This window comes from Tachypleus tridentatus, chromosome 3, assembly GCF_004210375.1.
Source record: "Tachypleus tridentatus isolate NWPU-2018 chromosome 3, ASM421037v1, whole genome shotgun sequence".
NCBI classification, from domain to species: Eukaryota; Metazoa; Arthropoda; class Merostomata; order Xiphosura; family Limulidae; genus Tachypleus; species Tachypleus tridentatus.
In genome coordinates, this window is record NC_134827.1 from 34,463,073 (window position 1) to 34,607,251 (window position 144,179).

The window sequence follows — 144,179 nt, forward strand, 5'->3', positions numbered from 1 at the left end:
TAGGTTACTAATATTAGATAAACACAATAATGAATGGTTTTGTATAGGTTACTGATATTAGATAAAGACAATAATGAATGGTTTTGTATAGGTTACTAATATTAGATAAACACAATAATGAATGGTTTTGTATAGGTTACTAATATTAGATAAACACAATAATGAATGGTTTTGTATAGGTTATTAATATTAGATAAACACAATAATGAATGGTTTTGTATAGGCTACTAATATTAGATAAACACAATAATGAATGGTTTTGTATAGGTTACTAATATTAGATAAACACAATAATGAATGGTTTTGTATAGGTTACTAATATTAGATAAACACAATAATGAATGGTTTTGTATAGGTTACTAATATTAGGTTTTTATTTCGTGCTAAGATAGATACATAGTCACCCACTTGATAGATACATAGCCACCCACTTGCTCTCATTTAAAACACGCTTATAAACATTTCGTTTTTCAGTAGCTCAGTGGTAAGTCTGAAGGCTTATTTAGATCGCTAGAAATCTAGTTTCGATACCTCTTGTGGGTAGAGCATAGATAGGATATTGGATACGTTTAACAGCAAAAGCAAATAACATTTTATCTCACATTACCAAAAACAAACAACATTATATCTCACAGTACCAAAAACAAACAACATTCTATCTCACAGTACTAAAAACAAACAACATTCTATTTCACAGTACTAAAAACAAACAACATTTTATCTCACAGAACTAAAAACAAACATTCTATCTCACAGTACTAAAAACAAACAACATTTTATCTCACAGAACTAAAAACAAACATTCTATCTCACAGAACTAAAAACAAACATTCTACCTCACAGAACTAAAAACAAACAACATTCTATCTCACAGAACTAAAAACAAACAACATTTTATCTCACAGAACTAAAAACAAACAACATTCTATCTCACAGTACTAAAAACAAACAACATTCTATCTCACAGAACTAAAAACAAACATTCTATCTCACAGTACTAAAAACAAACAACATTCTATCTCACAGAACTAAAAACAAAGATTCTATCTCACAGAACTAAAAACAAACAACATTGTATCTCACAGTACTAAAAACAAACAACATTCTATCTCACAGGACTAAAAACAAACAACATTCTATCTCACAGAACTAAAAACAAACAATATTGTATCTCACAGTACTAAAAACAAACAACATTCTACCTCACAGAACTAAAAACAAACAACATTCTACCTCACAGAACTAAAAACAAACAACATTCTATCTCACAGAACTAAAAACAAACAACATTCTATCTCACAGAACTAAAAACAAACAACATTCTACCTCACAGAACTAAAAACAAACAACATTCTATCTCACAGAACTAAAAACAAAGATTCTATCTCACAGAACTAAAAACAAACAACATTCTATCTCACAGAACTAAAAACAAACAACATTCTCTCTCACAGTACTAAAAACAAACATTCTATCTCACAGTACTAAAAACAAACAACATTCTATCTCACAGAACTAAAAACAAACAACATTCTACCTCACAGAACTAAAAACAAACAACATTCTACCTCACAGAACTAAAAACAAACAACATTCTATCTCACAGAACTAAAAACAAACAATTTTCTATCTCACAGTACTAAAAACAAACAACATTCTATCTCACAGAACTAAAAACAAACAACATTCTATTTTACAGAACTAAACACAAACAACATTCTAACTCACAGAACTAAAAACAAACAACATTCTACTTCACAGAACTAAAAACAAACAACATTCTATCTCACAGTACTAAAAACAAACAACATTCTATTTCACAGAACTAAAAACAAACAACATTCTATCTCACAGTACTAAAAACAAACATTCTATCTCACAGAACTAAAAACAAACAACATTCTATCTCACAGTACTAAAAACAAACAACATTCTATTTCACAGAACTAAAAACAAACAACATTCTATCTCACAGTACTAAAAACAAACATTCTATCTCACAGAACTAAAAACAAACAACATTCTATCTCACAGTACTAAAAACAAACAACATTCTATCTCACAGAACTAAAAACAAACAACATTCTAACTCACAGAACTAAAAACAAACAACATTCTACTTCACAGAACTAAAAACAAACAACATTCTATCTCACAGTACTAAAAACAAACAACATTCTATTTCACAGAACTAAAAACAAACAACATTCTATCTCACAGAACTGAAAACAAACAACATTCTACCTCACAGAACTAAAAACAAACAACATTCTATCTCACAGTACTAAAAACAAACATTCTATCTCACAGTACTAAAAACAAACAACATTCTATCTCACAGTGCTAAAAACAAACAACATTCTATTTCACAGTACTAAAAACAAACAACATTCTATCTCACAGTACTAAAAACAAACAACATTATATCTTACAGAACTAAAAACAAACAACATTCTAACTCACAGAACTAAAAACAAACAACATTCTACTTCACAGAACTAAAAACAAACAACATTTTATCTCACAGTACTAAAAACAAACAACATTCTATTTCACAGAACTAAAAACAAACAACATTCTATCTCACAGAACTGAAAACAAACAACATTCTACCTCACAGAACTAAAAACAAACAACATTCTATCTCACAGTACTAAAAACAAACATTCTATCTCACAGTACTAAAAACAAACAACATTCTATCTCACAGTACTAAAAACAAACAACATTCTATCTCACAGTACTAAAAACAAACATTCTATCTCACAGTACTAAAAACAAACAACATTCTATCTCACAGTACTAAAAACAAACATTCTATCTCACAGTACTAAAAACAAACAACATTCTATCTCACAGAACTAAAAACAAACAACATTCTATCTCACAGTACTAAAAACAAACATTCTATCTCACAGTACTAAAAACAAACAACATTCTATTTCACAGCACCAAAAACAAACAACATTCTATTTCACAGTACTAAAAACAAACAACATTCTATCTCACAGAACTAAAAACAAACAACATTCTATCTCACAGAACTAAAAACAAACATTCTATCTCACAGTACTAAAAACAAACATTCTATTTCACAGTACTAAAAACAAACAACATTCTATCTCACAGTACTAAAAACAAACAACATTCTATTTCACAGTACTAAAAACAAACAACATTCTATCTCACAGTACTAAAAACAAACAACATTATATCTCACAGAACTAAAAACAAACAACATTCTATCTCACAGTACTAAAAACAAACAACATTCTACCTCACAGAACTAAAAACAAACAACATTCTATCTCACATTACCAAAAACAAACAACATTCTATCTCACAGTACTAAAAACAAACAACATTCTACCTCACAGAACTAAAAACAAACAACATTCTATCTCACAGTACCAAAAACAAAATTCTTCAACACGCTTATCCTACTGGATGTTCAAAACAGAAATATTCAAATCTAGTTTTTACATCTCGCTAATGTTTCAGTAAATATCAACTTATATCTGTAATTCTCGCCACTTTAGTACCTGCTGTCTTAAAATGTAAACATAGCCAGAACGTTTTACAGCTGCTGTATTAAGATGTAAACATAGCCAGAACGTTTCACAGCTGCTGTCTTGAGATGTAAACATTACTAGAACGTTTCATACCTCCTGTATTAAGATGTAAACATAGTCAAAACGTTTCACAGCTGCTGTCTTGAGATGTAAACATTACTAGAACGTTTCACAGCTGCTGTCTTGAGATGCAAACATAGCCAGAACGTTTCACAGCTGCTGTCTTGAGATGCAAACATAGCCAGAACGTTTCACAGCTGCTGTCTTGAGATGCAAACATAGACAGAACGTTTCTTATCTGTTGTAAACATAGCCAGAACACATTTCTTGGAAGTGTGTTTGCAGTCATCGTCTCTTTGAAATATTAAATTGTGTCCAAAGAGATTCTTCCAGAAGGTATAATATGCTTTGGTATTTACGCTGGCCCAGAATTTCAACAATTATGTATGAAGATGGCCAATACATTTCACAAATATTGCATTCTAACGCATCACAGAGCTTCCTACAACTCTGGCTGTAGGTACCATAGATTCCTTCTTCTGGTAAAAGAAACGGTTCAGATTTACGTGAATGTGTCCAGAACATCTTGTACCATTGTTTTAAGGACTTACAAACGTGTTCTTCTACAAAAAAAGAAGAAGACATAGTTTCTTTGCAATATAGTTTCATTGAGTTGGAAGTGTTTTCGTGCCATGTCTGTTGCCCAAGGACCACATTAATGTTGTGTTTTCAGGCCTGAACTTCTTTAGCTTTCGTATGTGGATGACTTGTTAACGTCACCAACAAGGTCTCTTCCAGTTTTACTTCAGTACTTTAGAGACCTGATTTTAGGTATCTAACATCTATTTCAGGGAGCTCTTTCATCTTCCTCCTCTGCTTTGTCTGGTGTTACAGGATTGGGTTTTGTTTCATCTGTACAATGTGGAGTTTACTGTAATTGGTGAACAACAGAAGTTTTTTTGCAGGTTTTATTAAACTCTAACCAGCATCATGTAAACAAAACCGGACCTGGAACTATCTAAATGTCTCAGTTCTCTCTGTCATGGTATTCTAATGACAACACCACTCTATACTATTAAATGTTTTTGAAACAGAAGTTATTAGTTGCACACCAACTGTACGGGAAACTCACGTTAGACTAAATAACTTTACAAAATACTGAGGTTAACCATTTTTGGTTATATGACAATTTTAACTGAACCAAATATGTGGTACGTAAACATCGTGGATAAAGAGATAAAACAAGTAATTTATCCATTTGAAAGTTCTCCCACATTTCAAATCAGAATGGTTTATTTCATAGGCACAACAAAACAAATTATAGGAATAATGGGGTGTCATAACAATGATCAGGTGTTCTAGTACCAAGAGTGTGTTTTAATAAAGGTTAGAGTGTTCTGGTACTAATGAGGTATTGCAACAATGGTAGAGTGTTTTAGTACCAAGAGTGTGTTTTAATAAAGGTTAGAGTGTTCTGGTACTAATGAGGTATTGCAACAATGGTAGAGTGTTCTAGTAATTATGAGGTATTGTAACAATGGAAGAGTTTTCTAGTAATAATGAGGTATTGTAACAATGGTAGAGTGTTCTAGTAATAATGAGGTATTGTAACAATGGTAGAGTGCTCTAGTAATAATGAGGTATTGTAACAATGGTAGAATGTTCTAGTAATAATGAGGTATTGTAACAATGGTAGAGTGTTCTAGTAATAATGAGGTATTGTAACAATGGTAGAGTATTCTAGTAATAATGAGGTATTGTAACAATGGTAGAGTGCTCTAGTAATAATGAGGTATTGTAACAATGGAAGAGTTTTCTAGTAATAATGAGGTATTGTAACAATGGTAGAGTGTTCTAGTAATAATGAGGTATTGTAACAATGGTAGAGTATTCTAGTAATAATGAGGTATTGTAACAATGGTAGAGTGTTCTAGTAATAATGAGGTATTGTAACAATGGTAGAGTATTCTAGTAATAATGAGGTATTGTAACAATGGTAGAGTGCTCTAGTAATAATGAGGTATTGTAACAATGGTAGAATGTTCTAGTAATAATGAGGTATTGTAACAATGGTAGAGTGCTCTAGTAATAATGAGGTATTGTAACAATGGTAGAGTGTTCTAGTAATAAGGGGTATTGTAACAATGGTAGAGTGTTCTAGTAATAATGAGGTATTGTAACAATGGTAGAGTGTTCTAGTAATAATGAGGTATTGTAACAATGGTAGAGTGTTCTAGTAATAATGAGGTATTGTAACAACGGTAGAGTGTTCTAGTAATAAGGGGTATTGTAACAATGGTAGAGTGTTCTAGTAATAATGAGGTATTGTAACAATGGTAGAGTGTTCTAGTAATAATGAGGTATTGTAACAATGGTAGAGAGTGTTCTAGTAATAAGGGGTATTGTAACAATGGTAGAGTGTTCTAGTAATAATGAGGTATTAACAACAATGGTAGAGTATTCTAGTAATAATGAGGTATTGTAACAATGGTAGAGTGTTCTAGTAATAATGAGGTATTGTAACAATGGTAGAGTGTTCTAGTAATAATGAGGTATTGTAACAATGGTAGAGTGTTCTAGTAATAATGAGGTATTGTAACAATGGTAGAGTGTTCTAGTAATAAGAGGTATTGTAACAATGGTAGAGTGTTCTAGTAATAAGGGTATTGTAACAATGGTAGAGTGTTCTAGTAATAATGAGGTATTGTAACAATGGTAGAGTGTTCTAGTAATAATGAGGTATTGTAACAATGGTAGAGTGTTCTAGTAATAAGGGGTATTGTAACAATGGTAGAGTATTCTAGTAATAATGAGGTATTGTAACAATGGTAGAGTGTTCTAGTAATAATGAGGTATTGTAACAATGGTAGAGTGTTCTAGTAATAAGGGGTATTGTAACAATGGTAGAGTGTTCTAGTAATAATGAGGTATTGTAACAATGGTAGAGTGTTCTAGTAATAAGGGGTATTGTAACAATGGTAGAGTATTCTAGTAATAATGAGGTATTGTAACAATGGTAGAGTGTTCTAGTAATAATGAGGTATTGTAACAATGGTAGAGTGTTCTAGTAATAATAAGAGGTATTGTAACAATGGTAGAGTGTTCTAGTAATAATGAGGTATTGTAACAATGGTAGAGTGTTCTAGTAATAAGGGGTATTGTAACAATGGTAGAGTGTTCTAGTAATAATGAGGTATTGTAACAATGGTAGAGTGTTCTAGTAATAATGAGGTATTGTAACAATGGTAGAGTGTTCTAGTAATAATGAGGTATTGTAACAACGGTAGAGTGTTCTAGTAATAAGGGGTATTGTAACAATGGTAGAGTGTTCTAGTAATAATGAGGTATTGTAACAATGGTAGAGTGTTCTAGTAATAATGAGGTATTGTAACAATGGTAAAGTGTTCTTGTAATAATGAGGTATTGTAACAATGGTAGAGTGTTCTAGTAATAATGAGGTATTGTAACAACGGTAGAGTGTTCTAGTAATTATGAGGTATTGTAACAATGGAAGAGTGTTCTAGTAATAATGAGGTATTACAACAATGGAAGAGTATTCTAGTAATAATGAGGTATTGTAACAACGGTAGAGTGTTCTAGTAATTATGAGGTATTGTAACAATGGAAGAGTTTTCTAGTAATAATGAGGTATTGTAACAATGGTAAAGTGTTCTTGTAATAAGGGGGTATTGTTACAATGGTAGAGTATTCTAGTAATAATGAGGTATTGTAACAATGGTAGAGTGTTCTAGTAATAATGAGGTATTGTAACAATGGTAGAGTATTCTAGTAATAATGAGGTATTGTAACAATGGTAGAGTGTTCTAGTAATAATAAGGTATTGTAACAATGGTAGAGTGTTCTAGTAATAATGAGGTATTGTAACAACGGTAGAGTGTTCTAGTAATAAAGAGGTATTGTAACAACGGTAGAGTGTTCTAGTAATAATGAGGTATTGTAACAATGGTAGAGTGTTCTAGTAATAATGAGGTATTGTAACAATGGTAGAGTGTTCTAGTAATAATGAGGTATTGTAACAATGGTAGAGTGTTCTAGTAATAAGGGGTATTGTTACAATGGAAGAGTATTCTAGTAATAATGAGGCATTGTAACAACGGTAGAGTGTTCTAGTAATAATGAGGTATTGTAACAATGGTAGAGTGTTCTAGTAATAATGAGGTATTGTAACAATGGTAGAGTATTCTAGTAATAATGAGGTATTGTAACAATGGTAGAGTGTTCTAGTAATAATGAGGTATTGTAACAATGGTAGAGTGTTCTAGTAATAAGGGGTATTGTTACAATGGAAGAGTATTCTAGTAATAATGAGGTATTGTAACAATGGTAGAGTGTTCTAGTAATAAGGGGTATTGTTACAATGGAAGAGTGTTCTAGTAATAATGAGGTATTGTAACAATGGTAGAGTGTTCTAGTAATAATGAGGTATTACAACAATGGAAGAGTATTCTAGTAATAATGAGGTATTGTAACAATGGTAGAGTGTTCTAGTAATAAGGGGTATTGTTACAATGGAAGAGTATTCTAGTAATAATGAGGTATTGTAACAATGGTAAAGTGTTCTTGTAATAAGGGGGTATTGCTACAATGGAAGAGTATTCTAGTAATAAGGGGGTATTGTAACAATGGTAGAGTATTCTAGTAATAAGGGGTATTGTTACAATGGAAGAGTATTCTAGTAATAATGAGGTATTGTAACAATGGTAGAGTGTTCTAGTAATAAGGGGTATTGTTACAATGGAAGAGTATTCTAGTAATAATGAGGTATTGTAACAATGGTAAAGTGTTCTTGTAATAAGGGGGTATTGCTACAATGGAAGAGTATTCTAGTAATAAGGGGGTATTGTAACAATGGAAGAGTATTCTAGTAATAAGGGGTATTGTTACAATGGAAGAGTATTCTAGTAATAATGAGGTATTGTAACAATGGTAGAGTGTTCTAGTAATAAGGGGTATTGTTACAATGGAAGAGTATTCTAGTAATTATGGGGTATTGTAAGAATGGTAGAGTGTTCTAGTAATAACGGGGTATTGTTACGATGAGAGGAGTTATAACAATGATATAATATTCCAGTAAAGGTATACGCTGCCTTAAATGTATCTACATATAAAGAAAATAGCTCAGGCGTCTGAAGAACAAACACTGTCAAAGTTTATTGAAACGAACAAAATACATGAATCGTATTGTTACTGGAATGTGTTCTACATACAAGGAATCAAACGTTTATTACTACACAACAAATTGCAGTTTTTTTCTCTGTTTATTAAAATTAGAGTGGATTAAAAATACATACATTATATTGAGATTAGGTCAGTAACAAGTAAAATGTAGCAATAGTGTTGTCACAGTGATAAATTTATTAATTAGAACTGTAATAGCAAGCTTTTGAATCAATCAGAATATAGGAAATTATATTACGAAACAGTAACAAGAAACGAAACTCGTAAAACTAGTATCGACATTTCCCAAAACAGCAAAAAGACATGAATAATGGTAAAATAAAAATGGATTTTGTTATTGAATAATGTTAATCTTCGTTACATTACTGAATAGAACACGTTGTACAGACCTAGATCTTGGTTACATTATTGAATAGAACACGTTGTACAGACCTAGATCTTGATTACATTATAGAATAGAACACGTTGTACAGACCTAGATCTTGGTTACATTACTGAATAGAACACGTTGTACAGACCTAGATCTTGGTTACATTATAGAATAGAACACGTTGTACAGACCTAGGTCTTGGTTACATTATAGAATAGAACACGTTGTACAGACCTAGATCTTGGTTACATTATAGAATAGAACACGTTGTACAGACCTAGATCTTGGTTACATTATAGAATAGAACACGTTGTACAGACCTAGATCTTGGTTACATTACTGAATAGAACACGTTGTACAGACCTAGATCTTGGTTACATTATAGAATAGAACACGTTGTACAGACCTAGGTCTTGGTTACATTATAGAATAGAACACGTTCTACAGACCTAGATCTTGGTACATTATAGAATAGAACACGTTGTACAGACCTAGATCTTGGTTACATTATACAATAGAACACGTTGTACAGACCTAGAACTTGGTTACATTATAGAATAGAACACGTTGTACAGACCTAGATCTTGGTTACATTATACAATAGAACGCGTTGTACAGACCTAGATCTTGGTTACATTATAGAATAGAACACGTTGTACAGACCGAGATCTTGGTTACATTATAGAATAGAACACGTTGTACAGACCGAGATCTTGGTTACATTATAGAATAGAACACGTTGTACAGACCTAGATCTTGGTTACATTATTGAATAGAACACGTTGTACAGACCTAGATCTTGGTTACATTATTGAATAGAACACGTTGTACAGACCTAGATATTGGTTACATTATAGAATAGAACACGTTGTACAGACCTAGATCTTGGTTACGTTATAGAATAGAACACGTTGTACAGACCTAGATCTTGGTTACGTTATTGAATAGAACACGTTGTACAGACCTAGATCTTGGTTACGTTATTGAATAGAACACGTTGTACAGACCTAGATCTTGGTTACATTATAGAATAGAACACGTTGTACAGACCTAGATCTTGGTTACATTATAGAATAGAACACGTTGTACAGACCTAGATCTTGGTTACATTATAGAATAGAACACGTTGTACAGACCTAGATCTTGGTTACATTATAGAATAGAACACGTTGTACAGACCTAGATCATGGTTACATTATTGAATAGAACACGTTGTACAGACCGAGATCTTGGTTACATTATAGAATAGAACACGTTGTACAGACCGAGATCTTGGTTACATTATAGAATAGAACACGTTGTACAGACCTAGATCTTGGTTACATTATTGAATAGAACACGTTGTACAGACCTAGATCTTGGTTACATTATTGAATAGAACACGTTGTACAGACCTAGATATTGGTTACATTATAGAATAGAACACGTTGTACAGACCTAGATCTTGGTTACGTTATAGAATAGAACACGTTGTACAGACCTAGATCTTGGTTACGTTATTGAATAGAACACGTTGTACAGACCTAGATCTTGGTTACGTTATTGAATAGAACACGTTGTACAGACCTAGATCTTGGTTACATTATAGAATAGAACACGTTGTACAGACCTAGATCTTGGTTACATTATAGAATAGAACACGTTGTACAGACCTAGATCTTGGTTACATTATAGAATAGAACACGTTGTACAGACCTAGATCTTGGTTACATTATAGAATAGAACACGTTGTACAGACCTAGATCATGGTTACATTATTGAATAGAACACGTTGTACAGACCTAGATCTTGGTTACATTATTGAATAGAACACGTTGTACAGACCTAGATCTTGGTTACATTACTGAATAGAACACGTTGTACAGACCTAGATCTTGGTTACATTACTGAATAGAACACGTTGTACAGACCTAGATCTTGGTTACATTATAGAATAGAACACGTTGTACAGACCTAGATCTTGGTTACATTATAGAATAGAACACGTTGTACAGACCTAGATCTTGGTTACATTATTGAATAGAAAACGTTGTACAGACCTAGATCTTGGTTACATTATTGAATAGAACACGTTGTACAGACTTAGATCTTGGTTACATTACTGAATAGAACACGTTGTACAGACCTAGATCTTGTTTGCATTATTGAATAAAACACGTTGTACAGACCTAGATCTTGGTTACATTATTGAATAGAACACGTTGTACAGACCTAGATCTTGGTTACATTATTGAATAGAACACGTTGTACAGACCTACTTACAAATTGTTTCACTTTCGATCCAAAATGGCGTCACGAAAAAGTTACAAAATGAAGAAGCATTAGATTTGTATTTTGAACTTGGTTCGGAGTTGTCGTAGCAGCTGAAATACTTGGTAGTCAACAGGTTAAGAACGACAGTTCGGTTGTTTCTTTCTTTTTGTATGTCAACAGGTTAAGAACAGGTTAACCTGTTTTTTGTGTATTGTACCGAAACTGGTACAAATTTTATTCGATAATTTTAGTCAAGTTATTTGAAATACTTCGTTAATATATATAGTTTTAAACCCAACTGTTGGCCTGATAGAGATTTAGTGTTAATATTAGGTTTGATAAATTAATTATGGATTTCTGATGGGATTCCTGGATAATTTCTTGAAATAAACAAACGATAGGTCTGAATTGCAATTTATACACTACTCTAATTTATACACTACTCTAATTTACGCATTACTTTAATTTATACACTACTCTAATTTATACACTACTCTAATTTACGCATTACTTTAATTTATACATTACTCTAATTTATACATTACTCTAATTTATACACTACTCTAATTTACGCATTACTTTAATTTATACATTACTCTAATTTATACATTACTCTAATTTATACACTACTCTAATTTACGCATTACTTTAATTTATACATTACTCTAATTTATACACTACTCTAATTTACGCATTACTTTAATTTATACATTACTCTAATTTATACACTACTCTAATTTACGCATTACTTTAATTTATACACTACTCTAATTTACGCATTACTTTGGTTTATACGTTACTCTAATTTATACTCTAATTTACGCATTACTTTGGTTTATACACTACTCTAATTTTATACTCGTTACGCTCTAATTTATACGCTACTCTAATTTATACATTACTTATTTACGCATTACTCTAATTTATACATTACTCTAATTGCGCACTACTCTAATTTACGCATTACTTTAATTTATACATTTTATGCGTTAATTTATGCGTTGCTCTAATTTATGCACTGCTCTGGTTACGCGTTGGCTTTAACTCTTTATATGCTCTACTCTGCTTGGTTTATGCGTTGCTCTGGTTGCGCGTTACTTTAATTTATGCACTGGTTTATGCACTACTCTAATTTGGTTATGCTACTGCGCTGCTCTGGTTGCGCGTTACTTTGGTTTATACGTTACTCTGGTTTATGCGCTACTCTAATTTGCGCGCGCTGCTTGGTTTATACTCTGGTTACGCGTTACTTTATACACTGCTCTGGTTTTGCGCGTTACTTTAATTTATACGCTGCTCTGGTTGCGCGTTGCTTTAATTTATACGTTACTCTGGTTACGCGTTACTTTTATTTTTACACTACTCTAATTTATGCATTACTCTGGTTGCGCATTACTTTAATTTATACATTACTCTAATTTATACACTACTCTAATTTACGCATTACTTTAATTTATACATTACTCTAATTTATACATTACTCTAATTTATACACTACTCTAATTTACGCATTACTTTAATTTATACACTACTCTAATTTATACATTACTCTAATTTACGCATTACTTTAATTTATACACTACTCTAATTTATACACTACTCTAATTTTAAATCAATAAGGAGAAATGTGAAAAAGAAATAACATTCAGTTTATCACTATTTTGTCCACGAACATTAAACGTAGTAATATCTCGAACACTAACATAGTCGCATCCAATAATAATACCTTTGTCCAGATATTGTTCATTTTAGATTACAATTTGTATAGTAATTACAAGAGTGTGTAATTTATACTACCAAGAATTATAACCTAGAAACCTAAACATTGTTCTCATTGTTGGTTATAACATTGAAACTTATTGGTCGCTAGAATCTAGAACTATTCTACAAACTAAGGTAACTATATCATTAATATTTTTTTCCTGTTTTGTTACATATTCCTAAAACTGAAGCGGTGTAATAAATATGATATTAACATAAAATCACATAGAGAAATACGTGAATACACATTTAAATCGTACAGAAAGGATAACATGATACTTTTCTGACAAGGTAAAAAATTTTGTAATTTTTAATTAATTAAAACAATAACTGTTTTTCGTCAAAGATCTCCAACAGAAAATTTTCCATACTAATTAAAACCTAAGCTTTTCCTGTGTACACCTACGTGAAAGTTCTTGTACATTTATATTAATTAGAGTTGGAAATAATTTATTAATGAGATAATAACATTTGTCATATGAAAAAGTGACTTTTCAGGTGTTTGGCCTAAGCAGTGTTACATTTCTTTATTGAGTGGTTTAACTTGATATAATGGTCATAAAGTTGTTCGTACAGTAGAGAGGATAATAAGTGGAACAAGGATATAATAATTTTGTGGATAAAGATAGATCTTCCTAAGTATATATACTTCAATTAAAAACTGTGTTAAAATAAATAAATAGAATATGTGTTGTCGGTTTTTATTAGCGCTAAGTCACACAACAGGATACTGGTGTTTTACCACACCGGAGAATAGACTCCCGAATTTTAGTATTGTGACTAGGGAAACTTTCCCATAAGTGGACCACATTCAGTCTCTATGGTCTACGCAAATTAATTAGAACGAGTATAAACTTTTACAAGCAAATGATTTTACTAATACTCATGAAATTCAATTCAATTTACGCTCCTTCATTACAGGATGGGTCGTATCCACCCGCTCGTAACCACGCAAGTATCCAAGAGAGTAATTATGCTATGTTTTTTGATAATGTAAGCACGTGTTTACAACATTTTACAGATTGTTCGTTGTTCGTAAACATTTCAAGGCTTTAATTCGCAAATTATCACGTTTTTAATTTATGTATTAAGATCTTTTAAATTAAAGATTTTCTCGTAATGTTTTTCTTTCAGAATGCTGAATATCCAACCTTCAGAGTAATTTTCACTTTAAGATTAAAATATTTTTATGCATCAGAATGTTTTCGTTCTTCACACGTGAAATATTTATTACTTCCAGTTAATTATCAATTTTTTAAAGAAAAACTTTTCACTATCGAATCAAAATATCTGTGCGTGTTTGGTAGATTTGACCGATCTTGTAACCACCATAAAGAAGTAGGAAATAAATATAAATTAGGCTTTTTCTTTTTAGGATGACTATATATTGTATCTCGAGAACACAAGTGCTTAGTCTAAATAGCTTAAATATCATATTATTATATAATTATACGTATATATATTTATTATTTTTATTATATTGACCTTTCAGCCATTCCGGCTAACATCACAGAAGTTACAATAGAGCGGTGAACGTGCACTTATATTACCGCATTTAAGAATATAAAACTGACCTTTATAAAGTGACCTGTCTTTGCTGTGTTTTAGTAGACTGGTATTTTGGCATCACAAACATTTAATTTGAATCAGTGCTGCATTCAACATACCACTTGACGCACAAAAATCGATGTTTAGTTGTATTTTTTAATATTTGCTTTTAAATAAAGAAATTGAATAATCTATAATATGAAAATTGGAACTACAATCTGCAGTTTCATAACAAAGTTAATTACATAAATTTACACGATAGTAGTTCAATAAAATTTTGACTGCGAATCATCAAAACAATGACGTAGCCTTTGACCCATGACCCGTATGACAAGGATTTTAAACGAAGCCCTAGTTAAAACATGAAAAGTAGGCTTGAAGAACTTCATTCTAGGCTTATTTCCTAAACCTCATTCTAAGCCTTTTTACTAGAACGTCATCGTCAGTCTTTTTTAAAAGTACATTTTTCTACCACCAGTTTACAATTTTAATTTTGAAGACAGGCCACTTTTGAATCACTTCTCGCTCGAGCAATTAAATTTATAAACCATACTTTATATTATTTACCCCTATAATACAAAATATTGATCCGATCGAAAATGTTATATGTTTACCATTGAAAATAAATAAACAAAGTAAATATTTTTTTCACAGTTGCACTTTTATTAGAGTCTCTGAAAGTTACTTTACACTATACTTTCTGCTCTCTGCACTTCGTAAAACACAGTACCCTTTCCTGAGGTTATGTTATAAATAAGGTCTTCATGAACATTCAACATTAGCTAATACAGCTGTTAGTTATGACCGTAACTGTTAAATTTGTTTAAATATTTAACAAGAAAAATATATATATAAAAGCTAAATATGGATCTGCGTTTTGTAATAATTATTTAACAACACCAACGGGAGAAAACAACAACAACACCCAATACAGCAATTTCTTGTTTTAAATAGACTGAAGCAGTAAGTATAATACGTAATATGTAATACATGGGTTGTTCACACTTCAGACTTGAATGTCTTTAGCCAACCAAGTTATGTAGTGCCATCTTAAAGAAAGTGACCTGTCCAGTTATAGAGTAACCATACACAGTGATCTGAAGGTAAAGAAATGAATGAAAAGACGATAGAAAGAGTTATTGGTAAAGTTGTCCAAATATTACTTGGTTTTAAAACTAGATCAGCTTTATCTGTTTATTTACCATTCTTAACAAACAAGTACTTTGTTACGTTGCTTCTTCAGATATTAATTTTGTGAAAACCCGATTAAACGTGAGTCCAGTTAGAAGTCCAAGAGAACGTTAACACACAAACAGAACTAAAGACGTGAGAAGATAACCACTTTTAATATGTCTCTTTTAACGGAGATACTGTGCCACAACAAGCTAGATGTCGCTAGCGATGGTCAGCCAAAGGAACATTGTGTGGAATTTCGTTTCTCGTACATCATCTCAATAATAAGTGACGTCACGATCGACGACATATTTCGGATATGTGATGCTTACTTTCTCCTGAACGGATATCCGCCATGAATAGGGTCTTCTTGCCAGAAACGCAGGTCTATAGAAGGGATTTCTATACAAGGTAATCGCGGATTACTGTGGATAAAAACGAAATATATCAGGTTATTAAACCTCCCTATAGACTGAAAGTAAATATCTTTTTTTACAATTATTTTGTTGTTTACAAAGGGAGCGTAAAAGGTATATTATGTTTGTTGCTCATAGCTACACAATGCGCTATATATGCTCTGCCCACCACGAGTATCGAAACCCGGTGTCTAGCGTTGTGAGTCTGCAAACATGCTGCCATACCACTAGGGGGGCGTATCATTATGAACAAGTTTCGATTAAGGAAAATTACGTGCATAAAATTTAACAAATAAATAATGAAGCTAATCTACAAATCAAAATAGTAGTATAAAACAAAAAAACTATCTAATAATTACAATGCATTTTTCGGTTTGAATTTAGGGCAAAGCTACTCGAGGGCTATCTGCGCTAGCCGTCCCTAATTTAGCAGTGTAAGACTAGAAGGCAGGCAGCTAGTTATTACCACCTACCGCCAACTCTTGGGCTACTCTTTTACCAACGAATATTGGGATTGACCGCACATTATAACGCCTCCAAGGCTGAAAGGGCGAGCATGTTTCGTGCGATGGGTATGCGAACCCGCGGATTACGAGTCAAGTGCCTTAACCACCTGGCCATGTGGGGCCGTTCTATAGGTCAAACATTAAACTTTATCTGATAATAAATGTTATAGTTAGTGTGACTGTGAATTATATTTTGTTTCATGTAGATAAAAAATAACAAGTTAATATGAGAACTGACTCTGTTGCTGGTTGTAATGTAAACGTCGTATAATAATTTACAACATTTGCAGGATAAATATATTTTCATAGTTAAGTGCCACTAGTTTCTTAAAATATGTTTTACCATATTAATTAATGTAAAAAAGAAAAATACCTTTATGGACCTATGTGAAGTTGTGTGTGTAAGTTTTGGTATAATTTTCTTTATTTGACAGACATTCTTTACAAAGTTAATCTTATTTTAGTCTTTAATGTTTGTATAAAATACTTTTATTCGAGTTAAAATTATGTTTTAAACCTCATATTTGTTGATTGTTTCCTGGAGATCTAGTTTATTAAGATAAAAAAATACATAACTTAGTTATAATAATACTCACTAGATGGGGTGAGCGAGCCGCATTGCATAAAGTTGAATAGTAGGTATGTCATCGGCATTATCGCAGATAAGTTTGGACTGGTAGGATTTCTTAATCTCATGAAGTTGGTCTGCGTTTAAACAGAAATGAGGAAAATAACCAAATATATATTGTTATATTTATCGCTAAAATAGAATTAGAAAAAACAAAATTAAACAACAGCAGTTACTTTCAGTTATGAAGTGTCCGACTAAAAGTCAATATATTTAAAGAAAACAAAACAGGGTAGAAGCTAACTGACTTTAATGATGCTTTTAAAAATATTTTGAGCTGAAAACGTTTCGAAGTGCATTTGTCAAAATGGGATTATCTGGTTATTCATTCAGACTGGTTATTGTTTAATGATTAAACGTTACAACCGCTAATGTTCTTTATGCAGTTTGTAATCCTAGGGTTACTGTATTATACAGTGTAGTATGTTATCTGTCAGTCAGTCGTAGGTAATAAAATGACGTCACATAAGGGATGATTGACGTACCAGTTTGTACTGTCGTGATGCCAATAAAAAACGTGTGCATGCCGTGAATCACGAAAAGAATTATGCACTCCGTGAGCTACAACAAAGCTTGACCTTTGAACTTCAAACGTAATAATTAAAAATATTTGTTGATTTCGTTTTGTTTACTCTTGAAACAGAATACTTTCTGGGACCATGCGAATATATACCCAGTATTTTAACAACTGCTTTAACGTTTTCAGGACTTCACTACATTGTTTTTTTTTTTACCTTAATGTACACAGTACTTATATTACTAATATTTAACATTTTAACAGTAGCTTACTGTTCTTAGATCTTACATCTTTATATAACTTCCTTAATTTTCTCAGATTTACAATATTTCGTTTCAGGACTAATTTATTGTCTTTAGGGTTTAATGTACTTCGTTGTATAAATTAATAACATAGTACTTTCAGATCTCACATTATTTCTCTGTACCAATACTTTTAAGAGGGTCATTAGGACTTGTACTCGTCATATTATAACCTCAGAGAGGTATAAACCTTAGAAAGGATAATTACCAGGTGTAAACGCTGATGGAAAGCCAGAATTTTCGTACCAGTATCGATCACCTCGTCTTACGTTGTCAAATTGGCGAGCTATAATACAAGCAAAAGTAGGGCCAATCATAGCTCCCGGTAGACGGCGCTCCGAGATTCCTCCACTCCATAGATCAATGTCATCGGGATGTCTGAATTTAATGACAAATTATAAATTAATTTCATTTAGAAAGAGAATCATACACAAATAAAAATAATAATTAGGTGTCAGATAACACTTTAGCATAACGTTGTGTATATACGTATAATGCTTGGACAATACTGAAAAACGACAATAAAAGTTCTTTAAAAAATATTAATTGGGTTTAACGGATTTCGGTTACATGTATCTATTTTTAATATTCAGTAGCGCTGATGGGCCAGGTGTTTAAGGCACTCGACTCGTAATTCGAGGGTCGCGGATTCGAATCTCCGTGACACCAAACATGCTCACCCTTTCAGCCGTGGAGGCGTTATAATGTGACGCTCAATCACACCATTCGTTGGTAAAAGAGTAACCCAAGAGTTGGCTGTGGGTGATGATGACTAGCTGCCTTCCCTCTAGTCTTACACTGCTAAATTAGGGACGGCTAGCGCAGATAGCCCTCGTGTAGCTTTGCGCGAAATTAAAAAAAGAAAACTGTTTTAAGGCTGGTTTGTTATATAGTTTAAATTATGATTTATGTTACGACAAAATACACGTGTAGTAATCATTCAGGGCATATTCAGGTTTTGTGATTTTTTTAAAAATTATTTTCTAAATCGAACAAAAAACGTATTAAAGATTTAACCTCAAATAAAAACACCAAAACAAAAAACTAAATGTTAAAAATATAATTTTATATTTGTTTAATGTTATCCTATTAAAGGCCAAAAGTGTTAACCAAACCAAATCTGAAGCTTGCGAAATTCTAAAATAATAATAATAATTTTGTCAAAGACCTGGAGTTGGACTTTGTCAAGTGGTTAGCATGTCGGGCTGCGGACCCCAGGGACCATAGCGCGCGTCTCTTTGCCACAAAAACAAAAACGCGAGAGAATGGTTAAAAGAGTGTCGGCCAATTCCTATTTATTCGATTAAAATAGCCACAAATTGGCAGCGGATTTTACTGACAAACTGGCTTTTCTCTAGTTTATTAGCTCAAAACTAGATGTGGCTTGTACAGGTGAACCCTGCGTGAATATCTGGAACACACATAGTGAAAAACGTGGACTCAGTTGAACAATAGTGGTGTTGGAAATTGTCTAACCAGTTGGCAATTATAGAGTGTGGAGCTTGGAAATAACCAAAAGGTATACAATCATGATTTACTTTGTTGCAAATTGGTAAGAATAAAGCAGCGTTTCTTATAAAAACAGCTTTTGCCGTAATTATAGTTTTTGTACATTAGTTTGAATAGTTTTCATGGTGCATGGCTGTTTCTACAAGGTAACAGAGAGCTAAACTTACTTGTAAATCTGAGCGTACTTAAAAGCAGTCCCGTTGTTAAGATAGGGTTCGAGTTCTTCAAATGTTTTCGCTCTTCCCAACCCACACCAGTGTCTGAAGTCATTATAGCCTGGAATCCCTGTTTCTCGACCACGCATGATGTTGAATGCTATTAAGTCCATTCCAAACGGGTGGGGAGGTTCTTCGAAAAGATGGTTGGTCACCTGTCATAGAAATAAAAGCCACAGGATATAAAATGTCACTGTATCTCTTCTGTATACCTCAGATGTCTGGATATTAATTGGTTCTTCAAGCATGAAAAATATGATAGGCCTATCAAACCAGCGAGGTTTAAGTCACCTTGTACAATTAAAGAGTTTAAGTCACATTATGTCGATAGGCCTATCAAATTAAAGAGATTTAAGTCACATTAAACTTTTTTAAGACTATGGTATTCAACAGCATTTCCCTCCTACACAGAGAATGTTGTACTATAATCTTACATCATAGAAAGATAAACCATTTGACAAGGGACACAAACCCACACTTTGAACGAAGTGAGAAAGCTACAAATTGGATTTGAATTCCTTCGTCCAAAATTGTTAATTGTGTGTGTGTGTGTGTGTTTTCTTAAAACAAAGCCACGTCGGGCTATCTGCTTATTCCTCCGAGGGGAATCGAACCTCTGATTTTAGTGTTGTAATTCCATAGACTTATCGCTGTACCAGCGGGGGACAAAATTATTAATCCGCCCAGATACTTTTAAACCAACTTTTAAAAGCTAGATTACTATCATATTTTTGTAAAAACTAAAGCAGTAGCCACTTATCACTCGGACAGTTTGTTAGGAAGATATTATAGAGTCCATCTTTAAAGTTCTACTATTAAAATTCCGAGAACTCCGACGTTCGAACATTGACTCTTCAAATTCAATTTCAATCTGTAAAGAAGAACCTACGACTTAGAAAATGGGACATCTTACATCAAAACACCAGTTTAACAGCTATATAAATATATCGATTCTTCGCCAACAACTGAATTTTGCATTTTTTTAAATATTAGAAACATTAATACCTGTACGATTGTAAAATGGATCGCAAATTTTCCACATAAAAATATTAGTTTACAGCAAATGAATCTATCCACTGCTCCTTCAGTTTCGGACCTACAAAGAAGGCCCTTTGCATAATAAATCAAAATTTGTTTTGAAACAGCACTGATTCAACGCCCATTTATGCTCTTCGTTTTGGGGCCATTGAGGAATTACAAAAATAAGAATAAGAGGAGAGCAGCTTGGGACCTGGAGGTGTGAGGAGAGCAGCTTGAGATCTGGCAGTGTGAGGAGAGCAGCTTGGGACCTGGCAGTGTGAGGAGAGCAGCTTGGGACCTGGAGGTGTGAGGAGAGCAGCTTGGGACCTGACAGTGTGAGGAGAGCAGCTTGAGATCTGGTGGTGTGAGGAGAGCAGCTTGAGATCTGGCAGTGTGAGGAGAGCAGCTTGGGACCTGGAGGTGTGAGGAGAGCAGCTTGTGACCTGGTAGTGTGAGGAGAGCAGCTTGGGCCCTGGCAGTGTGAGGAGAGCAGCTAGAGATCTGGTGGTGTGAGGAGAGCAGCTAGAGATCTGGTAGTGTGAGGAGAGCAGCAGCAGGCCCTGGCAGTGTGAGGAGAGCAGCAGAGATCTGGTGGTGTGAGGAGAGCAGCAGAGATCTGGTGGTGTGAGGAGAGCAGCAGAGATCTGGCAGTGTGAGGAGCAGCAGCAGGACCTGGAGGTGTGAGAAGAGCAGCTTGGAACCCTGGTAGTGTGAGGAGAGCAGCAGGACCTGGAGGTGTGAGGGAGCAGCAGGACCTGGAGGTGTGAGGAGAGCAGCTGGGACCCTGGTGGTGTGAGGAGAGCAGCAGGACCCTGGAGGTGTGAGGAGCAGCCTGAGACCTGGAGGTGTGAGAGAGAGCAGCAGAGATCTGGTGGTGTGAGGAGAGCAGGTTGGGACCTGGAGGTGTGAGGAGAGCAGCTTAGGATCGGGCTGTATGAGGAGAGCAGTTTGGGACCTGGAGGTGTGAGAAGAGCAGCTTGGAACCTGGTAGTGTGAGGAGAGCAGCTTAGGACCTGCAGGTGTGAGGGGAGCAGCTTGGGACCAGGAGGTGTGAGGAGAGCAGCTTAGGACCTGGTGGTGTGAGGAGAGCAGCTTGGGACCTGGAGGTGTGAGGAGAGCAGCTAGGGACCTGGCTGTATGAGGAGAGCAGCTTGGGCCCTGGCGGTGTGAAGAGAGCAGCTTAGGATCTGGCTGTGTGAGGAGAGCAGCTTGAGATCTGGCAGCGTGAGGAGAGCAGCTTGGGCCCTGGCGGTGTGAAGAGAGCAGCTTAGGACCTGGCGGTGTGAAGAGAGCAGCTTGGGACCTGGCTGTATGAGGAGAGCAGCTTGAGACATGGCAGCGTAAGGAGAGCAGCTTGGGCCCTGGCGGTGTGAAGAGAGCAGCTTGGGACCTGGCTGTGTGAAGAGAGCAGCTTGGGACCTGGCTGTATGAGGAGAGCAGCTTGGGACCTGGAGGTGTGTGTTGTTGACTAGCTGCCTTTTCTCTCTTTCAAGGCTATCATTTCAAAATTTAGAACAGCATGGCAGAACAGAGAAGATTTTACGTATACTTTTGCGTGAAAATTCCTAAAAAATAATAGAACGCCATGATCGAAACAATTCATTTTGAATCAAGACATAATCATGATTAAAAAAACAAAAAAAAACCGTTACTACTATGAGTAGAATTTTCATCTAAAGCAAAATGAGACAAAAACTCAGGTGACAGCATATGTACCAGGAGAAACAAATAGTGGGAAAATGAGAGAACAACTCAAGTGACAGCATATACACCAGGACAAAAAAATAGTGGGAAAATGAGAGAACAACTCAAGTGACAGCATATATACCAGGACAAAAAATAGTGGGAAAATGAAAGAACAACTCAAGCGACAGCATATATACCAGGATAAAAAATAGTGGGAAAATGAGAGAACAACTCAAGTGACAGCATATATCCCAGGAAAAAAAAATAGTGGGAAAATGAGAGAACAACTCAAGTGACAGCATATATACCAGGACAAAAAAAAAAATAGTGGGAAAATGAAAGAACAACTCAAGTGACAGCATATATACCAGGACAAAAAATAGTGGGAAAATGAGAGAACAACTCAAGTGACAGCATATATACCAGGACTAAAAAATAGTGGGAAAATGAAAGAACAACTCAAGTGACAGCATATATACCAGGACAAAAAATAGTGGGAAAATGAGAGAACAACTCAAGTGACAGCATATATACCAGGACAAAAAAATAGTGGGAAAATGAAAGAACAACTCAAGTGACAGCATATATACCAGGACAAAAAAAAAAAAATAGTGGGAAAATGAAAGAACAACTCAAGTGACAGCATATATACCAGGACAAAAAATAGTGGGAAAATGAGAGAACAACTCAAGTGACAGCATATATACCAGGATAAAAAATAGTGGGAAAATGAGAGAACAACTCAAGTGACAGCATATGTCCCAGGAAAAAAAAATAGTGGGAAAATGAGAGAACAACTCAAGTGACAGCATATATACCAGGAAAAACAAATAGTGGGAAAATGAAAGAACAACTCAAGTGACAGCATATATACCAGGACAAAAAATAGTGGGAAAATGAAAGAACAACTCAAGTGACAGCATATATACCAGGACAAAAAATAGTGGGAAAATGAGAGAACAACTCAAGTGACAGCATATATACCAGGACAAAAAATAGTGGGAAAATGAGAGAACAACTCAAGTGACAGCATATGTCCCAGGAGTGGGAAAATGAGAGAACAACTCAAGGAAAAAAACAAATAGTGGGAAAATGAGAGAACAACTCAAGTGACAGCATATGTCCCAGGAAAAAAAAATAGTGGGAAAATGAAAGAACAACTCAAGTGACAGCATATATACCAGGACAAAAAATAGTGGGAAAATGAAAGAACAACTCAAGTGACAGCATATATACCAGGACAAAAAATAGTGGGAAAATGAGAGAACAACTCAAGTGACAGCATATATACCAGGATAAAAAAAATAGTGGGAAAATGAAAGAACAACTCAAGTGACAGCATATATACCAGGACAAAAAATAGTGGGAAAATGAAAGAACAACTCAAGTGACAGCATATATACCAGGACAAAAAATAGTGGGAAAATGAGAGAACAACTCAAGTGACAGCATATATACCAGGAAAAAAAAATAGTGGGAAAATGAGAGAACAACTCAAGTGACAGCATATGTCCCAGGAAAAACAAATAGTGGGAAAATGAGAGAACAACTCAAGTGACAGCATATATACCAGGAAAAAAACAAATAGTGGGAAAATGAGAGAACAACTCAAGTGACAGCATATATTCCAGGATAAAAAAATAGTGGGAAAATGAGAGAACAACTCAAGTGACAGCATATATACCAGGACAAAAAATAGTGGGAAAATGAGAGAACAACTCAAGTGACAGCATATGTCCCAGGAAAAACAAATAGTGGGAAAATGAGAGAACAACTCAAGTGACAGCATATATACCAGGATAAAAAAATAGTGGGAAAATGAGAGAACAACTCAAGTGACAGCATATATACCAGGACAAAAAATAGTGGGAAAATGAAAGAACAACTCAAGTGACAGCATATATACCAGGAAAAAAAAATAGTGGGAAAATGAGAGAACAACTCAAGTGACAGCATATATACCAGGACAAAAAATAGTGGGAAAATGAAAGAACAACTCAAGTGACAGCATATATACCAAAAATAGTGGGAAAAAAAAAAAAATAGTGGGAAAATGAGAGAACAACTCAAGTGACAGCATATATACCAGGAAAAAAAATAGTGGGAAAATGAAAGAACAACTCAAGTGACAGCATATATACCAGGACAAAAAATAGTGGGAAAATGAGAGAACAACTCAAGTGACAGCATATATCCCAGGAAAAACAAATAGTGGGAAAATGAGAGAACAACTCAAGTGACAGCATATATTCCAGGATAAAAAAATAGTGGGAAAATGAGAGAACAACTCAAGTGACAGCATATATACCAGGACAAAAAATAGTGGGAAAATGAGAGAACAACTCAAGTGACAGCATATATACCAGGATAAAAAAATAGTGGGAAAATGAAAGAACAACTCAAGTGACAGCATATATACCAGGACAAAAAATAGTGGGAAAATGAGAGAACAACTCAAGTGACAGCATATATACCAGGAAAAACAAATAGTGGGAAAATGAGAGAACAACTCAAGTGACAGCATATATACCAGGACAAAAAAAATAGTGGGAAAATGAGAGAACAACTCAAGTGACAGCATATATACCAGGAAAAAAAAAATAGTGGGAAAATGAGAGAACAACTCAAGTGACAGCATATATACCAGGATAAAAAATAGTGGGAAAATGAAAGAACAACTCAAGTGACAGCATATATACCAGAACAACTCAAGTGACATTATATATCCCAAAAACAAATAGTGGGAAAATGAGAGAACAACTCAAGTGACAGCATATATACCAGGAAAAACAAATAGTGGGAAAATGAGAGAACAACTCAAGTGACAGCATATATACCAGGAAAAACAAATAGTGGGAAAATGAGAGAACAACTCAAGTGACAGCATATATACCAGGAACAACAAATAGTGGGAAAATGAGAGAACAACTCAAGTGACAGCATATATACCAGGAAAAACAAATAGTGGGAAAATGAGAGAACAACTCAAGTGACAGCATATATACCAGGAAAAAAAATAGTGGGAAAATGAGAGAACAACTCAAGTGACAGCATATATACCAGGAAAAAAATAGTGGGAAAATGAGAGAACAACTCAAGTGACAGCATATATACCAGGAGAAAAAAATAGTGGGAAAATGAGAGAACAACTCAAGTGACAGCATATATACCAGGAAAAAAAAAATAGTGGGAAAATGAGAGAACAACTCAAGTGACAGCATATATACCAGGACAAAAAAATAGTGGGAAAATGAGAGAACAACTCAAGTGACAGCATATATACCAGGAAAAAAAAATAGTGGGAAAATGAGAGAACAACTCAAGTGACAGCATATATACCAGGAAAAAAAAATAGTGGGAAAATGAGAGAACAACTCAAGTGACAGCATATATACCAGGAAAAAAAATAGTGGGAAAATGAGAGAACAACTCAAGTGACAGCATATATACCAGGAAAAAAAATAGTGGGAAAATGAGAGAACAACTCAAGTGACAGCATATATACCAGGAAAAAAAAATAGTGGGAAAATGAGAGAACAACTCAAGTGACAGCATATATACCAGGACAAAAAATAGTGGGAAAATGAGAGAACAACTCAAGTGACAGCATATATACCAGGAAAAACAAATAGTGGGAAAATGAGAGAACAACTCAAGTGACAGCATATATACCAGGAAAAACAAATAGTGGGAAAATGAGAGAACAACTCAAGTGACAGCATATATACCAGGAAAAAAAAATAGTGGGAAAATGAGAGAACAACTCAAGTGACAGCATATATACCAGGATAAAAAATAGTGGGAAAATGAGAGAACAACTCAAGTGACAGCATATATACCAGGAAAAAAAAATAGTGGGAAAATGAGAGAACAACTCAAGTGACAGCATATATACCAGGAAAAAAAATAGTGGGAAAATGAGAGAACAACTCAAGTGACAGCATATATACCAGGAAAAAAAAATAGTGGGAAAATGAGAGAACAACTCAAGTGACAGCATATATACCAGGAAAAAAAAAAAAAAATAGTGGGAAAATGAGAGAACAACTCAAGTGACAGCATATATACCAGGAAAAAAAAATAGTGGGAAAATGAGAGAACAACTCAAGTGACAGCATATATACCAGGAAAAAAAATAGTGGGAAAATGAGAGAACAACTCAAGTGACAGCATATATACCAGGAAAAAAAAATAGTGGGAAAATGAGAGAACAACTCAAGTGACAGCATATATACCAGGAAAAAAAAATAGTGGGAAAATGAGAGAACAACTCAAGTGACAGCATATATACCAGGAAAAACAAATAGTGGGAAAATGAGAGAACAACTCAAGTGACAGCATATATACCAGGACAAAAAATAGTGGGAAAATGAGAGAACAACTCAAGTGACAGCATATATCCCAGGAAAAAAAAAAATAGTGGGAAAATGAGAGAACAACTCAAGTGACAGCATATATACCAGGAAAAAAAATAGTGGGAAAATGAGAGAACAACTCAAGTGACAGCATATATACCAGGAAAAAAAATAGTGGGAAAATGAGAGAACAACTCAAGTGACAGCATATACACCAGAAAAAAAAAATAGTGGGAAAATGAGAGAACAACTCAAGTGACAGCATATATACCAGGAAAAAAAAAAATAGTGGGAAAAAAAAAAATAGTGGGAAAATGAGAGAACAACTCAAGTGACAGCATATATACCAGGATAAAAAATAGTGGGAAAATGAGAGAACAACTCAAGTGACAGCATATATACCAGGACAAAAAATAGTGGGAAAATGAGAGAACAACTCAAGTGACAGCATATATACCAGGAAAAAAAAATAGTGGGAAAATGAGAGAACAACTCAAGTGACAGCATATATACCAAAAAAAAAAAAAATAGTGGGAAAATGAGAGAACAACTCAAGTGACAGCATATATACCAGGAAAAAAAATAGTGGGAAAATGAGAGAACAACTCAAGTGACAGCATATATATAGGAGGAAAACAAATAGTGGGAAAATGAGAGAACAACTCAAGTGACAGCATATATACCAGGAAAAAAAAATAGTGGGAAAATGAGAGAACAACTCAAGTGACAGCATATCAAGTACCATATATGAGAGAACAACCAGTGACAGCATATATACCAGGAAAAAAAAATAGTGGGAAAATGAGAGAACAACTCAAGTGACAGCATATATACCAGGAAAAAAAAAATAGTGGGAAAATGAGAGAGCAACTCAAGTGACAGCATATATACCAGGAAAAACAAATAGTGGGAAAATGAGAGAACAACTCAAGTGACAGCATATATACCAGGAAAAAAAATAGTGGGAAAATGAGAGAACAACTCAAGTGACAGCATATATACCAGGAAAAAAAAATAGTGGGAAAATGAGAGAACAACTCAAGTGACAGCATATATACCAGGATAAAAAATAGTGGGAAAATGAGAGAACAACTCAAGTGACAGCATATATACCAGGACAAAAAATAGTGGGAAAATGAGAGAACAACTCAAGTGACAGCATATATACCAGGAAAAAAAAATAGTGGGAAAATGAGAGAACAACTCAAGTGACAGCATATATACCAGGAAAAAAAATAGTGGGAAAATGAGAGAACAACTCAAGTGACAGCATATGTCCCAGGAAAAAAAATAGTGGGAAAATGAGAGAACAACTCAAGTGACAGCATATATACCAGGAAAAAAAATAGTGGGAAAATGAGAGAACAACTCAAGTGACAGCATATATACCAGGACAAAAAATAGTGGGAAAATGAGAGAACAACTCAAGTGACAGCATATATACCAGGAAAAAAAAAAAAATAGTGGGAAAATGAGAGAACAACTCAAGTGACAGCATATATACCAGGAAAAAAAAAAAAATAGTGGGAAAATGAGAGAACAACTCAAGTGACAGCATATATACCAGGACAAAAAATAGTGGGAAAATGAGAGAACAACTCAAGTGACAGCATATATACCAGGACAAAAAATAGTGGGAAAATGAGAGAACAACTCAAGTGACAGCATATATACCAGGAAAAAAAAAATAGTGGGAAAATGAGAGAACAACTCAAGTGACAGCATATATACCAGGAAAAAAAAATAGTGGGAAAATGAGAGAACAACTCAAGTGACAGCATATATACCAGGAAAAAAAAATAGTGGGAAAATGAGAGAACAACTCAAGTGACAGCATATATACCAGGATAAAAAATAGTGGGAAAATGAGAGAACAACTCAAGTGACAGCATATATACCAGGAAAAAAAATAGTGGGAAAATGAGAGAACAACTCAAGTGACAGCATATATACCAGGAAAAACAAATAGTGGGAAAATGAGAGAACAACTCAAGTGACAGCATATATTCCAGGATAAAAAAATAGTGGGAAAATGAGAGAACAACTCAAGTGACAGCATATATACCAGGACAAAAAAATAGTGGGAAAATGAGAGAACAACTCAAGTGACAGCATATATACCAGGAAAAAAAATAGTGGGAAAATGAGAGAACAACTCAAGTGACAGCATATATACCAGGAAAAAAAAAATAGTGGGAAAATGAGAGAACAACTCAAGTGACAGCATATATACCAGGATAAAAAATAGTGGGAAAATGAGAGAACAACTCAAGTGACAGCATATATACCAGGACAAAAAATAGTGGGAAAATGAGAGAACAACTCAAGTGACAGCATATATACCAGGACAAGAAATAGTGGGAAAATGAGAGAACAACTCAAGTGACAGCATATATACCAGGAAAAAAAATAGTGGGAAAATGAGAGAACAACTCAAGTGACAGCATATATACCAGGAAAAAAAATAGTGGGAAAATGAGTGAGAACAACTCAAGTGACAGCATATATACCAGGACAAAAAATAGTGGGAAAATGAAAGAACAACTCAAGTGACAGCATATATACCAGGACAAAAAATAGTGGGAAAATGAGAGAACAACTCAAGTGACAGCATATATACCAGGAAAAAAAAAATAGTGGGAAAATGAGAGAGCAACTCAAGTGACAGCATATATACCAGGACAAAAAATAGTGGGAAAATGAGAGAACAACTCAAGTGACAGCATATATACCAGGACAAAAAAATAGTGGGAAAATGAGAGAACAACTCAAGTGACAGCATATATACCAGGACAAAAAAATAGTGGGAAAATGAGAGAACAACTCAAGTGACAGCATATATACCAGGAAAAAAAAAAATAGTGGGAAAATGAGAGAACAACTCAAGTGACAGCATATATACCAGGAAAAAAAATAGTGGGAAAATGAGAGAACAACTCAAGTGACAGCATATATACCAGGAAAAAAAAATAGTGGGAAAATGAGAGAACAACTCAAGTGACAGCATATATACCAGGACAAAAAATAGTGGGAAAATGAGAGAACAACTCAAGTGACAGCATATATACCAGGAAAAAAAAATAGTGGGAAAATGAGAGAACAACTCAAGTGACAGCATATATACCAGGAAAAAAAATAGTGGGAAAATGAGTGACAGCATATAAGAACAACTCAAGTGACAGCATATATACCAGGACAAAAAATAGTGGGAAAATGAGAGAACAACTCAAGTGACAGCATATATACCAGGACAAAAAATAGTGGGAAAATGAGAGAACAACTCAAGTGACAGCATATATACCAGGACAAAAAATAGTGGGAAAATGAGAGAACAACTCAAGTGACAGCATATATACCAGGAAAAAAAAAATAGTGGGAAAATGAGAGAACAACTCAAGTGACAGCATATATACCAGGAAAAAAAAAAAATAGTGGGAAAATGAGAGAACAACTCAAGTGACAGCATATATACCAGGAAAAAAAATAGTGGGAAAATGAGAGAACAACTCAAGTGACAGCATATATACCAGGAAAAAAAAAATAGTGGGAAAATGAGAGAACAACTCAAGTGACAGCATATATACCAGGATAAAAAATAGTGGGAAAATGAGAGAACAACTCAAGTGACAGCATATATACCAGGACAAAAAATAGTGGGAAAATGAGAGAACAACTCAAGTGACAGCATATATACCAGGAAAAAAAAATAGTGGGAAAATGAGAGAACAACTCAAGTGACAGCATATATACCAGGAAAAAAAAATAGTGGGAAAATGAGAGAACAACTCAAGTGACAGCATATATACCAGGACAAAAAATAGTGGGAAAATGAGAGAACAACTCAAGTGACAGCATATATACCAGGAAAAAAAAAAATAGTGGGAAAATGAGAGAACAACTCAAGTGACAGCATATATACCAGGAAAAAAAAATAGTGGGAAAATGAGAGAACAACTCAAGTGACAGCATATATACCAGGAAAAAAAAATAGTGGGAAAATGAGAGAACAACTCAAGTGACAGCAAGTGACAGCATATATACCAGGAAAAAAAAATAGTGGGAAAATGAGAGAACAACTCAAGTGACAGCATATATACCAGGAAAACAAATAGTGGGAAAATGAGAGAACAACTCAAGTGACAGCATATATACCAGGAAAAAAAAATAGTGGGAAAATGAGAGAACAACTCAAGTGACAGCATATATACCAGGAAAAAAATAGTGGGAAAATGAGAGAACAACTCAAGTGACAGCATATATACCAGGGAAAAAAATAGTGGGAAAATGAGAGAACAACTCAAGTGACAGCATATATACCAAGGAAAAAAAAATAGTGGGAAAATGAGAGAACAACTCAAGTGACAGCATATATACCAGGAGTGGGAAAAAAAAAATAGTGGGAAAATGAGAGAACAACTCAAGTGACAGCATATATACCAGGAAAAAAAAATAGTGGGAAAATGAGAGAACAACTCAAGTGACAGCATATATACCAGGAAAAAAAATAGTGGGAAAATGAGAGAACAACTCAAGTGACAGCATATATACCAGGACAAAAAATAGTGGGAAAATGAGAGAACAACTCAAGTGACAGCATATATACCAGGAAAAAAAATAGTGGGAAAATGAGAGAACAACTCAAGTGACAGCATATATACCAGGAAAAAAATAGTGGGAAAATGAGAGAACAACTCAAGTGACAGCATATATACCAGGACAAAAAATAGTGGGAAAATGAGAGAACAACTCAAGTGACAGCATATATACCAGGACAAAAAATAGTGGGAAAATGAGAGAACAACTCAAGTGACAGCATATATACCAGGAAAAAAAAAAATAGTGGGAAAATGAGAGAACAACTCAAGTGACAGCATATATACCAGGAAAACAAATAGTGGGAAAATGAGAGAACAACTCAAGTGACAGCATATATACCAGGAAAAAAAAAATAGTGGGAAAATGAGAGAACAACTCAAGTGACAGCATATATACCAGGAAAAAAAATATACCAGTGGGAAAATGAGAGAACAACTCAAGTGACAGCATATATACCAGGAAAAAAAAAAATAGTGGGAAAATGAGAGAACAACTCAAGTGACAGCATATATACCAGGAAAAAAAATAGTGGGAAAATGAGAGAACAACTCAAGTGACAGCATATATAGGACAAAAAAAATAGTGGGAAAATGAGAGAACAACTCAAGTGACAGCATATATACCAGGACAAAAAATAGTGGGAAAATGAGAGAACAACTCAAGTGACAGCATATATACCAGGAAAAACAAATAGTGGGAAAATGAGAGAACAACTCAAGTGACAGCATATATACCAGGAAAAAAAAAAATAGTGGGAAAATGAGAGAACAACTCAAGTGACAGCATATATACCAGGAAAACCAAATAGTGGGAAAATGAGAGAACAACTCAAGTGACAGCATATATACCAGGAAAAAAACAAATAGTGGGAAAATGAGAGAACAACTCAAGTGACAGCATATATACCAGGAAAAAAAAAATAGTGGGAAAATGAGAGAACAACTCAAGTGACAGCATATATACCAGACAGCATATATACCAGGACAAAACAAATAGTGGGAAAATGAGAGAACAACTCAAGTGACAGCATATATACCAGGAAAAAAAAAAAAAAATAGTGGGAAAAAAAGAACAAAATAGTGGGAAAATGAGAGAACAACTCAAGTGACAGCATATATACCAGGAAAAACAAATAGTGGGAAAATGAGAGAACAACTCAAGTGACAGCATATATACCAGGAAAAAAAATAGTGGGAAAATGAGAGAACAACTCAAGTGACAGCATATATACCAGGAAAAAAAATAGTGGGAAAATGAGAGAACAACTCAAGTGACAGCATATATACCAGGATAAAAAAAAAAAATAGTGGGAAAATGAGAGAACAACTCAAGTGACAGCATATATACCAGGAAAAAAAAATAGTGGGAAAATGAGAGAACAACTCAAGTGACAGCATATATACCAGGACAGCATATAAAAACAAATAGTGGGAAAATGAGAGAACAACTCAAGTGACAGCATATACACCAGAACAAAAAAATAGTGGGAAAATGAGAGAACAACTCAAGTGACAGCATATATACCAGGAAAAAGAAATAGTGGGAAAATGAGAGAACAACTCAAGTGACAGCATATATACCAGGAAAAACAAATAGTGGGAAAATGAGAGAACAACTCAAGTGACAGCATATGGGAAAATGAGAGAACAACCAGGAAAAACAAATAGTGGGAAAATGAGAGAACAACTCAAGTGACAGCATATGTCCCAGGAAAAACAAATAGTGGGAAAATGAGAGAACAACTCAAGTGACAGCATATATACCAGGAAAAACAAATAGTGGGAAAATGAGAGAACAACTCAAGTGACAGCATATATACCAGGAAAAAGAAATAGTGGGAAAATGAGAGAACAACTCAAGTGACAGCATATATACCAGGAAAAAAAACAAATAGTGGGAAAATGAGAGAACAACTCAAGTGACAGCATATATACCAGGAAAAACAAATAGTGGGAAAATGAGAGAACAACTCAAGTGACAGCATATGTCCCAGGAAAAACAAATAGTGGGAAAATGAGAGAACAACTCAAGTGACAGCATATATACCAGGAAAAACAAATAGTGGGAAAATGAGAGAACAACTCAAGTGACAGCATATATACCAGGAAAACAAATAGTGGGAAAATGAGAGAACAACTCAAGTGACAGCATATATACCAGGACAAAAAATAGTGGGAAAATGAGAGAACAACTCAAGTGACAGCATATATACCAGGACAAAAAAATAGTGGGAAAATGAGAGAACAACTCAAGTGACAGCATATATACCAGGAAAAAAAAATAGTGGGAAAATGAGAGAACAACTCAAGTGACAGCATATATACCAGGAAAGCATAACAAATAGTGGGAAAATGAGAGAACAACTCAAGTGACAGCATATGTCCCAGGAAAAAAAAATAGTGGGAAAATGAGAGAACAACTCAAGTGACAGCATATATACCAGGAAAAAAAAATAGTGGGAAAATGAGAGAACAACTCAAGTGACAGCATATATACCAGGATAAAAAATAGTGGGAAAATGAGAGAACAACTCAAGTGACAGCATATATACCAGGACAAAAAAATAGTGGGAAAATGAGAGAACAACTCAAGTGACAGCATATATACCAGGAAAAACAAATAGTGGGAAAATGAGAGAACAACTCAAGTGACAGCATATGTCCCAGGAACAACTCAAAAAAATAGACAAAAAAATAGTGGGAAAATGAGAGAACAACTCAAGTGACAGCATATATACCAGGAAAAAAAAATAGTGGGAAAATGAGAGAACAACTCAAGTGACAGCATATATACCAGGACAGTGGGAAAATGAGAGAAAAATAGTGGGAAAATGAGAGAACAACTCAAGTGACAGCATATGTACCAGGAAAAAAAATAGTGGGAAAATGAGAGAACAACTCAAGTGACAGCATATATACCAGGACAAAAAAATAGTGGGAAAATGAGAGAACAACTCAAGTGACAGCATATATACCAGGACAAAAAAATAGTGGGAAAATGAGAGAACAACTCAAGTGACAGCATATATACCAGGACAAAAAAATAGTGGGAAAATGAGAGAACAACTCAAGTGACAGCATATATACCAGGACAGCATATATACCAGGAAAAAAATAGTGGGAAAATGAGAGAACAACTCAAGTGACAGCATATATACCAGGACAAAAAAATAGTGGGAAAATGAGAGAACAACTCAAGTGACAGCATATATACCAGGAAAAACAAATAGTGGGAAAATGAGAGAACAACTCAAGTGACAGCATATATACCAGGAAAAAAAATAGTGGGAAAATGAGAGAACAACTCAAGTGACAGCATATGTCCCAGAAAAAAAAAAATAGTGGGAAAATGACAGAACAACTCAAGTGACAGCATATATACCAGGAAAAAAAAATAGTGGGAAAATGAGAGAACAACTCAAGTGACAGCATATATACCAGGAAAACAAATAGTGGGAAAATGAGAGAACAACTCAAGTGACAGCATATATACCAGGACAAAAAAATAGTGGGAAAATGAGAGAACAACTCAAGTGACAGCATATATACCAGGAAAAAAAAAAACAAATAGTGGGAAAATGAGAGAACAACTCAAGTGACAGCATATATACCAGGAAAAAAAAATAGTGGGAAAATGAGAGAACAACTCAAGTGACAGCATATATACCAGGAAAAACAAATAGTGGGAAAATGAGAGAACAACTCAAGTGACAGCATATATACCAGGAAAAAAAAAATAGTGGGAAAATGAGAGAACAACTCAAGTGACAGCATATACACCAGAACAAAAAAATAGTGGGAAAATGAGAGAACAACTCAAGTGACAGCATATATACCAGGAAACACAAATAGTGGGAAAATGAGAGAACAACTCAAGTGACAGCATATATCCCAGGAAAAACAAATAGTGGGAAAATGAGAGAACAACTCAAGTGACAGCATATATACCAGGAAAAAAATAGTGGGAAAATGAGAGAACAACTCAAGTGACAGCATATATACCAGGAAAAAGAAATAGTGGGAAAATGAGAGAACAACTCAAGTGACAGCATATATACCAGGAAAAAAAAATAGTGGGAAAATGAGAGAACAACTCAAGTGACAGCATATATACCAGGAAAAAGAAATAGTGGGAAAATGAGAGAACAACTCAAGTGACAGCATATATACCAGGTCGTGGTAATTTTTGAACAAGTCGACAGGAGAGTGTAAGAATTTCGTAATGTTTACAAGTTACTAAAGTAAACTAAATGATAAAATTACCAGTATAACCATTACCATGGTGTTCTATGGTTAAGAAACAACAAAGTTAGTGATGGTAACAAGAAGGAAATGGTTGTCATTAAATAGATTCTTTCAACTAGAGAAGAGACACAATGGTCATGAAAAAATTCAGTTGTAGCTACTGATGGTCGTATCACTTCAGTTGTAGCTACTGATGGTCGTATCACTTCAGTTGTAGCTACTAATGGTCGTTTCATTTCAGTTGTAGCTACTAATGGTCGTATCACTTCAGTTGTAGCTACTAATGATCGTATCACTTCAGTTGTAGCTACTAATAGTCACATCACTTCAGTTGTAGTTACTAATGGTCGTATCACTTCAGTTGTAGCTACTAATGGTCGTATCACTTCAGTTGTAGCTACTAATAGTCACATCACTTCAGTTGTAGTTACTAATGGTCATATCACTTCAGTTGTAGCTACTAATGATCATATGACTTCAGTTGTAGCTACTAATGGTCGTATCACTTCAGTTGTAGCTACTAATGGTCGTATCACTTCAGTTGTAGCTACTAATGGTCGTATCACTTCAGTTGTAGCTAGTAATGATCATATCACTTCAGTTGTAGCTACTAATAGTCACATCACTTCAGTTGTAGTTACTAATGGTCGTATCACTTCAGTTGTAGCTACTAATGGTCGTATCACTTCAGTTGTAGCTACTAATGGTCATATAACTTCAGTTCTAGCTACTAATGGTCGTATCACTTCAGTTGTAGCTACTAATGGTCATATGACTTCAGTTGTAGCTACTGATGGTCGTATCACTTCAGTTGTAGCTACTAATGGTCATATGACTTCAGTTGTAGCTACTGATGGTCGTATCACTTCAGTTGTAGCTACTGATGGTCGTATCACTTCAGTTGTAGCTACTAATGGTCATATGACTTCAGTTGTAGCTACTGATGGTCGTATCACTTCAGTTGTAGTTACTAATGGTCGTATCACTTCAGTTGTAGCTACTAATGGTCGTATCACTTCAGTTGTAGCTACTAATGGTCGTATCACTTCAGTTGTAGCTACTAATGGTCATATCACTTCAGTTGTAGCTACTAATGGTCGTATCACTTCAGTTGTAGCTACTAATGGTCATCATGTAGCTACTCAGTTCAGTAGCTACTGATGGTCGTATCACTTCAGTTGTAGCTACTAATGGTCATATGACTTCAGTTGTAGCTACTGATGGTCGTATCACTTCAGTTGTAGCTACTAATGGTCATATGACTTCAGTTGTAGCTACTGATGGTCGTATCACTTCAGTTGTAGCTACTAATGGTCATATGACTTCAGTTGTAGCTACTGATGGTCGTATCACTTCAGTTGTAGCTAGTAATGGTTTAAACGCAACGTGTCTTTCTTTCAAATGCGCAACAAACGTACCGTACTTTAGATTGAAGTTTTTGTTACATGTTATGATGAAATTATTTTTCTAATCCAGCTTTCAAACCATAGTAAAAAGCTATCAACGTAGAAATACCAATACAAAGAGTGATTGAGAATGGGTCTTCTTGTTTTTACTTTCACAAAAATCTTCACCATTATAGTAGAGCTATATTATTTTTTCATTTTCAGTATTTATCACGTCCTTTTGACGGGTTGGTGGCGCTGTAATATATAATTTTATGGAGGTCACTTCAAAAGTTACAACTGCATGTGTTCAGTGTATCTGAAAATCCAGCTAGCTGGTAAGAAGTACTGAATCATGTTGACCACCACAAAAGTTACAACTGTATGTGTTCAGTGTATCTGAAAACCCAGCTAGCTGGTAGGAAGTACTGAATCATGTTGACCACCACAAAAGTTACAACTGCATGTGTTCAGTGTATCTGAAAACCTAGCTAGCTGGTAGGAAGTACTAAATAATGTTGACCACCACAAAAGTATCTTTTGAATGATATTGCCCTGACCAATGGTATTAGTATCATTAGTCAATAAAACACTGTATTCCTGCTGTACACTAAAGAGGTATTTTCAGTTCGACCTTTAACCTGTATCGTTCTCGGAGACGCAAAGAAAGTTGCCAGACGTGTTGCCAGACGTGTTATCATAACCTACCTCCATGGTGATGAATGTTATCATAACCTGCCTCCATGGTGATGAATGTTATCATAACATGGTGATGAATGCTATCATACCTCCATGGAGATGAATGTTATCATAACCTGCCTCCATGGTGATGAATGTTATCATAACCTGCCTCCATGGTGATGAATGTTATCATAACTTATCTCCATGGTGATGAATCTTATCATAACTTACCTCCATGGTGATGAATGTCATCATAGCTTACCTCCATGGAGATGAATGTTATCATGACTTATCTCCATGGCGATGAATGTCATCATAACTTATCTCCATGGAGATGAATGTCATCATAACTTACCTCCATGGTGATGAAGGGATCATAAGTTTGAGTCGGAGTGTTGATGAATGTTATCATAACTTACTTCCATGTTGATGAAGGGATCATAAGTTTGAGCCGGAGTGTTGATGAATGTTATCATAACTTACCTCCATGGTGATGAATGTTATCGTAACCTACCTCCATGGTGATGAATGTTATCATAACCTACCTCCATGGTGATGAATGTCATCACAACTTACCTCCATGGTGATGAATGTCATCATAACCTATCTCCATGGTGATGAAGGGATCATAACCTACCTTCATGGTGATGAAGGGATCATAAGTTTGAGCCGGAGTGTTGATGAATGTTATCATAACCTACCTCCATGGTGATGAAGGGATCATAAGTTTGAGCCGGAGTGTTGATGAATGTTATCATAACCTACCTCCATGGTGATGAAGGGATCATAAGTTTGAGCCGGAGTGTTGATGAATGTTATCATAACCTACCTCCATGGTGATGAAGGGATCATAAGTTTGAGCCGGAGTGTTGATGAATGTTATCATAACTTACCTCCATGGTGATGAAGGGATCATAAGTTTGAGCCGGAGTGTTGATGAGTCCCCCGATCAACTCGTCAATCTTGCCAGGTTCGTAAATGATGTATGGTTGCCGGAGAAGGATACGAAGTGGGTCTTCGCCTACAGGGAAACAACAGGTAATTAAAATGAATAAAATAAGGTAGTTTACAGAAGACCGTGACAGCGGTTGAAATCTGAAAGATCACTGTGGAAGTGTTATTTTCTTAGAAGACACATTCAAGAGGCGTGTAGAATGAACGTCTTCCCCAACAGGAAGACAGAAAATGTTGACGAAAAAAAAAAAAAAAAATGCATTAAATGAAAACGAAAATTTAAAAAAAAAACAGAACGAATGAAATAAGAAAGTCATTCAAAGACCACACCTCCAGGGAAGAAAGACTGTAGTAAAGAAGTCAGTTTGATGTTTCTATAGTAACTGAAATAATAAAACATTCAAAGTTAGGGAAACTCGATAAATGAGACGTTACGTTCACTAAGTTATTGAGATTTGGGGGGAATTTCATTCATAATCAACAATCTTGGGCAAGGGTTAGTGAAATGAACTAGATTAGGGTTCGTATGTTGGTCATTTATGTTCCGTCTATAGTGTTTTCATTCACCATAATTTACCTACATCTATAGTGCTTCGATACATGTAGTTATAACGTTTTGAACGTCTACAGAAATATAAATTTATTTTGATGAAAATAAGGGCACATAAAAAATAATTTGATGACAGTTGTTCTTCTGTGTGTGTTATACGACAGGGCAAGTCGATGTGTTTTTCTAGAGTGAATGAAACCAAAAACATTGGAAAGGTTTTCCCTCACTAAAAACAAACAAGATGAAACATCGAACATCAAAGAGAAATAAGACAATAAGTGAAATAACTAAAGGCATTGTGATTGGAATGGACAAGCCAATAACGTAAATTAATAATACAACAATTAGAAAGCGTTGAAGTCCTTTCGATTTTTAAAATACAAAAACCCGTATTTGAAATGTTATTATGTACCGTTCTGGTTGAAAACCAATATTATGGTCATTGTTATCAAACTTATCACTAAGTTTAATATATTGTTATTTTTACCTACAAATTCGTGGTACTTGTTATATCTTCTGACCATTCCCTGGATGTGGGTGTGTCCGAACCTGAAGGCCGCTGCTTGAAACGAGTTGGCCATTCCCATGTGGACATCACGATCGTATCCGTTCCAGTAGCCCTACAAGGGTGTTAGAGTGCAATATTAGATTTTGTAGAAACCATAAAAAGCCTCGATTTTTATTACCGTTTTCTCATTAGCCTCACGCGCTAAACAGTCTGTTAGGGTTACACACATCTTACCTTCAGATATGAGAGTTAAAGTAAGAAATATATTTAAATCTCTGACTCCAGTATTGTAACATCCTAAAAACGTTTCTTCATCTTTTCGTCTTCATCTTGTGTAGTTGAGTCGTGTGTTTTAGTAAGCTGATAGTGTAGTTGAGTCATGTGTTTTAGTAAGCTGATAGTGTAGTTGAGTCATGTGTTTTAGTAATCTGGTAATGCGGTTCAGTTGCCCTGAGGAAAGAGTAACCTTCAAGGAATGAAAACAGTTAAGTAAGACTTACTTTAAGAAGAAAAGGAGGCATGGTTTACGTATAACGGATACTTGACAGTTGGTCTTATCTGTGAAGTGTAGTTAGGGTTAACGTTTCCGTGAACATAAAGTACAGTTGAACATTAGGGTTAGCGTTTCCGTGAACATAAAGTATAGTTGAACATTAGGGTTAATTCTGTGAACATAAAGTATAGTTGAATCTAAAGGTTAACGTTTCTGTGAACATAAAGTATAGTTGAATCTAAAGGTTAACGTTTCCGTGAACATAAAGTATAGTTGAACCTGTGGGTTATATTTACTAGGGTTACTTTTACGTACCTGAAGAAGAAACACAAACAGATATGTTTGTGTATAGTTGGTGAACTGGGGGTGGATAACGTTATCCACCATATTTCAGGGATAACAATAAGTACAGCATACTTATGTTTATTCTGATATGTGTAATATTATACTTCCTGAACTATCAGAGTCAGCTATAGAGTACAAAACTGTTCAGATATTAGAACTTCCTGTTTAGAACTTGATGACTTTCTACATCAATTAAATATAACATGTAAAAATCATTCGTAGTTAACCACTGACTAAAGCAAAAGTTATTATCTTACTTAGAGTGAACTGTGACCTACGGTAGCGAACGTACGTTACCTAGGGTGACCTAAGTCAGTGAACTTACCTCATCTTATCTGATTTATTTAGTGAACTTAACCCCACTTTGCGCGACTTATTTAATGAACTTAGATCATTAGCTTACGTGACCTATGTTAGTGGACATGTCTTAACTTGTTTTACTAATGTCAATGAACGTGTCTTATTTGTGTTAGTTAATATACTGTACTAACCTTACCTTGCTTGAGTTATATTAAATAACGTATTAATTAACACCCTTTAATATCTGATTATTTATGGAAAACGTATGTGATATATCAGCAAATTTTGTATTTAGTTTGTTTGTTTTTTAAATTAAGATTGTTTAACGAAAACGTGATCTAATAACAGTAAGTCTTAAATCCAGACGAGAACACACACATAACGCTCAAGGACACAATAAAGGTCTGACTGAATTACAAACAGTTTCATTGTTAACCATTTAACAATGGTTATGAATAACACGTTCATAAATTTAATAAAATGTGAAAGTTTGTTTGTTTTAAAGTTAAACACAAAACTAAACAATGGGCTATTTGTGCTCTGCCCACCAGGGGTATTGAAATCGGTTTCTAGTAGTGTTAGGCATGCCGCTGTCTCCCTAGGCGCGAAATGTGAAAATAAAGGGAAATCAAACGATATATTCACGTACATAATAGTTATCTATGCGGACACCAGGTGGCGTCATGCGGTTATATTAAATACTATTGTTACTCCACATGTTTTTACATGATTCGTATATTCGTAACTGATGTTATAACTACTTCATAGATAAATAGTTTTAAAAATTACATTTAGATAGTTTTCATTGCTCTGTGTTATCGTCTAAATTACGAAATAATTAAACTTGTGTAGTTCGTGGTTTATATATATATATATACATATTATATTTATGACCAAGACAAATGCTTTCCACTACAAAGAGATAGGGTTCTCTACTTGCAATTTATGGATCGCAGGTTCGAATACCCCGTCGCCTAAAATGCTCACCTTTTCAGCCGTGAGGGGGTGTTTTGTTTGGTTTGGTTTGAACTTCGCGCAAAATTATCTGCGTTAGTCGTCCTTAATTTTGCAGCCAGTCATCACTGCCCACCGCCAACTCTTGAGCTACTCTTTTACTGATGAAGAGTGGGATGACCGTCACATTATAACGCCCCCACGCCCGACGGGTATTCGAACATGCGATCCTCAGATTACGGGCCTGGGAGTGGGTATAATGTTACAGTAAATCCCACTATTTGTTCGGGGGTTGTGATAACTAGCTGTCTTCCCTCTAATCTATCACTGCTAAATTAGGGACGGCTAGCGCAAATAGCTCTGTGCGATTTTTAAAAGAAAACAAAAGTTGAGACCCTTGCAAGGTGTTGGACAAGTGAAACAGACTTTATAAAGTAGAACCCGATAGTAGAAAGAAATGAAAAGATTTTCATTTTTCTCGTCTATTCACGGGGCTTATTTAGACTTTGGATAAATTTGTCATAGTTATTTTGGACTTTTTAGCATGTATAGTTATGTTCTAGTACCCAACACGTTCCATTCCTCTAGAGTAATGGCCCGGTGGGTTAAGGCGTACGACTCGTAATGCGAGGGTCGCAGGTTCGCATCCCGGTCGCGCCAAACATGCTTGCCCCTTTTAGCCGTGGGGGCGTTATAATGTGATGGTCAATCCCACTATTCGTTGGTAAAAGATTAGCCCAAGAGTTGGCGGTGGGTGGTGATGACTAGCTGCCTTTCCTCTTGTCTTACATTGCTAAATTAGGGACGGCTAGCGCAGATAGCCCTCGAGTAGCTTTGCGCGAAATTCAAAACAAAAAAACAATACACTTGACATTCTAAAGGTACAGGTTTCGATCCAGCGTGAGGTAGAAACTGGATTGTCACATGAGAATAGCTTTAAAGACGTACATCCAACCTAACTCACCATTGAGCCCAAGGTCGTACTTTGTAAGAATCAAAATGGCCGAACACGAAGACTTTTACCTGTGAGTGCAAGGTAAGGTTGTACCTGTGGACCATTTCTTCGCCAATTGCCATGGGAAGGAATTCATTGAATGTTATGTGCTGTACAGATGCTGCCATAATGTGTCGGACCTCGTGGTAAATTCGTTCATCATCCCAGTGTGGGTTCAATCGACCCAGTTGTATAGCAAGTCTGTTATGGTCACGAACGTAAAGTGTGTGGAGGACCGTAAGATGAATTTGTTCGTTAACTCGTTCATCTCCTAACAAGATATAAAGGCAGCATGAACATTCATTTCAGACACGTACGTAAAAGAAAAACAGCAAATTTATTAAATCTGAAGTCTACAGTAATTTGTCGAGCTCAGTAAATATTCGAAAAACAAAAATTGAAATTATAGTAAAATAAACAGATAACACTTGAATGTTGTTGCAAGGAAGAGAAAATATGAAAGAATCAAAACGAATTTTTTGTGTGTTGGTATAATAATGCTATATATGTATATATACAGGGTGTCTCAAAAATGTATACACACTTTAAATGATTATAACTCACCCAAACTTTCCTTTTTTACAGGTGCAACTGATTTGAACTAATGGTAGAAGCAAGAGTTTTATTTTGGCATTAGTTCATGACCTCAGTGAAGATGACCCTGACCAGAGAGTTGAATTTTCTGAGTGGTACCTGGCAAAATCTGCAGAGGATGCACAGTTTCCAAACAAGATTGTCTGGAGCTATGAGGCCATATTTAATTTAAATGATTCAGTTAATCGCCACAATTGCACCTAGGGGGCACCTCAGAACCCACATGTTATTGTTGAACACCGCGTAAATTTACCAGGGGTTACAGTGTGGCATGGATTACCAGAGTTGGGTGTAATTGGACCGTTCTTTTTTCCAAAACACAGTCACTGGTCTTGTTTATCTGAACTTGCTGTAAGAATCTGTCGTGCCACACATTCGAGAGCAATTTGGAAATGAGGAGTTTTATTTCCAGTAAGATGGATCACCTTCCCACTACCATCATAATGTGAGGGCCTATCTTGACGAAAAATTTGCTGAATAAATGGATTGGACGAAGAGGTAGCACTGAGTTTCCCCCACGTTCACCAGACCTCACACCTCTAGATTTTTTTTTATGGGGATACGTCAAAGATAAGGTTTATAGCACAAAACTTGCAATAATCAATGAGCTGAGAGCAGCAATTGAAAGATAATGTATCCAAATACCAAAGAAATGATTCGTGAAGTTTGCAATTCCATCTGTCCGCATTATCAGCAGTGCCTGGATCAGAACAGTCATCAGTTCAAATACCTGTGATAACTCAAAAGATTCTACACTTGTTTTCTTAAACTTGGGTTACAGAACCTAGATATATTTTAATAAACATTGTACTTATAACTATTCAAAGTGTGTATACGTTTTTTGGGACACCCTGTATATATATATATATATGTGTGTGTATATATATAGAGTTAAGTAAACAAAATCAAAAGGAAGAGTTGCGTTAAAAATAGTAATTCCAAACCTCTAACTAATTATATTAATTTGTCATAAACAAAAACAAGTCAACACAAAAATAAATTAAAAATAATAAAAGCTGCACTGATAGAAAGGATCCCAGTGTATAAGCTATAATGTGGGATATAAAATGTACCCTAGGTTTTGGAGGTGACTAAAGATGTAGGACCCACATTGCAGTGGGGATAGACTGTCTATCAGTCTTAACATCCATTCGCCAGTTTCACATAAAAAAAAAAAAGAGTCAAGGAATAGCAATTGATATAGAAATACAAATTAGAATAAAAAGATGTGGATGCTCAAGCCCACAACGTCCCACATATATGCCACCCTTCACTGCCTGCAGGCTGTTGTGAGAAGGTGACTGCTCTCCAAAATAAAGAAGAAAAAATAATTGAAAAATAAAAATAATAAGAAAAATTAAGATAATTCATAAGGATATCAACGTAAATAATTTTGATGAAAGAAAATATTTTCCCTTTCCAATTTATAGTTTACCCTCTTTTAATAATAACGTACTATACTCTTATGCTATAAACACTATAACTTTACAATTATTCAAATATTGTAAAATTTGTAATAAATTACAATATTTTATTATTAATGTTGAAATACTGATACAAAAATTCATAATTAATGGATTTAATAAAGAAACTTTAAGTAAAATTATTAAATTATTCTGTAACAAATATAAGAATGTCTTCAATAAATATAAAGAAATAAAAATTAGAGAAATTTACTAAGAAATTTCTAATAACTATTTTTAGTTATGAATAAGGTCATTTAACAACTTGGCACTACTTTATGCGGATGTACACCTTACTGCATATAAAGTCTTGTTTAGCGCATGGTAGTTAAAGTAGACTTAATAGGTGGTGGTTGAAAGTTATAATAGCTAATTTAGATAACTGGATGGGGCTTTTCATACTGGTTTAATTTGTTTACTGGGCTGCTAATTAGTGCATTTCTACCATAATGAGGGCTGGAATGCTAACTTCAATAGGTAAGTTTATTTAACTTACTTGCACCTAAATGGTTGTACTATATTTTTATTATTTTTATTTTTCAATTATTTTTTTATTTTTATTTTACTTTGGAGAGCAGTCACTTTCCCACAATAGCTAGCAGGCAGTGAAGAATGATAAATATGTGGGACGTTGTGGACATGAGCACCCACATCTCGCTCTCCTAACTTCTCTATATATTATTTCTATTGCTATTCCTTTACTCTATTTTATTTATTTATGTGAAACTGGCGAATGGATGTTAATACTGACAGACAGCGTATCCCCACCGCAATATAGGTCCTACATTTTTAACCAACCACCTCTAAAACCAAGGATACATTTTATATCCCACATTATAACTTGTACCCTGGGATCCTTTCTATTAGTGCAGCGTTTTCTATTGTTAATTTATTTTGTTTCGACTTGTTTTGGGTTATAACAAATTAATATTCATACATATAGGAATCATTTTATTATTAAAGACTTGGTAGTAATTTTGGTTTTAAAGACCTTTGGGGAGACCCCTAAGGCAAACAGGGGCGCTCAGAAACTTTTGTTTCTCTTCAGCCCCGCGCATGAGAGAAGGTTAAAGTAATCAGGAATTGTAGGATAAACACTTGGTAGCTTAGTGACTTGGTAGATTTCTGCTGGGAGACTTGGGGTCATTCGGGCGTAGTTGCAATGAAGGCCAGAGAGTCGGAGGAGAAAAGGAGGAGCGAGCTAACTTGAAGTGAGGAACAAATAACAAAACTAACGTAACGAGCAGGGGTAGGCAAATAGGGTAGAGTAGGCAAACTTATTAACTAAGATTCTGCATGATATGAAGAGAAGGCGCAGGGTAACGGATCACCTTTTTAGGGCCTGGGTAAAGAAATACCCAAAATTTTGCTGTGGGGGGAAACAGGAGTACCCCTAGAAAACCCACTTTCACGATCAGGGCGCCGAATAATCTACCCTGACCGTGTCCTGGATAGCTGGGGGATTGGCGTCAAGTAATTATGGAGGGGTTAGATGCGGCCACTCCTCACTGGAGAAGGATTGCGCATGTCGGAGCCTGGAAGATAACTTTCTGAGTTTCGGTTTTGATTCTCTAGTCCTTCAGCAAGTCTCGAACGAAATAATTTTGCCAAAGGGGACTGTCGTAGTGCTTCACATATTGAATCGTAGTCTTGGTCAGTTGCACAGGTTTGTGATGACCTTGGTGTGGTAAGTTACTTGTATAGAAACTTGTATAGGTAAGTTATCCGGGTATTCCTCAAATGTCTGGGAAAATTTATGTCCTCTTGACAATCTAGTTTGAATAGCTTGAGAGATGGTGAGCAGCTTGTCTGTTACGGTTGATTTGTCCGAATAGGTAGCTTGTGTAGTTTGCATCTGGGAAAACGTTTTCGAGCGAAGTGAAATGGATAACGTCTGAGGTATGTTTTCAAATGAATTTCTCATTAAGGCCTGGCATGGCTAGGTGATTGAGGCACTCGACTCGTAATCCCGAGGTCGTGGGTTCGAATCCCCGTCACACCAAACACACTCGTCCTTTCAACCGTGGGGCGTTATAATGTTTCAGTCAATCCTCCCATTCGTTAGTAAAAGAGTAGCCCAACAGTTGGCGGTGGTTGGTGATGACTAGCTGCCTTCCCTCTAGTCTTACAGTGCTAAATTAGGGACGACTAGCGCAAAAAATAAAAAAAACCAAACAAACAATTTTGTATTAACTAATTATGAGGAGAATAATTTGTTTGTCTGTAGTTTTGCAGACAAACAGCATCTTATTTCATCAGATGTTATTAATTAACAAATAAAATGTTCTATTAAACAGTAAATGAATTCTCTATTAACTACTATGTATAAGTTTCCATTGATAAACAAGTAAAATATTCCATTGATTTGCAAGCAAGGTTGCTTAGCAACTAGCAAGTAATTAGCATATAGGCTCGTCTACCATCTAGCGAGAAATATCATCTACTGATAAGAAATAAAACCCTAAACTGACTAGTGAGTAAATGATACAGTGAACACATTTCCTTAAGTTTACAGGTGTTTAGTTGTCAAGGGTTTTGTATGGCTGTCTTAATATTTCTAATTCAACTTAAGTTGTGAAGAAAAAAAACTTATTTGTTTTGTTCAAGCGGAAAGCTAAACAATGGGTTATCTGTTCCGTGCTCGCGACAGAAATCGAACATCAAATTTTGGTGTTATAAACCCTTAGGCTTACCTCGAATCTATCGGTATGGAAACGATTATGAATATAACTTGATTTTGATTTACTATGATTACTGCTTTCTAGCTTAAGGAAACAAATTCAAGAAACACGTTTGCATCAACTAACGTAATTACTTATCTTTGGATCTCTCGTGGCCTGGTTTGACCACTTGATTTAGTGTTAAAACTATTTCACAAAATGAACAGAGTTGAGATCCTCAAAATTTCACTTCAGTGCTTAATACCTTTATAAACTTTAATATCTTCATCGAATTTGGCGAGAAAATTATTTATTTTTTTGTACAGGAACAAAATATCTTAATTTCTCATGTTGTATAAACAGTGATGATGCTCCGCCATCTTGTTAAGGCATAGTAGTTTTATATATGTAAAAACGGCTGGGTTTCTCAACCCAAACCAGCCATTTTTACATATATATTTTGCTCTACAAGTGGGTTTCTCGTCATCACTGATTATATTTTTTTCTATAGATGAACTGTGAATAATGATGACCCTCCGCCATTTTTTTCAGGCTTAGCTATTTCTATAGCAGAACTGCCAATAGATATGATACTCCACTATCTCGTTCAGACATTACTGTTTCTGTAGTTTTCGGTTGTTCGCGGTGCCCCCCGCTAGTACAGCGGTATGTCTCCGGATTTACAACGCTAAAATCAGGGGTTCGATTCCCCTCGGTGGGCTGAGCAGATAGCCTTTGTGGCTTTGCTAAAAGAAAAAACACACACTTCTCGCGGCTAAATGTATTGAACAAATGTTTTGAAATGTGCAGTGTTTTTTGAAAAAAATTTAAATTGGAGTAAAATCGATAAACACTTAACAAAATAAAATCTGGATATCAGTAACCGGGTAAATTATCATACCATTTATTTATCTGATTAAATAATTGTTCTCCTACTGCGCTCCCTGGTGACTCAGAGATTCTAAAGCTAAAAATCAGGGTTTGATACTAGCGATGAGCACAACACAGATAGTCCACTGTAGAGATTTGCGCTTAACAGCAAGCAAACATACAAAATACCCTACCGGCAAGGAAGCAAAACAAGTGGCGAGGTCTCGATATACAGTCTCGTTCCGGGTTTTGTGACATAGGGGGCAGTAGTGGTTTCAAGCCATACTCACTGAAGCGGTCCCACACACGCATCAAACCTGAAACAGGAATAGATAAATATCCAGTTTCGAATTAGAGAAATTATTTCCTTCAGAAGACAGGTCTGGTGGGCAGTACAAGGAAATAAATGCCAGAGTGAGAGGTAAAAAGAAAAGATAAATATGTGACTTAAAAACACCAGCCTCAAGCAAAAGGCATTTTTTATAAAAACACATAATTATTCAAAAATATATCTGTAAAAACGGCTGGTTTGGGATGGGAAAAATTTGTATGCAGAGGAGCGAACAACGATTCGACCTTCTTCGGTCAGGTTTACAAAGAAAGAAAGAGGTAACTGACCGATATCTGACCATATGTTTGAAGGCGGTTGTGTAATTGAGTGTAGGAATGTAGAGGGCGTGCTTAGATGTTTGATTATATTAATAATATAGGTATAAAGGTGTTCCTTTGTATTGGTTTATTTTGGGCTTGAGTTGTTGTATAAGTAAGGCTTCTTTAATTTTGCGTTTGTTTATGTTTTTTTTTTTTTTTATTTAGTATTTGAGTGTTTTCTATGGTTATGTTGTGTTTATTTGACTTGCAGTGTTCGAAAACGTGTGAAGGTGACTTTTTGTGTTTTTTGAATCTGGTTTCCATTTTTCTACTTGTTTCTTCAATATAGAAGTTGTGACAGTTATCACATTGCATTTTATAAATAATGTTTGTGTGGTGTTTGTCAGTGTAGTTTTTACATAGTATAGACCTCAGGTTTGTGCCTGGTTTTTGAATAAATTTGGTATTAACTGGAATGTCATATTTTGTTACTAGTTTTTGCCAAATGTTGGTTATTTTTCTGCTGATGTCAGGAATATATGATATGCAGCAGTTTATGGTTTTGTGATTTTTTAAATCGTGGATTATATTTACTTTTGTTGGTTGATTTTGCTTTCTGTCTAGGTGTGTGCGTATAATGTTTTCTACGGTTTGTGGAGGAAACTTATTGATGAAGTATTGTTTTATTTTGTCTAATTCATCATTAATATTATCTGGTGAGCATAGTTTTATGGCTGTATTTATTTGGTTTCTTAGTATGTTGAGTTTTTGTTTTGTTTCATGTGCTGAGTCCCAAGGAATGTATAATCCAGTATGGGTGATTTTTCGGTGGATTTCTGTTTTAAATTGTGTGTCGGTTCTTGTAATTTTGAGGTTAAGAAATGATATTTGATTGCTTTCTTCCTGTTCACTTGTGAAGTTAATGTTGGGATGTATAGAGTTAATGTGATTGAAAAAATTAAGTATGTGTTCTGTAGATTTGAATCCCGCAACCGTGTCATCTACATATCTGTACCAGTATAGTGGTGGATGTAATGCTGTGTTAATTGCTTGTGTTTCAACTTGTATCATAAAAATATTGGCTAGAACTGGTGATACTGGGTTGCCCATGCTTAGGCCATTTGTTTGTATATAGTTGTGGTTGTTGAACATGAAGTTTGTCTTTATCGTGGTGAATTCTATGAGGGTTGCTAACTGGTTACTGGGAATGTCTGTAGTTGGGTTAGGGTCTCGGATATAGAGTTCTAAGGCTATCTTGCAGGCTTCAGTGGTTGGGACTTCTTTATACCTATATTAATAAATATAATCAAACACCCTCTACATTCCTACACTCGGTTACACAAACCCCTTCAAACATGTGGTCAGCTATCGGTCAGTTACCTTTTTCTTTCTTTGTGAACCTGATGATGACCGAAGAAGGTCGAAAAGTTGTTCGCTTTTCTGCATAAAAATTTTCTCCACCCAAACGAGCCATTTTTACATGTATATTTTCCTCTACAAGTGGGTTTTCTCGTCATCACATAATTATTCACTCATAACATAAACAAAAAATCTCCTATGAACGAGAGATATAATTGGTAAAGTTTGTAAATAAAAAAAAAAATTCATATTCGTCTAGCTATTACATATAATTACAAAAATATCTCGTAAGTTTAATACATTAATAATTAAATTACTATTTTTTCTTAACAGTAGATAACGCTTTGAAGATGTTCTCGTTTGAGGAATTTAAATTTAATACAGCGATCACACTGAGTCTTTCAACTTAACATTTATTATAGAAAGTTTAAAAAATAAAACAATTTAAACATTTAATGTTGAAAAAGTAGTAACTTAAGTGGCAAGACAATACCAGTTTAAAGTCTGGTGAAAAAGCAAGAATTTTTTACAGTTTTCAAGGGAAGATGTAGTAAACCTTACAATGTATAAAAATAGTGAGAGCTTTGTTTATGGTTTAGAACGTTGTGCTGTGTTTGTAGATTAACATTACCTCCTCTTCCAAGGCGTAGTTTGTGACCCAGTTCTTCTGTGGAGCCATACATGAAGTTAGCGTCAAGAGGTGATGTGTCCAAGTTGATGTGGACTCTTGGACCTTCCATTAGAAAGAACAATCTTTTATTCCGAATGATATATTCACATCACGAAAATAGCTCAATTACAGTGTTAGTTATATCAAAATATTCTTGTGCAAAATGTTCGAGAACGATCCATACTTTATACATACTGCAGAATGTCGCTGATAAACGATTCAAGTTTCAACTTCTCCACCACAAGAGTTCTAACACAACTGAATCTGAAACGATTTCTTACTTGTTCAAAATCAATAATACCAACTATTGTTGTAAGAACTCTTTATATATCTGGTATTGTGAAAGACCTAGTTAAATCTTATAATGGTTTGTTTGTTTTTGGAATTTCGCGCAAAGCTACACGAGGACTATCTGCGCTAGCGGTCCCTAATTTAGCAATGTAAGACTAGAGGGAAGGCAGCTAGTCATCACCACCCACCGCCAACTCTTGGGCTACTCTTTTACCAACGAATAGTGTCGGAAAGGTTCGACCCATTCCGAGAAGTGTCGAAAAGGTTCGACCCATTCCGAGAAGTGTCGAAAAGGTTCGACCTATTCCGAGAAGTGTCGGAAAGATTCGATAGCTTTCAAGACTTGATAAATTATCACAATAGAAATACATTTTTTTTTACCGTTTTTGTTCGAGGTTTATATTCTGGTACTCAAAACCAGACATATAATAATTTCTATTTTCTTGGTTTGTTTATACGTACTATCAAAACACTGTCATGTTAAAGTTGCCATAACATACCAGTTTAAAACAAATAATGCACTCTAGTTGTTTTGCTACCACAAACATTGACAGGATAGTAAAGGCCAAAGAACTTTACTTAGACTTACCACAGAACACAATATTTAACGAAAACTGTAAAAAATATGATGCCTACACTTTAGAGAAATACGAAAATGTATGATGACCGAACAGGCTTCAAGCACAACCAATCACGCTGAAGGTACACATTCGTATTCGTTCAGAGCATAATCACAGGTTAAATAGGTTTCATAAAACGAAAGAAATGTAAATAAAAGAGCATTGGAAAACACCATCCACCTATCTATTTATTTATATATCGGTGTTCATCTATTAAGAAAAGTTATAAACGGATTGGATACAATCTTATATTCTCCCCTCTATTATAAAGATCTTTAGTTCAAAATCCCTAAAAACAGAAGCGGTGAATGTGTTTATTAATCAGATATCTTTAATGTATATTCACAAAACTATGTCTACATCGCACGTTTTTACTGAAGAGCATTTATTCTGTACAAATGTTTGAATAAAACCATCTGTTACACTTTGTCGTCACTGGAAAATCCAGTTATCTGACACAACTCGTATATCTGTAATAAAACTAATAATACTGAAGTACTTCCATTATAAATAACATAATGTTCAATACGTTGTTTTAGAAACACAGTGGTTCAGTGTGTTGTTTTAGTAACACAGTGGTTCAGTGTATTGTTTTAGTAACACAGTGGTTTAGTGTGTTGTTTTAGTAACACAGTGGTTCAGTGTGTTGTTTTAGTAGCACAGTTGTTCAGTATGTTGTTTTAGTAACACAGTGGTTCAGTATATTGTTTTAGTAACACAGTGGTTCAGTATATTGTTTTAGTAACAGAGTGGTTCAGTATATTGTTTTAGTAGCACAGTGGTTCAATATATTGTTTTAGTAACACAGTGGTTCAGTATATTGTTTTAGTAGCACAGTGGTTCAATATGTTGTTTTAGTAGCACAGTGGTTTAGTGTGTTGTTTTAGTAACACAGTGGTTCAGTATATTGTTTTAGTAACACAGTGGTTCAGTATATTGTTTTAGTAGCACAGTGGTTCAGTGTGTTGTTTTAGTAGCACAGTGGTTCAGTATGTTGTTTTAGTAGCACAGTGGTTCAGTATGTTGTTTTAGTAGCACAGTGGTTCAGTATATTGTTTTAGTAGCACAGTGGTTCAGTATATTGTTTTAGTAGCACAGTGGTTCAGTATGTTGTTTTAGTAGCACAGTGGTTCAGTATGTTGTTTTAGTAACACAGTGGTTCAGTATATTGTTTTAGTAGCACAGTGGTTCAGTGTGTTGTTTTAGTAACACAGTGGTTCAGTATATTGTTTTAGTAGCACAGTGGTTCAGTGTGTTGTTTTATAGCACAGTGGTTCAGTGTGTTGTTTTATAGCACAGTGGTTTAGTGTGTTGTTTTAGTAACACAGTGGTTCAGTATATTGTTTTAGTAGCACAGTGGTTCAGTATGTTGTTTTAGTAACACAGTGGTTCAGTATATTGTTTTAGTAGCACAGTGGTTCAGTGTGTTGTTTTAGTAGCACAGTGGTTCAGTGTGTTGTTTTAGTAACACAGTGGTTCAGTATATTGTTTTAGTAGCACAGTGGTTCAGTATATTGTTTTAGTAGCACAGTGGTTCAGTGTGTTGTTTTAGTAGCACAGTGGTTCAGTGTGTTGTTTTAGTAGCACAGTGGTTCAGTGTGTTGTTTTAGTAGCACAGTGGTTCAGTATGTTGTTTTAGTAGCACAGTGGTTCAGTGTGTTGTTTTAGTAACACAGTGGTTCAGTATATTGTTTTAGTAGCACAGTGGTTCAGTGTGTTGTTTTAGTAGCACAGTGGTTTAGTGTGTTGTTTTAGTAACACAGTGGTTCAGTGTATTGTTTTAGTAGCACAGTGGTTCAGTATATTGTTTAGTAGCACAGTGGTTCCAGTGTGTTGTTTTAGCAACACAGTGGTCCACAGTGGTTCAGTGTGTTGTTTTAGTAGCACAGTGGTTCAGTGTGTTGTTTTAGTAGCACAGTGGTTCAGTGTGTTGTTTTAGTAGCACAGTGGTTCAGTGTGTTGTTTTAGTAGCACAGTGGTTCAGTGTGTTGTTTTAGTAGCACAGTGGTTCAGTGTGTTGTTTTAGTAGCACAGTGGTTCCAGTGTTGTTTTGTTTTAGTAACACAGTGGTTCAGTATGTTGTTTTAGTAACACAGTGGTTCAGTGTATTGTTTTAGTAACACAGTGGTTCAGTGTGTTGTTTTAGCAACACAGTCCAGCATATTGTTTTAGTTTTAGCACAGTGGTTCAGTATATTGTTTTAGCAGCACAGTGGTTCAGTATGTTGTTTTAGTAGCACAGTGGTTCAGTGTGTTGTTTTAGCAGCACAGTGTTAACACAGTGGTTCAGTGTGTTTCAGTTTTAGTAACACAGTTTAGTGTTGTTTTAGTAGCACAGTGGTTCAGTATGTTGTTTTTAGCACAGTGGTTCAGTGTTTGTTTTAGTAGCACAGTGGTTCAGTATATTGTTTTAGTAACACAGTGTTTTAGTAACACAGTGGTTCAGTATGTTGTTTTAGTAGCACAGTGGTTTTGTTTTAGCAGCACAGTGGTTCAGTATATTGTTTTAGTAACACAGCACAGTATATTGTTTTAGTAGCACAGTGGTTCAGTATATTGTTTTAGTAGCACAGTGGTTCAGTATGTTGTTTTAGTAGCACAGTGGTTCAGTGTGTTGTTTTAGTAACACAGTGGTTCAGTATGTTGTTTTAGTAGCACAGTGGTTCAGTATGTTGTTTTAGTAGCACAGTGGTTCAGTGTGTTGTTTTAGTAGCACAGTGGTTCAGTATATTGTTTTAGTAACACAGTGGTTCAGTGTGTTGTTTTAGTAGCACAGTGGTTCAGTATGTTGTTTTAGTAGCACAGTGGTTCAGTGTGTTGTTTTAGTAACACAGTTGTTCAGTCTATTGTTTTAGTAGCACAGTTGTTCAGTATGTTGTTTTAGTAACACAGTGGTTCAGTATATTGTTTTAGTAACACAGTGGTTCAGTATATTGTTTTAGTAGCACAGTGGTTCAGTATGTTGTTTTAGTAGCACAGTGGTTCAGTATGTTGTTTTAGTAACACAGTGGTTCAGTGTGTTTTTTTAATAACACAGTGGTTCAGTGTGTTTTTTTAATAACACAGTGGTTCAGTGTGTTTTTTTAATAACACAGTGGTTCAGTGTGTTTTTTAGTAACACAGTGGTTCAGTGTGTCGTTTTAGTAAAACAGTGGTTCAGTGTGTCGTTTTAGTAACACAGTGGTTCAGTGTGTTGTTTTAGTAACACAGTGGTTTATGAAGCTTGTGCAGTGTGTTTGACCAGCTGTTTCTGTTATTGGAACAGTTATTTCACGTGTTTACGTCAACCCTAATTATCACATGTAATTATTTAAATATAACTAATTGGAACACTGTCAAGATTTATAGCTTTGATAATTCTTCGCTTTATTTTGACAAGCTTTTGTATTGTTATTTATATTTTGACAAACCTTTGTATTGTTATTTAGTGTTATATAGTTCTATTTTTTGTAAGTTCTAGTGTTGGTTTTATATTCAAAACACCTTAAACAAAAGGAAAACCAAACATTTCCTTGTGTTTTAACCCTTTATTTCCCACCTACTCTTTGTTATTTACTTTGTCATTCTTTCCAGCCTTGTTTTGGTGAAAGTTTACCCACAACCGGAACCTGTTTACGAAAATCAAAACCCAGTGGTGGGTATAGCTAGGATAGTTCACGTGTAGCTAAGTACTTGACAGAAAAACAAGTAGAAACTAGCATTACTAAGGAAGTGTCTCATCTGTGAAACAACTGTTGAAAACACAGTCTTTTTATTGTTGTGTTAGTTTTACTTAGATAAAAAGTGACCAATAACTGGATGTACTTCCTTACAGTTCAGATAAAATTTATAGCTACAAACATTCACCTACCTAGTGTACATCCTGGTCTTTGACCTGCCTCAAGACGTTTAAACTCCATACAGTGCTGTCCATAATGGGAATAGAAGGGGTCATCTGGAGGAATTTCAATGGGCATACAGTTGGGATGTTGGAGCTCCTTAGGAATTCCACAACACTTGAAGTCCAAATCTCGGTCATCTGGACAAAAACAACAAATATCCAATCTTTATCTACAAGAGCAGAAGGCAATAGCTAGGGTGTTTATTTGTACTGTAATTTACAAATACGACCTGACACAAAAATTACGTTCTTGCTGTAATGTTACGTGTGGTGTTAACCCAGAAATGTTTACCTTTGTCGTGAACTTCCTCAAAATCCTTGTATATATAAATAATGATTCATTGTTACCTCGATCGTTGATATCTTGATGCTTGTATATATCCAGACCTATGATCATAAACCAGGAATATATATAAATATGTCACCAACAGCTTGTAATCCTAAGGAAAACATTTACAGAATATGGGTTCTTTTCTGTTATTATTAAGCCACATAAAGTAACGACCTTTGTCATCGTTCGAATAAAGTGGAAGTTATCAGAACTAGAAAAGTACAATGTCGTTAGGCACTACTTGAAGACTGTTGGTGTTTAGAAACAACAACAAAAGTATCTTCCAGAACTGAAAAAAAAATATCCTTAGGATATATTTCATCGGAAATACGTATATCAAAAAATTACATAATGGAGGCTATCTGTAGTTAATAAGATTAATAGAGAGGAAGTTGTGGCCGAGAATATAAACACATCGGTTTCAAGAATACACAAACAGTTAAGTATATTTGTGTCAGATATTACACAAGCACGACTGACATGTGCTCTTAATACGTTATGTTGCGTATTCCACTTCTAGAAGATATAAATCTGCAATTTGTGGTTTAAAGTTGTTGTTGTTTTTCAGTTGGAAAATACGTGATGCAAAAAGGTGTAGTCCAATGAAAAACAAAAACCACTTAATGAAGGATGGATCTCAAAATAAAATAGGTTAGTGTGTGTATATATCAATGCTTGCTGTTGTGTGTGTTGATACCATTAAAACAACAGTTATGTGGAAACACGAGTTTATAAGCTTACCCTGTCTTGTTCATGCTATATTTACTCAGAAATTCACTCAAGTGAAACAAGCGAGTTGAAAATAAACGTTCTATTGACTTCCTTGTCTGAATGGGTCTAGTTTGCTTTTTTCGTGTTTAATTTGTGAAGAACTAATGACTTGGTAATTATACTTGCATTGGTTGGCAATATATAGCGGGAATTTTGAGGAGTACTCTATAAACCATTATTTTGACAACCTGTAATAAATAAACTAAACCAGGACATTTGGTAGTGCAATCACTAAAGAGTCCCATGCTACATTAATCAAAGACAACAGTTAGTTAGTTTAAGGAAACTAACACAGAGATTGTGTAACTGCTTCAGTACTTATTTTTATAACATCAAATCCACACATCAGAACAACAATAAAAACCTATCCAAACATTTACTAACTGGAGAGGAAAGTTAAGTTAAGAATTCCGTTAGTAAGACCGGTTCGGATCGAATAAGATTTAGTTCTAAGTATAGTTTGTGAGCTACAATATATATTTAGAAACGGTATAAATAAGGTTTATTTATGTTCCTTAACAGGAACACGTTGTAACCCAAAGTAATACCTCAAGATTGGCATTTTGTGGCAAGGGCGCAGTTTTGCCCTACGAATTTCGAATCTTTGCCATACAGCAAAACATTCCTTGTACTTTAAGTTGCAGATGCGTTATAAGTAGTATAGTCAATACCTTAGCGTAGATGGTGGGTTGTAAAATTCTATTGAATGGCTGAACAGCAAATGTACTCCACTTACACACAGTAAGCGTATCCACTTATAAACGACAAAAACGGGCGGATAATTATTTTAAGTAAAGAAAGTGAAAGAAAACATTCAGAGTTATTATTTATTACTTATGTTAAATTCACATTTTATCAGAGGAAGTAAAAGGCTGCTTGTATCATAGTTAACTTTGTCTTGAGATTAGAGACAGTTTAGGCAATAACCCAGATACAAAGTTTTTACCTTAATGTATTTTCAAGACGGCTAATACCCATACCAGCTCACTTCAGAATACGTTTTTTACCTCAAATGGGTTTCTCGTCATCACGGATTTTTATCGTAATATAATTGTTTGTTTGTTTAGAATTTCGCACAAAGCTACTCGAGGGATATCTGTGCTAGCCGTCCATAATTTAGCAGGGTAAGACTAGAGGGAAAGCAGCTAGTCATCACCATCCACCGCTAACTCTTGGGCTACTCTTGTACCAACGAATAGTGGGATTGACCGTCCCATTATAACGCCCCCACAGCTGAAAGGGCGAGTATGTTTGGCGCGACGAAGATGCGAACCCGCGACCCTCAGATTACGAATCGCACGCCATAACACGCTTGTCCATGCCTCTGTAATATGAATCCTACATGTATACGTAAATCAGATATTGTTTTAACACGTTGCTAAGTTGAAATGCCTTCTGTAAAATGTATTATTTTAACAACAGTCACATTTTTAAAATACGATTCATTGCACTTGTGAAACTTTTCTTGAATTTCGCCACAAGCCACACGAGAGTTCTCTATCGTGAAAGAGTAAAGATAGCTATTCATTACCATCACCCACCACCAACTCTTGGGCTACTCAGAAACGTGAGATTGACTGTCACATGATAATGACCCAAAAGATGAATGGGCGAGCATGTTTGGAAGGACAGGGCTTTGTTTTGAAGTTTGTAGCAGCTGTCGAAACCCCGGAAGGACAGGGCTTTGTTTTGAAGTTTGTAGCAGCTGTCGAACCCCCGGAAGGACAGGGCTTTGTTTTGAAGTTTGTAGCAGCTGTCGAACCCCCGGAAGGACAGGGCTTTGTTTTGAAGTTTGTAGCAGCTGTCGAATCCCCAGGAAGAAGTAAGGTGATCTGAATGAGTAATTTTGTACAGTGTTGTGCGCCACCTAGTGGCCGGAACGAATAGTTTAGTTAATCGTGAAATTTTAGGAGTAAAAAGTGAACTTAATAACAAAAGGTATTTTACTCAGTGAAACACGGACTTTAAAAACGGCGAATATTGTTTACTTATCAGTTAAACAACTGAAAAAATTATGCGCTTACATGTTAAGCTCTCTTCTCAACATAAACTATTTTTTGCAAACTGGCAATAATTTCTGTTCTCATTCGACGATTAAAGTAAAGAAATAATTGTGTGAAACATGTTGTTTTGTCGTTGCTAGAATCAGTGGTTCGATTCCTGTTGGACTATACAACAGGTACTCCGATGTGACTTTGCTTTAAAAACACACAAACACACATACATTTGTTTCTTCGTTTGCACCCCCCAGTGGAACAGCGGTATGTTTCAGGACTCCTACCGCTAGAAATCGGGTTTCGATACCCGTGGAAGGCAGAGAACAGATAGCCCATTGTGTAGCTTTGTGCTTAATTCCGAAAACAGACGCTTTTGCCCCCCAGTGGCTCAGCGGTATGTCTGCGGACTTAAAATGCTAAAATACGGGTTTCGATAGCCGTGGTGGGCAGAGCACAGATAGCCCATTGTGTAGTTTTGTGCTTCATTCAAAACAACAATCTTCGTTTACAGTTATACAGAATGTGCTGCCATCTACTAAATGAGTAGTGAATTTAGTTCAACATTAAACTTAGTTAACAAATGCTGATAAATTTTTAAATAAGATATAAACCTGGACAATTTTAAAGATCCGAAGTCATGTGAAATTAAGGCAAGTTGTTTCACACATCTATAAAGTAATATATTTATGAAACACAAGTAATCCTTTAGTTAAGGTAATAATATAAAACCCGATGTATAAAGTGTTACACTTTTTATTAACCATACAAACCTTGACACATTAGATTAACATAGCTGAAGACTTCTAGTATAAATAGAACGACTTGAATGTCTTACTCCAAATCTTATAAAATAAAGACGACTTGAATGTCTTACTACAGATCCTATAAAATAAAGACGACTTGAATGTCTTATTCCAAATCTTATAAAATAAAGACGACTTGAATGTCTTATTCCAAATCTTATAAAATAAAGACGACTTGAATGTCTTACTCCAGATCTTATAAAATAAAGACGACTTGAATGTCTTACTCCAGATCCTATAAAATAAAGACGACTTGAATGTCTTATTCCAAATCTTATAAAATAAAGACGACTTGAATGTCTTATTCCAAATCTTATAAAATAAAGACGACTTGAATGTCTTATTCCAAATCTTATAAAATAAAGACGACTTGAATATCTTATTCCAAATCTTATAAAATAAAGACGACTTGAATGTCTTACCACAAATCTTATAAAATAAAGACGACTTGAATGTCTTATTCCAAATCTTATAAAATAAAGACGACTTGAATGTCTTATTCCAAATCTTATAAAATAAAGACGACTTGAATGTCTTACTCCAGATCTTATAAAATAAAGACGACTTGAATGTCTTATTCCAAATCTTATAAAATAAAGACGACTTGAATGTCTTATTCCAAATCTTATAAAATAAAGACGACTTGAATGTCTTACTCCAGATCCTATAAAATAAAGACGACTTGAATGTCTTACTCCAGATCTTATAAAATAAAGACGACTTGAATGTCTTATTCCAAATCTTATAAAATAAAGACGACTTGAATGTCTTATTCCAAATCTTATAAAATAAAGACGACTTCAATGTCTTATTCCAAATCCTATAAAATAAAGACGACTTGAATGTCTTACTCCAGATCCTATAAAATAAAGACGACTTGAATGTCTTACTCCAGATCTTATAAAATAAAGACGACTTGAATGTCTTATTCCAGATCTTATAAAATAAAGACGACTTGAATGTCTTATTCCAAATCTTATAAAATAAAGACGACTTGAATGTCTTACTCCAGATCCTATAAAATAAAGACGACTTGAATGTCTTACTCCAGATCCTATAAAATAAAGACGACTTGAATGTCTTATTCCAGATCTTATAAAATAAAGACGACTTGAATGTCTTATTCCAAATCTTATAAAATAAAGACGACTTCAATGTCTTATTCCAAATCTTATAAAATAAAGACGACTTGAATGTCTTATTCCAAATAAAGACCTTGAATGTCTTAAAATAAAATAAAGACGACTTGAATGTCTTACTCCAGATCCTATAAAATAAAGACGACTTGAATGTCTTATTCCAGATCTTATAAAATAAAGACGACTTGAATGTCTTATTCCAGATCTTATAAAATAAAGACGACTTGAATGTCTTATTCCAGATCTTATAAAATAAAGACGACTTGAATGTCTTACTCCAGATTATATAAAACAAAGACGACTTGAATGTCTTACTCCAGATTATATAAAACAAAGACGACTTGAATGTCTTACTCCAGATCATATAAAACAAAGACGACTTGAATGTCTTACTCCAGATCTAATCAACTGAAAAAGACAACGTGATTGTCTTACTCCAAATCTTATAAATTAAAAATGATGACATGTCAATGGGATAATTTGCATACCAGCTAAAATGTTCCTATTTCAGACAATTATCTCTCATATTGAACAACACTTATTCTCTATATGTAAACGTTAATGGGTAACTTTTGTACTTAAAGTAAGACCTAATTTAAGTTTGCGCGATCTCACAACGTGACTTTAGTTTTCTTTGAACTATATGTTTATTCAACTTGTCTTTTCTAACTTCTGACACTTATAGTTCCCCGAACTAAGATAACAAAGGCTGGAATACACGGCTTAAGAGAGAAGAATGTTGGCCATCTTCTTTTGTTACTCACGTATTAAAATTTTTAATTTTAATTCATCATTATATGATACGATGAAGTGTTTCCACAGTTAATTCAAACGGCATAAAGAAAGTTAGGACTGATTAGAGGAAGTGAGATCACTTTGAATAGACACACAGACCGTAATAATTCGTGGAATATTCTGAACTGTACCATAATACCACTTTCTCAACTACAAATTAATTTACACGTGCATAAAACCATATTTCTGAGAATCTGTTATATTGTATATAGTTGTTTAGAAGGTGGGTTTAGTTAGTACATACACTCATGCAGAAGGACATGTTTCGATGAAAAACAGCGTGAGCCTTCAAGACACCAGTCTAGAAAGGTTTGATAAGATGTTCTACCATTATTGGTCTTCAAGACACCAGTCTAGAAAGGTTTGATAAGATGTTCTACCATTATTGGTCTTCAAGACACCAGTCTAGAAAGGTTTGATAAGATGTTCTACCATTATTGGTCTTCAAGACACCAGTCTAGAAAGGTTTGATAAGGTGTTCTACCATTATTGGTCTTCAAGACACCAGTCTAGAAAGGTTTGATAAGGTGTTCTACCATTATTGGTCTTCAAGACACCAGTCTAGAAAGGTTTGATAAGATGTTTTACCATTATTGGTCTTCAAGATACCAGTCTAGAAGGGTTTGATAAGGTGTTCTACCATTATTGGTCTTCAAGACACCAGTCTAGAAAGGTTTGATAAGATGTTCTACCATTATTGGTCTTCAAGATACCAGTCTAGAAAGGTTTGATAAGATGTTCTACCATTATTGGTCTTCAAGATACCAGTCTAGAAAGGTTTGATAAGGTGTTCTACCATTATTGGTCTTCAAGATACCAGTCTAGAAAGGTTTGATAAGGTGTTCTACCATTATTGGTCTTCAAGATACCAGTCTAGAAAGGTTTGATAAGATGTTCTACCATTATTGGTCTTCAAGATACCAGTCTAGAAAGGTTTGATAAGGTGTTTTACCATTATTGGTCTTCAAGATACCAGTCTACAAAGGTTTGATAAGGTGTTTTACCATTATTGGTCTTCAAGACACCAGTCTACAAAGGTTTGATAAGGTGTTTTACCATTATTGGTCTTCAAGACACCAGTCTAGAAAGGTTTGATAAGATGTTCTACCATTATTGGTCTTCAAGACACCAGTCTAGAAAGGTTTGATAAGATGTTCTACCATTATTGGTCTTCAAGACACCAGTCTAGAAAGGTTTGATAAGGTGTTCTACCATTATTGGTCTTCAAGACACCAGTCTAGAAAGGTTTGATAAGATGTTCTACCATTATTGGTCTTCAAGACACCAGTCTAGAAAGGTTTGATAAGATGTTCTACCATTATTGGTCTTCAATACACCAGTCTAGAAAGGTTTGATAAGGTGTTCTACCATTATTGGTCTTCAAGAAACCAGTCCAGGAAGATTTGATAAGGTGTTCTACCATTATTGGTCTTCAAGACACCAGTCTAGAAGGGTTTGATAAGGTGTTCTACCATTATTGGTCTTCAAGATACCAGTCTAGAAAGGTTTGATAAGGTGTTCTACCATTACTGGTCTTCAAGAAACCAGTCCAGGAAGATTTGATAAGGTGTTCTACCATTATTGGTCTTCAAGACACCAGTCTAGAAAGGTTTGATAAGGTGTTCTACCATGATTGGTCTTCAAGAAACCAGTCCAGGAAGATTTGATAAGGTGTTCTACCATTATTGGTCTTCAAGATACCAGTCTAGAAAGGTTTGATAAGGTGTTCTACCATTATTGGTCTTCAAGACACCAGTCTGGAAAGGTTTGATAAGGTGTTCTACCATTATTGGTCTTCAAGATACCAGTCTAGAAAGGTTTGATAAGGTGTTCTACCATTATTGGTCTTCAAGATACCAGTCTAGAAAGGTTTGATAAGGTGTTCTACCATGATTGGTCTTCAAGAAACCAGTCCAGGAAGATTTGATAAGGTGTTCTACCATTATTGGTCTTCAAGATACCAGTCTAGAAAGGTTTGATAAGGTGTTCTACCATTACTGGTCTTCAAGAAACCTGTCCAGGAAGATTTGATAAGGTGTTCTACCATTATTGGTCTTCAAGACACCAGTCTAGAAAGGTTTGATAAGATGTTCTACCATTATTGGTCTTCAAGATACCAGTCTACAAAGGTTTGATAAGGTGTTTTACCATTATTGGTCTTCAAGATACCAGTCTAGAAAGGTTTGATAAGGTGTTCTACCATTATTGGTCTTCAAGATACCAGTCTAGAAAGGTTTGATAAGGTGTTTTACCATTATTGGTCTTCAAGATACCAGTCTAGAAAGGTTTGATAAGGTGTTTTACCATTATTGGTCTTCAAGATACCAGTCTAGAAAAGTTTGATAAGGTGTTCTACCATTATTGGTCTTCAAGACACCAGTCTAGAAAGGTTTGATAAGGTGTTCTACCATTATTGGTCTTCAAGACACCAGTCTAGAAAGGTTTGATAAGGTGTTCTACCATTATTGGTCTTCAAGATACCAGTCTAGAAAGGTTTGATAAGATGTTCTACCATTATTGGTCTTCAAGATACCAGTCTAGAAGGGTTTGATAAGGTGTTCTACCATTATTGGTCTTCAAGATACCAGTCTAGAAAGGTTTGATAAGGTGTTCTACCATGATTGGTCTTCAAGAAACCAGTCCAGGAAGATTTGATAAGGTGTTCTACCATTATTGGTCTTCAAGATACCAGTCTAGAAAGGTTTGATAAGGTGTTCTACCATTACTGGTCTTCAAGAAACCAGTCCAGGAAGATTTGATAAGGTGTTCTACCATTATTGGTCTTCAAGACACCAGTCTAGAAAGGTTTGATAAGATGTTCTACCATTATTGGTCTTCAAGATACCAGTCTACAAAGGTTTGATAAGGTGTTTTACCATTATTGGTCTTCAAGATACCAGTCTAGAAGGGTTTGATAAGGTGTTCTACCATTGGTCTTCAAGATACCAGTCTAGAAAGGTTTGATAAGGTGTTCTACCATTATTGGTCTTCAAGATACCAGTCTACAAAGGTTTGATAAGGTGTTTTACCATTATTGGTCTTCAAGACACCAGTCTACAAAGGTTTGATAAGATGTTCTACCATTATTGGTCTTCAAGACACCAGTCTAGAAAGGTTTGATAAGATGTTCTACCATTATTGGTCTTCAAGATACCAGTCTAGAAAGGTTTGATAAGATGTTCTACCATTATTGGTCTTCAAGATACCAGTCTACAAAGGTTTGATAAGGTGTTCTACCATTATTGGTCTTCAAGACACCAGTCTAGAAAGGTTTGATAAGGTGTTCTACCATTATTGGTCTTCAAGACACCAGTCTAGAAAGGTTTGATAAGATGTTCTACCATTATTGGTCTTCAAGACACCAGTCTAGAAAGGTTTGATAAGATGTTCTACCATTATTGGTCTTCAAGACACCAGTCTAGAAAGGTTTGATAAGGTGTTCTACCATTATTGGTCTTCAAGACACCAGTCTAGAAAGGTTTGATAAGATGTTCTACCATTATTGGTCTTCAAGACACCAGTCTAGAAAGGTTTGATAAGATGTTCTACCATTATTGGTCTTCAAGATACCAGTCTAGAAAGGTTTGATAAGGTGTTCTACCATTATTGGTCTTCAAGATACCAGTCTAGAAAGGTTTGATAAGGTGTTCTACCATTATTGGTCTTCAAGACACCAGTCCAGGAAGATTTGATAAGGTGTTCTACCATTATTGGTCTTCAAGAAACCAGTCTAGAAAGGTTTGATAAGGTGTTTTACCATTATTGGTCTTCAAGACACCAGTCCAGGAAGATTTGATAAGGTGTTCTACCATTATTGGTCTTCAAGAAACCAGTCTAGAAAGGTTTGATAAGGTGTTCTACCATTATTGGTCTTCAAGAAACCAGTCTAGAAAGGTTTGATAAGGTGTTTTACCATTATTGGTCTTCAAGACACCAGTCCAGGAAGATTTGATAAGGTGTTCTACCATTATTGGTCTTCAAGATACCAGTCTAGAAAGGTTTGATAAGGTGTTTTACCATTATTGGTCTTCAAGATACCAGTCTAGAAAGGTTTGATAAGGTGTTCTACCATTATTGGTCTTCAAGAAACCAGTCTAGAAAGGTTTGATAAGGTGTTTTACCATTATTGGTCTTCAAGACACCAGTCCAGGAAGATTTGATAAGGTGTTCTACCATTATTGGTCTTCAAGATACCAGTCTACAAAGGTTTGATAAGGTGTTTTACCATTATTGGTCTTCAAGATACCAGTCTAGAAAGGTTTGATAAGGTGTTCTACCATTATTGGTCTTCAAGACACCAGTCTAGAAAGGTTTGATAAGGTGATTGGTCTTCAAGATACCAGTCTAGAAGGGTTTGATAAGATGTTCTACCATTATTGGTCTTCAAGATACCAGTCTAGAAGGGTTTGATAAGGTGTTCTACCATTATTGGTCTTCAAGACACCAGTCTAGAAAGGTTTGATAAGGTGTTTTACCATTATTGGTCTTCAAGATACCAGTCTAGAAAGGTTTGATAAAGTGTTTTACCATTATTGGTCTTCAAGATACCAGTCTAGAAAGGTTTGATAAGATGTTCTACCATTATTGGTCTTCAAGATACCAGTCTAGAAAGGTTTGATAAGGTGTTCTACCATTATTGGTCTTCAAGACACCAGTCTAGAAAGGTTTGATAAGATGTTCTACCATTATTGGTCTTCAAGATACCAGTCTAGAAAGGTTTGATAAGGTGTTCTACCATTATTGGTCTTCAAGACACCAGTCTAGAAAGGTTTGATAAGGTGTTCTACCATTATTGGTCTTCAAGATACCAGTCTAGAAAGGTTTGATAAGGTGTTCTACCATTATTGGTCTTCAAGATACCAGTCTAGAAAGGTTTGATAAGGTGTTCTACCATTATTGGTCTTCAAGACACCAGTCTAGAAAGGTTTGATAAGATGTTCTACCATTATTGGTCTTCAAGATACCAGTCTAGAAAGGTTTGATAAGGTGTTCTACCATTATTGGTCTTCAAGATACCAGTCTAGAAAGGTTTGATAAGATGTTCTACCATTATTGGTCTTCAAGATACCAGTCTAGAAAGGTTTGATAAGGTGTTCTACCATTATTGGTCTTCAAGATACCAGTCTAGAAAGGTTTGATAAGGTGTTTTACCATTATTGGTCTTCAAGACACCAGTCCAGGAAGATTTGATAAGGTGTTCTACCATTATTGGTCTTCAAGATACCAGTCTACAAAGGTTTGATAAGGTGTTCTACCATTATTGGTCTTCAAGATACCAGTCTAGAAAGGTTTGATAAGGTGTTCTACCATTATTGGTCTTCAAGATACCAGTCTACAAAGGTTTGATAAGGTGTTCTACCACTATTGGTCTTCAAGATACCAGTCTAGAAGGGTTTGATAAGATGTTCTACCATTATTGGTCTTCAAGATACCAGTCTAGAAGGGTTTGATAAGGTGTTCCACCATTATTGGTCTTCAAGACACCAGTCTAGAAAGGTTTGATAAGGTGTTTTACCATTATTGGTCTTCAAGATACCAGTCTAGAAAGGTTTGATAAGGTGTTTTACCATTATTGGTCTTCAAGATACCAGTCTACAAAGGTTTGATAAGGTGTTTTACCATTATTGGTCTTCAAGATACCAGTCTAGAAAGGTTTGATAAGATGTTCTACCATTATTGGTCTTCAAGATACCAGTCTAGAAAGGTTTGATAAGGTGTTTTACCATTATTGGTCTTCAAGACACCAGTCTAGAAAGGTTTGATAAGATGTTCTACCATTATTGGTCTTCAAGACACCAGTCTAGAAAGGTTTGATAAGATGTTCTACCATTATTGGTCTTCAAGACACCAGTCTAGAAAGGTTTGATAAGATGTTCTACCATTATTGGTCTTCAAGACACCAGTCTAGAAAGGTTTGATAAGGTGTTCTACCATTATTGGTCTTCAAGAAACCAGTCCAGGAAGATTTGATAAGGTGTTCTACCATTATTGGTCTTCAAGACACCAGTCTGGAAGGGTTTGATAAGGTGTTCTACCATTATTGGTCTTCAAGATACCAGTCTAGAAAGGTTTGATAAGGTGTTCTACCATGATTGGTCTTCAAGATACCAGTCTAGAAGGGTTTGATAAGGTGTTCTACCATTATTGGTCTTCAAGATACCAGTCTAGAAAGGTTTGATAAGGTGTTCTACCATGATTGGTCTTCAAGAAACCAGTCCAGGAAGATTTGATAAGGTGTTCTACCATTATTGGTCTTCAAGATACCAGTCTAGAAAGTTTTGATAAGGTGTTCTACCATTATTGGTCTTCAAGACACCAGTCTGGAAGGGTTTGATAAGGTGTTCTACCATTATTGGTCTTCAAGATACCAGTCTAGAACGGTTTGGTAAGGTGTTCTACCATTATTGGTCTTCAAGATACCAGTCTAGAAAGGTTTGATAAGGTGTTCTACCATGATTGGTCTTCAAGAAACCAGTCCAGGAAGATTTGATAAGGTGTTCTACCATTATTGGTCTTCAAGATACCAGTCTAGAAAGGTTTGATAAGGTGTTCTACCATTATTGGTCTTCAAGATACCAGTCTAGAAAGGTTTGATAAGGTGTTCTACCATTATTGGTCTTCAAGATACCAGTCTAGAAGGGTTTGATAAGGTGTTCTACCATTATTGGTCTTCAAGACACCAGTCTAGAAAGGTTTGATAAGGTGTTCTACCATTATTGGTCTTCAAGATACCAGTCTACAAAGGTTTGATAAGGTGTTTTACCATTATTGGTCTTCAAGACACCAGTCTAGAATGGTTTGATAAGATGTTCTACCATTATTAGTCTTCAAGATACCAGTCTAGAAAGGTTTGATAAGGTGTTTTACCATTATTGGTCTTCAAGATACCAGTCTAGAAAGGTTTGATAAGATGTTCTACCATTATTGGTCTTCAAGAAACCAGTCCAGGAAGATTTGATAAGGTGTTCTACCATTATTGGTCTTCAAGACACCAGTCTAGAATGGTTTGATAAGGTGTTTTACCATTATTGGTCTTCAAGACACCAGTCCAGGAAGATTTGATAAGGTGTTCTACCATTATTGGTCTTCAAGATACCAGTCTACAAAGGTTTGATAAGGTGTTTTACCATTATTGGTCTTCAAGATACCAGTCTAGAAGGGTTTGATAAGGTGTTCTACCATTATTGGTCTTCAAGACACCAGTCTAGAAAGGTTTGATAAGGTGTTTTACCATTATTGGTCTTCAAGATACCAGTCTAGAAGGGTTTGATAAGGTGTTCTACCATTATTGGTCTTCAAGATACCAGTCTAGAAAGGTTTGATAAGGTGTTCTACCATTATTGGTCTTCAAGACACCAGTCTAGAAAGGTTTGATAAGGTGTTCTACCATTATTGGTCTTCAAGATACCAGTCTAGAAAGGTTTGATAAGGTGTTTTACCATTATTGGTCTTCAAGACACCAGTCTAGAAAGGTTTGATAAGATGTTCTACCATTATTGGTCTTCAAGATACCAGTCTAGAAAGGTTTGATAAGATGTTCTACCATTATTGGTCTTCAAGATACCAGTCCAGGAAGATTTGATAAGGTGTTCTACCATTATTGGTCTTCAAGACACCAGTCTAGAAAGGTTTGATAAGATGTTCTACCATTATTGGTCTTCAAGACACCAGTCTAGAAAGGTTTGATAAGATGTTCTACCATTATTGGTCTTCAAGACACCAGTCTAGAAAGGTTTGATAAGGTGTTCTACCATTATTGGTCTTCAAGACACCAGTCTAGAAAGGTTTGATAAGATGTTCTACCATTATTAGTCTTCAAGATACCAGTCTAGAAAGGTTTGATAAGATGTTCTACCATTATTGGTCTCAAGACACCAGAAAGGTTTGATAAGGTGTTCTACCATTATTGGTCTTCAAGACACCAGTCTAGAATGGTTTGATAAGATGGTCTTCAAGATACCAGTCTAGAAAGGTTTGATAAGATGTTCTACCATTATTGGTCTTCAAGAAACCAGTCCAGGAAGATTTGATAAGGTGTTCTACCATTATTGGTCTTCAAGACACCAGTCTAGAATGGTTTGATAAGATGTTTTACCATTATTGGTATTATGTTATGTTATCATGAGTCTGTAAGACACCAGCTCTAAGGGTGTGACAAGGTGTTGAATAGAGATAACTAATAAGAATTGATCATTTGAGAAAAAAATTGATGTCCAGAACTGAAACAAACCGAGGATTTCTAGTCCTTTTATACCACAAATACCAGAATCTTAGGAAAGAGGTTCAGACACTGTATGAAATTATAATCTTATGTTGTGCCACAGGTGGTATGTTTTATCTCCAATTTGAAAATTTGGAGTAATGTTCTTTCTTGAAGAATGAAACACAAAACTATCAAATAATGTAAAGTTAATCTATTTTAATAATTATTTTATGTTCAAGTGTTAGTGTATTCGCCTACACATAAAATAGGTTTCCGTTACCAAAGTATACGTATTAAGGTTTACTTGTCGCTAAACATTCACGCCACTTCATATGTCTAATACGAAGTTCCACACAGAAAAGGAAAGTCAAGCATGTTGCAGATTAGAGAAGAACTCGAAACATGAAATTACGAGGTCGTGTTTATAATATTGAAGCAACTTTATATATTATATTAAGACCACGTGCCTTAATCTGTCCAATCACAACATATATAATATTGTTCCATCCATATATGTATCAAACGTTCTAAACAAATATCTGTATTTGTATTTATGTCAACTTTTCCAAGGTTATTTGGAACCGTCCCTAATTTCGAGTTACTTCTCCAGAAAGAAGTCATCCAGATCCAGTTAACAGCAGCTTACCACATATAATTCAATAAGGGATTAACTGTCACTCCTGTAACGGTCCACGAAATTAATAATTTGTTACGAGTTCAGTGTAAACTTGAAGTACAAAATTTTACTTTATACTTGGATACGCATTTTCTATCGTATCTTGTTTGTTGTCGTTTTGTAACATTTGCATGTCGTAAATTATGTTTTGTTTTTTTATTCTGTTGTGTTAATGGCGTGGTCAACTTCTGTTGCGGTGGTCAGAGAGAGACCTACCTCTTGGTACTGCTGCTAGGGTCATGTCGTGATCAATGAATTGGCCCCAAGACATGAAGAGGACGGACATTTCCCCACTTGGGTAGTTTATGTCCGGATGAATGTGGGTACTAATCACACGAGCCGGTGGTAGTGGTCCTCCGGTTACGGATATGCGTGGAGCCGAGATTCCTGGAAAAAGAAATTAGAGATAAAATTGACTGGTTTTGTAGTAGCCACAAGTATATCTAGGGGAAATTAGGTATAGGTTTTGTTATGTTACTCGACGTTGTCAATTTTCTTGTTTTTTTCTTAAAGGGAATATGGAGGTAATGACGTCACTTTGCCACTTGCAGCACGAGCAAAATGAAGAAAATGGCGTCTAAACTGTTATAAAAATCATACAACTACGCACGTGCTATCTTTGGAAAGCTGTCCCTAACTTTCAACTAGCAGGAAATGTACTTAGTCAAAATCACTCACCGACATCTCTTGGAATACTTGAATTTACCAATTACTTTCATAACGCAACGGTAACTCCAAAAGTTGGGAGCAAAATTTTGGCGACAGCGGGACGTGAGGCGTGAACCCTCGGAATTCACAAGCCGGACGCGCTAACCACTTTTCCACGCCCGTCCAGTGTGTAATGACGTCACGAGTGACATCATAACATATAACGATGTTCTAGCTTTTCACAGATAGCAGAAGGATCATCTTTCCCAGATCTGTTCACGTACACACTTAATTAGTGTTTGATAATATAAAGAAACGTGCTATAAAATAACAAATCAAATATTTTCTCGTCCTATTTTTTAACAGCATTATTTTAACTAAATATCTGTCTCTTTCTTTCTTTTAACTGCTTATAGCGGTCCGGCATGGTCCGATGGTTAAGGCGCTCGACTCGTAATCTTAGGATCGCGGGTTCGAATTCCCGTCACACCAAACATAATTGCTTTTCCAGCCGTGGGAGATTATAATGTGACGGTCAATCCCCACTATTCGTTGGTAAAAGAGTAGTCCAAGAGTTGGCGGTGGGTAGTGATGACTAGCTGCCTTCCCTCTAGTCTTGCGCTGCTACATTAATGACGGCTAGCGCAGATAGCTCTCGTGTACCTGTGCGCGAAATTCAAAAACGAACAAATAACCGTTTATAATTCACAGTTACTTAAGGGGTTTATAACAGCCTGTTAGACGACTTTACCCCATCCCTCCAGGATCACTCACTCTTTACCCACGGGGATTTGAATTTTTTTATGCTACAAACACTACATAAAACACATATGTTTTATTTTATGTGTGTTTTTTTTCTGGAAATATTTCTCCACAGATCAGAACCACACGTACACGAGGGAAGTGTTAATAATTTACAATTCACAAAACAACAAAAACAAGCAGATATGGCTCAGCTGTGACAGATACGTTGTTCTGTTTATTACTGATCTGATGGTGTATGCTTTTGTATTCTAATTAAATATTATTTACAACATACCATCAGCATATGCAGGGGGAAGGAATCGAACAAACGGAGTATGCGTTGTCCCCCAACTGGAATGTTGTACGTTGTTACAATGTCCCGTGTACGATCGATGTCGTTCAACAGTACATGGCAAGGGTTTCACGTGGGCGGGGCAAATTTTCCAGATGTCAGTGCGAGAGGTGTCAATCATTGGAAGGCCGTTCATGATCTCGTCCCGTGTCAACTTAAACCTGCAATAAGAGTAAACGTTCACCTTATTTCATTGGTTGATCTTCTGCCACTCATTTAATCTTTAGTCTGATTTAACTGAGCACTTAGGAGTCAGATATTAACTGAAAACCATTCGATATCATTGAGGCAGAAACTACTACTGGTATAAGGAGTGACATCAATTGTTTCAAAATACTATAGCACGTAGTTTGAGACTAAAAGACGTAGATTCCCTGACAAAAATTAGGAAGAATGGAGATGCATATCCATTTCATATCAATACTCTTCCATTTTCTTCAGTTTGTTTGTATTTTTGTCAACAAACATAATAACGAAAAAAAACGTTCGTTGTGGTAAAGGGAATGATAACTTGTCAGAGTTGTTCTCGATTTGTAAAAACATACTTAAACGATAGTGAAAACAAAAACGAATAATGTTTCAAAAAATCTACATAGCTGAATTATGGAAAAGTCATTATTGAACTAAAAACAACTTTAATAAAGGATTGTGTTATTTACGTTCAGTTTGAACTAACAACACTCGTTTCTTTACCAAATACTTGTTGTCAGAAGACTATAATAAATGTGTGTACCCAGTATTATAATAACTTTTCCATATTACAAAGAGACACCAATAGTAATTTTATGTGCCACAAGAGGGTTGATATTAAACTACATAACAAACTGTTCATGTGTTAGTAAATGGATAGTACTCGAGTGTTAGATTATAACTACATAACAAACTGTTCATGTGTTAGTAAATGGATAGTACTCGAGTGTTAGATTATAACTACATAACAAACTGTTTATGTGTTGGTTAATGGATAGTACACGAGTGTTAGATTATAACTACATAACAAACTGTTCATGTGTTAATAAATGGATAGTACTCGAGTGTTAGATTATAACTACATAACAAACTGTTCATGTGTTGGTAAATGGATAGTACTCGAGTGTTAGATTATAACTACATAACAAACTGTTCATGTGTTGGTAAATGGATAGTACTCGAGTGTTAGATTATAACTACATAACAAACTGTTCATGTGTTAGTAAATGGATAGTACTCGAGTGTTAGATTATAACTACATAACAAACTGTTCATGTGTTAGTAAATGGATAGTACTCGAGTGTTAGATTATAACTACATAACAAACTGTTCATGTGTTAGTAAATGATGTAACTTCCATGATTAGATGTGAGAAGGTAAGAAAATTATGATACTTTTTTTTTTCGAAATTCACAGTTAATGACGTACAGTGAGTGAAATATATAACATAATGATCTAGAATATGAGGTATATCTAACTTACTAATGCGATAAAACACAGGTTGTCTAAATATGTCAGATACACTTAATAATCTGATGAAGTACAAGATGTCTCAATATGTAATATACAATTACTAACGTCATGAAATACAGGTTGTCTCAATATGTAATATACACCTACTAATGTGATAAAATAAAAGTTGTCTCAACATATCAAACACACTTACTAATGTGATGAAATAATGGTTGTCCCAATATGTCAAATACACTTACTAATGTGATGAAGAACAAGTTGTCTCAATATATAAAACGAACCTACTAATGTGTTGTAATATGAGTGATTTGAATATGTTAGATAGACTTACTAATGTAGCAAGATACGAGTTATATCAGTATACCATACAAACTTACTGATGTGCTAAAATACGAGTGGTCTCAAGTATTATTTCTCCTGTGATTCCAATATCTGTTGGGTGAGGTTCCAGAGACTGAATGTTACGAGGTGGTCGGTACCCTAAAAAATAATAAAAATCATATATTTTATTTCTTCATCCTTAGAAATCACACATTTCTTTTCCACTAATACTTACTAAAGCTTCCCAAACACACATTTCTTTTCCACTAATACTTACTAAAGCTTCCCAATCACACATTTCTTTTCCACTAATACTTACTAAAGCTTCCCAAACACACATTTCTTTTCCACTAATACTTACTAAAGCTTCCCAAACACACATTTCTTTTCCACTAATGCTTACTAAAGCTTCCCAATCACACATTTCTTTTCCACTAATGCTTACTAAAGCTTCCCAATCACACATTTCTTTTCCACTAATGCTTACTAAAGCTTCCCAATCACACATTTCTTTTCCACTAATACTTACTAAAGCTTCCCAAACACACATTTTTTTCCACTAATACTTACTAAAGCTTTCCTAAACACACATTTCTTTTCCACTAATGCTTACTAAAGCTTCCCAAACACATTTCATTTTTTTTCCACTAATACTTACTAAAGCTTCCTAAACACACATTTTTTTTCCACTAATACTTACTAAAGCTTCCTAATCACACATTTTTTTTTTCCACTAATACTTACTAAAGCTTCCCAAACACACATTTCTTTTTTCCACTAATACTTACTAAAGCTTCCTAATCACACGTTTTTTTCCACTATCACTTTACTAAAGCTTCCCCAACACATTTTTTTTTCCACTAATACTTACTAAAGCTTCCCAAACACATTTTTTTTTACTGATGCTTTACTAAAGCTTCCTAATCACACATTTTTTTTCCACTAATGCTTTACTAAAGCTTCCCTAATCACACATTTTTTTTCCACTATCGCTTACTAAAGCTTCCTAATCACGCGTTTTTTTCCACTCATGCTTACTAAAGCTTCCCTAATCACACATTTTTTTTTTCCACTATCACTTTACTTAAAGCTTCCCCAACACACGTTTTTTTTCCACTAATACTTACTAAAGCTTCCCAAACACATTTTTTTTCCACTAATGCTTACTAAAGCTTCCTAATCACATTTTTTTTTCCACTAATGCTTACTAAAGCTCCCCTAATCACATTTTTTTTTCCACTAATGCTTACTAAAGCTTCCCTAATCACACATTTCTTTTTCCACTAATACTTTACTAAAGCTTCCTAATCATTTTTTTTCCACTAATGCTTACTAAAGCTTCCTAATCACACATTTTTTTCCACTAATACTTTACTAAAGCCTAATCACACATTTTTTTCCACTAATACTTACTAAAGCTTCCCTAATCACACATTTTTTTCCACTAATACTTACTAAAGTTTCCTAATCACATTATTTTTTTTCCACTAACACTTACTAAAGCTTCCTAATCACACATTTCGGCTTTCCACTAATGCTTACTAAAGCTTCCCTAATCACACATTTTTTCCACTAATGCTTACTAAAGCTTCCTAATCACACATTTTTTTTTTCCACTAGTACTTACTAAAGCTTCAAACACACATTTTTTTTCCACTAATACTTACTAAAGCTTACCAATCATACATTTTTTTCCACTAATACTTACTAAAGCTTCCTAATCACACATTTTTTTTTCCACTAATGCTTACTAAAGCTTTCCTAATCACACATTTTTTTTTCCACTAATACTTACTAAAGCCCTAAACACACATTTTTTTTTTCCACTAATACTTACTAAAGTTTCCTAAACACACATTTTTTTTTCCACTAATACTTACTAAAGTTTCCTAAACACACATTTTTTCCACTAATACTTACTTAAAGTTTCCCTAAACACACATTTTTTTTTCCACTAATACTTACTAAAGCTTCCTAATCACATTTTTTTTCCACTAATACTTACTAAAGCTTACCAATCACACATTTTTTTTCCACTAATACTTACTAAAGCTTACTAATCACACATTTTTTTTCCACTAATGCTTACTAAAGCTTCCCTAATCACACATTTTTTTTCCACTAATACTTACTAAAGCTTCCCTAATCACACATTTCTTTTTCCACTAATACTTACTAAAGCTTCCCTAAACACACATTTTTTTTCCACTATTATTTACTAAAGCTTCCCTAATCACACATTTTTTTTTCCACTAATACTTACTAAAGCTTTCCTAATCACATTTTTTTTCCACTAATACTTACTAAAGCTTACTAATCACACATTTTTTTTCCACTAATACTTACTAAAGCTTCCTAATCATTATTTTTTTTTCCACTAATACTTACTAAAGCTTTAATCACACATTTTTTTTTCCACTAATGCTTACTAAAGCTTCCTAATCACATTTTTTTTTTCCACTAATACTTACTAAAGCTTCCCTAATCACACATTTTTTTTTTCCACTAATACTTACTAAAGCTTCCTAAGGCACACATTTTTTTTTCCACTATTACTTACTAAAGCTTCCTAATCACACATTCTTTTTTTTCCACTAATACTTACTAAAGCTTCCCTAATCACACATATTTTTTTTCCACTAATACTTACTAAAGCTTCCCTAAACACACATTTCTTTTTCCACTAATTTTACTAAAGCTTCCCTAAACACACATTTTTTTTCCACTAATATTTACTAAAGCTTCCTAAACACACATTTTTTTTTCCACTAATACTTACTAAAGCTTCCTAATCACACATTTTTTTTCCACTAATACTTACTAAAGCTTCCTAATCACATTTCTTTTTCCACTAATACTTACTAAAGCTTACTAAACACACATTTTCTTTTTTCCACTAATTACTTACTTAAAGCTTCCTAATCACACATTTTTTTTCCACTAATACTTACTAAAGCTTCCTAATCACACATTTTTTCCACTACCACATTACTTACTAAAGCTTCCCTAAACACACATTTTTTTTTCCACTAATTCTTACTAAAGCTTCCCTAAACACACATTTTCTTTTCCACTAATACTTACTAAAGCTTCCTAAACACACATTTCTTTTCCACTAATACTTACTAAAGCTTCCCTAATCACACATTTCTTTTTTCCACTAATACTTACTAAAGCTTCCTAATCACATTTTTTTTTTCCACTAATGCTTACTAAAGCTTCCCAATCACACATTTCTTTTCCACTAATACTTACTAAAGCTTACCAATCACACATTTCTTTTCCACTAATGTTTACTAAAGCTTCCCAATCACACATTTCTTTTCCACTAATACTTACTAAAGCTTCCCAATCACACATTTCTTTTCCACTACTACTTATTAAAGCTTCCCGATTACCTTGGATATTTTATTTGTGAATACTTCTGGTGTTATTTAATGAAGAATTACAATATCATTTTACTGGTATCTATTTACAACTTGTACACAAATGGAACTTATATCTGCTTGCAACTTGTACACAAATGGAATGTCATTAGAGGAAACTGCTGAGGAATTGACTTTCACTCTTATAACACAGATTAAAGTACTAGGAATATTTTGTGGATTTAACATTGGGTAACCAGCTTACAGGGTTCTACCACAGGGTGAGCTTGCGCTCTTTAGATTTTAAATATATAAACTATTTCAAGACGTGTTTATCCATGTTACAAATATTGTCTAAACATTCACTGAAACTTCAGTTTGTTGATGACATGTTACCCTAGCAAAATCTCAGCATTTATTTAAAATTTAAACTATTAATGATGTATTGTAACACACTCTACGCTTTAAAGTTATTAGTGACGTATTGTTGTAGTACCCCTAGTTTTTGAAGTTATTAGTGACGTATTGTTGTAGTACTCTTAGTTTTGAAGTTATTAGTGACATATTGTTGTAGTACTCCCTAGTTTTTGAAGTTATTATTGGCATATTATTGTAATACCCCCAAGAATTTGAAGTTATTAGTGATGTATTGTTGTAGTACCCCTAGTTTTTGAAGTTATTAGTGACGTATTGTTGTAGTACTCTTAGTTTTGAAGTTATTAGTGATGTATTGTTGTAGTACCCCTAGTTTATGAAGCTGTTAGTGATGTATTGTTGTAGTACTCCCTAGTTTGTGAAGTTATTGATTACATATTGTTGTAATGTCCCCTAGTTTGTGAAGTTATTGATTACATATTGTTGTAATGTCCCCTAGTTTATGAAGTTATTGATTACATATTGTTGTAATGTCCCCTAGTTTATGAAGTTATTGATTAAATATTGTTGTAATGTCCCCTAGTTTATAAAGTTATTGATTACATATTGTTGTAGTATCCCATAGTTTATGAAGTTATTGATTACATATTGTTGTAGTATCCCATAGTTTATGAAGTTATTGATTACATATTGTTGTAGTATCCCATAGTTTATGAAGTTATTGATTACATATTGTTGTAGTATCCCATAGTTTATGAAGTTATTGATTACATATTGTTGTAGTATCCCATAGTTTATGAAGTTATTGATTACATATTGTTGTAATGTCCCCTAGTTTATAAAGTTATTGATTACATATTGTTGTAGTATCCCATAGTTTATGAAGTTATTGATTACATATTGTTGTAGTATCCCATAGTTTATGAAGTTATTGATTACATATTGTTGTAGTATCCCATAGTTTATGAAGTTATTGATTACATATTGTTGTAGTATCCCATAGTTTATGAAGTTATTGATTACATATTGTTGTAGTATCCCATAGTTTATGAAGTTATTGATTACATATTGTTGTAATGTCCCCTAGTTTATAAAGTTATTGATTACATATTGTTGTAGTATCCCATAGTTTATGAAGTTATTGATTACATATTGTTGTAATGTCCCCTAGTTTTTGCATTTGTTAGTAACGTATTTGTATTAGTATCTTTAGTCTTGCAGCTTCAGTAACTTAGTGTAAAAAACTGTAGAATCTATGGAGATAAACGTCCTGAATCGCTTACTGGATGAATGTCCTCTTACTTGGAAGCCGTTGATGTATTATAAGGGTGAAGATCAAATCCCACTATTCGGTCTAACCACTGTAGAACAAGATATGTCAGTGGATGGTGGTGTCCATGTATTACTTTCCGTGTAGTCTACAGTTTCAAGACTGGAGACTGATAGTGTGAAATTCATCAAAGATACAACCTTTATGTCTTATGACTCTTACCTATATTTCAAGTTATTATCATGATGTTTAATACAACACCCACTAACTCTCACTTCTTTATTACTATAACTGAAGTAACTTACTAACCTTTCCGCCGTTTCGCCTCCGCTAAAGCGAGGTTAACGTCCGTGTATCTTATACAGATTTCGTCCACAGGTCCATCGAAGTGTATAGGTCTGTAAAGAAAATCCAGAACAAAGCGGTCACTTCAAGACCATCACACTAGTTAACCCAGACTAACCAGCAGTCAGTTCAAGACCATCACACTAGTTAACCAAGACTAACCAGCAGTCACTTCAAAACCATCACACTAGTTAACCAAGACTAACCAGCAGTCACTTTAAGACCATCACACTACCTAACCAAGACTAACCAGCACTCACTTCAAGACCATCACACTAGTTAACCAAGACTAACCAGCAGTCACTTCAAGACCATCACACTAGTTAACCAAGACTAACCAGCAGTCACTTCAAGACCATCACACTAGTTAACCAAGACTAACCAGCAGTCATTTCAAGACCATCACACTAGTTAACCAAGACTAACCAGCAGTCACTTCAAGACCATCACACTAGTTAACCAAGACTAACCAGCAGTCATTTCAAGACCATCACACTAGTTAACCAAGACTAACCAGCAGTCACTTCAAGACCATCACACTAGTTAACCAAAACTAACCAGCAGCCACTTCAAGACCATCACACTAGTTAATCAAGACTAACCAGCAGTCACTTCAAGACCATCACACTAGTTAACCAAGACTAACCAGCAGTCACTTCAAGACCATCACACTAGTTAACCAAGACTAACCAGCAGTCACTTCAAGACCATCACACTATAAACGATTTATAACTATTAATCGAATTAAATACAATTATACGAATATAAATTTAATATAATTTTCTTCTTTTGAATTAGAGGTCGCTACGTTACAGTTTTTAGTTTAACGTTCTTCTGTCCAATCAGTTATTTGTATGAAGTACAACTTTTAAAATGTACAGGTTGTTGTTGTTTTTTTTCAATTAGGCTTAACAATTTCATATTTCATATGGGATTTCTACCTCCTTTTTATTACATTTCTCTCTGGCTTTTTTATAGACGGAAACAAAGTAATAATTTTTAAAATGTTGTATTCTAGTAACTATTTAATTATATTATACAAGATAACTCGGCCTGGGTTTGGCCAGGTGCTTAAGGCACTCGATTCGTAATCTGAGGGTCGCGTGTTCGAGCTCCCGTCGTACCAAACATGCTCGCCCTTTTAAGCGTGGGAGTGTTATAATGTGACAGTCAGTCCCACTATTCTTTGATAAAAAAAGTAGCCCAAGAGTTGGTGGTGGGTGGTGATGACTATCTGCCTTCCCTCTAGTCTTAAACTGCTAAATTAGGGACGGTTAGTGCAGAAAGCCTCGTGTAGCTTTGCGCGAAATTCAGAAACAAACAATCTAACTCATACATTCTACTTGCTAGTCTGTTGTTAATGGAATACATATTTCTTTCACTTTCAGAATTACTTATATGCTCCAGGGTATCTTTCTTGGTTATCATAGGCGTAGAAAAATGGAAGACTCTACTGTTGATTTATAACACAGATGGACCAACACTCCATATTATATACTATTCATTGTTAACATAAAGTTCTGATGGACGTCTACTGTTAAACCCAGCTGGTTTGATGAGAGCTAAAGCAGCTTCGAACTGCAGCGCTCTCTTCACAATATGTTACATGTCTTGGGTGTTCACTTATTCTTATATTGAGAGTTACGATAACAAGTTACTGAAACACACACAAACTTTGTTAATATAATATTGGGACAACATGTTACTTAGTAAACTAAAGGATTCAATAAATCTATTATAACAGATAAATAAATACAAAATATTTATCTGTAAAACGGGTATGAAACAATTAGTGTTTCCATCTTCATTTCATTATTTCAATCAACTTTAACCAGTATATAAAGCTAATAAAAAGTACCCAGGTTTCAGAAGATTAAAAAATCCTCCAAATGGGGGCGCTATAGACTTCCTAAGGCCGTCGGTGTACGTTCTACGAAGGATTAAGCCACAATCCGGAGATCCGCCAAAATTTGGGATGTTAACAGGTACAACGGGAACACTGTTGAGTACAGGAACTGCACTTTGTGTATTCAACGTAAGAAGGGTGACTGTTTGAAACCTGGAACAAAAAAAAAACGAAACTGATGAAGAAAAACAAATATTTAAAGTATGCTAAATAACAAGTGATTTTTTGTTTGTTTTTGAAATTCGCGCAATACTACCGGAGGGCTATCTGCGCTAGCCGTCCCTAATTTTGCAGTGTAAGACTAGAGAGAAGGCAGCTAGTAATCACCCCCCACCGCCAAATCTTGGACTACTCTTTTACCAACGAATAGTGGGATTTACCGTCCAGTTATAACGTTCCCACGGTTGAAAGGGCGAGCATGTTTGGTGTAACGAGGATTCGAACCCGCGACCCTCGGATTACGAGTTGAACACCTTAACCCACCTAGCCATGCTGGGCCAAATAACAAGTGAAACACGAACTGAGGACAATAGTAGCATAGTATATAACAGTAGTAAAAAATTTACATTAATATAATGTATAACAGTGACATAAAATATAACAGTAACATAAAATACAACAGTAATATAGAATACAACAGTACATAATATATAATGGTAACATAATATGTAACAGTAATTAAAATATAATAGTAACATAATAGCATAATTTATAACAGTAATATAAAATATAAGAGAAACATAAAATATAACAGTAACATAATATACAACAGTAACATAAAATAAAACATTAAATAATATATAAGACCATGCATGGCTAGATGGTTAGGGTACTTGACTCGCAATTCGCGGGTTCGAATCCCCGTCGCACCAAACATGCTCGCCCTTTCAGCCTTTTCAGTGACGGTTAATCCTACTATTCGTTGACAATTCGTTGGCGGTGGGTGGTGATGACTAGTCTTACACTGCTAAATTAGGGACGGCTAGCGCAGATAGCCCTCGAGTAGCTTTTTGTGCGAAATTCAAAACAAACTATATAACATTAACATGAAACATAACAGTACAAAAAATATATTATACATATATAACATAATATATAACAGTACATCACACTAAAATATAATACTAACATAAAACATAAGAGTAATAAAAATATAACAGTAACATAATAATAATACTAATATAAAACACAATAGTAACATAGCATATAAAACATATAATAGAAACATAATATATAACAGTAACCAGATACAACACTAAAGTCCATACTACGTAAAACTACACTGAGAATCACAACATTAACATAATTTATAAAATACAGTACATGAACTGTCATGACTTCTGTATGAGAGAAACAAGCTGAAACATACAAAGACCATCTTCACTCCTTTTGGAACACTGCAGATCTAATAAACACAACATAACCATAGATACTAAGTAGGGAAACAAATATAAACAAACGCAAAATCAAAGAAGCCTTACTTATACAGCAACTAAAACCAAAATTAAACAGATATAAAGGAACACCTTTACACTTATACTAATTAATAACCTAACATCCAACTTACAGGCCCGTACCCGTTTATACTCTCGTTCCTAAGACGTGTCGTCAACAGGCACATTGAAACTCTCTCTTTATTAACCTGAAGATGACCTAGGAAGGTCTAAACGTTGTTCTCTCCTTATCAGTAAAAGTGTTAACACTCATACCAAGCGTTTTGAGATACATTTTGATTTCATGTGGGTTTTTCGTCATCAAGAATTAGTAACAGACAGTCATGAAGCTATAAACAGCTGAAGAGATGTAGAAATGTGTAATACAGAGACTTGAAATTTAGTAGCAGACAGTCATGAATCTATAAACAGCTGAAGAGATGTAGAAATGTGTAATACAGAGACTTGAAATTTAGTAGCAGACAGTCATGAATCTATAAACAGCTGAAGAGATGTAGAAATATGTAAAACGGAAACTAGAAATTTAGTAACAGAGTCATGAATCTATAAACAGCTGAAGAGATGTAGAAATGTGTAAAACGAAAACTAGAAATTTAGTAACAGAGTCATGAATCTATAAACAGTTGAGGAGATGTAGAAATGTGTAATACAGAGACTTGAAATTTAGTAGCAGACAGTCATGAATCTATAAACAGCTTAAGAGATGTAGAAATGTGTAAAACGAAAACTAGAAATTTAGTAACAGAGTCATGAATCTATAAACAGTTGAGGAGATGTAGAAATGTGTAATACAGAGACTTGAAATTTAGTAGCAGACAGTCATGAATCTATAAACAGCTTAAGAGATGTAGAAATGTGTAATACAGAGACTTGAAATTTAGTAACAGACAGTCATGAATCTATAAACAGCTGAAGAGATGTAGAAATGTGTAAAACAGAGACTTGAAATTTAGTAACAGACAGTCATGAATCTGTAAACAGTTGAAGAAGTGTAGAAATGTGTAATTGAGAGTGATAATCAAAGAGCGTTAATCGGTCAGTCAACAATTGGAGTGGGTGTTGTTGACTGACCACCTTCCCTGTTGTCCGTCTTTTGAAAATAGGAACTGCTCTGAGGGGATAGTCATTATGGACCTTTGTATGCAGATTTTAAAGAAATAACAAAATCTGGAAGAAATATAATTCGTTTTATTAAAATTCAAAAAAGGAAATTTCATCACCGAGAGAAATAATCCGAACTTTCTTTTATTTTCAAGAGATTTCTGCTCCAATAAGAGCTGACAACAGGAAACTGAAAATGTGATGAGAAACATCAACAAGTGAAACGTTCCAAATTAACATAGATGTTGATTTGGCCAAAATGAATGGAATGTCCAACCATAACCTCGATACTACACAGATGTATAAACTAGTATTACAACTACAAATGATTGAAGATTCATCATAATTTCAGTGTCCCATTGTTATATAAGTGAAGATTAATCCTACTTTGGGTATCATTTTATGATGTAAGTGAAGGTTAAGCCTAACCTCGATGCCATAACGTTACGTAACTGTAGGTTCATCCTAATTTGAGTGTCCCATTGTTATACAACTAGAAGTTTAGCCTAACTTGGGTGTCCCATTGTTATACAACTAGAGGTTTAGCCTAACTTGGGTGTCCCATTGTTATACAACTGGAAGTTTAGCCTAACTTGGGTGTCCCATTGTTATACAACTGGAAGTTTAGCCTAACTTGGGTGTCCCATTGTTATACAACTGGAAGTTTAGCCTAACTTGGGTGTCCCATTGTTATAAAACTAGAGGTTTAGCCTAACTTGGGTGTCCCATTGTTATACAACTAAAGGTTTAGCCTAACTTGGGTGTCCCATTGTTATACAACTAAAGGTTTAGCCTAACTTGAGTGTCCCATTGTTATACAACTGGAAGTTTAGCCTAACTTGGGTGTCCCATTGTTATACAATTAAAGGTTTAGCCTAACTTGGGTGTCCCATTGTTAAATAATTGAAGGTTCAGACGAATATGGCTTTCTTATTGTTAAATCATTGAAAGTTTTGCCCCATATTGGAGCAATTCTTATTAGGATAGCTAATGTTTGATAATTAAATTGTTCAAATGAACCTGGAAATTGACAAGTATATCCTAATTCTTTTTCATTTTTATTCAGAGCTCTAAATTAGAAGTCGCACTAACTTGGAGAACGTTCACGTTGTTGCTTTCTTTGCATTCTTTTTGTCAAAAATCATCTCACGTACTCTTTATGACAAACTATTTGGAAACGGATGATTGTTTGGAAACTAATAAAACACTTTGCCAAACATTGCTCCAAAAATCTGGAGAAGAATTATATGCTTTCTGTCTAATTTTAACTGAAAATTGGAAGAACATTCTTATTATATACGCTAATATAGAAAGCATCATATCCGTTTCTTGAAACACCTCGAAGTTCGAAAAATACACAGTGAAGTCAGTGGACTGTTGAGAGTCAGTGTCAGGCCTTTTAAACACAAATTCTGCTTTGTCAAATGTCACATATACTCAACAATTGTATATCACGAACGAAAAACTATTTATTCAAAGAAATAATGTTTGTTTTCTAAATGATTGCTGTTACCCAATATCACTATAAGCAGCCTTAACAATCCAAGCAAAAACCACGTGCTTATCATGGCACAAAACGCCACCACAATCCAAGCAAAAAACCACGTGCTTTTCATGGTACAAAACACCACCACAATCCAAGCAAAAGACCACGTGCTTTTCATGGTACAAAACGCCACCACACTTTCTAAACCTCTTAACATTTAAATTATTCGTGCACTTATGCAAAAAAAAAAAAAAAATTAGTGACGCATATCAAACGTGCTTAATGGCATGAAGGGGGAAAAAAATGCATAAATTGTAGGCTTAACTTCACGATTGTACTTTCGTTCAAACTTCTTCAAAGGATAAAGTTAACTGTAATTTTTCGGTCTATTGATCATGCGCACTGAATAGTCTTGCTCTATGTAAATAGGTTTATATCGATTTGAACATTATATTCACCGTGTCTGAATAAATGTGAAAGGTTGTTGAACTAAGAAGCGATATAAAAACAATTTTTGCTGTTAGTTACCACACACAAAACAAGCTTTTCACAGGGTATTTTGTTCCAAAATTGTATGTGTTTCGTTTTAACAAGAGGGAATTCTCAATACCCACGGCTGTAATTAGATTTTCAATCGATCAATAGGTGGGGTTGTGGGCAAAATGTTTGTACTTGTAAAGCACCTAGAGTTATTCTATGAGCCACTATATAGCGACTAAAAATATTCTAATTATAATCTTATCTAAAATGTATAGTTATTTAGAAGTTAAATATCTCCAATGTCCTTTGAATGCTAGTACGAAGTTACTTACCAACCATAATGATAGTTGATGTTAGTTTCTGTTATGTCTTATCTTTGCATTTTGGCACTATATTTTAATGTATAGATATTCATATATATATATACACTCCTGTGGACTCAAATCGCTAAAAATCAAGTTTCGATACCCGCGATTGGCACAGCACAGATAACCAATGTTATCGCTTTGTGTTTAATAACAAACAAAGAAATATATATAACATACATTAATGGTATTTGGTCAGAACGTGTAATAATTTATTTCTTGTTTCATATACAGACTTAGCCCTCCCCTGCTGGGGTAAGTCTTCCGATCTACAATGTTAAAATCAGGAGTTCGATTCCGCTTGATGGACATAGCAGATAGCCCGATGTGATTTTGCTACAAGAAAACCAAACAAACAAATAATACAAAGACATCCCATTTGAAGGTGCAACGTTAGGATTTAAAGCCATCTGTTTGTTCTCTCGAGTTAAGCAATGCTTATAAGTTGCGCATACTAGTAGCAGTATAACTGGAGAGCTCTGCGTGTTTGATGTCGCCATGTTAGGCTTAAAGAAATATACTGGTGCTTATAGTTGGTTTGGCCGGTAAGCCAATCACTGGTAAGCCTTACAATGCTAAAATAAGGAGTTCGATTCCCCTCGATGTACAGAGAAGATACGATTTTGCTATAAGACAAAAACACATAAAAAGAGTTTAGTTAAATAATATATTTGCAAGTTATACCTGCACATAGTAGTAGTAGTTTTCCTGGAGACTCTGTACGTTCGAAGTCGCCATGTTAGGTTTAAAAAAACCTTTTGTTACCTTTAGTTAAACAATGCGCATCAATAGTTGTACGTGTAACTCAGTAGGGCCCGGCATGGCCAAACGTGTTAAGGCGTGCGACTCGTAATCTCGTCGCGCCAAACATGCTCGCCCTTTTAGCCGTGGGGGCGTTATAATGTTACGGTCAATCCCACTATTCGTTGGAAAAAAATTAGCCCAAGAGTTGGCGGTTGGTGGTGATGACTAGCTGCCTTCCCTCTAGTCTTACACTGCTAAATTAGGGACGGCTAGCGGAGATAGCACTCGAGTAGCTTTGCGCGAAATTCGAGAAACAAACAAACTAACTCAGTAGTGAAATAAAAAATCATGAGACTTTTATATATGACCTCCGAGTGTTGACTGCTTCGCATTTTCCTAGAGAATAGAGTACTCAATTTAATCTAAGCGATGGACTAGTTCGACAGTGAAATTATTTATCTTTAATGAATACACTAAATACAAAATACTGTTTGTTTACTTCTCGTTGTTTAGTTCAGTTGCAGTTCATTTAAACTCAGTCCTAATCCACCTGACTTATCCAGTCCTCAATATTTGCTTGGAAATTAACGCAAAACACCACTTAAGTCCACGTGTTCTATATTTCGTTATCTATTTTGACTAGGAACCCTAGTTTTAAATTTAATGTGGTGTTTTGCTGTCTTTCTTAGGCCTAAAGAATTGTAATTATCCCTAACTTGACGGGCTTCAGAGGAATATTATTCAACCCTTAAAAGTGAGTTAAGTGTTAATATTCTAATATAAAATAACTTGGCAAACGTTAAAAGTGTCACGGAAATCAGGTCTTTCACGTAACTTTGAACGAACTGTGAATTGTACTAAAGTGTTGCTCTTAGAAAATCACTCTTGTGTGGTCTTATATTTTCTGCCAACATCTTTATGTTTCTGAAACTTGCCATGACAGTCTTTAGTTTTGGAATTCTGTTTCTTGGTAAAGTTTCGATTATAATAATTAGTCTCCTGAGCTTTCAGTGAACATATACTAAGTTTGAAAAGAATTCACTCTCACCTTATTCAATAACATTTTTTATCATAATTTCCTCATCTTTAATATTTAAGGGTTAGCTGTGTTTTTCGTTTTTTAAACGTGTTCATTTGGAATGGAATAAACGTTTCCAATGTTGATTCTTAAACCAGAAACAAAAGTATGAAGTGAAACATATTGCAGAAGAAAATAAATTAACTTGTCTGACAAGTATGTGAACGTGATCAGTGAGAATGTCGAAATAAGTCCAGGCTTTAGAAATATAAATTTAGCAATTACGGCCGATGACCTCCTACTAGACTTGAATGTGTCATATTTGCATTTCCCATCATTCCCTCTGTACCAGTCGTTCTTTGGTCCGCCGTCTTCTCATCTCCAAAATATCCAACGGTTAACAATCCTTAAAGTGAAGATACGAGCAAGGCATAGCTCGAGGGCTCGTGCGCTACGTGGATTCCAAGAATGGTTTCGATTGTACACACGCTTGAGAAATGGAGCGAAAACTCGTCACTATGCGGATATCAGATGAAATCAATTACCTAAATTAGATTTATATTTATTAGGAATTTGTTAAACATCTAGGTCAGTTGGCAGTCGTCAACATTTACATTTCCGTTAATGAATATCCACAGCCTAAAAATCTAATGATTCATGTGCGAAATGTTTAAACAATAGCAGTTTCAAGTATTCTTCATTACTGGTTTCAGGAAAAGAAATCTATCAAAATAATGAAAATTGAAGTACATATTGTTCAGTTTTTGTTGAACATACTCTTGGCTTCTGCCACACGTTGTTTAAATGAGAGTTTGACTTCTGGGAAACATTGTTTAGACCAGTGGTTAAGTTCTGCCACACATTGTTTATATGGGAGTTTGACTTCTGCCACACATTGTTTAGATTAGTGGTTGACTTCTGCCACACATTGTTTAAATGACAGTTTGACTTCTGGGACACATTGTTTAGATTAGTGGTTGACTTCTGCCACACATTGTTTAAATGACAGTTTGACTTCTGGGACACATTGTTTAGATTAGTGGTTGACTTCTGCCACACATTGTTTAAATGGCAGTTTGACTTCTGGGACACATTGTTTAGATCAGTGGTTGACTTCTGCCACACATTGTTTAAATGGCAGTTTGACTTCTGGGACACATTGTTTAGATTAGTGGTTGACTTCTGCCACACATTGTTTAAATGACAGTTTGACTTCTGGGACACATTGTTTAGATTAGTGGTTGACTTCTGCCACACATTGTTTAAATGACAGTTTGACTTCTGGGACACATTGTTTAGATCAGTGGTTGACTTCTGCCACACATTGTTTAAATGGCAGTTTGACTTCTGGGACACATTGTTTAGATCAGTGGTTGACTTCTGCCACACATTGTTTAAATGACAGTTTGACTTCTGGGACACATTGTTTAGATCAGTGGTTGACTTCTGCCACACATTGTTTAAATGGCAGTTTGACTTCTGGGACGCATTGTTTAGATCAGTGGTTGACTTCTGCCACACATTGTTTAAATGACAGTTTGACTTCTGGGACACATTGTTTAGATTAGTGGTTGACTTCTGCCACACATTGTTTAAATGACAGTTTGACTTCTGGGACACATTGTTTAGATTAGTGGTTGACTTCTGCCACACATTGTTTAAATGACAGCTTGACTTCTGGGACACATTGTTTAGATTAGTGGTTGACTTCTGCCACACATTGTTTAAATGACAGTTTGACTTCTGGGACACATTGTTTAGATTAGTGGTTGACTTCTGCCACACATTGTTTAAATGACAGTTTGACTTCTGGGACACATTGTTTAGATTAGTGGTTGACTTCTGCCACACATTGTTTAAATGACAGTTTGACTTCTGGGACACATTGTTTAGATTAGTGGTTGACTTCTGCCACACATTGTTTAAATGACAGTTTGACTTCTGGGACACATTGTTTAGATCAGTGGTTGACTTCTGCCACACATTGTTTAAATGACAGTTTGACTTCTGGGACACGTTGTTTAGATTAGTGGTTATCATTGTGTAAATGATAGTTTGATGTTTCGAATGTACTGTAGTGCTTAAATTATGGATTGCTTTTGGGACGATTTATTTTCAGGATTATGTAGTTTCTGGAATGTAATGTATTTTTTAAATTAGCATCCGATTTCTGGAAAACATTATATTACTTAAACCTGGAATTAAATTCTGGACTCCTAATCCGAAGGTCGCGGGTTTCAATTGCCGTCACACCAAACATGCTCGCAATTTCAGCCGTATGGGCTTTATAAAGTTATGGTCAATCCCACTATTTGTTGGTAAAAGAATAGTTCAAGAGTTGTCGGTGATGACTAGTTGCCTTCCCTCTGGTCTTACACTGCAAAATTAGGGACGGCTAGCGCAGATAGCACTCGTGTAGCTTTGCGCGAAATTCAAACCAAACCTTTGTAACGTATTTTTTAAAGGAGAACTGGAGTCTGGAGCAGATATTTTTTTTATGACGGATTTATCTCTAAAATTTGTATTACCTGCTTTGTTTAATACAAGTATATAACAGTAGTTCAGCGTTAAGTCTGGGGGCTTTTGGTGCCAGACAATTTGTGTTTTAATACCTATTGTGGGCAGAACGCAGATAGCCTATTGTGACGCAACACGAACAACAAATTATAAATATATTTCCGTGACTCAGGAAATTATTTCAATTTTTTTAAAGTCACTTGTAAGTTATTTGTATCAAGGACTAAACCCATTCATGAGTTACTTGTATCAAGGACTAAACCCATTCGTGAGTTACTCGTATCAAAGAATACACCCATTCGTGAGTTATTTGTATCAAGGACTACATCCATAAATGAATTATTTGATTTTCTCACGTTAGATTTCCTAGTTTATTATCTGTGGAATTTAAAGTTTGACATCATGTTAAGAGACACTAAATCCAGAAGAAAAATATTCTTAGCCTATCCTGTTAACAGACACCTAATACAATAGAAAGGTCCTGTTAACAAATGCTCAACACAAATGAAAATCGTTGTTAATCTGTATTGTTAACAGAGAACCAAAACAATAGAAATATATTCTTATTGTATCCTATTAACAAAACAATGAATCCCAAACAATATATTCCTAGTATATTCTGGTAACATACAGCTAATCCAATATAAAGATATTTAGCTCATTCTGTTAACTGATAATAAATACAATTGAAAGGTATTATTAACCTATCCTATTAATCTAACGTTTTTACAGACACCAGATCCAAAGGAAAGGCATTTCTTGTTTGTCCTGTTAACAAACAACCAATCGAATAAAAAGGGATCCATAAGTTATCCTACTAACAGACGCCCAATACAAAATAACCCATGGTCTTAACAAACCAATGAAAGAGGTGTGCATAATCTTCTCTATTAATAGACACCCAGTTGATATGAAGATAATAAAATGTAATATAGATATGTCGCTTAGTAACGTGAGACGTAAGAAACATATGTTACCTTTAAATTTCAGATGTAACAGACACACAGTCAGTGTAAGGTGAGACTAAAACAGTACACATTAACTAAACACTAAATACACACATTATGGGAGGCCCAGTAACATAAGATACAACCTACTTACATAGCCTTGTAACATGAGATGTAACATACCTATGTCATCAAGTAACCTAAAATGTAACATGCCTAGAAATGTAACATGTACGTGTTTACATGATCTTGTAACGTGAGATGTAGTAAGCTTGCGTAACCCAGTGAGGTATGACACGATTACGGGACATAGTAACATGAGACGTAGCATATTTACGTCATCTAGTAACGTGAGACGTAGTAAGATTACGTAACCTAGTAACGTAAGATGCTGTAAGCTCACGAATTCTAGTCGTTTTTTTGTTTTTTTAGTTTTTTTGCTATCGGATATTTGCGCAAAGCCAATTAAGGGCTATTTGCACAAACCATTCTAAATTTTAAACTGATATACAAGAGAAAAGGTAAATATTTAGCAACAACCACCGCCAACTTTTAGGTTCTCTTGTCTGGCCAAGAAAGAAGGATTTGACCGTCACTTCTATAACGCACCTACGACGTTGACCACTGGACCACGTTCGTTTAGAACTGTATGAAACGTAACGTGCTTATATTACATAGCAAAGTGGAGTATAAAAAGCATATTGGAACATCACGAGAAAGGCGCTCGATTCGTAATCTAAGGGTCGGGGGTTGGAATCCCCGTCGCACCAAACATGCTTGCCCTTTCAGCCGTGGGGGCGTTATAACTTAACGGTCAATTCCACTATTCGTTGGTAAAAGAGTAGCCCAAGAGTTGGCGGTGGATGGTGACGACTAGCTGCCTTCCCTCTAGTCTGACACTGCTAAATTAGGGATGGCTAGCGCAGATAGCCCACGTGTAGCTTTGCGCGAAATTCAAGTTATAAACAAACATCACGATAAAAGGTGAAATACAAAATGAGTACGCTGCCTAGTAACACGAGATGTAACATGCCTGTGTTACAAAGTTTGTCCGTAGGGCTCTCTAATGAAATTTTACCAAAAAGTACTATTTTTTATTCGACATATTGTAATGAAAACATTATCTCAAACCTTGAAAATTTTTTCACATTTTTTTCGTAATCAAATCATATAGAAATATTTTGCCGCACACTTACTAGTGCTGCCATCTACTGCATTGTTCGGAGTTATCAGCGTATTTAAGAAAATACTTGTTACGTACTTGGTTTTATACAAAATCCAAATTGTGTACTCACCGACCGTGGGGTGGTCTTGGATAGAATCTACTCTCGGCAACAGACAACTCTTTCATTGAAGATTGGTCATCTGTGCTGTTGTTACCTCCACGTTCGAAGTTAGTGGATGGTAAAGTGGGATCCTTCTTAACAGAGAAAATACCGTTATCCTGAATAATGCCAGTCTCTTCCTGAGTAGCTGGGATTTTTATACTCTCAGGAAACCTTGGATCTTCCTCAAAGTAAGATATGTTTACTCTCCTGGTAACAGGAGGTTCCGTGGAGAGAACCCCTGCATCCTCGTCATCAGGAGTTTCTTTTGCAAAGCTTAAAGGGGCAGCATGTTCCGGAATAACAGGGTTCTGTGAAATGGATGATTTATCTCTGTTTTCAACATCAACAGAGTCTTTAATATCTGACGGATTGTCCGTAAAACCAGATACATTTCTAACGGTCGAAGTTTGTCTACTTTCGCAGACAACAGTGGCGTTTCCCGCTAAGCTCACTGCACAAACACAAAGTACCAAAGTTATATGTTTCATACGTTTATACGAATTCACTGCCCGACCTTTACGAAATATCATTTTCTTAGCTTTTTACCCTCTCCTGAAATACTCCCTTATTTCAATGCCTCTGTATGTTCGACACGCACCTAGCCAACTGTATTTCTGTTCCACAGCATCAGAGTGCCTCGAGCTGCAAGTGCTGGGATCTTAACATCATTATCCAAACCTGGTTACTCTCCCATAATAAATGCATCGCTTATTCCACCAGCAACATCAACAGATCGTAATTATCTGATTGCCACTTTCTGACTTACCTCTGTATTGCCAACTGGATGTTATGCCTGAAGGCTCTTTAAAGGAAATTTAGAATAACAAAGAACATCAGATCTATACTGCACACGGGTAAAATCAGGATTTAAAGATCTAGTTTATTTATATTACTTCAAAGCCGACCAATCACAGCAGAGTGTTGTGTCGAAACACGTTTTTACCTAGTCACGGTTGATAACAATGAAGTTTGATAAGCCTTGTCCTATATTTTTAATTTCCTAATTTACAAACAACAGTAAAAGTTTTTAATATTTTCCACAAGTTTCTTTATTCATAGAGCAAATAAATCTTTTGGTGTATTATCACGTGACGTTAAATAGTGCTTACACATTCGCCATCAAGTCTAGATTAATCACCAAACTGAAAAATGTATTATGTCACACACACATTCACATTTATTTCAAACCAATAACTAGATAAATATTGGTTGTTTTTTAACAGTAATGTAAGGTTTTTTAAGTTTGCTTTGCTTTTTTTTTGTTATTACTTAAATAAACAAACAAGTTCTTGAACCTTCATCGTTCCAGTTTTCTCAACTGCTCGAGAATTTTTGGTTTTAAGTTACAGATGTTTCAGGTTAACTTGAAGTTGAAGAATCACATTTCACGTCGCTTCTGAACTACTTAACTCAGAGAAGTTCATTTCCAATTATAATATTTACGTCAAGGCTAGTTCTTCGTGTATGTTACTACTTCACTTATAAGAAATGACCACTTCGGTACTGTTTGACATCTGGTTAAACATGAAATTAAAGTATTGAATAATTTACTTTTAAAAGAAGCCCAAACAAAAATAGCTCTAACTGTGTTCGATATACACGTTTAGTGTTCATTGCACGTGCGTAAGGTTCATCACCAATAACCGGAACTACTTTATTAAACTTGCCAGTATCTACTCCAGTTTTTTTGTATTCTCTCGCGTCCTGAATTCTACGTATCCTTATAAAATCAATGCCGCCTTAGTAGGCACTGTTTGTTCTGTTTCTAATTTATTCTACTCTCGATAAAGAACAAAACTGGTATTATTTTATCTAATCATCACCTGTGATGAAACCATGAGCATTCTATAATCATTATAGAACAGCTACCACAATATCATAGACGTAATTGTGTGGAGCTGATAACTTCAGTTCTCGAAATAAGAACTGAACAATCTATTTGTTTATCCTTACCTTACCTTATTTGTGTCACTGACTTCTCAGTAATGAAGTTACACAACAGATAAAGGGTTTTATTAGCCCATGACTTTATACAAATATTTAACAGCTGTAGCAAAAGCGTTTATTTTTGTCTTTAAACAGGGCCATTTAAGTTAGCATGTTGTTAGTTGCTGCTAAGCCTAATACTTGTCGATTTTACATTGAATGTCAACAACAGTTAATTGATAAATACACATCATACAACACAGAATAACTTTTCACCCCTATTGTTTGTTTTTGTTGTAATTTATTTCAGGATTTTTTGTTTGTTTGTTTGTTTGAATTTCGCGCAAAGCTATACGAGGGCTACCTGCGCTAGCTGTCCCTAATTTAGCAGTGTAAGGCTAGAGAAAAGGCGACTAGTCATCACCACCCACTGCCAACTCTTGGGCTACTCTTTTACCAACGAATAGTGCGATTGGCCGTACATTATAACGCCACCACGGCTGAAAGGGCGAGCATGTTTGGTGTGCGGGGATTTGTACCCGCGACCCACGGATCACGAGTCGAGTGCCGTAACCATTAAGCCATGCCGGACCATTTCAGGACTTTTGCGCAAAGCTACACAGAGCTCTATCTGCGCATGATCGTCTTTTTATTTTTGAACTGAAAGATTAACGCCCACTGCCAACTCTCGGACTACTCATGTTTGATGGAATTTTAGGATTTGACCGTCACCTCTGCCACGAGCCCACAGATTCACTCTCTATTGTTTATGTATGCCGACGTGTTCTCCCACCCTCTTTAATAAATGTACGTTAAAACATAAAGAGATAGCATTATTACAGCCTCACTAATATGTTTCGCACTAGAGAGGAGATTTAGAACTGAACTCCCCCTCTGACCCTTGACTCTACCCCAATATTTTTTTCTTTTAAATAAAGTCCCATCCCATATGCCTAACTGTTTGTTATTTGGATTACACGTTTCATGTTTTGTTTCGTTTTGCGAAACATGAAAGCAATGCCTTTATTTTGCTATTTTTAACATAATACTTTCAGCTTACCATCACAAAAATCAAAACAATCGTTTGTGTTTCTTGAGTTTAAAACCATAACTATCTGTGTTAACTTTAATAATAAAAACAGCCTTGGTCCGAGAGTGTTGAAATTTAACATTCCTTTTCTTGAATCGAATCCCTGTCACAACAAACATGCTCGTGGGGCATTATAATGTAACTGTCAATCCCACTATTCGTTGGTATAAAAGTAGCCCATTAGTGCTAAGTTAGGGACAGCTAGCGCCGACAGATCTCGTGCAGCTTGGCGCAATAATTTAAAACAAATTTCTTGTCTAGAATGACTTTCAAATGAAACGTAGCTTGCCTTACGTGTAATTAACTTTTAAACACACCCAGTGTTCGAATCACCACCACTCGGGTTATAAGAGTCTGATTAACAGCAGTCATACTTGTCCAAACTTTTAGCGTGGTTTGGTTGTTGCTACTTAGAGTGCCAACATGAGTAATATCACGAAGTCTAGTCTGCAGAAAGACTATTCAAGCTGCAACAAATTTAAATCGACTTGTCACGTTTCTTCTCAAATCTCCGAAAGTCGAGCAGGAAATAATGTGTTGAAATTCCAAAATAGGTGTAATATCCTTTAGGATATTTCGTTTTATACTTCTTAAAAGTTCGAAGTGGAAGAATATGGTGTTATCCCTCCCTCCACATATCTACTTTTTTATATTTCTAAAACTGTTTATTTGTTTGAAACTAATCACAAAGCAACACGAAGAGTTATCTGTGCTCTGCCCATCACGGGTTTCGAAACTCGGATTCTAACTTTGTAAGTCCAAATATACTGCTGTGCCACTTGGGGATATATCTAAAATGTGAGCAAAAAGATTTCATGGGTGAGAAATCGTAGCAGCTCTCTGTGAAAATATTAAAAGATTGGTGTTTGTAACGCAAAGATATGAAACCCTATAACCAGAGCGCTTACGAAAGATAGGCCTTTCTAATTGAGGGATAAACAGGAAAGATGTCCGTGGAAAAGAGTTTGATGGAGGAACGGTTTTTCAGTTTTGGGAAATCCAAATGTCGATCAAGAAGCAAATAATATACGGTTTGTTTGTTTGTTGTTGTTGTTTTTCTGGGGGGGGGTTGTATTGAAATCAACAGGAAGTTACGTCTTGAAAGCAATAGATTTGTTTCTTTACTATTAAGTACAAAAGCTATATAGTAGGCTATCTTCCTATCACGGGTATTGAAACCTAAGAAACAAACAGAGCAGTGTTTTACATATTATCACGTGACGTAGTCAGATTTCAAAGGTTCAATATTAACTTTACCCATATTACAAACACCAACTTTACGCATATTACCAACACCAACTTTACCCATATTACCAACACCAACTTTACCCATATTACAAACACCAACTTTATCCATATTACAAACACCAACTTTACCTATATTACAAACACCAACTTTACCCATATTACAAACACCAACATTAAAGAACGATGACCAAAGTTTCATTTCTTTCTGAATACAAACAAATGATAATTAAAATGTCTATTTTCACTATTAATTCTACTTCCTACCGCTAGGGGCTCAGCGGGAAGTCTCTGGATTTATAACGCTAAAATTCGGTTTTGATACACGTGTTAGGCATGGCACAAATAGTCAGCTCATTGTGTAGCTTTGTGCTTAAAACATTGAGAAGTCGTAATCACGTCAAAGTTTATAAAGGAAATTCGATCACCAGGTTTAATATTTATCTGGTTTTTAACAAATTTGATTATTTAACGTTTGTAACAGTTTCAGGTTTAGATTTTATCACTAGCAATAAAATAGTAACATTCGTCTCGAAAGATAGAAGACAAAGTTTTAGAAAACAAATCTAACACTTTATCCTGGTTTTGACAGACCAGAAGAAGGCAAAACCCGATAAAAACAAATCTCTGGTTGATCGGTGATGTCGGGGTTGAATATGGCGTTTATTTTTGTCGTGGTGTTTAAGCTGGATTTTATTTTCTTATTTATTCAAACAGAATACTTGAAACGTATTTAATTAGTTAACTTAAACTGTTTGTCAGCAACTGTACTGCAAAATGTATTGTGGCCAATGTTAAGATAGAGCCCCAAATTTTAGTGTTATAAGCCCTTAAGCCTTACCACTGAGTGGCAGAAGCAGCACCCCAAAACCCCCAGCAACTTAGACACGTTTCGTTGTTTGTATAATGTGCCTCTTTAACTTTATCACGTGGCAGACAACTTTTAAACCGCACAGAGTGAAGTTTTAGAGATTTTCTAGTTTTAACTAACTATTTGTTTATTTGTTTTTGAACTAGAGGGAAAGCAGTTAGTCGTCACCACCCACCGCCAACTCTTAGGCTACTTTTTTTTACCATCGAATAGTGGGATTGACCGTAACTGTATAACGCCCCATCGGCTGAAAGGGCGAGCATGAGTTGTGTGACGGGAATTTAAACCCGCGACCCTCAGATTACGAGTCGAGTGGCTTTAACCACCTGGCCATGCTGAGCCCGTCTTAATTAAAGACTTCTGGTGAAAAGTTGTGGTAAAAACTGCGGTCCGAATAAAAGTTTCACTATTTAATTAGTTAATATTTCACATGTAAACGTTAACTTCAAATTTATAGAAATAACACAAAATATGAACAAAGAATGGATTTGTTTCTGTTTGAGTGCAAAACCACACGATGAACTATTCGCAATGTGTTTACCGTATGGGTCGTACCATAAATTTTAGACTTAAGACCCGAAGTCGCCGCTGAACCATAGGGGGACTAAAGATAAAAATGAATCGTTTTTGTTTGAACGAAAAGCTGCACAAAGAACTATTCTCACTGCGGGGATCGAATCATAAATCTTAGTTTTAAGCCACGAAGCCTAACTGTGGGAATAAGAAATAAAGATAAGCTATTATTATTATTATTATTATATGAAATCACGAGTAACTAATTATAGTAAAATAATTAGTAATATTATTGATTTTTATCTTCGAAGTATGTTTGTGTCTGTTCTAATAATGTTCAAAGTGCATCCGAATCGCTAATATACATCCGAAGATCATAAAATTTGTTAAATCAAATTATGAAAATTGTAACAAGTGTGGTTTCTTTCCTTCTGTTTCCTTTTTTTTGGTTGTTACTGCAAAAGGAAGATTGAAAATAAAAATATCCACATTTTTCTTTTATAACAAAGAAAACCGGTTCAGTTCATTCATCCACAAATGTTATTAAAAATAGGTTACAGAAAAAAACAAGTTTAAGTCTCTATAATTAACACACGCCCTCAGCGTGCTTTTGAAGTCTCACTCAATTTCGACATCTTGAATCTGCTCTGTCAACTCTTTAGACTTTTTAGTAGAAATTTATGAAAATAATTTTTTAAAATAAATTAACAAACAAGAATTATTAAAACCGGACAATAAAGTTTACTGAAGTTCCCAATTTTTACAAATGTACCATAGAACTAAGCTCGATCTGTTGGAGTATTATGCGAGTGGGATTTATTGTTAATAGTGATCTATATCTTTGTTCGTATGTTTGTAGTTTATTCACAAATCAACACGATGGTTTGTTTGTTTTTTGAATTTCGCGCAAAGCTACTCGAGGGCTATCTGCGCTAGACGTCCCTAATTTAGCAGTGTAAGACTGGAGGGAAGGCAACTAGTCATCACCAACCACCGCCAACTCTTGGGCTACTCTTTTATCAATGAATAGTGGGATTGAACGTCACATTATAACGTTCACACGGTTGAAAGGGAGAGCATGTTTGGTGCGACGGGGATTCGAACCCGCGACCCTCGGATTACGAGTCGAACGCCTTAACCCATCTGGCCATGCCAGGCCGTCAACACAATGGACTATCTGTAATACGATATCGGTTTCTAGAGCTCTGTGTCCGATGACATGTCGGTGTGCCACAGGAGAGACGGGAGCGATCCAATCATTAATGTATTACAAAACAAAACACAACATATGATGCAATAAGAACCGTGGAATAAGTTGGACCTGGAACAACATTTCTTCTATAATAGCTCAAAAAATAGTTTTCTAAATACTTCATTGTTTGACGTTTCGTAAACTTTATCCCCTCCAGAGGTTAAACAGTAACTATTAGGCCCTATGACATTAAAAATCTGCTACTGATACATGTAGTGGGCAGAGTATAGGTGACCGTAGATAAAGTCTCAAATAGTTATTGGTTGGCTAAAAAACATCTGTTTCAAATTAGACAAATAGACGATATTAAGTCAGTCAGGTTAGAGTGAATGGTTGTGGGTCCAAGGTTCGCGTTCCTTTCCCTAAATATCGCACTTTATACTTTGGAGCCTTAGGTGAAATGTAAAAGGGACCATCCAATCACACTGTTAGATTACAGTAACTCAACAAGTGGCGGTGGATGATGTAAAATAATTACTTTTCTCTCAGCCCGGCACGGCCAGGTGGTTAAGGCACTCGACTCGTAATCCGAGGGTTGCGGGTTCGAATCTCTGCCACACCAAACATGCTCGCCCTTTCAGCCATGGGGCATTATAATGTTACGGTCAATCTCACTATTCATTGGTAAAAAGAGTAGCCCAAGAGTTGCCGGTGGGTGGTGATGACTAGCTTTACGCGAAATTCAAAAAACAAAAAAATCTTTCTCCTAACTTATCAGCTGAACACTAAGGACGATTAGTGCAGATAGCCTTTTGTGCAGCTTTGCAAGAAATTTCTGAGAAGTTTAAACCAATTTCCAGCCCGGTATGGCCAGATGATTAGAGTGCTCGACTCGCCATCTGTGGCTCGCGGATTCGTATCCCCGTCCTACCAAACATGTCCGTCCTTTCAGCCGTGTGGGCGTTATAATTTTTATGATCAATCCCACTATTTTTCTGTAAAAAAACCCTAGAGTTGGCTAGCGGTGGGTGGTGATGGCTCGCTCCCTTCCTTATGAATTTCGCGTAAAGTTACACGACGAGTACAGAGATGCCAACAATTTCAAATGACTGAGCATAATGATGTAGACAGAGCCCGTACAGATATCGTACAACCAGTTTTAAATCATTCATTTCTCTGGATCCATCTGTGGCTAAACTGTGAACACTGTTAGTAAGTATGCTTGAAATCATTTTGTCATCTTCACAACCCAACATTTGTACAATGGCTGTAGTTTTGGTTCTAACACAACCATATTTTTTCGTTATATCAGAGTCTGGGAACATTTTTCTGAATAGATGTCCTGCATGATCGGCTACAGCTAGGGGTAAATTATGAGCAATGACGAATTGCGTGAACATCACTTCTGCATTTATGGTTTCATATTCTGAATTCTCACTCATAAATGTCGTTATCTGCATCGTTTTTGTCTTGGCCTCAGCCTTTTGTTGGTGAGATGCCGATTTTGTATGTCTGGAACAATCGTTTATCCCGTCATGCACCACAGAAAAATTGATGCGACAAACTGTACAAAACGAATGACTGTCACTGACTTTTGATGCAATGACCGGATATTTTGCGCTATACTCTTTCCTAAATTTTTGATTCACAGTTTTAGTCCTTTTAGATTTGCCAGAAACAAGATAATCTGGTGAACAAGGCCTCTTTTTTCCATCTTGTGAACGATCGCATTGGTATTTCTATGCCGCTTAGAAAACGAGAAATACCCATCTACGCGAGCGCTGATTGGCTGAAAAGCTCTGATGACGTAACTATGGATTCTCCCACGTACCCAGTATGGAGAAGCACTGCACTCAAACTATTGGTAGACATCGGAGATACAAATATTTTTTATTATTTCAAGCACAAACATGATTATCGCAAGTAGCCATTTGGACTATGTCTTTTATTTATTATCAAAATTTATTTGTATCTCACTAGAAATTTTCTTTTCACCCCTTTCAAGCCCTGGGGGAACAATTTATCACTTTATTGTATAGGCCTATGTAATATATAATAATTTGGGAGTTGCAACAAGTCGTAATATTTGTCTGTATGAGCGTATAGTCATAATGTATTCACCAAAATCGTAATGGTTGGCATCTCTGAGAGTATCTGCGCTAGCTGTCCTTAACTTAGGTGTGAAAGTTCAAAATTAAGGACCACTACTAATTACTTAAATATCATTAAACGAAAATTCTAAAATAAAAAAGAAACTAAAGTAAATAAAAAAGTATGTACTATTAATTTATTTTCCGAAAATTACGTAGAGGTCGTTAAAGTAGGAATGTTAACAAAATTGCCAATTTCCTGTCTATTTCTACAACGACTTGTGTGTATTATATTTATTACATATTACTGGGAGATATACCAGTTTATCCTTTTTTGTTTATCCTTAAATACAAAACTCTATAATGGGTTTTTCAAATAATAGGCGAAAGGTAGCAGCGTCAGTTCGCTTGTACTATCAGACACCTCGTCACCGTCAGTCACAGAATTTGGTAATTTAACTAATGAAACTACTGCACATAGTGACTGGTACAGAACCAGGACATCGTTTCTATATGGTGATTAGTATAGAAACAGGACAACGTCACGAACCAGATGACAAATATACTAACTGGTTCTATACAGTGTTTACTACACTGAAAATACAGAATAACGCTATTCTAAGGCACTATAGTTGATGAAAATGTCACATTTTGAACACTATAATAAAGATTCTGGAAGTTGAAACTTCAGGATGGTAGCATATCCTGATTACTGAATTTTAGGACAACAGAACATCCTAAATAAAAAGTTATAGTACAATATAACATCCTAAATACCAAGTTATAGTACAATATAAGATCCTTAGTAACAAGTTATAGTACAATATAACATCCTAAATACCAAGTTATAGTACAATATAACATCCTAAATACCAAGTTATAGTACAATATAACATCCTAAATAACAAGTTATAGTACAATATAACATCCTTAATAACAAGTTATAGTACAATATAACATCCTTAATAACAAGTTATAGTACAATATAACATCCTAAATAACAAGTTATAGTACAATATAACATCCTAAATAACAAGTTATAGTACAATATAACATCCTAAATAACAAGTTATAGTACAATATAACATCCTAAATAACAAGTAAGTTATAGTACAATATAACATCCTAAATAACAAGTTATAGTACAATATAACATCCTAAATAACAAGTTATAGTAAAATATAACATCCTTAATAACAAGTTATAGTACAATATAACAATAACAAGTTATAACATCCTAAATAACAAGTTATAGTACAATATAACATCCCAAATAACAAGTTATAGTACAATATAACATCCTAAATAACAAGTTATAGTACAATATAACATCCTTAATAACAAGTTATAGTACAATATAACATCCTAAATAACAAGTTATAGTACAATATAACATCCTTAATACCAAGTTATAGTACAATATAACATCCTAAATACCAAGTTATAGTACAATATAACATCCTTAATAACAAGTTATAGTACAATGTAACATCCTAAATAACAAGTTATAGTACAATGTAACATCCTAAATAACAAGTTATAGTACAATATAACATCCTTAATAACAAGTTATAGTACAATATAACATCCTTAATAACAAGTTACAGTACAATATAACATCCTTAATAACAAGTTACAGTACAATATAACATCCTTAATAACAAGTTATAGTACAATATAACATCCTTAATAACAAGTTATAGTACAATGTAACATCCTAAATAACAAGTTATAGTACAATATAACATCCTTAATACCAAGTTATAGTACAATATAACATCCTAAATACCAAGTTATAGTACAATATAACATCCTTAATAACAAGTTACAGTACAATATAACATCCTTAATAACAAGTTATAGTACAATATAACATCCTTAATACCAAGTTATAGTACAATATAACATCCTAAATAACAAGTTATAGTACAATGTAACATCCTAAATAACAAGTTATAGTACAATATAACATCCTTAATAACAAGTTACAGTACAATATAACATCCTAAATACCAAGTTATAGTACAATATAACATCCTTAATAACAAGTTATAGTACAATGTAACATCCTAAATAACAAGTTATAGTACAATATAACATCCTAAATAACAAGTTATAGTACAATATAACATCCTTAATAACAAGTTATAGTACAATATAACATCCTTAATAACAAGTTATAGTACAATATAACATCCTTAATAACAAGTTACAAGTACAATATAACATCCTTAATAACAAGTTATAGTACAATATAACATCCTTAATAACAAGTTATGGTACAATGTAACATCCTAAATAACAAGTTATGGTACAATATAACATCCTTAATACCAAGTTATAGTACAATATAACATCCTAAATACCAAGTTATAGTACAATATAACAGCCTTAATAACAAGTTATAGTACAATGTAACATCCTAAATAACAAGTTATAGTACAATATAACATCCTTAATACCAAGTTATAGTACAATATAACATCCTAAATACCAAGTTATAGTACAATATAACATCCTTAATAACAAGTTACAGTACAATATAACATCCTTAATAACAAGTTATAGTACAATATAACATCCTTAATAACAAGTTATAGTACAATGTAACATCCTAAATAACAAGTTATAGTACAATATAACATCCTTAATACCAAGTTATAGTACAATATAACATCCTAAATACCAAGTTATAGTACAATATAACATCCTTAATAACAAGTTATAGTACAATATAACATCCTTAATAACAAGTTATAGTACAATATAACATTCTAAATAACAAGTTATAGTACAATATAACATCCTAAATAACAAATTATAGTACAATATAACATCCTAAATAACAAGTTATAGTACAATATAACATCCTAAATACCAAGTTATAGTACAATATAACATCCTTAATAACAAGTTATAGTACAATATAACATCCTAAATAACAAGTTATAGTACAATATAACATCCTAAATAACAAGTTATAGTACAATATAACATCCTTAATAACAAATTATAGTACAATATAACATCCTAAATAACAAGTTATAGTACAATATAACATCCTTAATAACAAATTATAGTACAATATAACATACTAAATACCAAGTTATAGTACAATATAACATCCTTAATAACAAGTTATAGTACAATATAACATCCTAAATACCAAGTTATAGTACAATATAACATCCTAAATAACAAGTTATAGTACAATATAACATCCTTAATAACAAGTTATAGTACAATATAACATCCTTAATAACAAGTTATAGTACAATATAACATCCTTAATAACAAGTTATAGTACAATATAACATCCTAAATAACAAGTTATAGTACAATATAACATCCTAAATAACAAGTTATAGTACAATGTAACATCCTAAATAGTAAGTTATAGTACAATGTAACATCCTAAATAACAAGTTATAGTACAATATAACATCCTAAATAACAAGTTATAGTAAAATATAACATCCTAAATACCAAGTTATAGTACAATATAACATCCTTAATAACAAGTTATAGTACAATATAACATCCTAAATAACAAGTTATAGTACAATATAACATCCTAAATAGCAAGTTATAGTACAATATAACATTCTAAATAACAAGTTATAGTACAATATAACATCCTAAATAACTAAATAACAAGTTATAGTACAATATAACATCCTAAATAACAAATTATAGTACAATATAAATCCTAAATCAAATTATAGTACAATATAACATCCTAAATAACAAGTTATAGTACAATATAACATCCTAAATAACAAATTATAGTACAATATAACATCCTAAATAACAAATTATAGTACAATATAACATCCTTAATAACAAGTTATAGTACAATATAACATTCTAAATAACAAGTTATAGTTAACTGGACAAAGATACTAATGGATTGGTACACAAATTGGACAAAGATGCTATAGGACAAATCCAGTAACTGGACAAAGATACTAAATAATTGGTATACAAATTGGACAAAGATACTATAGGACAAATCCACAAACTGGACAAAGATACTAATGGATTGGTATACAAATTGGACAAAGATGCTATAGGAAAAATCCACAAACTGGACAAAGATACTAATGGATTGGTGCACAAATTGGACAAAGATGCTATAGAACAAATTCACAAACTGGACAAAGATACTAATGGATTGGTACACAAATTGGACAAAGATGCTATAGGAAAAATCCACAAACTGGACAAAGATACTAATGGATTGGTGCACAAATCGGACAAAGATACTATAGGACAAATCCACAAACTGGACAAAGATACTAATGGATTGGTGCACAAATTGAACAAAGATGCTATAGGACAAATCCACAAACTGGACAAAGATAGTAATGGATTGGTACACAAATTGGACAAAGATGCTATACGACAAATCCACAAACTGGACAAAGATACTAATGGATTGGTACACAACTTGGACAAAGATGCTATAGGACAAATCCAGTAACTGGACAAAGATACTAAAGAATTGGTATACAAATTGGACAAAGATACTATAGGACAAATCCACAAACTGGACAAAGATACTAATGGATTGGTATACAAATTGGACAAAGATGCTATAGGACAAATCCACAAACTGGACAAAGATACTAATGGATTGGTGCCCAAATTGAACAAAGATGCTATAGGACAAATCCACAAACTGGACAAAGATACTAATGGATTGGTACACAAATTGGACAAAGATGCTATAGGACAAATCCACAAACTGGACAAAGATACTAATGGATTGGTGCACAAATTGGACAAAGATGCTATAGGACAAATCCACAAACTGGACAAAGATACCAATGGATTGGTACACAAATTGGACAAAGATGCTATAGGACAAATCCAGTAACTGGACAAAGATACTAATGAATTGGTATACAAATTGGACAAAGATGATATAGGACAAGTCTATAAACTAAACGAAAATACTATAAGACATACTCACATCGTGGACACTGAAGAAAAGATGACAGAGTCATCATGCTTTAATAAATACCAATGTTAAGTCATCCTCTTTTAATAAGTAACAACAGTCATCCTGGTCTAATAAGTAGCATCAGTCATCTTGGTCTAAAAAATAGCATGAATCATCCTGTTATAGTGAGTAACATGGGACATCCTGTTCTAAAGAGCAACCTGCTTCATCCTGGTCTAAAGAACAAAATGAATCATCCTTTTATAGTAAGTAACATGGGACATCCTGTTCTAAAGAGCAACATGAGTCACCCTAGTCTAAAGAACAAAATGAATCGTCCTGTTATAGTGAGAAACATGGGTCATCTTGTTCTAAAGACCAACATGAGTCACCCTGACCTAAACAACAAAATGAATCATCCTGTTATAGTGAGTAACACGAGACATCCTGTTCTAAAGAGCAACATGAGTCACCCTGGTCTAAAGAACAAAATGAATCAACCTGTTATAGTGAGTAACATAGGTCATCCTGTTCTAAAAAACAATATGAGTTACCCTGGTCTAAAGAACAGCATGAATCATCCTGTTATAGTGAGTAACATGAGACATTCTGTTCTAAAGAGCAACATGAGAAATCTTGGTCTAAAGAAAAATATGAATCATCCTGTTATAGTGAGTAACATGGAACATCCTGTTCTAAAGAGCAACATGAGTAACCCTGACCTAAAGAACAAAATGAATCATCTTGTTATAGTGAGTAACACGAGACATCCTGTTCTGAAAAGCAACATGAGTCATCCTGGCCTAAACAACAAAATGAATCATCCTGTAATAGTAAGTAACATGAGACACTCTGTTCTAAAGAGAAACATGAGTAACCCTGACCTAAAGAACAAAATGAATCATCCTGTAATAGTAAGTAACATGAGACACTCTGTTCTAAAGAGCAACATGAGTCACCCTGGTCTAAAGAACAAAATGAATCATCCTGTTATAGTGAGTAACATGAAACATTCTGTTCTAAAGAGCAACATGAGAAATCTTGGTCTAAAGAAAAATATGAATCATCCTGTTATAGTGAGTAACATGGAACATCCTGTTCTAAAGAGCAACATGAGTAACCCTGACCTAAAGAACAAAATGAATCATCTTGTTATAGTGAGTAACACGAGACATCCTGTTCTGAAAAGCAACATGAGTCATCCTGGCCTAAACAACAAAATGAATCATCCTGTAATAGTGAGTAATATGAAACATCCAGTTCTCAAGAGCAACATGAGTCACCCTGGTCTAAAGAACAAAATGAATCGTCCTGTTATAGTGAGTAATATGAAACATCCAGTTCTCAAGAGCAACATGAGTCACCCTGGTCTAAAGAACAAAATGAATCATCCTGTTATAATGAGTAACATGAGATACTCTGTTCTAAAGAGCATCATGAGTCACCCTGATCTAAAGAAGAGCATGAATCATTTTGTTATAGTGAGCAACATGAGTCATCTTGGCCTAAAGAGTAACAATGAGTGTATTTAGTGTGATTATTTCTATACAAACACATATTTGGTTCTATCCACATATTATCTGTGAAAGACAGTTTGCTATTATTAGTTTGCTCTTTAAAGGTTTCCCTTAGGTATCCTTTAGTCTTCCGCTAGGGAATAATATTTCATTTTTCTGCTAAGCAACATATGAGCTCACAGTAAGCAATAAATCTTCACAAACGAAAATCCAAAGTCTGCAAACCTCACAAACTGAATAAAGTTACACCAACTCTCTTCCAATTCTAATTGCCCCTCAGTGGCTCTGCGGTATGAGTGCGGACTTCCAACGCTGAAAACCGGGTTTCGATACTCGTGGTGGGCAGAGCACAGATAGCCCATTGTGTAGCTTTGTGCTTAATTCAAAACAACAACAACCATTCCTAATCTATTTAAACTGCCTAGTGGGGGTGCTACTATCGACCTTGCTAAAATCAAGAGGATATCGCTCAAAACTTCGGCTCGTAGCTAGTTATGACCAAGGCTTTAAATCAACTTGTGCTAAAATGTGCACAGAATAATCTTGCTAAGTTTATTGTTCATAGTTTAATCCTCTGATTTATTCAAAAGATTAATATTTTATTATAATTAGACTCCACCCATCTGACACGCGGGAAAGTGGCATAGACTGGGAACTTAAAGATGTATTTGTGTCGGTTGGCTGTGTGTAACAGGTCACTAAACACACGCTAACGTGATTGACAGGTTCTCATTCATAAACATAATTTACTTCTAATAAAATTTATCTGAGTTTCCTAGTTTACTCAATATTATTTCGCACTAAGTTTGGCGATTAATGTCTTTTTTTTTGTTTTTATCTTCTGAAGATGACAGTTTTATCACGCATCGTCATGACGTTAGATTAATGTTTAGCGCCATCTATTGACTTTCTTAGATATTAACTAAAGCTCATGATTATTTTGTGTTCCAGAGTCTTAAATAAATATACACAAGGCCCAACTACACTCTTACTGTTATATTTTCTTGAGATTACTAACTTTGTATCTAAAACTCAACAAAGGACTTCCTAGTTTCACAAATGTTTCATATTTACAAACGTTCAGGACTATTCTTAAAATTGAAAAGTAAGAAGTAAAAAATTCTCACAATTATTTATTTATTTTATTTTTACATAACTAACTGGGAAGAAAAGTAGCTGTGCTGAACGTTTCATTCTTTTTATCCATAGGTAGTGGTCGCATGGTTAGTCAAACAAACAATTTTACAAGCTTAATACAAATGGTTTTGATACTCGTGACACCAAATAACATAAAACGTTACACGTGTCATCTAGTACCCACCCCTAGCGTGAATCGTTTAGATTAAGTATACTTCCAGTTAGTGATGTGAATTTTTATTGTATGCTGTTCAGCCTGTATGGATTCAATCACCATTTGATGACGTGTTACCTTTAAAAACGGTTCCAGAAGTTATTCTATAGAAAAGCTTCGAAATTGTTTGCCAACACAAACACATCTGTTTATGTAATAAAGGAAAAGTTTTATCTTTATTTAATCTATGTGTTCGTGTAATAATGGAAATACACTGCTGGCCAAAATCTTAAGGCTAGTGAACATAGAGAAAAAATATGCATTTTGCGTTGTTAGACTCAACCACTTATTTGAGTAGAGCTTCGAAAGATGAAAATAAGAAAATATAGGGAAAATAAAAATAAAAAACCTTTTTTAGTATTTAATAGAGAAAATGTGAACACTATGAAATTAGCCTAAATACTGGCTGGTCAAAACTTTAAGACCATACCAAAAAGAAGTTTTAAATAGGGTAGGAAATGCCCAACAACTGGTCTCATTAGTGAGTTTCACGGCCGTCATTGCGAATAACTTCAAACATTCGCTTTGGCATGGTCGATATAAGCCTTTGCAGAAGGCTGGCTGGAATGTTATTCCAAGTGGTGAAGATGGCTTCACGACGATCATGCACTGTTTGGAATTGACGTCCATTTCTCTAGACTTCCCTTGCCATCCACCCCCAAACATTTTCAATGGGGTTCAGTTCGGGCGAACACGCTGGATGGGTCCAAAAGAATCACGTTATTCGACATGAAAAAGTCCTTTGTCATGCGGGCATTGTGGATTGCAGCGTTGTCCTGCTGAAAGATCCAGTCATTTCCGTAAAAGCGAGGGCCTTCAGTCAATAAGAATGCTCTCTCCAACATGCCAACGTAGCCAGTTGCTGTTTGTCGCCCCTATATAACTTGAAGCTCCATTGTTCCATGGAAGGAGAAAGCACCCCAGATCATGATGGAATCTCCTCTACTGTGTCGTGTAGAATATGTCTCCGGTGGGATATCCTTATCGCGCCAGTAACGTTGGAAGCCATCTGGACCATCCAGGTTAAATGTTTTCTCATCAGAGAACAAAACCTCCTTCCACTCTTCTACGTTTCATATTTGGTGCTTCTCAGCAAAGTTTAACTGAGTTGTTTCGTGGTGTAGAAGGAGGCGTGGCTTTTAAAGACTTTTACGATTTTTAAAACCTTTCTCTCGTAGATGCCGTCTTATTGTTCTTGAGTTACATTCGGCGTCCGTTAGGGCCTTAATCTAGTTCGACAATCGGCTGGTGTCTTACCGGACAACACGTCGAATCCTCCTGCTCAACGCCGACGAAATTTTCTTGGAACGACCACTTGAAATTCTCATTTCGTATCCCTCAGGGTCTTTTAAGAAATTTGCAACAGCAGTTTTACTACACCCAATCTCACCAGCGATGACACTTTGAGAGAGACCTTGCTTTTACAGCTCGACAATTCTGCCACATTCAAACTCTATCACAGGAGATGCCAGTGGAAGATATTGACAACGCTAATGCTTGAACACATATGACTAAATTTCATTACGTGATTACCGATTAACGCTTCGTTTCAGTATGGTTTTAAACTTTTGACCAGTTAGTATTTAAGCTAATTTCATAGTGTTCACATTTTCCCTATTAAATACTAAAAAAGTTTTTTGTTATTTTGTCTTTACTTATTTTCATCTTTCGAAGCTCTACTCAAATAAGTGGTTGAGTCCAACAAAGCATAATGCATATTTTTTCTTTATGTTCATTGGTCATAAGATTTTGGCCAGCAGTGTATATTAGTTTTATTTGATTCATCTGTTTATGTAATACAGTTTTATCTTAATTTTTATTCAAGTGTTCGAAGGAAAGGTTTCATCTTTATTTATTTTCATGTTCATGAAATGAAAGATATTGTTATTGTATATCCAGTTACAGAAAACATTTAACGAAACAGAAGAATTATGCTGATGTCACGAATAGCAAAAACATTTCAATACAGAATGCATTATTACGGCCAATGACAGGCTCGTCTGAGAAAACCTAATCTGGTATCATTACTTCTTGAGAAATATTACTGGAAATTGTTTAACAATAACTTGAGGATGTTAAAATACTGGATTGTCATTTTGAAACTAACCAATAAAAATATCACCTTTCTAACCTCATAAATTATAAATTTGGATATTCTAACATCCCTTTACCACAAAAGCTAACATTCTGTTAGAATGGAACTATAATAACTTTGAGATTATATATTTGTACGGTAATAATTCTGTGGAAAAAGTTAAGAAATATACGGGATTATACGTGGTGGAATACAAGCCAAGCTAAAGTTAGGAACTAAAACTCTAAACGTTAAAAAATATACGGGATTATATCTGGTGGAATACAAGCCAAGCTAAAGTTAGGAACTAAAACTCCAAAAGTTAAGAAATATACGGGATTATATCTGGTGGAATACAAGCCAATCTAAACTTAGGAACTAATACTCCAAAAGTTAAGAAATATACGGGATTATATCTGGTGGAACTAAAAGTAACGAGAAATTTTCTTCCAATCTTGAAATTTTCTTGTGTCGGCATGGTCACAAACTTATGTAAGCTGGAACTGACTGTAAGTCAGATATCCACAGGGTAGATCTACAGTTGGAATTGACTGTAAGTCAGATACTCCACAGGATAGATCTACAGTTGGAATTGATTGTAAGTCAGGTACTCAACTACGTAGATATACAGCTGGAACTGACTGTAAGTCAGGTACTGCACAGGATAGATCTACAGTTGGAATTGATTGTAAGTCAGGTACTCAACTACGTAGATATACAGCTGGAACTTACTGTAAGTCAGGTACTTTACTAGGTAAATCTACAGCTGGAACTGACTGTAAGTCAGGTACTCCACTAGGTAGATGTACAGCTGGAACTGACTGTAAGTCAGGTACTCCACTAGGTAGATGTACAGCTGGAACTGACTGTAAGTCAGGTACTGCACAGGATAGATCTACAGTTGGAATTGATTGTAAGTCAGATATTCCACAGGGTAGATCTACAGTTGGAATTGATTGTAAGCCAGATACTCCACAGGGTAGATCTACAGTTGGAATTTATTGTAAGTCGTGATTATCGATTAACGCTTCGTTTCAGTATGGTTTTAAACTTTGACCAGCTAGTATTTAGGCTAATTTCATAGTGTTTACATTTTCCCTATTAAATACTAAAAAAGTTTTTTTTAGTACTAGGTAGATCTACAGCTGGAACTGACTGTAAGTCAGGTACTCCACTAGTGGAGATGTACTCCACTAGGTAGATATACAGCTGGAACTGACTGTAAGTCAGGTACTCCACTAGGTAGATCTACAGTTGGAACTGACTGTAAGTCAGGTACTCCACTAGGTAGATCTACAGCTGGAACTGACTGTAAGTCAGGTACTCAACTACGTAGATATACAGCTGGAACTGACTGTAAGTCAGGTACTCCACAGGATAGATCTACAGTTGGAATTGATTGTAAGTCAGGTACTCAACTACGTAGATATACAGCTGGAACTGACTGTAAGTCAGGTACTGCACAGGATAGATCTACAGTTGGAATTGATTGTAAGTCAGGTACTCCACTAGGTAGATCTACAGCTGGACCTGACTGTAAGTCAGGTACTTCACAGGATAGATCTACAGTTGGAATTGATTGTAAGTCAGGTACTCAACTACGTAGATATACAGCTGGAACTGACTGTAAGTCAGGTACTGCACAGGATAGATCTACAGTTGGAATTGATTGTAAGTCAGGTACTCAACTACGTAGATATACAGCTGGAACTGACTGTAAGTCAGGTACTCCACTAGGTAGATCTACAGCTGAAACTGATTGTAATTCTGATACTTTCTCACGTACGGATTTTCAGTTTTCATCTCGTTTATTATTATTACTATAATCTAATCACCGCTGAGGTTGGCCGAAAGTATTATAGACACGAAAGAGAAAACAATGTTCTTTGTTCTAACGACTGTTGGAAATGAGACCAAGGATAACAATTGGAGCTGGACTGGAGTGAAATATGACTTACCGGTCACAACACAACACCATTCACATGTTCCCTGACGCCCACTTAATTTCACTGTGTTGTAACGTAATTGAATGTATTGAAACTTTTTATCCTAGAACTTGTTCAGTGAACGCAAAGTGCGATTTGTCTTCATGGCTTGAGGTGAAAGATAACTTGTTTTTCTCCAGAGCATGTTTAATAACATAATTATTTTTATCAGTTACTAATAAAATCGACAATAATCTCGAAATTGAGCTCACTGTAAAAGAAATAAACAATTAGATAGTTTGTTTAGCCTAAAAAAAGAGTTACTTCATAAAATTAGTTATAGTAAATTAATTAATGCTGGTTTTTTTAATGGGTTATGTTTTCTCAGAGTCGCATAGCAGTACCTGACTAAGTCGGAGACTCCTGGGGTTTGATTTTTTGTTTAACTTTGACGTATTGCCAAAGAGAAGACAGAGTCACCAGTGGCCACCGCAATAAGACCTTTGTCCAGCCAACTGTACCAAATAATATTACTGTACGCAGTCTGTACAGCGGTGTTACTTCTGGATTTGCTGATACATTGGACCTCACAATGGTTGAGGGTTTTGAAAACTCTGTTATATTTGAGAATTGTTTCATGTATAGGACCTTCTAAGTCGTTATTATATTGTGATTGTTGGTCACGTTTTCGAAGTCCGTTTTAGAATTTCGTGCCACAGTACTCGTTTGTACTATATTATATACTTACCTTGGTAGTAAATAAACACACCAATATTATAAAGGGTTGTAGCAGCGAGATATAACACTATAATAACAGTACAGCTTACACTACGTTCGACTGAATACAACTATACTGACTTGTATAACACAATACTAACTTGTATAAAACAGCACTGATTTGTGTACAGCAATATTAACTTACATAATACAGTGCTGACATGTATACAATACAACAATACTAACTTGCATACAAGAATACTGACTTGTATAAAGCAATACTATCTTGTATAAAACAGTACTGACCTATATACAATACTAACTTATATAAAACAATACTACTTGCATACAACAATATTAACTTGTATACAACAGTTCTGACTTGTATACGACAATACTGACTTTATACAACAATCTGACTTGTATAGAACAGTAGTAACTCGTACACAACAATACTGACTTTATACAACAATACTAACTTGTATAGAACAGTAGTAACTCGTACACAACAATACTGACTTTATACAACAATACTAACTTGTATAGAACAGTAGTAACTCGTACACAACAATACTGACTTTATACAACAATACTAACTTGTATAGAACAGTAGTAACTCGTACACAACAATACTGACTTTATACAACAATACTAACTTGTATAGAACAGTAGTAACTTGTATACAACAATACTAACTTGTATACAACAATACTATCTTGTATACAACAATACTATATTGTATACAACAATGCTAACTTGTACATAACAATACTAACTTATATACTTCATTACTGACTCGTACCCCTTACGTTCTGAGAAAAATACATTTCTTTCTGCTGGTAGATACTGTTATAATTAACAAGTTAGGCCTGGAAAGCCTATTTCAGGAATAAATACGGCTTTGTTGGCCAGTGAACTAAGAAGAGGTTTGAGAATGCTGGGCACTAGTTGACAGTGCCCAAATTCCAAGTTAATGTGTTTAGAAAGTCGGACTAGAAAACCATGATTGATATCATACTAAAACGCCAAAAGTTTCCCGCGTGCGTGTACCTGAGCCCTGAATTTTTTTACGAACCTCAAGACGCCTCTGACATCATGCACGTGTGTGTGTCCACTAATGTTTCCACAGTTGTTATTGGGTAGATAGTCTAAACAGTCTTAACTCTATTTTTATTTGTATTTAAATGAACAGTACACAAAACGTGTTGAAATATAGCCTCGTGTGCCTTATGAAGAATATACCGTACAGACATAAAATAATGCATCGAAAAGTTTATAATTAAAAGAACACATTAAATTAATTTTACTCACCACAGTGCAGTCTTTATCCATAAGTTCATCCTTATTCAATGATTAATGAACCACTTCAGGTCTGGATAAATTCACGAGAGTTTAAAAACTCTGGTTGATTTGTCTATTCTCAATAAACTAGCAACTTTCCTTCCCTTCTACCAAAGACAGGACATTAACTGCACGCTCGACTTCTCCGTATAACTCCCCTGGTGGTATCGTGTGCTAGAAAGTAAAACCCTATCTTGTTGAATCGCCGGGTTTAATTTCGTGTAACAAATCTGGCACTCTCTCCTTAGTTGTATTTAAAGTGACGTTCTGGGACTGAGCCCTGTGGTACCTTTTATTGTTGTTGTTGATGAGATAACGATTTTCTTCTTCGTCGAGTCTGTTTCTGACGTTTGAAAATTCAAAGTGATTCATCTAAATCGGTTTTTCTTTGTTGAACTGTGCCTGGTGTGACGAGGGTGGACCCAGAAGTATGTTAACCAATCAAATCAACTTAATGTTCATATATCTTTTGCTTTTTTATTATTTTTCCAATCAGTTTATTTATATACAACTCGGCACGAAGTAGTGTACAAAAAATAAATCAGGGGACACTCGCCACCATGAGGGTAAAAATAGAAGTGACTTCATTAAGTTTTTAGGAAGAGTGAACCAGTGTGGTACACTTAAAACACTAGTTCAATCAATATACTGTAGACCTCAAACACTAGTTTAATCAATGAGGTGCACTTGAAACACTAGTTTAATCAATGTGTGGTACACTTAAAACACCAGTTCAATCAATGAGGTACACTTGAAACACTAGTATAATCAATGTGTGATACAATTGAAACACTAGTTTAATCAATGAGGTACACTTGAAACACTAGTTCAATCAATGAGGTACAACTTGAAACACTAGTTCAATCAATGAGGTACACTTGAAACACTAGTTTAATCAATGTGTGATACAATTGAAACACCAGTTCAATCAATGAGGTACACTTGAAACACTAGTTTAATCAATGTGTGATACAATTGAAACACTAGTTTAATCAATGAGGTACACTTGAAACACTAGTTTAATCAATGTGTGATACAATTGAAACACCAGTTCAATCAATGAGGTACACTTGAAACACTAGTTTAATCAATGTGTGATACAATTGAAACACTAGTTTAATCAATGAGGTACACTTGAAACACTAGTTCAATCAATGAGGTACACTTGAAACACTAGTTTAATCAATGTGTGATACAATTGAAACACCAGTTCAATCAATGAGGTACACTTGAAACACTAGTTTAATCAATGTGTGATACAATTGAAACACCAGTGATGTCGAGAAAACCCACTTGTTGAGAAATATATATGCACAAACGGCTCGTTTGGGTTGAGAAAATAGTTTACATAGAAGAGCCTGACGATGACCGAAGAAGGTCGAAACGTTGTTTGCTCTTCTATGCAAAATATTTTCTCAACCCAAACGAGCCGTTTTTGCATATATAATTGAAACACCAGTTCAATCAGTGTATGGTACACTTGAAACACTAGTTCAATCAGTGTGTGGTACACTTGAAACACTAGTTCAATCAATATACTGTATACCTGAAACACTAGTTCAATCAATGTATAGTACACTTGAATCACCAGTTCAATCAATGTATGGTACACTTGAAACACTAGTTCAATCAATATGTGGTACACTTGAAACACCAGTTTAATCAATGAGGTACACTTGAAACACCAGTTTAATCAATGAGGTACACTCGAAACACTAGTTCAATCAATATGTGGTACACTTGAAACACCAGTTTAATCAATGAGGTACACTTGAAACACTAGTTTAAACAAGTATGACGTTTAGATCGTTCACAATTCGAACTTTGACCTACAATTACAGATATTTTCTTCATGAAGTAGTAACAGTAAGTTTTATTAACTTCAATATTATTGTGTTTCCAATCTTGAAATACACGTTATCATGATAAGTTGAGCGGTTTGTGTACAATGTCCACATTCTTATTGAACTAATTACTCTTACCAGGAAAAGGACCAACGCCTCTCTCAAGATCTTAGAAACCATAATATTATATTTCATATGGCAGGAGTTACACAGCATACACCGTGTATCCAGATTGTGACCCATCCTGTACCCAGATTGTGACCCATCCTGTATCCAGATTGTGACCCATCCTGCAATATAAGGAGCACTAGGATGTCCTCACCCTCTATCACAGTGTTCATGTTTTCATGTTACAGAAACTAGGAAATTCCCATCCTGGGTTTTAGGTTTTATATTAGGTAGCATAGGAAATCTCTATTTCATGTTACAAAACTAGGAAATCCCGTATGGCATCATATATTATATTAGGGATAGTAGAAAATCCTCATGTTGTATCATAGAGTTTATGTTACAGTGAATAAGAAATCCCCATCTTGCATCATAGGGCTTATGTTACAATTAATATGAAATCCATATGATGCAAGATAGGGATTTCATATTAACTGTAACATTAATACTTAATATGAAATCCCCATCTTGCATCATATGGTTTATGTTATACTTAATATGAACTCCCCATCTTGCATCATATGGTTTATGTTATACTTAATAGGAAATCCCCATCTTGCATCATAAGGTTTATGTTAAAGTTTTGTTTGTTTATGTTTTTTTTTAATTTCGCGCAAAGCTACACGAGGGCTATCTGCGCTAGTCGTTCCTAATTTAGTAGTGTAAGACTAGAGGGAAGGCAACTAGTCATCACCACTCACTCACCCACGACCCTCGGATTGCGAGTCGAACGCCTTAACACACTTAGCCATGCCGGGTCTATGTGACAGTTAATAGGAAATCCTCATTTTGCATCGTATGGCTTACGTTAGGGACACAAGGAAATCTCTGTCATTTTTCTTAATGTTAAATGTACATTAGAGAAACAAGACACTTTTCATTCTGATTTAATATACTTTAGGAAGAATCAAAACTCTTATCCCTAATCATTCTTTGATCTATGTTATGGAACTAAAGGTTCTTCTATATTAGGGACGACAGAGAAGTTTGATCGTCTTTCTTAGAGTTTTCTCTGTTAGAAGCGCTAAAAATCCCACTACGCGTCGTAAAGTTTAATCTAATTCATTACACTGAAAACAAATCTTCATCCTGCATACATCAGCGTAATTTACATTTGCACGTTAGGTGTCGCCGAGAGACACCTAACTACAGGAGGAGTCAGCTCCAAGGTATAGAAACCTCTGTCCTTCTTAATGTTGGCTGTATCAGTGTATTGTTAACATATCTGTACCACATCTATAGAACACACATCAAGTTTTATCGGCCACGTTATCTCGATACAACCCAACATTAAGTTCGCCTGTGAACAGGAAAAACACAAACCAAATAGCATTTCTTAGCCTCAAGATCACTAGAACTGATACACAATTCAAAACAGAAATACACAGAAAAATCACCCATACTGGACTATACATTCCTTGGGACTCAGAACATGAAACAAAAGAAAAACTCAACATATTAAGAAACCAAATAAACACAACCATAAAACTATGTTCACCTGATAAAATTAACAATGAAATCAACAAAACAAAACAACACTTCATCAACATCAGCAAATCTCCTCAAAAAACCATGGAAAAAATTATACACACACACCTAGACCAACAAGGAACAAACAACAATAAATCCCAAGATACAACAAACCACAAAGCCTTAAACTGTTGTATACTATATGTTCCAAACATCAGTGGAAAAATAACCAACATTTGGAAAAACTTATAACAAAACACAACAATCCAGTAAACACCAAATTTATTCAAAAATCAGGTACAAAACTAAAGTCCATACTATGTAAAAACTACACTGACAAACACAACACCAACATAATTCATAAAATACGATGCAACAACTGCCACGACTTCTACAATGGAGAAACCAAATAGAAAAATGGAAATCAGACTCAAAGAACAAAAAACAACAACACCTTCACACGTTTTTGAACACTGCAAATCAAATAAACACAACATAACTATAGAAAACACTCAGATATTAAGTAGTGAAACAAATATAAACAAACACAAAATCAAAGAAGATCTACTTATACAGCAACTAAAACCAAAATTAAACCAATATAAAGGAACACCTTAATACTTATACTAATTAATAACCTAACATCTAACTGCAATGCCACCTACAGGCCCGTACCCGAATACACTCTCGTCCCAATGACATGTGCCCGGCAACGGTCAGTTGCAAACTCTCTCTTTGTTAACCTGAAGATGACCTAAGAAGGTTGTAATACTGTTCTCTACTTTATTTTAACAAAAGTGTTAATAACCATACCAGCCATCTTGAGATACAGTATTAGTTCAAGTTGGATCCTTGTCATCACGAAATGAGCAGTGTTGAACAAGACGAGTATATAGGTAAAGTCAGCTTCACAGGGGTACTGGTTCTATGTCTTCCGTCAACCAAGTTCAGGTTAATAACCTATGTGTTCACCATTTCTAGTTGCTTAAGGTCTTGGGCTTTGTGTTGGCATCCTTTTCTCAAGACAGCTCGTTTTCAAGACCGTGTTTCCCACTAAAATAAACTAACATGACCTGATTCAGGTTTTGGAAAAATATCCAGGTTAAATTTAAACTACCTTTATGTTATGTTTAAACAAACGTAACATCTAAAACCAGGTTTATTACTACAAACGATTAAAAATGTGATAAAAAAACAACAGATTTTACAACTTTTCAGTTCATCAAGGAACATAAGAAATATATCTCTGAAATAAGCCAATGTCCCAAGGGCATTAATTTATGACAGATGGTAAGATGGATGTGTAACACGAAGCAGGTTGTTTACTTACTAAACGTTATATGTTTCTCGGCCTATTATCAATAATACCTAGAAACACATATCTTAAAATACTTCCTTAGATTTGTGAAGAATTAATATTAAAAGGTATTTCTACGTGTTTTTGTTTCAGTCCACTTACAGTTTCGTGATTTAAATATTACGTAGTTTGATATTTCAACATGGCCTGGCAAGGCCAGGTGGTTTTACCTTAATTAAATCTAGGAGATTTACATGTGATGTTTCTGTAAAATAAATAAGTTGATTTTCTGTAAACTTGTTACATATGTATATGTATGTATTAGGTTTATTTCTTATCTTGGATTAGTGTAATTAAAAAAAAAAGGACGCTCCACTCATAATCTGATGGTCGCAAGTTCGAATCCCGTTACACCAAACATGCTCGCTCTTTTAGCCGTGAAGGCGTTATAACATTTGGGGCTATCTGCACTAGCCGTCCCTAATTTAGCAGTGTAAGACTAGAGGGAAGATAGCTAGTCATCACCACCCACCGCCAACTCTTGGGCTACTCTTTTACCAACGAATAGTGAGATTGACCGTCACATTATAACGCCCCCACGGCTGAAAGGGCGAGCATGTTTGGCGCGACGGGGATGCAAACCCGCGACCCTCAGATTACGAGTCGCAAGCCTTAACACGCTTGGCCATGCCGGGCCCATTTGGTTTATATACAGTGCCTTGCAAAAGTGTTCACCCCTACCAATAATGCAACGTTTTGAAAACATTTAAAAATTTGAAGAGTTTGGTTTTAATTAACTTGTTTCTATGCAGACTCTAATGATCAAACTTGACTCTGTTATATGTAAAGGAGGGTGAATTTCAACAAAACCTGTAAAAAAAGAATATAAATTGAAATTCGATGATTAATCAAGTATTCAGCCCCCTAATTCAGTACTTAGTGGAAACAGCAATTACTGCTGTGAGTTAACCTGAATAAGTGTCTATCAGTTTCACACAATGAGATGGTGTAATTTTTGTTCATTCTTCCTGAAAAAAATGTTCTAGTTTTAACTTCTTTGGAAATCGTTAACGAACTGTAATATTCAAGTCTCACCAAAATTTTCCATTGGATTCAAGTCAGAACATTGATCGAACCACTCCAAGACATTTACTGTCTTCTTTCGAAACCACTTCTGTATGGATTTGACCTTGTGCTTCGGGTCACTACCTTGCTGAAATGTTAAATATCAAATCAGTTTTAGATTTATGGTTGATTCAAGCAGATTGTGTTCTGGAATCAACCTGTACATTGAACCATCCACCTTCCCCTTTTGGCAATGCTTTGAATTTAGAACAAAAGACTCAATTTTTGTCTCATCTGACCACAAATCCCTCTACTACATGTCTACGGTATCACCCATACGCTTTGTTGTAAACTCCATACGAGATTTAAGATGATTCTTTTTCAGTAATGGCTTCTCTGTTGCCACTCATCCATACAGACCAGCTTTGTGTAGGGACCAGGATATTGTTGATGTATGAACATTGACTCCCATCTCAGACATGAAACTTTGCAAGTTTTTCAAAGTCACTGTTAGCTTCACGGTTGCAACCATAACTAATCTCCTGCTCACCCAGCTGCTTAGTTTGCGAGGAAGTTTGCTGACGTGGGATGGTTGGATGGTATGAACCACATTCCATTTCTTAATGATGGACTTCACCTAACCAAAGAGATAATCAACGAATTTGACGTTCTCTTGTAACCTTCTTCTGATATCTGCTTCTCTGCCACTGTATCCATGATTTGTTGGGGAAGTTCCTTAGTCTTCACGATCGGTTTGTTGTACCACTGTGTGAGATGTCACTTGAACAAATCTATCTACTCTGAAGTTAAGTTAAACCGTTTTAATCACACTCAAACAGAGACCATTACACTAACTGAGTGACCTTTCAAACAAATATTTTACACCATAACTGATCTAGGACTGATCTAACTCTGATATAGAACTATATATACAATTGAGAAAATTCTAATTTTCTTTAAAAATTTACACAATATTACCAATGTTTAGCTCAGTTTAGATTCTTTATATTCTAAATACAAATTCCCATTAGAAAGTTTCATGAATGCAAGATTAGACGATAAAAGAAACTTTGAAGATGGGTGATCACTTTAGTAAGACACTGTATTTGGATTTCTAGAAGAGAATTTAACTTATACTGACCTCTAGAGATAACACCTGATTCCTTATTTCTATCTATCAAATATATCTACTGCCTTTATTTGTAAAAAAGTTATTGTCACGTTTTTGAACACTGATCCAGAAATAATCTTGTTTCTGGGATATTGGTTGTTCTGTCACATGTGTGGTTTAATTATGAATCTAGAGTTTCTTACAATAAACAAACGAAACATGACGTTTATCCACGTTTTCAGAAATCGCGTTTTTAAGGAACATTTAAATGTACACTCTAGCAAATCTGTGGATGTACCCACGCTGTTATTAAGAGCACTGTAACTAACACAAGTCACAGTGTGTTTCATAAGTAGTTTAGAAAAGTGTTTCTCGAAACCAGTGAAATTGACACGAATCTCAACGGAAACTTGGCTATTCGGGTAACATTTTAACATAAGAATTTTTCAGGATATATAACATTTTGATATACCCTTCATCATAACATAAACATATACCCTCATCGAGAAGAACGTTACAACTACATATCACCAAACGTCGGTGAAACTAAACTTCACGAACAATCACGAAATTTACAACGTTCGTCTAAAAACCTTTCGTGAATCCTGCCCTTTCTTCACCTGAACCTCTTCCTGATAGCATAAGTTGCATTTATACTATCAGCCAATAACCTTATTGAAGTCCGTAACAACTGGTACAGTAACGTTCATATCGTTAAAAAAAAAATGGACAAAAATATAGTCACTCGTCCAAGATGACAGCCTGCATTTGTCAACGATCCCAGAAGGCACTACACGTGTCATTGAATTCGAAAGATCGGTTAGAACTTTGCTCTAACGGGCTATTTATGAAACGTGCTTATATCTAAACATATTTTCATTCATTTTAAGGACACTGCAGCGAATAGACACCGGTTTTAAATACAGCGTCACTCAAGAAAACAAACCTTGGCAACACGTGCGTTCAAATCGCCACTTGATTTCACGTTTTCCACGTGAATGTTTAGTTGTAAAAAGCAACGTGCTTCAAGCTTAAACTCAAATAATCACAATTCAGTCTCGAACTCAGTGGACTTAATAATTATATAAAGTTATTACAAAAACGTAACTGAAAAATTTCATCCACTAACCCCATCATTAAACCTACATTAACCGACAATCGGTTTGAAAACAAACCCCTCATGCAAGGAATTAAAAGAGAAAGGTTGTCACCAGATAAAACGTTATTTACTTTTCCCCTGTATTTTCTTATAACCAACCCACATCGAGCTATCTGCTGTGCTCACTGAGGGGAATCAAACCGCTGATTTTAAGCATTGTAAATTCTAAGACCGCTGTCTCACCGACTACACGTTAACCCTAACTCAGTGTTATAATGGTGATTAAAAACGTATTTTTAAAACTGACTTTTAATGTTTTTGATAAACACATGGATATGCCGCTACCACCACGGGCTCGGCATGGCCAAGTGGTTAAGGCACTCAATTCGTAATTCGAGGGCCGCGGGTTCGAATCCCCCTCACACCACTCATGCTCACCCTTTCAGCCGTGAGAGCGTTATAAAGTTACGGTCAATCCCACTATTCGTTGGTAAAAGAGTAGCCCAAGAGCTGGCGGTGGGTGGCGATGACTAGCTGCCTACCCTCTAGCCTTACTCTGCTAAATTAGGGACGGCTAGCGAAGATAGCCCTCGTGTAGCTTTGCGCCAAATCCAGAAATAAACAAACAAACAAATCCACAAACAGGGGGTGTTTTACGCTTCTTTAATAATAAATAACAGGAAAACTGAACATTTTCTTTTGACAAACTTTGCGACAATCCACGAAATAATTTAGCATTCAGTTGATTTGTGACATAAGTAATAACTTAACGATCAGTTTATTAACATAATTTGTAACCAGATCTTGTGTCGTCCATCTAACTATTTTATAAACAAATATGATCCTGTGTCGTCCATCTAACTATTTTATAAACAAATATGATCTTGTGTCGTCCATCTAACTATTTTATAAACAAATATGATCTTGTGTCGTCCATCTAACTATTTTATAAACAAATATGATCCTGTGTCGTCCATCTAACTATTTTATAAACAAATATGATCCTGTGTCGTCCATCTAACTATTTTATAAACAAATATGATACTGTGTCGTCCATCTAACTATTTTATAAACAAATATGATCTTGTGTCGTCCAACTAACTATTTTATAAACAAATATGATCTTGTGTCGTCCATCCAACTATTTTATAAACAAATATGATCCTGTGTCGTCCATCTAACTATTTTATAAACAAATATGATCCTGTGTCGTCCATCTAACTATTTTATAAACAAATATGATCTTGTGTCGTCCAACTAACTATTTTATAAACAAATATGATCTTGCGTCGTCCATCTAACTATTTTATAAACAAATATGATCTTGCGTCGTCCATCTAACTATTTTATAAACAAATATGATCTTGCGTCGTCCATCTAACTATTTTATAAACAAATATGATTTCACAATGACCAGTTTAACTACATGAAGCGTAAAAAATAAGATTTTAAATCCAAAAATATACAGAAAATATTACATATTGTTTTCATATTAATACATTCCATTACTATTATCAACTATTGTTCATTTTACCTCCAATAGGTTTATAAAAGTGATTTGAATGTGAAATAAATCTACTCCAGAAAAATAAACACTGATAATAATATTAAAATGAAAATAAAAACCTAATTTTAGAAAATGTCTTCTCAAAAATACATTTATTTGTAATTTGATTTGTTTACGTTTCAAGCTTTTAAGTAATTTAATTTGTGAAATATTTTAGAAAATCTGATTTACTATCAATAGGAAATAAGCCAGTTTTTTTTAAAGTAATAAATCTGTTTGTCTCATCATTTAGGAAATCATGTTTTTGTTTCTTTACTTTCAAGTAATTTATTCAGTTTTGTTTTGTTTTGTTTTATGATCACCAAGTTAGAGGCCTGGCATGGCCGAGCGCGTAAGGCGTGCGACTTGTAATTCGAGGGTCGCGGGTTCGCGCCCGCGTCGCGCTAAACATGCTCGCCCTCCCAGCCGTGGGGGCGTTATAATGTGACGGTCAATCCCATTTTTCGTTGGTAAAAGAGTAGCCCAAGAGTTGGCGGTGGGTGGTGATGACTAGCTCCCTTCCTTCTAGTCTTACACTGCTAAATTAGGGACGGCTAGCACAGATAGCCCTCGAGTAGCTTTGTGCGAAATTCCAAAAAACAAACAAAACAAAACCAAGTGAGAATGTTCCGAAGTGTGTTGGGAAACCAGTCGAATATTCTGGTGTTATGTCGTTTGTTTACCGGTAACGCAATGTATTGTTAAGAAACGACACCGTGTGCTATGGTGAATTCTGCTGTCATTTAAAACGTAACACAAGAGAGGTTTCCAAAAAACGGCCTTGTAGTGAGTAATGACTTCTGTGTCTCTACACATAATCCTGAACGAAGCGTTAACACTTCACGAAAACACGAAATCAAAGCTTTTGAATAATAATAAAGGCTGAAACACTCGATCAAAGGATAGAAATATAGGTCAACCTTGAAAGCAATGAATCACGAAAAGCACGTCCGAGGAATATCTTGACTCTACCAGTTGAAGCCAAATGGTTACATGTTTTAGTAGCGACAAACACCGCAAACTGACACCGAGAGTCGGAAAGTGACAAATATTTTAATTATAGAGTGTATTTCAACTTAGTAACCACTTTTTATGTTTATATTCTTATTCACTGAGCCATAGATGTGTCAGTGACGAATTAAAAAAACTTCATGATTTATTAGAATAAAATTATTAATTAAATTTTAAATTATTGACATGTTTAAAAAACGACTGTTTCTAATTTAACGATTAGCTAAGTTCATAGAACTACCTGTTTCTCTTTTAACTGACTTTTAATGTTTTTCCATAAATAGACAGCTATGCCTCCCCTACCATGGGCCCCGGCATGGCCAGATGGTTAAGGCATTCGACTCGTAATCCGACGGTCGTAAGTTCGAATCCCGGTCGCACCAAACATGTTCTCCCTTTCAACCGTGGGTGGGATTATAATATGGTGATGACTAGTTTCCTTCCCTCTATTCTTAGGCTGCAAAATTAGGAACGGCTAGCCCAGATAGCCCTCGTGTAGCTTTGGGCGAAATTCAAAACCAAACTTCCTTTCACGTGATACAATTCTAAATATTCATGTTATTTAACTCTAATAATCACGTATTTCATTCAGGTTAGTTCAGGCTAGTTTTAATTCTGAATGTATATGTTCTACAGACTATTATTCTATCAGTTTTACTTAGAACGTTTTAAGTTTAATACCCTATCAATGTTACATCATTCAACCATTATGCCAACCCAGTATGACAAGTTTGAAAGATGTTGTTCTTGACCAATATTTATATCAAGAAACGTAAATATAGTCATTTATTTACCTCAAACAAAATAGCTAACAAAACACCAATATAACATACACAGTATTATGTAACACTAGCCTAAACCGTGGGCCTTCTCAAAGAGTTCTTAGAACTAAAATGAAAATGATCGAAGTGAATTAGTGGTAACTAGAGACTTTTGAAAACATAAATTGGTTAGAAGTGTAAAAAGTGTTTAGTAAGTTTCTGGATTATTTAATTGTTCAAAAATTGACATTTATTTATTTGTTTAGAAAGCCCCCCTTGTCTTTTCTTTACGACGACAGTTGTTTAATTAAAAAGATCCCCCCCAGTAATACAGTAGTATGTCTGCGGACTTACAATGCTAAAAATCGGGTTTCGATACCCGAGGTAAGCAGAACACAAAAAGTCTTTCGTGTTGCTTTGTGTTTAACTTCAAACAAACAAAAGAAACCCAAGTCATATTTAAACCTTATTCAGTTTTTAGTTAAATGTTGGATTCACCAAACGAACTCATATTTTAACTTAAAGTTGCAGTAGAATCTTGAAAAAGATGGGCAGAGTACAGATAGCCCATTGTGTAGCTTTGTGCTTGATTCAAAACAACGGCATAATTAAGTGTACTGAGTGTTATTTCTGAGACTATCGTCAGCTTCAATTTTAGGACCTTCATCACTGATGGTGTTTACCGTTTCACTAAATTTCATTTCCTTAGGCTCTTGAAGTATTTATAAAGCTGGAAGTTCATTGTTTCTTGTTCCTAATCACGTGGTTAGACTTACGTGACAGTTTTAGAATTTCCCAAAATGGTTGTGTGCAAAGTGCTAAGGTCGTCACCACAAGAAAGTACAAATTAGAAAAGCTGCAATCTTATAAATAACTCATCAGGGCTGTCACTATGTAAACAGATAAACTATCGAGGCTTGAACCATACAGATAAAGTGCAAAAACTGCTACCACATAAACGGACAATGTATCGAGACTGCCATGAAATAAATAAGGTATTGGGGATGTCATCATAAAAATAAATAAACTGCCAATATAATCACCATACAAAGAGACAAACTATCAAGGTTGTCACAATACAAAATGATAAATTACGGAGTATATAACCATAAAAAAGATAAACTATGAAGGCTGCCACCATACAAAAAAAGATAAAGCGTCAATTCTGTTATCATATAAAGGGATAAAGTGTGAAGGTTGCCACCACGTAAAGTGATAAACTATAAAGGCTGCCACCATACAAAAAGATAAAGCGTCAATTCTGTCATTAGGTAAAAGGATAAAGTGGGAAGGTTGCCACCATACAAAAAAGATAAAGCGTCAATACTGTTATTAGGTAAAAGGATAAAGTGTGAATGTTGCCACCATGTAAAACGATAAACTATGAAGGCTGCCACCATACAAAAAAGATAAAGTGTCCATTCTGTTGTCGTATAAAGGGATAAAGTGTGAATGTTGCCACCATGTAAAATGATAAAGTATGATGTTTGTCACCATGTAAAATGATAAACTATGAAGGCTGCCACCATACAAAAGATAAAGCGTCCATTCTGTTGTCGTATAAAGGGATAAAGTGTGAATGTTGCCACCATGTAAAATGATGAACTATAAAGGCTGCCACCATACAAAAAAGATAAAGCGTCCATTCTGTTATTATGTAAAATGATAAACTATAAAGGCTGCCACCATACAAAAAAGATAAAGCGTCCATTTTATTTTCATATAAAGGGATAAAGTGTGAAGGTTGCCACCATGTAAAAGGATAAAGTAAGGAACGGAGTGAAAACTGTAGCATTGAATTTGCTGTTAAATGCCAGTTAAATTTGAAATGTAAACCACATTATGTCTGTCAGCTGGCATTCTAGAGCTTAGGCCATGAATTGTTTTCTTTACTACAAGAATACCCTCCAAAACTGTTCACCAACAAAGGTAAAACATCCCTCAAAAACCATAATATCTTTACCACTTCCACATTTACAACTTACTGAGAAAACAACAACAAAAACACTTACACATCTATGACCTACTGAGAAAAACAACAACAAAGTATACAAGACTCTGTTTGATCTCACTACCCACGCAAATGGGCTGAGTGCTCAACATTACTCAGAAACACGTCAATTTGACGAATTATTGGTATTAATGTGAACATGAATTTAAAGGCACGTAACGAATGGAAATTAAAATCCAGACTATATAAAGATGTGAACTATCTAAACCGAAAAGGTCGCCTTCTACTGAGACATCACAAATACACTAAAAGTTAAGAATGACACCAGGTAAGAGCCATCATTAAGTAAAGAATGACACCAGGTAAGAGTCATCATTAAGTAAAGAATGACACCAGGTAAGAGCCATCATTAAGTAAAGAATGACACCAGGTAAGAGTCATCATTAAGATCGATGAAGAAAGATTGCGTTGGTAGAAATTGGCTCCAAGTGTTTGGCCCTGCATAGCCAAGCGTGTTAAGGTGTTCGACTCGTAACCCGAAAGTCGCGGGTTCGAATCCCCGTCGCACCAAACATGCTCGCCTTTAAGCCGTGTGGGTGTTAAAATGGGACGGTCAATCCCACTATTCATTGATACAAGAGTAGCCCAAGAGCTGGCGGGGGTAATGATGACTAGCTGCTTTAGATGGGGAGGAATAACAATACATTTACGAGCCATACTGACCACTAGAACAAGAGTTCTCTATCCCTCTTTAGATGGGGAGGAATAACAATACATTTACCAGCCATACTGACCACTAGAACAAGAGTTCTCTATCCCTCTTTAGATGGGGAGGAATAACAATACATTTACCAACCATACTGACCACTAGAACAAGAGTTCTCTATCCCTCTTTAGATGGGGAGGAATAACAATACATTTACCAACCATACTGACCACTAGAACAAGAGTTCTCTATCCCTCTTTAGATGGGGAGGAATAACAATACATTTACCAGCCATACTGACCACTAGAACAAGAGTTCTCTATCCCTCTTTAGATGGGGAGGAATAACAACACATTTACCAGCCATACTGACCACTAGAACAAGAGTTCTCTATCCCTCTTTAGATGGGGAGGAATAACAATACATTTACCAGCCATACTGACCACTAAAACATCAGTTCTCTATCCCTCTTTAGATGGGGAGGAATAACAATACATTTACGAGCCATACTGACCACTAGAACAAGAGTTCTCTATCCCTCTTTAGATGGGGAGGAATAACAATACATTTACCAGCCATACTGACCACTAGAACAAGAGTTCTCTATCCCTCTTTAGATGGGGAGGAATAACAATACATTTACCAGCCATACTGACCACTAGAACAAGAGTTCTCTATCCCTCTTTAGATGGGGAGGAATAACAATACATTTACCAACCATACTGACCACTAGAACAAGAGTTCTCTATCCCTCTTTAGATGGGGAGGAATAACAATACATTTACCAGCCATACTGACCACTAGAACAAGAGTTCTCTATCCCTCTTTAGATGGGGAGGAATAACAATACATTTACCAACCATACTGACCACTAGAACAAGAGTTCTCTATCCCTCTTTAGATGGGGAGGAATAACAATACATTTACCAACCATACTGACCACTAGAACAAGAGTTCTCTATCCCTCTTTAGCTGGGGAGGAATAACAATACATTTACCAGCCATACTGACCACTAAAACATCAGTTCTCTATCCCTCTTTAGATGGGGAGGAATAACAATACATTTACCAACCATACTGACCACTAGAACAAGAGTTCTCTATCCCTCTTTAGATGGGAGGAATAACAATACATTTACCAACCATACTGACCACTAGAACAAGAGTTCTCTATCCCTCTTTAGCTGGGGAGGAATAACAATACATTTACCAGCCATACTGACCACTAAAACATCAGTTCTCTATCCCTCTTTAGATGGGGAGGAATAACAATACATTTACCAACCATACTGACCACTAGAACAAGAGTTCTCATCCCTCTTTAGATGGGGAGGAATAACAATACATTTACCAGCCATACTGACCACTAGAACAAGAGTTCTCTATCCCTCTTTAGATGGGGAAAAATAACAATACATTTACCAACCATACTGACCACTAGAACAAGAGTTCTCTATCCCTCTTTAGATGGGAGGAATAACAATACATTTACCAGCCATACTGACCACTAGAACAAGAGTTCTCTATCCCTCTTTAGATGGGGAGGAATAACAATACATTTACCAACCATACTGACCACTAGAACAAGAGTTCTCTATCCCTCTTTAGATGGGAGGAATAACAATACATTTACCAACCATACTGACCACTAGAACAAGAGTTCTCTATCCCTCTTTAGATGGGGAGGAATAACAATACATTTACCAGCCATACTGACCACTAGAACAAGAGTTCTCTATCCCTCTTTAGATGGGGAGGAATAACAACACATTTACCAGCCATACTGACCACTAGAACAAGAGTTCTCTATCCCTCTTTAGATGGGGAGGAATAAATACATTTACCAACCATACTGACCACTAGAACAAGAGTTCTCTATCCCTCTTTAGATGGGGAGGAATAACAATTTTACGAGCCATACTGACCACTAGAACAAAGAGTTCTCTATCCTTCTTTAGATGGGGAGGAATAACAACACATTTACGAGCCATACTGACCACTAGAACAAGAGTTCTCTATCCCTCTTTAGATGGGGAGGAATAACAACACATTTACCAACCATACTGACTACTAGAACAACAGTTCTCTATCCCTCTTTAGATGGGGAGGAATAACAACACATTTACCAACCATACTGACCACTAGAACAAGAGTTCTCTATCCTTCTTTAGATGGGGAGGAATAACAACACATTTACGAGCCATACTGACCACTAGAACAAGAGTTCTCTATCCTTCTTTAGCTGGGGAGGAATAACAATACATTTACCAACCATACTGACCACTAGAACAAGAGTTCTCTATCCTTTTAGATGGGAGGAATAACAACACATTTACCAACCATACTGACCACTAGAACAAGAGTTCTCTATCCCTCTTTAGATGGGGAGGAATAACAATACATTTACCAACCATACTGACCACTAGAACAAGAGTTCTCTATCCCTCTTTAGATGGGGAGGAATAACAATACATTTACCAACCATACTGACCACTAGAACAAGAGTTCTCTATCCCTCTTTAGATGGGGAGGAATAACAATACATTTACCAACCATACTGACCACTAGAACAAGAGTTCTCTATCCCTCTTTAGATGGGGAGGAATAACAATACATTTACCAACCATACTGACCACTAGAACAAGAGTTCTCTATCCCTCTTTAGATGGGGAGGAATAACAATACATTTACCAACCATACTGACCACTAGAACAAGAGTTCTCTATCCCTCTTTAGATGGGAGGAATAACAATACATTTACCAACCATACTGACCACTAGAACAAGAGTTCTCTATCCCTCTTTAGATGGGAGGAATAACAATACATTTACCAACCATACTGACCACTAGAACAATAGTTCTCTATCCCTCTTTAGATGGGAAGGAATAACAATACAAGTAACATATTTTTAACAAATCACCTAAAAGAACCAAGAACAGAAACCGTTCAACGATATTAATAATTCTGTAAGTAAACTCGACTATCAGTAGAAATTAGCTCAATAACTTGAAAAGAAATACTTTTATTTATTGTTTCTCTGTGTGTGTGATAAAGCCACATCGGGCTACCTGCTGTGTCTACCGAGGAGAATCAAACCCTGATTTTAATGTTTTAAATCCGAAGACTTACTGCTGTCTCAGCGGGGGACATTATTTTTACTTATGTTTTTACAGAATACACAGTGACTCAGCAGCTTCTAGAAAGATATCTTCTCGTTTCATAACTTTCAACTACGTACGTTGCTCGAATCAAGTTGTTCCAAGTGCTTCACACGTTTAGTCCACATAAATGGCAAAGTCCGCGAGCAAATTGTTAAAAAAGGAAAAACGGTTTTTGACTTAGAATAACGTCCTACTAAAAGGCGAACCGTCGCTTAATATTAAACAGAGACGCTTTTCGCTCTGAAGCAAAATGAACACGTCCCTAATCAGTGTTGACGTCTATTTGATAGTGAAATAAATCAGACATTTCTGACTTGTATAAATATTATCAAACGTCGGCTCTTCGATTAATCATGTATTACTACGTAAAAGAGAAAATTATGAATATATAAGTTTAGAAATTTTATGTGTAAGATAGTTTGTCTGTTCCGAATTTTTTGCGTTCAGCAAAAACAGGGTTTATGACCTCTAGTTCTGAGCAAATACTGGAAATAGACAACAACAGTCACACCTCGCGCCACCTATTGGGCTACTAAAATGAAATTAGTGAGATTCGATCATTATTCTCACAACTCAACTCGCAGCCCCAAAGTTAGGGGCGCAATTTTACGATAACTGGTCGCGAACTATGAGCCTTCGGTTCAACAATTTAGCGATAATTCCAGGCCATGTATAAACCAGCCATCCGACGCGTTTTATTAGTAGTTTTAAAACAAAGTTGCATTTGACTTAGTTTACTTTATTCGCCGACACAGGTGTTGATGGATTAGAAAACGTTGACTTTCCTTTGGAACGAGGGAGTCCAGCAAACAAATATAGCATCTAAAAGAAACTAATATCAAAATATGTCTGAGATGGAGGACAGTAATATAACAGAAAACTAAATTGTATATTAGACATCGCTGACACCTGTTTAATCTCCGAACAACAAACACAAACGTTATAGTTAAAAACGTGGTATCAAAGGCCTTCTTTAACGTAACATTGTTCTGTTGGTATGTCACGGTTTCAAACCAGTTTATGGATCAATGTTGATGCCTAAAACGTACATACGTCAACTTTAAACATAGAAATGGATCGATGTTGAAGCCTAAAACGTACATACGTCAACTTTAAACTCAGAAATTGTCTCTTCTATTTAAAAGTACGTCATTTTTCTATCTAAAGTTACTCTTTGTTTGAACTGTTTACGTAACAGCATCCTACTTAGGATATCAAATTCAAATAACCCACCTTGAACCTGTTAAGCAATATCCAAATATGACAGAAACTTGAACGGATTAAATTTTCTGTATATTGTATGTGAAACACTCTAGTGGTCATTCCTCATTTAAAACTGCTAATCATAGCGAGGGAAAGAAGTTAAAAACACCCACCGTCTATACAGCTACTACTAACCAAATATAGGATTAAATGTTACGATTGGTAAATTTCCACATAAAGAACGTTTTCAATAAGCAGTCGAGGCTTGAACCTAGGACCCTTAGATATTCTGCCTGGAAGACCAGTTAATTGTGCAATCACACGTGAAGTGTTTTGTTGAATCAAACATAAAGTGATTCATGGTGAGAGTGATATACACGGCGTGGCCGTTTGGGTTCTCATAGAGCGAATCTTTTCGCTGTGTGTTTTAGAAAACTAACCATCATATAACGTTCCTGTTAAAACAACCGAACATGTTGTTGTTTTTCTCGCTTGCTCATCTTCTCCTGCGAAACGGCTTGATATAATTAATGTAACTTGAAGGTACGAAAAACAAAACGAACGATATTCATGACTAGATCTGAACAGAAGTTGAGATACAAAACTAACTACAGTCGTGACTAGATCTGAACAGAAGTTGAGATACAAAACTAACTACAGTCGTGACTAGATCTGGACAGAAGCTGAGACACATAATTAAGGACAGTCGTGAGTAGATCTGAGACACATAATTAACGATAATCCAAACCCAACCTAAAACCTAACCTTCAGAAATTAAAACTCGACATACAGATACGAAAATTTAGCCTTCAAATACTATACTTATTTGTAGGACATGATATGTTGAAGCCAAACTTTAAACATGATTTTCCAACTATTAGCATTCAAAAATACTCCATAAATTGTGAAATATGTTAAATTTAAGAAATCAAAAAAATATATTTAAAAAAAACGACTAAACTGAAGATTCGGTAGAACCAGTTCTTATTGGGTTTTTGTTTTTTAATTTCGCGCAAAGCTACACGAGGGCTGTCTGCGCTAGCCGTCCCTAATTTAACAGTGTAAGACTAGAGAGAAGGCAGTTATTCATCACCATTCACTGCCAACTCTAGGGCTACTCTTTTACCAATGAATAGTGGGATTGACCATCACATTATAACGCCCCTACGGCTGAAAAGGCGGGCACGTTTAGTGTGAGGGGAATTTGAACCCGCGACTCTCAGATTATGGTTTGGATTGAATTTCGCGCAAAGCTACACGAGGGCTATCTGCGCTAGCCGTCCCTAATTTAGCAATATAAGACTAGAGGGAAGACAGTTATTCATCACCATTTACTGCCAACTCTAGGGCTACTCTTTTACCAATGAATAGTGGGATTGACCATTACATTATAACGCCCCTACGGCTGAAAGGACGAGCTTGTTTGATGTGACGGGGATCACTTGTTAGAAACTAAAGTCTGAAGACGGCTTGAATGGGTAGTGTAAGAAACCATCACTAAATATCCAACGTTTCGACAAACTTCCTCAAGTACTTGTTGATGGCATAAACTTTTCGAAACGCTGTTCACTTGTAATAAAGTTTCTTTTAACACCCATTCAAGCCGTCTTCAACTTTTATTATATATGTATATCCATTACTTCTGTAGCTGTCGGTTTTCCTGCCAATACTAGAAGTATCAGTGGAGTCTGTATGGGTCTCACACCTGTAAACTATTTAACCCCCACATTTGTTTTTGATCCGTGGCTTCGTTGGTTACAGGAAGGTCCCGGGTCCTCAGGATTGAGAAAAGTCTTGGGCTAAGACAAAAATTTATAAAAAAAATAGTCAAAAGTAAGATGTATCGTTGAGAAACGTATGTTTTCGAGTTTTTACTATAATAACAGCATCTTTAGTCGTTTCACGTTCATGTTTTTCTCTCCCACAAGTCGCTACTTAAAAAAGATTTTCTTTAAAACTAGATGTCACTAGTTGGACTAGATAACGAAAGAGTAAAGCTTTTTATAGTTTGGTTTGGTTTGAATTTCGCGCAAAGCTACTCGAGGGCTATCTGCGCTAGCAGTCCCTAATTTAGCAGTGTTAGACATTTTGGGCTACTCTTTTACCAAGATTTGCCTTCCTTTAAATTATCTTTGTTGTTGTTTTGAATTACGCACAAAGCTACACAGTGGGCTATCTGTGCTCTGCCCACCACGGATATTGAAACCGGGTTTTAGTGTTGTAAGTCCACAAACATACCACTGATCCACTGGGGGGCGATTATTTTGTATAGTAAAGGGAAGAAACAAAACAACAACGTAGTTTCAGTAAAGTAGTTTTGTTTGAATTTCACGAAGGCTATCTGCGCTAGCCATCCCTAATTTAGCAGTCTAAGACTAGAGGGAAGGCAGCTAGTCATCACCATCCACTGCCAGCTCTTGGGCTACTTTTTACCAACGAATAGTGGGATTGACCGTCTCATTATATTCCCCCTCACTGCTGAAAGTGCGAGCATGTTTGGTGCGACCGGGATTCGAACCCGCGACACCTGACCAAGCTGGGCCAAGATTTGTATAAAGCACAGTTTTGATTTTGAGCAGCAACGAACAAAGTACGAGAATTCTGGGAAATGTGTTATAGTTAGCTTTACTTTTATAGCAATCTTTAAGTCTTCGAGCTCCCAGTGGTTCGGAGAATTTCGAATATGTATCACGTTTTGCTGTTAAAGGTAGAGCTGTAACAGTTATAAACATATTTATCATTGTTAATCAGCTCTGAATGGTATGGGATATTTATTTATCTAGTACAGACTACATCTTTTGCTATATATGCTCAGATAATTGAACTAAATGTATCTGTGCATGTTTTTCTTGTAAATGCAACTGTTTCACTAATCCTCATTAGTTCTTTGGCTTCTACACACTTGATTTGCCCTCCGTAAGAGTAGAATCAAACTCATTCCAAAGAGAAACAAGAAGACTCGTACAAGCTAGTATGAGTTAGGAGTAATCTCCTCGGAAATATATTTAATAGACAAGATCGCTGACCTAGTTAATTTATGGATTGTGGGATACCGCAGTATACAGGTCTCTGCTCTTGCTTAACAGTATGGTAGCTAGTTATTCCCTGCTTCTCTTTGCTCAGTATTGGTATGAATCCTGTTTAATGGGATGATCGTATCTTTTGTTTTTATATTAAGCATAAAATTGCACAATAAGTTAGCTTTTTTAGTGCCCATTGCGGAGCTCGAACCCTAAACCTTAGAAATACAAGCAATCGAGGAGCGATTATGTTGTTTTCTACTTCAGCAGTCATTTGTAATTTTCACCGTGAATCAGAAGATGACCACTAAACTATATATATTTCACAATTTATTTATATATATTTGTATTTCCTCTAAACTGTTATTTGCGTAACATTCCTGGTACGTTCGTTTTGTGGCTATCTCAATTACTCTGACATATATTAGTTAATCTCAACACCACAACAACACTTGTTGTTCTACGAGTCGTTTAGTACTCAAACACGGAATTGTTGTCTTTAACAATACCTACGTCAACACGTTTTTAGATATATATGTTATTAACATTTTCATTAACTTGTAAGTTAATCAGCTCTGTCATCAAGTTTATAGTTATACAAATACATTCAGAGAAATAAAATTTATATTATCCCATCGAAGATCTCTACGTAACCATTTTTTCCTTACAACGGGCACAGCACGGTGGTTAAGGGTCGCACCTAAAATGCTCGCCTTTTCAGCCATGGGGGCGTTATAATGAGACTGTAAGTCCCGCTATTCGTTGGTAAAAGAGTAGCCCAAGAGTTGGTGGTAGGTGGTGATGACTAGCTGCCTTCCCTCTAGTCTTACACTGCTAAATTAGGAACAGCTAGCGTAGATAGCACTCGTGTAGCTTTGCGCAAAATTCCAAAACAAACAATTTTGTTCAGCCAGTACTTGATTTCGAGATTGTATACCCATATCGACCTCTTAACAGCTTTCCAGTAACACAGCAGTAATTCTGTGGTCTTATAACCTTAAGAAGTGTGTTTTAATATCTGTTATAAGCACAGCACAGACAGCTCATTGTGTAGTTTCGTGCTTAACTTTAAAAAAAATACAACGCTAAAAACTGGGTTTCGATACTCGTATTGGACACACCATAGAAAGCCAATATCTACATATTTTGGTTCAATAGTTCAAGAAACAGAGTAACACACTTGAGTCAGAAGTACAGCTTGTCTGTATCAACAAATATCACAAAACTGATCGAAATAGACAGCTGAAAGAGACACTTTTAAATCTGAACAATGTAACCTATTTACTTCATATGCCTGATTAAGTGTACGTCTCAGTGCAGTTACACACGTTGGCACGTTGTTCTACAAAAGTAATATATTCAAAAGTTCCGTTTATGTTACTATAATAATTGGATGAAAGGATATTGGCTGTGACTACAAAATTAATCACGTATTCAGTTAAACCACTGAAAGTACTAACAACAATAATAAGTTATCATTTCACTGATTCATCGAAAGAAAACGTGTTTTTTTGCAAGATTCATATCCATCACATCACCATCTAAAGTGTGTCAAAGTTTATTCACGCTCTACCAGGGAGCGCTAAGAAGAGAGATTCGATAAAGAGACTCGTTGATGTACATTTCAAACATCTGTTGGTTGGTAACTGGAAAACTGTGCAATTTGTTTTCCACCACGGGTATCGAAACTCGATTTTAAAAACGGTAAATAAGCTTTCAGTTCTACCTCTGAGTCTCTAGAGGCTATTCAAAAAAAGTAAATATATGAATATATTATATTTATTTGTGCGTGTTTAATGAAACTTAAAATACACATCGGTTACCATAAGGAATAACACGCATTCGTTGACTCTGTTCTTCTGAGGAGGTACGTATGTTGAAAACTAATACTAGAGACATCTATCTTATGAAACCTAAATCACATAACATAAAGAAAACAGTAAACGTGAGCAACGTGTACGAATGGTTGATTAATTTTCTTCATTTTCCCTAATCAAACCCTTATTATTACCTAATACGTTTGTTTTCATAATTTTGTTCTTCATTTCACGTAAACTGGCCAGCAATACGTAAGTTTACTTTCGTAATTTGCATAATCTGTCCAAAGGAAATTCTCCTTTTCAAGACGATCTATTCAAGGTCCAACACAGTCAGGTGGGTTAAGGCGTTCGACTCGTAATCTGAGAGTGGCGTCGCACCAAACATGCTCGCCCTTTCAGCCGTAGGGGCGTTATAATGTGACGGTCAACCCCACTATTCGTTGGTTAAAGTAGCCAAGAGTTGGCGGTGGGTGGTGATGACTAGCTGCCTTCCCTCTAGCCTTACACTGCTAAATTCGAGACGGCTAGCGCAGATAGCCCTCGTGTAGCTTTGCGTGAAATTCGAAAACAAATGATATATTCAAGTTTACTTCCGTCTCTCTGTTACTGTTGTTTGTAGCGCAGTGGCTCCTGTCATTATTACATCTACTTCACTTCATCTTGACTTATTTACCCCCATCATAAAAGAGATCTTTGTAATTATGTCAAGTACGATAAATAATAGAAATTCATAATAATTTAAAGTTTCCAAATTTATTTTCTAAGTATATTTATATTCCACTTGTTACAAAGCGAGGCAGTAGAATTAGTACGAACATAAACACACAGAACAGATGTAACTATAGAATATGTACACTTATAAACACACAGAGCAGATGTAGCTATAGAATTAGTACACTTATAAACACACAGAGCAGGTGTAACTATAGAAATAGTACACTTATAAACACACACAGTATAAAAGGTTAATTTTTGTAATAATTTCGCTTGCAGACTTGTTCACAGACTTGTAACTGGCCCAACACAGATAGCCATTGTGCAGTTTTGACACTGGTATTGAACACTTTATGTAAGATACAACTTGGGATTGTTGTATTTCAAGCTAAAGTAAAACACGTGATTAATTGTTACTAATAATAGTCATCAGAGGTTTACATCTTAAAATATATAAAAAATATAATTAAGACCAATTTTCTAGTGTCGTACATTCATTGCTGAATTACCCTGCGCAGTTTCCCGTTTCGCTGTTTTGAGTTTTAACCGCTAGATGACAACCGTTTCTACATTACTGTCATTCAAATGCTTTAACGACAAAAACAATTGTTCCCAATGTCAGAAGACATTGAATTAGTAAGAATTAGGTATTTTATTTTGATATAGACGTATAATTTGACTTTTTTATGAAACATAAGAAGTAGGCCTAATGTGTTAAAATTGTATTTATTCAAAATAAAAGTGACTATTTCTTCTCGGTGGACTCTGCAAATAGCCCGATGTGGCTCTACTATAAGAAAACAAATGAACCGATGAATGAATATCTCTTTTAATATGCTATAATTTCCTTAATAAAAACTTCATTCAAAGCTTATATATGATCACGTGATCTATGCGTGATAATATTCAACCTTATCAATTACTGGGTGTTCACTACATGCATGTGTACCACGAAGTTGATATTTTTAAGAAATATATTCATTGTACTTTTTCCTATTTAGACGACGTCTAATCAGGGCTGTGCTTACCTCTATTTAATGAACAATACTGAAATTGACACTGGAGTCGTTGGTTGTCTTTGTTTTTAACTTACAACTATTCACAGCTTGAGATGACTTCTGTTCATTTTTTTTCACGTCGAAAGTGTTTAAGATTGTTTACTTTTCCAAATAAGAAACTAAGAAGATACCAAGAAACTCTTTCCTTGTGCGGATGTAGACAGAGCTGTAGAGCATACCGAATGAAAAGACTTACATCATTGCACCACAACTAGGTGTGTGATACAAGTTTAGTATAATTAAATAAAGTACCAGTATCCTGAGAAGGTCCGTAAGGATCTCTTCTTCAATTAAATATTGTCGGTCTTTTAAATATATTTTGTAAAATATATGTGTGCTCGTGAGTCGCCGACATTCTTAATGTAAGAGGATTACTCGTAAAACACTGTCCAGTTGTGAATAAAACCAAACTGTCAGCTAGAGCGCTTGTTATACATACTTCATAAAAGCCATTGATTTATTATTAAATAACAAGGATTTATTAGTTTACTTTTTGAAGAAAAATCGATAGTTCTTTAACGATAGAAGTTTGTTTTCATACATGTAGCAGACGTTTTAGTTTTGTTTTTTAATTTCTCGCAAAGCTACACGAGGGCCATCTGCGCTAGTCGTCCCTAATTTTGCAGTGTAAGACTAGAGGAAAGACAGCTAATCATCACCACCCACTCTTGGGCCACTCTTTTACCAACGAATAGTGGGATTGAGCGTAACATTACAACGCCCTACAGCTGAAAGGGCGAGTATTTTGGTGCGACGAGGATTTCGAGTCGAACGCCATAACCCACCTGACCATACTGGACCCGCCATAACCCACCTGACCATACTGGACCCGCCATAACCCACCTGACCATGCTGGACCCGCCATAACCCACCTGACCATACTGGGCCCGCCATAACCCACCTGACCATACTGGGCCCGCCATAACCCACCTGACCATACTGGGCCCGCCATAACCCACCTGACCATACTGGACCCGCCATAACCCACCTGACCATACTGGACCTAGGAGATGTTTTAATATTTTGAAATTTCCAGATGCACTTTGCCTGTTTACTCATGAATTAAAACATATTTCTAGCGACTGCTAGATTTTCACATGTTTCTTGTTTTTCGAGACCTCGAAATAACCTCGGAAGGTTATTGACTTTTAATATTTAATGGGAATAAGCCTGTTTTGTCTCTTTTGTCTGAAAATAAACGTTGATAAGAAGGGAAAAATGAACAATATACATTTAATATTTAACTATTAAAGAGCATTCATTATATACTTATCAGGTGAGGAAATTTGTACTGAAACCTTTGGCGAGAAAAAAACAACCGTACGTTTCTATAGAAATACTAAGTGAACGTCTTAAGGAAGTGAGCTAGAAAGTCGCGTGCTTTAATTATAAACCAGAGCACGGGGTAAGCAACCCGGTGTTGTGAGTTCTTATTTTTATTTGTATCTGTAGTTCGTATTAAATAATATTTATCCTTACACTGCTAAATTAGGGACGGTTAGCGCAGATCGCCCTCGTGTAGCTTTGCGCCAAATTCAAAACAAGCAAAAGCAAACCTCTATGGTTAAACAAACTAAACTAATTACAAACAATATTGAATGAACTGGAACATGCTCTCTAGAGTTCCTAAGAGAAAGACAGATGCAACACAAATTACACTAAAGTTTTTTTCATGTTGTTCTGTTCAACTGTCAAACTGATGTCGTAAAATGGCCTGGCATGGCCAAGCGTCTTAAGGCGTGCGACTTCTAATCTGAGGGTCGCGGGTTCGCATCCCGGTCGCGCCAAACATGCTCGCCTTTTAAGCTGTGGGGCGTTCTAATGTGACGGTCAATACCACTATTCGTTGGTAAAAGAGTAGCCCAAAGTTGGCGGTGGGTGGTGATGACTAGCTGCCTTCCCTCTAGTTTTACACTGCTAAATTAGGGACGGCTAGCGCCGATAGCCCTCGAGTAGCTTTGTGCGAAATTCCAAAACAAACAAACAAACAATTTCGTAAAATAATTACATTTTGTTCCGCTTGGTGAAACTTATCTAAATCATTCTAAATTTATTTTCTTAGACAACTCAAAACCAATTCGTAAGTGATGTGTAAAATTGTCTTGCAAAATTATTAAAATACGTAGAAATTTCAAAACGTAAAATAGTCTAAAGATACGTGGTAAATTCACGTGTAAAATAAAATTAATACCACGTTAACAAAATCACAAAATGGCATTTTCATGAATAACACGTAGATTACAGAAAAGCATTACATAAATTATTCAAGGCATGTTCCGTAATAACAGGAGATTTGCAGGAGTTAAAGGAATTTATTGGTCAGTTGTTGAATCATGTTTATTTGGAATTCCATGCCAAACTACTTGAGGTCTACCTGTTCTCACCATCCCTAATTTTAAGATAAATAGAAGGGAAGGCGTTTAATCAACTTAACCCAACAACAGCTCTTAGGCTACTCTTTACCAATGAATAGTGGAATTGTCCTTAACGTTACAACACTCTCACGTCTGCAATGGTGAACATCTGTGTGGAGACAGTATTCGAACCATTGTTTCCACTAAAAAAAAAATTGCGTTTCGAATATCCTAACCGCCAGGAAATTCCAGGACTCTGTCGAGTTGTCGAACGCTGTTAAAATTGCCAAAACCAGCACCAGGTGATGAAATCTAATTTTATCGTTAAAAATCTATAAAAAATAAAATAATTATAAAATAATTATTTAAAGCAGAAACTCCTACAACCGGTAGATGCTACCCTTTAAGTGTATTTTAAATGGATCCTTAACTCATAAGAAGCGATAAAAAAAAGTCATACTTTTGTTGTGGGAGAAACTAGCCAACAGAAACTGTTGTGTCAAGTGACATCTTTCTTGGGAGATGTCAACCGATAGAAACTACAATTAGTTGAAATATTACTTAGAATACACCTTCCTACAGAAACTGTTGTGTCAAGTGACATCTTTCTTGGGAGATGTCAACCGATAGAAACTACAATTAGTTGAAATATTTCTTAGGACATACCTTCCTAAAAACACTTCTGTGTCAAATGTTATGTGCTTAATCTGAGAAGTAAACTATTAGAAAACTACTACAAAACAGTAGCTGACCAATCACTGAGCACATACATCCTATAACGGCCCGGCATGGCGAGGTGGGTTAAGGCGTTCGACTCGTAATCCGAGGGTCGCGGGTTCGAATCCCCGTCGCACCTAAAATGCTCGCCTTTTTAGCCGTGGGGAGGTTATAATGGGAGAGTCAATCCTACTATTCGGTGGTAAAAGAGTAGCCCAAGAGTTGGCGGTGGGTGGTGATGACTAGCTGCCTTCCCTCTAGTCTTACACTACTAAATTAGGGACAGCTAGCGCAGATAGCCCTCATGTAGCTTTGCGCGAAATTAAAAAACAAACAAACAATTTCCCAAA

At 35.2% G+C, this 144,179-nt stretch overlaps 1 protein-coding gene across 2 annotated transcripts; it reads right to left on the minus strand.

Annotated features, from left to right (window-relative positions):
• Window positions 1–15,343: 15,343 nt before the first annotated feature.
• LOC143246675 (peroxidase-like) lies at window positions 15,344–116,122 on the minus strand. Of its 2 annotated transcripts, none has more exons than XM_076493750.1 (16): window positions 115,723–116,122; window positions 81,468–81,668; window positions 79,574–79,662; window positions 74,311–74,413; window positions 72,434–72,651; window positions 70,963–71,133; window positions 56,002–56,169; window positions 51,203–51,304; window positions 48,816–48,938; window positions 43,064–43,305; window positions 39,928–40,060; window positions 38,830–38,957; window positions 19,922–20,124; window positions 18,454–18,623; window positions 17,395–17,503; window positions 15,344–16,301 (listed from the first exon to the last, which is right to left on the minus strand). In XM_076493750.1, exons 1-16 carry the CDS (start codon window positions 115,749–115,751, stop codon window positions 16,205–16,207), a joined length of 2,286 nt encoding a protein of 761 aa, XP_076349865.1. In that variant the 5' UTR covers window positions 115,752–116,122; the 3' UTR covers window positions 15,344–16,204. The 2 variants fall into 2 exon arrangements, with proteins under 2 accessions (XP_076349865.1, XP_076349864.1); XM_076493749.1 differs by lacking the exon at window positions 115,723–116,122 and adding an exon at window positions 92,923–93,793.
• Window positions 116,123–144,179: the final 28,057 nt, after the last annotated feature.

Coding starts and splice junctions, on each gene's coding strand:
- LOC143246675 (XM_076493749.1), bottom strand. CDS start 93,485: ATGATATTTCGTAAAGGTCGGGCAGTGAATTCGTATAAACGTATGAAA. Junction 43,306..48,815: donor CTTGTTTTGCTTCCTTGCCG/GTAGGGTATTTT, acceptor ATATCTTGTTAG/GAGATGAACGAGTTAACGAA. Junction 20,125..38,829: donor ATCCCTTCATCACCATGGAG/GTAAGTTATGAT, acceptor TTTCTATGACAG/GTGACCAACCATCTTTTCGA.